The sequence below is a fragment of the Lissotriton helveticus genome, chromosome 11 (genome assembly GCF_964261635.1).
Source record: "Lissotriton helveticus chromosome 11, aLisHel1.1, whole genome shotgun sequence".
NCBI lineage: Eukaryota > Metazoa > Chordata > Amphibia > Caudata > Salamandridae > Lissotriton > Lissotriton helveticus.
In genome coordinates, this window is record NC_136072.1 from 264455992 (window position 1) to 264600170 (window position 144179).

A 144179-nucleotide genomic window follows, 5' to 3' on the forward strand; every position below is an offset into this window, starting at 1 on the left:
TTCTTTCTCGTGCAAAAGAAGTGAACTGCTACAATCGTAATGCAGACTGCAGATTATAATGCGTACAGCGAGAACAATATTATAAAATAATACTGTAAGAGCATTGTATGGTTTCTAAGCCATATAAAAATACATACATAAATAACAATCACTAAAAATACTCAACTGGCAAGAAGTAAGTATTGTGTAGCCTAGGTTTAGTTATCTTTGTCAAGAATCTATCTAAGATTTTTCTTAGGTTCTAATCAGCTCCATTCCTTAGTTTAGAATGAAGGAGGTCTTGTATCTCTGTCTCGGGACTCGATTTCCCAACATCCCACGAGGGGAGCTTGAAAACACTGGAGCTGGATTCTCAGCAAGAGAAAGGACAGCTTCTCGATCAGTGCATAAACTGGAGGGTCGGCTTCCTTCGGCACTTGCTGTAGCGAGCTGCGTCGGGCAAGTAGATAGTCGAACTGCTCCGAACCACCGTGTCTTGCTAGAGCAAGTGAAGTCATATTTATACCTTGAAGGTGTCTAGTTTGACGTAAAGTCGAGCATGATAACGTCAAGAAAGAACCCCTAGGGAATAGTAGTTCTTTGTAAAGTACATGATTTCTTGGACAAATCAATACTCAAGCAAGGGGAAAGTCCCTTAATGCTTAAGCCGATTTTCCTAGAAATCGTTGTGACGTTTTATACAGGTGGAAGTAGCCATGCCTGCTTTTGGTCTGCATGAGCTATGTTTAAATAAGGGAATGATTTCTATGCCTATATTAGGGCAAATGTGAATTGTACCTATATAAGGACATGAATCGGGAAACTTCACTCTGAGCCTAAAACGCCACACAACACCCCCTCCACTTTATCATGTACGACATTACTAAGCTCTAAACACATAAACAGATATCTAAAGCATGATGTATCAAAACCCCATCCAAAATACAAAAAATGCATTTGAAATGGTATGTACACGAAAAGAGCATTTGTGCTGTATGCATTTTAAAAGCAATGTTTCATTCAAAGCATATAGTATGACATTGGAGTTGCTATCCGAATGAATCATTAAAACCGAAGAAAAGGTCGAGACCATTCCATGGCAGAGAATATAAACTGTTTGGGCGTTCACAAGGTCAAATATTGTCTCTTGGAAGTATTCACAGAATTCTTGTTCTCTATGATTAGTTCTACTTTAAGCAGATTACTTTGTGCCAAAAAAAATAAAGATTCAATTTTGGAAAAAAGTCAAATCAAAGAAAAATAGAGTTTGAAAGTTAGAAGTTTGTTTTGGAAAGTGAAAGGCGAATTCACAGTCTTGCAGAACACTGTGTGTTAACTTCAAAAGTCAGTGTCATTGGTAGGAGAAAACCTCAAATCTTCTAAGCTATTAAAGAATTTGTCTACGACTGTAGGTGAAAGCTGGACTACCTCATTAAGCAGATCAACCGTACATAGGTGCGAAGCATAGCCGTCAGTGTCAGTCGCATTAGCAAAGTTCGAAGTGGATGGTACCTGTGTGCCTGTTGCTCTACGTATCTCACCGTCTGCATTGCGTCTGTGAGATCTCAAAGAATGCCGTCATCAGGATTGGTAGCTGCTGGGGACAACACAGTGCATGAGCCGTTACTGGTCCAAGCAAAGTATCAACTTCCGTTGGCAGGACTGATGGAAGTGTCAGACAGATGTCTAGCACGCATTCTTTTACACATAGCAGGCATCATAGAACAGGTAAGATGTAATCTTTCCAGATTGATCCAAATGATAGGAACCACGTGGTACTCAAATCTCTTACACGAGCCAAGCCCAGTATTTGTATCATGCGCTCATGACACTTCATTGCCAGGAGGGTATTCTCCAAGGTGATCTCGGTGTCGATGTTGACTTGACTTTCCATATCAGAGCAGAAGGAACAAAAATAGTATCCCTGCTACGAGTCCCAAAATGAGAGGCAGGCTGCCAAACACTGAGTGCACGAAGTTTGGAAAAATGCCTAGGACTACTTCAAAGGGTGCTAACAGTCCCGAAAAAACTGTCTTATATACATGTACAATACCACTGGTATCAGACATGTTTAAGATACGACCTAACATTTCTGAGAAATGTATAGGGCAGTTTGTGGATAAAAGGGCATGTATCTCTACAGAAGTCTTTGCAACTTGCAGATCATACATCTCTTTGGACGGGGTCAGTGGCACAGTTTTTTTTAAAAGAATGGCTTTCATTCTGCTTAAAGTATCAATTCGTATAGAAGAGATGTTCAGTGAAGGCCATAACAGTGACTCCCCGTCTGTCTTGGTTTTAGGAAACAATACTTGCATACAGCAAGTGACCCTGGCTGACAGGCTTACGAGATAGGGTATTCCTGGCAACATGCCACAGCTGCTGTGATCATTCAATATAATATAACTTCCATTAGAAAGCTGCCTAAAAATTGGATCTATCACTGCAGCTGGAGAACCTTGCAGGTGGCAGGATAAGTTGTTTGAGGAACCATCGCAGGCCCAGTGTAAGTTAATACACTGACATAAGAGTGTACCGCTTAGCGTGTTTTCACAATTTGTACCACTAAGAAACACTTCTTTTCCCCCACTCCAACAACTGTGTGTATAAGGTAAATCCCAGGATGTCTTGATGTATTCTTTACCCAACTTTTCATATACACCTGCTGGTTTATGTTTTAAGCAATACGGAAAATGGAAAATTGTGACAGGCAGAGTGATTGTTCCGTGTATTATCCATTCTGTCGCTGGGTTCTCAGAAACAGTTAACGGTAATCTTTCCAGTTTTTCAATGCTCAGCACCGTATAATCTGCTCCTCTTTGTGCCAAAGTGATTTGTTTATCTGTAAGGTTAAATTCAGAAAACAGCGACGTAGTGTTATTTAGACGCCATGGCACATAGCCAGAACAAAGGTTTGGTAACATCCAGCCTAAAAGCATTATAGAACGAAATTGTGACTGACCATGTTGCAACATGACCAAGTCCTGTTCCATTATGTCTATGGCAGAGGATACTATGCTGTCCAAAGAATATATTCTGGATGACAGAGTCGTTAACCCATTGTCAACTACAGAGAGAGATTTCTCTAAATGAATACGATCAATTTCTCGTATTCGTTCTGCAGCCTCTGCTTGCGTTGCTTTCCAAGCTTCATTATAAATGGCATAAATGCCAGCGTATATAAAACGTTTATGATGCGGTTCCATAAGTCCTTGTAAGAAGTCCCTTAAATCAACGCCATCTTTAAGTAAAGATAAGTGCTGTTTTACCTCTTTTAGTGTAGATTTGTGTAGCCACTCAAGGCACAGTTTTCTTACACTGTATGATGTTACTAACCCTGGATGTTGTCTCTGGACATATCTTGGATCTGGCCTAGTGCGTATGAACCCTTGTGTATTATTCAGGAATCTATCTTGACAGTTGTTTGTGTCCGTTCTGTTGTTAAGTAAAATAGTTTTTATGTCGACCACCCCATCTGAAGTGTTCTTACTATCAAGTGTAGGTGTAGGGATGGATGGTTTGTTTAAAGCTTTTATCTTAGCTAAGCCAAGACAAGATGTCTGTTGAACAGTGTCATTCAGAAACATTATTTGTTCAGGGATGATGCAGGCTCTAAATAAAGCTTCTAGTCCCTGTACCTGCCAGTCCTTTGTGCCCCAGACAGTTTTCGTCTCAATGTTGTCTTTCCAAAAGTCAAAACTTAAAGTAGACAATTGAGCATAAAAGGCCGCAGAATAAATTTGCTTTGTATTTGTCAGCATACTTTTCAGTCCTGTATTATTTGTATGTTTAAAATAAAATGATTCTGGATTTGAAATATTAAAACCTGAAAAGTATGGAAATTTGTCATAAAATGTTTTTGAGCTACCCTTTGGTGGCGTTGGACAATGTTCCCATTGATTATAAGTATAAACATTTCTAGGATTTGCAGATTTGTGCAAAAAATGATGACCATAGTGATTATAACAGTACATTTGTTCATAATCTGATGAACCTTCTAAGTATTCATGATTTGTAAATTTTGCAGACATTTCTAAGTCTGACATCATATTATTAACAGTCTCAAAGTCCCAATCATCAGAAAAGGTACTAGATGAAACAAAGGGGCATATTATCAAGGGATTTATCTCCGCTTTTTTGGCTTTAAAAGAAAGCAGAGATAAAATGATCTCCCTATCAGCAACAGGGTGCTAACACGTAAATTCGCATGTTAGCACCCTTTTTCTCTACGCTTCCCCTTGCATCTCTAATGAGATGCAAAGGGGGCGTTCCAGAGAAAAATAATAGGAGAAATGTTGTTGAGCAACATTTCTCCTATTATCAAGGATTTTGCTAACCCTGTTAGTGATAAACAAAAGCAGCGCTAACCGCGGTTAGCGCTGCTTTTTTTACACCTGGTATTTTCCTGACTTAGCCATGATATCCTATGGAAGGTGGATATCATGGCTAAGTTTGTGAGCCCCTATCATCAAGCTAACTCCAAATTTCGAGAGATTATCATTGGTTTTCCAGCAATAATCTCTCATTTGGCCGTTAGTGCGAGGATTTTTATCACTTCTGAGATAAACATTGCTAATAGCAAGTTATCTCTGCGATAATTTCCGGCGATGCTTAGCGTTAAAAAATTCGTTGCTAAGCCTCGTTAGCGATAAATATCGCTAATCGTTGGTATTATGCCCCAAAAGTCACTCAAGGAAACCTTGAATTGGTGTACAATTTTCAACAGCTCCGCCGGACCAAGAATGTCATATTCAGTTCTGTCCCAAGCTATCCCACCAGGTATAGGAACAGCTGTGATGTTCACTGATGACAAGTCTCTTTGTTCACGATGAGATAATTTGTGCTTGAGAAGTAAGTTGATGTTCTTACTTGCTGTGTCCTTTTTACTATATCTCCCATTTATCAGCATTCCCAAAGGTAATACAAGAGTCAACAAAAGTAGAAGAAAAAGTACACCCAACACTATCCAAAGTTCAACCCATGGTGAAACCAGATAAGTCTTTTCCAGTTGATGAAAAAGTTCTGTAGCTTGTTCTTTAAAAGTTCTTTTTGCTGGTGTCGTCTCAGGTTCACTGGGATCCTCGGAAAACGTATCAAAGTTAATGAAATAGCCAGAGGCAGTTCTGTCAATTATAGATATTGCATCAGGATTATTTGAAATCGCTGGAGCTACTTGATCACTTGTCATATTAGTATAGTCAGATGCTATATCATTGTAGACAGGCGTTTCTTGACGAACTGTTATTTGGGTCTCAAGAGGTACAAGTTCCATGGCTTTGTTGTGTAGTCCTTCTTTTCGCACTGCAGATTCTTCAAAGGTGATGAATCTCTCAGTTTGAACCTCTTGTATAGAAGCCAGATTTGGTCGTCTGCTACATCTTTGGAGTCCGCTTGGCCTACTACTTATGATCAGCCACATGATGTGGTTTTACCAGGTCGATGGATATGAACCTGTTCTCCTTTCTTCCAGCAAGGGGAAGCAGTAATACTGTTCTTGATCCGTGGATTGCTAGAACAGGTGCTGGTTGTCTGTAAGAAGGCCCAAATTCCTTCTTGTCCTCGATCTTTTCCCTGACTAGATCCCCAATCTATGGAATCCATGCAGGCCTTGCTGGGACGGGTGGTTCCCCTTCAATGGTCGTTGGCTTCTACAATGTGTTGCTTTGACTTTTCCTTGTTTCATTTAAGTCCTGCAAAACAGCCAAACGGTCTTTGATATCAAAAGGTTTTTGTTCCACCACTGAAGTGTAACAATCAAGGTCCTGGACTATCATTCTAGTTCCAAAAATGATTTCATATGGAGTGATTCCTCCTAGAGAACTTCTTGACAGATTGTTAAGACTACGTTGGACACTTATTAGATGTTTGACCCACCCGTCACCCGAGCCTAATACCCTAGCTGTTATAGATTGCTTTATGTCCCGTTTTTTTCTTTCCTCAACCGAATTTCCCTCAGGATGGAATGAACTAGAATACCGCAATGCAACACCCAGATTGGCCATGACCTCCTGGTAAGCCTTTGACCTAAACGCAGGACCCTGGTCAGAATGTAGCGTGCCGATTGAGTATGTCTCGATAAAGACTCGCAAATCTTTTATAACAGTTTGAGCGTCAGCCGAACGCTGAGGCCACATCCAAATGAATCTTGAGCATGAATCCACTGCGACCATGATATATTTGTAGTTACCATCCCTCTGTAAGGGACCACAGTGGTCCTGTAAACGCACTCGAATGGTTTATCGGAAATTAAAAGGGGCGTCTGCGCAGGACGTTTCACTGTAGAGACTTTCATCTTTTGGCAGATTTCACCTTCCAAAACATAGTTTCTGGTTTGTTTCCTCATGCGTGGCCACCAGTATCTCTGTTTTAATAATGACACTGTGGAAGAAACACCTGCATGTGCAGAGGCGAGCCCTTAATGTGCTGCTAAAATTAGTCCTAATCTATGTTCCATGTTTGGAATTACCCTATCCCCCACTCCAGGGATTCAAGCAAAAGGAACATTATTCGCATCAGTTATGTATGAGTATTTGCGTGGAAAGCCTTTTGGAAGTGTTTTACCACTGTCTTTTGTTGAAGCATTTACAGCTTGCATTATTTCGCCACCTATTTTTGTTTTTGAATGAGTGATTGTAGCTACGGAAGCCGTTTGCACAGCTGCCTTTGGAGCCTCATCAGCCAATGAATTCCCTGCAACGTGAACGCCATCACGTTAATGACTCAGTGTATGGATCACGTGAGTTTTTTGTAGTTCTTTTTATAACTGAACTACCTGTTCCCAAAGCAACATATGCTTGATTGTGCCACCTTTTGCAACTTTGAAACCGTTTTGAATCCAGTTCTGCAAGTATTCATTGTAAGATTGAACGCAGTAATAAGAATCGCACACTATGAGTGTGGGGAATTCGCGATCGGTATTTTCAAGTGCCATCCTGAATGCTTGTAGTTCAGCTCGCTGAGCTGTACAATCTCCGAAATATTGCGTTTTTGTGACCATAGGTCGGAATTTGCCATCTCGCCAGCGACCTTTAACGATCGCGCACGCAGCACTATAAGCTTGTTTACCCCCAATTGCTGGCTGTGCTGATCCGTCTGTATAAATTATACTTTTGTACTGTTCTAGACGCAGAATCTCAGTGGGCAGAGGACATTCTTGTTTGTATTGTAGAAATTCTTGTGTTTTCAAGTATGAGTCAAAAATGTATTTAACTTCTGTTGAGAATTAACCCGTTGTATCCATCTCGGATGTAAAGCCTTTGCATTCGGAATGCTCCCTTTTATTACTGCCTCTAAGGCAGGTATAGGAGTAATGACCATAATGTGTTTTCCCTGTGCAAGGGCTCTCTCTTTTGCTACTGCAGTTTGAACCGCTGTCAGAATTTTTTCTGTAGAGGTGAATTTCATTTCAGCTTGTGTGTACAAGTGTGATTTATAAGCTAAGGGAACTTTTTCTCCTTCATTAAAGGTTAAGTACGTGAAGCCGCATCTTCCAGGAAGGATTCGGATTACAAGGTTGCTACGTTTACGCGGGTTTGCAAATGTGATGTTGCTAACATGTCTGTTTGCATTGAACGCAAAATTTCTGTGTGTTTTTGAGTCCAATTAGTTGTTTTGAAATCAGGTTTGATTAATTCTTAGAGAGGTTTAACACCTTTCTGCGTAATTTAGAATGTATGTTCTTCCACAATTTAGGAAACCTAGAATCAACTGTAAGTATTTCAGCATTTTTGGAGGTTGGAGCAGCGCACATTTCTCTAGAAAGTTTGCTGCAGGCTTATGCCTTCACTTGATAACTTGTATCCTAGAAAAAGGATGTTGAGGTGGGTAATTCTTGATTTCTTAAAGCTGAATTTGTACCCTTCAGAGGCAAATCCAAGTATAATGGTATTCACTCTGTTCAAGTGCCTATCCAATTCATTGTCCATTAGATAGATGTCATCGACATATGATAATGCCTCATCATCATAGGTTTGTAGTAACTCTGTTACTCTTGCTGATAGTAACCCTGTACTATTCTTGAATCCCTGGGGGAGACGACAGAATTGATGCTCTGTCCCCATAATTGAGAAAGAGGTCAAGTACCTACTTTTGGGTACAATATTTTGACAGAAGAAACCGTTAGAAATATCTAATGTGGTTTTTATATTTTTTACACACAATGTTATTCATTAGTGCTGCACTGTGTGCATTTTATCCTGCAAAGGTTTTGCAACAAGAGTTTAAATGTCTGTAATCCAAAACTAGACGATATGTATTGTCTGGTTTGGAGACAGGAAACAAAGGATTGTTCATTTGATGAGGTGCATATGTCAATCACCCCTTGGTATTCAAGTTGATATAAGATCTCCCTGACCTGTTTCTAAGCTTCTTGCTTAACTGGGTACTGCCTTTGTGCAGTTGGTTGAGTTTTTAATTGTATTTTATGGTGAAGGGAATCCTCATCCCATCCTACATGATTTTTGTATAATGCTGGAGTCTGGGCTACAGCCCATTTTCTGGCATAGGTATATTTTAAATGAATTGGAATATGATTGGAGAAGTCTTTGCCATGTGAGCACTCCCTGACAAACTCAAGTGGCCAGTCTTTTTCAGCTATGAGAATGTCATAACCCTTAGAGAGCTTCTCCCAAAAGAGTGCTCTTACTTTTCTAGTTATATTCGCCTCCATCCGGAGTGTTACTTCATTTAACTTATGGGGTACACTAACCCTGGTATCTGCAGTTTCAACTTGGATGTATTCTTTCAAGTCCACTGTCTCCAGATGATCCTTCAAGATCTTGCGAGCTACGGTTACTTCAGCTGCGCTGTCCAGCATTGTCTGAGCCCATTCCCCGTTCTTGAGTTGTGTCCTCAAGATCCTCGGCATGTCTGATTTTTAGACCTGCTACATTCTTTTTGGTGAATTGAGTTTTCTTATGTTTTAGAACGCGATGATCGTCTTTGGACTTCACACGTTCTTCTTTCTGTTCTGACCGTCCTCTTCTTTCCGATTTCTGTGAGGAAGTCGCAAAGGTACGATAGGAACATGTATCAGTATAGTGATATCTATCAGGTTTTCTCAAATTATCCCTATTCCTAAGGTTATACCTCCTTTCAGAGGGCTACTTTTGAGGAGACCTACCTCGGGATTGAGAACGCTTCTCTTTAGAACTTTGTTTAGTGTTCTCCCACTTCTTTTTAGGAACTGTGAGAGTGTTTTTAATAAAGACCTTTTCAGGACTTTCAGTTAGTTGGAGTTTAACTGGTTTCCCACCCAAACTATCTCTACCTAGTTCTTAATAGGATTTTTCAATTATTCTGGCCAGTTCATATGGTTGCTCAGTTACATCAAATTCTCTTAGTTTGTGGCAGATCACCACGGATGCTGCCTCACCTTTAATGTTAGCTAATATTATTGTTGAGACCTGTTTAAAATCATTCAGTAGTTTCATACCTAGATTTAAAGCAGGCTCTGCCCCGTATTCATTTTGAATCTGTTTCAGAACATCTGGTATTACCGCCATAGACGGAACACCATGTGTTTTTGTGTAGATTCCAGCAAAGACTGTATGCCAATGTCACAGTTCTCCAGGTGTGGTGCGATCCCCATTGTTAAACAGATTGTTAGAATCCTGTGTTTCTCATGAGGGGTAGTATCAGGAAATACTGCCTTGATTTCAGTAATTTTTTGAGCTATCCAGAATAGAATTTGTTCCGTTTTGCGGGCAATTTACCAATGACTGATTGTATAGTCTGTGGTGTAATTTTATTTGTGTTCCCCTGGTAAGGGGTGTGTTGTGGAATCCTTATAGGAGGTTCCGACTGTTAGAGTCCGCATGACATATTGAACCAATTTTCTATGGATTTTCATTAGTTGTTTTAGTTGAACTAATACTTCTGCATCTGACATTTCTTCAATGGTAGGATGTGGTGTATAGCTGGCTAATACTGGCCATGTTGCTCCTGGTTTACCTAGTGGACCGAGCCTGGTAATGTGATTTTGATGTTGTAGTGCGCCTTTAAACCAGAGCGCATGCTCTTGGTAAGTTAGTGGAATTTCAACATCCGCGAAAGGAGTGTATTCCATTGGATGTTCCTCTTCTTTGTAGAAGTGAAACACATCTGTTACTGGATTCGCTTCAGGGAAGATAATCCAAGAATAGAATACCTCTGTCTGCCGATATTCATGTGCCTCTATTACAAAAATTACCCTACCACCTCTTGATGATAGGCCATTTGTTATAAGTTTTGTAGTGATGGTTTTCCTTAAATTTTCCGGGATGATTATAGCATCTGGGTCGTCTTCATTAAAGCCTGTAACGTCTGGTAATGCTGAAGCTGCTGCAGCTCCACCGGTTACGTTGTTGTCGCCGTTAACCAACATTGTTTAATGAAGGTTGTAGAGCAAGTTTCAAGGAAACAAAGATAAGGCGCACAATATTTTGGAACACTGTATCCTTCAACGTTGAACAAAACCAAAAACTAATACATAGGATTTTCTTCCTACTCAGTTATGGCGGATATTTTATCCTTTTACCCACTCCAGACGTCTATTGGAGTATTTTACGGGAAAAAGGGGTCTCTGAGAAAAGCACGACTAAGTTACTTTAGTATCTAGCGTTAAATTAGTGCCTTACCAAACGGTGGCCGCCATGTAGTGTAGTTCCTATATTCCCAATAGGCTCTGCGCTTTGGAATATTATATCCAATAGTCTAGACGTAGGACTAAGTCGACTAAGTCTCTATCGATTATATTAAACTTAATAATGAGTGCCAGATAGCTCAGAGGTCACTAGAAACTTTCTCGAATTCACAAGACGGGTTTAGTTTCTGACAACACCATAAACATGACAACTTTGTTCCCCAAGAATAAGAAATGTATCTCTAGAGTCGCAGAAACAATAGATAAGAATTTCACTTAGTCAATCGTGCATGCTTCGTTTCGACAGAATTGCAGAGGAATAGAGAGACGGGCGTTTTCAATAAAAAAGAGTTTATTGAACAGTCTTCTTTCTCATGCAAAAGAAGTGAACTGCTACAATCATAATGCAGACTGAAAAGTATAATGCGTACAGCGAGAACAATATTTTAAATTAATACTGTAAGAGCATTGTATGGTTTCTAAGCCATATAAAAATACATACATAAATAACAATGACTAAAAATACTCAACTCGTGCTTCTAAAATACGCCTACCCCGGTGTACCCAACCTAAGTCTAGTACGAGGGAAGAAGTAAGTATTGTGTAGCCTAGGTTTTGTTTTCTTTGCCAAGAATCTATCCAAGATTTCTCTTATGTTTTAGTCAGCTCCATACCTTAGCTTAGAATGAAGGAGGTCTGGTATCTCTGTCTCGGGACTCGATTTCCCAACAGCCCACGAGGGGAGCTTGGAAACACTGGAGCTGGATTCTCAGTGAGAGAAAGGACAGCTTCTCGATCAGTGCGTCAGATGGATGGTCGGCTTCCTTCGGCACTTGCAGTAGCGAGCTGCATCGGGCAAGTAGATAGTCGAACTGCTCAGAACCACTGTGTCTTGCTAAAGCAAGTGAAGGCATAATTATACCTTGAAGGTGTCTAGTTTGACCTAAAGTCGGGCATGGTAACGTCAGGAAAGAACCCCTAAGGAATAGTAGTTCTTTGTAAAGTACATGATTTCTTGGACACATCAATATTCAAGCAAGGGGAAGGTCCCTCACTGCTTAAGCCGATTTTCCTAGAAATCGTTGTGACATTTTGTACGGGTAGAAGTAGCCATGCCTGTATTTGGTCTGCATGGGTTATGTCTAAATAAGGGAATGATTTATATGCCTATATTAAGGCAAATGTGAATTGTACCTATATAAGGGCATGAATCGGGAAAATTCACTCGGAGCCTAAAACGCCACACAACAGTTTGTGATGAAATTAAGTTTTGCTACTTTGGTCCTGAACACGAGAGTGCAGAAACTGATACATTAATAGAAGAAAATGTTGAAGATAATGTTGAACATAGTAGTACAAAAAATTTGAATGATCAAATTGCAAAGTTTAAGTCGATTTCAGGTGAAAGGCCAAATTATACTTGTATTTGTTGCCGGCGAACTCACTGGAAAAATCAGACTAGGACTGATGATCTGTATTTAAAAAGTGAAAGAGAAGCTAATGATAAGTGGAAGGAATTTGCAACGTATTTGTTGGTAGAGAATTGTTTTGATTTGGGTTCTGACCAGCGTATTTGCAAATATTGTTATAACAAATTAGATGAAAATAAAATGCCTGCTAGAGCTGTTCATAATAATCTAGAGTTGGTTGCTATTCCTCCAGAACTGATATATTTAAATACCTATGAGTCTATTCTCATTCAATGTGTTCATCCGTTTCAGGCTATTGTTCATATGGAGCCTAAAACAGGTAAATTGTCTCCTACAGATTTACAGAGAGGATTGAAAGGAAGAGTTGTATATTTACCTGTAGATTTAAAGAAACATATTGAAACTATTGGTGTAGAGAAAGTAGAAAATTAACCACAATTTATTCTAGTTAATAGCGTTCCTACTAAGAGTAAGAAAACCTGGCAGGAGTTAGTGGATGTTAGGAAAGTGCAAAAGGCAACATTGTATCTGATAAAAAACAATGAGCACTATAGAAATGTGTATGTGGGAGAAGAAGAAATAGTTTTAGTAGATACTGAAATGTCAAGTGGACAAATTGAAAAAGTGGATATGTCCAGAACTGAAGTAATCTATGAATATTACAGTATACATCCACTTCATTCAAAACAAGTGATGGGGAATACTATTGAGGGAACCTTGACCTTGCTGGTAGGTCGCTTCCCCACCACACAGCTCCGCGTCTGTGTCCGGACCCTGCCCCTGCTGCCGCTGCTGTAGAAGTTGAGGCCCTCCTCTACCCGCAGGCTACCACCTGCGCCTCATCCCTGGTGGCCAGTGGTAGGCCTTAGGTTTGTATCACTGTCGCTGTCTGTCTGTCTTCCCTGTACTGCCCATACTGTCTTCTGGTATCTGTGACCGCTGTTGCCTGTATACCCCCAGTGCCTGCATTCTTATCTGTGCCCGTTCTCTTGCCTTCTGTTCCCTGAATGTGCTCATTTTCTTGCCTTCTGCTCTCCTGATTGTACTCATTTTTCTTGCCTTCTGTTCCCCCTGATTGTGCTCCTTTTCTTGCCTTCTGCTCCCCTGATTGCACTCGTTTTTCTTGACTTCTGCTCCCCTGATTGTGCTTGTTTTCTTGCCTTCTGCTGTCCTGATTGCACTCGTTTTTCTTGCCTTATGCTCCCCTGATTGCACACGTTTTTCTTGCCTTTGCTCCCCTGATTGTACCCGTTTTCCGTGCCTTCTGCTCCCCTGATTGCACTAGTTTTTCTTGCGTTCTGCTCCCATGACTTTCTTGCCTCTACTCCCCTTTGTGCCTCTATGCCACTCGTTTCCCCCCGTTTTTTGTGACCTTTCTGCCCTTTCTTGGGACCTTTGTGCATCTGTGCCACTCCCCCCATTTTTTGTGACCTTTTTTGCCCCTTCTTGTGACCTTTCTGCCTCTGTGCCACTCTGTTCCCCCATTTTTTGTGACCTTTCTGCCCTTTCTTGTGACATTTCTGCCTCTGTGCCACTTGTTTCCCCCCGTTTTCTGTGACCTTTTCTGCCGTTTCTTGTGACCTTTCTGCCTCTGTGCCACTCGTTCCCCCCCATTTTTTGTGACCTTTCTGCCCTTTCTTGTTACATTTCTGCCTCTGTGCCACTCGTTTCCCCCGTTTTTTTACCTTGTCTGCCCTTTCTTGTGACCTTTGTGCCTCTGTGCCACTCATTTCCCCCAGTTTTTTTTAGACCTTTCTGTGCTTTTTTGTGACCTTTGACCCTGGCAGGTCGCCCCCAAGCTGCTGCTAGTCACCTGACTGCCTTGTTCCTGCCTCCTTGTTTCCTGGGTTTTTCCCTCCCCTCTGCCCTGTGCACCTGTTCCCCCGCCCCCCTGCCGCTCCCGATCGGACCCTTTGCCACCGCTGCATCCCTGCGCCCCCTCCCCCCACATACCCATTTGCCTCCCCGCTCCCGCCTCCCAGCTGCTTCTCCCTCCCAAGCCACCTCATATGCAGGCCGAGAAGCAGCCACGCAGCGGGCGCGCCGCTGGTGCGCCGTGCCCATCCGCGCCTGGACCACGCCCAGCGGCAGAACCTCTGGACTCCGCGAATGCCACGACATCAGAATACACTACGACGCCAGCACCCTGCACGCACTCAATGCCGGCTGAAACCACACCTGCTTCCACTCGCAGTCGAGCTCTGGGATCTGCTCGACACCTCCGCCCCAGACGTGGCCTTCCAGACCGAGACCTGGTGGAACGACTCCTCGGCGCCCGACATCGCCATAGCCATCTCGGACTGCTACAAGATCACCCACAGGAATTGCTCCAATGGAATCAGAGGAGGAATAGCCATCGTCCACAAGTCTACACTCAAGGTCGCCACCCACCCAGACAATACCCTCAACACCGCCGAACACCGGCAATTCTGGATCCACACCGACCCCAACACCACCCTCAGAGGAACACTCATCTACAGACCCCCCGGACCCCGGGCTCAGTTCAGCGACTCCATCACCGACCTCGCCAGCACCCAAGCACTCGCCTCCACGGACTACATCCTCCTCGGGGACCTGAACTTCCACCTCGAGAACAACAATGACGCCAACTCTGCCACCCTGATCGCCAACCTCGCCAACCTGGACCTCAGACAACTGTCACTGCACCCACCAACGCCGCCGGCCACACGCTGGATCCCGTCTTCTCCACAGGCTCCCACGTCGCCTTCGACCACACCACCGAATTAGCCAAGAGATCCTCCTTCAAAGATCACTTGGATAACAATGCACACAACAGCAAAGAGCTCTTCAGCATTGTAAAGGAACTCTCCAACCCCAGCGGCAATGCCAACGACATCCCGCCCTCACGAGAACTGTGTGACTCACTAGCCATCTTCTTCCACCACAAGATCGCTGACATCCACGACAGCTTCAACACCACGCCCGCCCGACTACACCAGACTCCACCTCCCCTGTGAACACCACCAGCGCCAACCGCCTGCCCTCCTGGTCCAACGTCAATGACGACGAGACACTCAAGGTCATGAACTCCATTCACTCAGGATCCCCGTCTGACCCGTGCCCACATCACGTATTCAACAAAGCAGACGCAGCCATCGCACCCCAACTACAGAAGGTCATCAACATCTCCTTTGAAACAGCGACATTCCCGGAATGCTGGAAGCACACCGAAATCAACGCCCTCCTCAAGAAGCCCAAAGCGGACCCCAAGGACCTCAGGAACTTCCGGCCCATATCCCTGCTCCCGTTCCTGGCAAAGGTCATCGAGAAAATCGTCAACATGCAACTGGCCCGCCACCTCGAATACGTCCCAGTCCGTATTCAGATGAAACCACAGCACCAAGACAGCCCTCATCGCTGCCACAGACGACATCAGGCACCAACTAGACAAGAGTGAAACATCAGCCCTCATCCTCCTGGACCTGTCAGCCGCCTTCGACACGGTCTGCCATCGCACTCTATGGACACGCCTCCTAGAAGCCGGAATCCAAGAGAAGTCTCCTGACTGGACCACCTCCTTCCTCTCTGGCAGAACCCAGAGCGCCCACCTCCCACCCTTCCGATCCGAAGCCACCGACATCATCTGTGGCGTCCCCCAAGGCTCATCCCTCAGCCCAACGCTGTTCAACGTCTACATGGCCCCCCTCGCACAAGTGGCCTGGCATCTCGACCTCAACATCATCTCCTACGCTGACGACACCCAGCTCATCCTCTCCCTCACCAAGGACCCTCACACCACCAAAACCAACCTCCACGAGGGAATGAAGGCCGTCGCCAAATGGATGAGGAGCAGCCGTCTGAAGCTGAACACGGACAAGATGGAGATCCTCATCTTCGGACCCACCCACTCAGCCTGGGACGACTCCTGGTGGCCAACCACACTGGGAACAGCACCAACACCCACCGACCATGCACGCAATGTAGGATTCATCCTCGACTCCTCCCTCTCCATGTCTAAGCAGGTCAACGCCGTCTCCACCTCCTGCTACAACACCATCTGCATGCTCCGCAGGATCTACAAGTGGATCTCGACTGAAACAAAAAGAACGGTGACACAGGCCCCCGTCAGCAGCAGACTGGACTACGGCAACGCACTATATGCAGAAATCCCAGCCAAACACCTACAACGACTACAACGCATCCAAAACTGATTGTCAACGTCCCCCGCCGCAACCACATCACCCCCACCTGAGAGACCTACACTGGCTCCCCATTGACAAGAGGATCACCTTCAAGCGCCTCACCCACGCACACAAAGCACTCCACAACGCCGGACCAGTCTACCTGAACAGCAGACTCAGCTTCCACACCCTCACCCGCCAGCTCCGCTCTGCCAGCCTCGCCCTCGCCGCTGTCCCTCGCATCCAACGAACAACCTCCGGCAGCAGATCCTGCTCCTACCTCGCCGCCTAAACCTGGAACACCCTCCCTACCCACATACGACAGACCCAAGACATACTCACCTTCAGAAGACTCCTCAAGACCTGGCTCTTCAAGCAGTAGCAGCACCCCATCCCCTCAGCGCCTTGGGACCCTCACGGGTAAGTAGCTCGCTTTAGAAGTACTCAGATTGATTGAGTTATTCCAAATGAAAAAAGCGAAGGGAAGTCCCATGAGTGTATGGAAAGAAAGCTTGGAAGCTCGTTGTTTTCTGCAGTTGTTCCCAACAGGAAAAGGAGGACGATATGATGAATGACCTGTGCAGATTCCTGCATCTGAATATCTGACAACTAGATTGTATGCAGAAGATCCAAGGTTTCGACAATGTATCCCATATATATTTCATATTTTGTTTGAGAGTGACTTGTCTGGAATTTCATATGCAGTCAATCACATATTGAAAACAGGAGTAGATCTGCAAAATGTTTCTGCAAAGGAATTTATGGCTAAAGTACATCAGAGAGATGATCATTTAGAATCTCAGCTGATTAATCTGATGGCATGTCAGCAGGGCACTAATAAGTATTGGTACCGTCGTCATGGAGACCTTAAATTATGCTAAGGTACTTAGGAACTCCTACATGCTTCTTTACCTTAAGCTGTGCTGAATACGCTTGGGATGATTTACTTGAATTTCTTCGAGAGGCAAATTCGAATATAAATTATATTGAATACAAGACACCTGGAGATTTGTGCTCTTTGGATCCAGTTAATGTAAGCAGGTATTTCAAACATAGATTTGAAGCTATGATGTATTTTATCTGCAATAAAAAAAATCCTCCTCTTGGAGAAGTTGTGGATTTATTTTGGAGAAAGGAGTATCAAGCAAGAGGTGCTCCTCATATACTTATGCTGATATGGATCAAGGATACCCCTTAATTCGGAATAGATTCAGATGATACTGTTTTGTCTTTTATTAAACAATATGCCCCATGTGCTATACCCAAAAGATTAGAAGTAAACAACTTAAGACAACAAGTCTTACGATTCCAAAGCCATCGCTGTGGAAAATACTGTTGACGATAGTACAAGTCTAAGAAAAAGTTTTGTACCAAATGTCGTTTTGGATTTCCACGTCCTGTAATATCCAAAGGGAGAGTGAACACTTTTATGTCAGCTATGCAACATACCATCACAAGAAAGTCTCTAAAAAATACCTACAATTTGAGAAGAAGGGAAGGATCAAAATACATAAATGATTACAATCCAGTTATTCTGTCCATGTGGAATGCTAACATGAATATTCAATACGTAGCGGACAATTGCATTGCTGTTGCTCGATATGTAACATCCTACATTACAAAATCAGAAAAGACGGAATTGAAAAATGTGGGAAGAGATTTCTCACGAGAAGAGTCTTAGTAAGAAATTATTAAGTTTCAGTTTGAAGATGTTATTCCATCGAGAAATCGGAGCATATGAATGCTCAGATCGGTTATCATCTTCAAGTCTCTATGAATTGCTGCAAAACTACACTTTTAACCGGAATACTACAGAGAACATCAATGATAGAAAAAATGGAGTTATTGGTTCCAAAGGATGTTTGGTGAAACAAACAAAAGGAAATTTGATTAATCACAGGAAGCTGAGTTGCGACACTCCTGATTAAAGGGAATTTTACTATTTAGCACTATTACCACTCTTCAAACCGTCACGTTCAGAATTGGAATTAATTGGAGTTTTTCAGAGCTATGAAGATTCCTTCAATGCTTGTAAAGATAGCATACAATGTACAGTTTTTGCAAATTATCTCAAAATGTTGAATGATGAAATTGATCAAGAAGCTACTATTGCAGCTGAGATTACTAAAGACAGTTCTGAAGACAGTCAAAATTCTGCTCCGCTGAGTCAAGATCTACTAGGAAAACCAATTTTTGAAAATGAAGCAGCAATCGCCATGAATGAGGTGGAAACAGCAATGCATCAAGCTCAAGAAAATACTATGGATTTTGCAAACGTGGAAGAACAACTAAATGTTGAACAGACGGAAATATATCAGCAAGTGAGACAACAGATTGACCATGGATTACTTCATGAAAAGAAAGAATGCACATGCACATCATTTCAACCTATCCAAATGTATGTGAGTGGACAAGTTGGAACAGGAAAAAGTTTCTTAATTAAAGTAATCACCAGTTATCTACAGAAAACAACTGAGTCACATTTGTCTTATGTTGTAACTGCTCCAACTGGGTTGGCAGCACACAACATTAAAGGAATTACATTGCGTTGTTTACTTATGCTACCAGTGAAGCTTGAAAACAAATTGGATTATCACAAGCTATCTGGAGAAGCTTGTTGTGAAGTTTCAAGAGTCCTGAAGAAAATTAGTCTTCTGATTATTGATGAGGTAAGCATGGTCTCAAACTTAATGCTTGCTTTTGTGTATTTAAGAATGCAGCAAATTCTTAAAACAGAGTACGACGTGTTATTTGGAGGAAAACGCGTCATGGTTTTTGGATATCTACTGCAACTTACTCCCGTAAAAGAACAACCAGTATTTAAAACATCTGCGCAAGAAGATACTAGAAAGTCTCTGGGTAGTGTTGGAAACATTAACATTTGGTCAGATTTTGAATACAAAAAACTCAATAAAAATATGCAACAGGCAAATGATGTTGATTATGGAACTATTCTTCAAGATATATGTATTGTAGTACTGACAGAACATGGGAAACAAGCTTTGCAGAGTCGGTTAGTTTCCAATTTGTTTCCAAATGAAAATATAGTTACTGAGAAAATATTTATGAAAATTGCAGAAAACAAATCTGTAATTTGCTTAATGCCAACACTGCGTGAGTGTTCTATATTCAACGAACAACTTTGAAGCTGGAAAATGAAGAAATTATAAAAATGGAAGCCATTGATATAATAGAGCATAAAGGAATCACTATTATTTTGACAGAAAAGTTGAAAACAAACTTGGATTCTTTAGAAAAATCGACATCTAACACGGCTGGTTTAGAAAAGAAACTATATGCATGTATAAACTGTTGGGTAATTTTAAGGCGTAATTTGGATGTAGAAAAAGGTTTAGTTAATGATGCAATGGGCAAAGTTGTGGATTTTGTTAATTATCCGAATAAAGATGGTATTGAATGTTTAAAAATTACATTTGATCCGATTGAAGAAGTGAAACAAATTGGTTGTTGTTCAGTTCGTTTTTTGCTTGTTAAAGATTTATATGTCTGTAGAAAACAGTTTCCAGTTTCTCTGGCATATGCAGTGACTATTCATAAATCTCATGGTTTAAGTGTAGACAGTGCTTTGGTGAAGATTGGAAGTACCGTGTTTAAGGAGGGTGTGGCATATGTTGCTTTGTCCCTAGTCAGAACTTTATCTGGTTTGTTTTTGATTGATTTTGATGACACAAAGGTTACTGCTGATGCAAACTGTGTAAAAGAGTATAATAGGTTAAGAAGAGTATGCTCTCAATTTAGGTCAATATCCTATATTTGAAAAGTGTGTGATAGGTCAAAAAAGAAGGTATGAGAATATCTGTAGTGAAGGTATAGAGAAGGGAAAAAAACAAGATAATGTTGTGATTGCAAGCAAAAAGAAAAAGGACACTGTTGAAGAGATTGTTGGTTACCAGTTTGAAAATAATTCAGGTGTCAACTGCAATGCTAATGTAGTGGTCAATGTTGTTTTTTTCTTGAAGGTTTGCAACAGCAAATAATGGAGAATCGGGATAAAAGATGTTGTTCCTTGTTGCATTGTGTTTATGAAAAATTGAGAACTGATAAAAGTAAAATACAAAACGTTTGTGATATTCATAATCTTTTGGATGGATGTTCTGGTTCTACACAATTTACGCAGAATATCCAACAAGATAATCAGGAATTTCTAATGTATATGCTTACCATATTGGAAAATGAATGCATTGAAATTGAAATTGTTTTTGGCCTTTATTATAAATGTGAACATTATTGTGAAAATGGTATGTTTACATGTAGCACTAACATAGACACTAAAAGATTTATATATGACATTACCAGACTGTAAATCAGTGTCTTTCAATAAACTAGTTAAAATAGCAAATCAAAACATCGAGTGTAGCCAATGCAAATCAGAAATGTTATCAACATTATTTATACAAAGATACGGACAATATATAATTTTAATGATGCAACATTGTACAGCTGATGGAAGAAAATTGGACACTTTAATATAACATTTTGTAGCAAGTCAACTATCAATATCAGGAAGGACTTTAGTAGCAGTAGCAATAATTTTCCATGATGGTCCTTCCACAACATCTGGACATTACACTGCCTATTTAAAATGTGGTTAAGGCTGGGCATATTGTAATGATGCTCAGTTGGTTTTTAAACAATGTTTGCCAAGTGAATTACCAAATTCCTATCTAATATTTTTAAAGCCAAAGTTTTAGGAACATAATTGAGCCTCTGAGGAATGTATTAATATGATGTAATACGATTACTATTGGACAATTTTAATAAAAAAGGATTTCAATAGTACCATTTTGCCTCAAGGAAAGGTGTATCTTTGAATTATGGACTTTTTCTTGCACTGTGTCTCAGTGTATATTTTTAAGCAACAACATTTACAGTGTTTATAAATTTAACTTAGAAAATTTTCTTAGGAGTAAGCATTTTATATATGTGTGATTTGTATTATATAGTATGTTACTGAGGATGTAGTCTTGTTTTTTTTAAACAATCTTATTGATTGTTTTTTTGTGCCCGCTGTTATGTGATGAGTACAATTGAAATCACTGTTTCTAGTGAAATTCAATATATTCTGAGAACAGCAAAAAAGGCAAAGAAAATAATTTGTAAAGTGTTAAAATCATGCTGTGTTGTAAAATATATTATTATATATTATAACTGTATTTTTTCTTCTCTTTCACAGATCCTAATTCTAAAATATGAAATTTTCAGCAATTGAGATTAAAAAAAACAACTGAGGAAAATGTGTAGTGTTTTTTATTTCTATTGCTGTGAAGGTACGTTTAACTTAGTATTAAAATGCACAATAGCCTGTGTTTGTACACAGGTGAAGAAAGGGGAGGTCAGCGGAGTAGATATCTGTGTAAAGATGCTTTGTGGGCGTTTTAAGTTACAGGATAAAGTTAAAATGAATACTGAGTGTCACTGGGGGCCAACTAACCCACCAGATATGTGCAGAAAGTGCCAGAGAGTTGCACTACATAGAGGTATAAAATAGGACGCGGCTTCAGAGCACCTCTCTGCAACGTGCCTGTATGGTATTTAATAGAGAGACATGGTGGGCTAGTAGGGCCGAAGGACTTTGAGGATTAAAAGAGACAAAATTCCTTAACTTAAAACACGTCACAGAGTGTGTTTGCACATGTCACATCAGGCCCCATCCCATCTCTTCACTAATCTATAAACGTGTCCTATCAGTTTGCCAAAACGTAAGTACTTATAAATGTATCTTGTTTTCTGTTTGCAGTACTTAAATTACTGTACTTATTACTCGTATAGTTAAGGATTGGCCTAAACATTAATCCTAGTACAAATTAATTAATTCATATACTATGCAAATATATCTGTAAGAAGCTACAAAGTATTAATACAGTCTTGAAAACACCCAGTTTATACCTATTTAGTTTTGGAATCTCACTGTCATAGGATATTGTGTAACCTGAAAAAAAAGATTTGATTGGTTCATAATATTTCCTATTGTACCTATTGAAGAACCACAATCATTTCAATCATTCTTCTTTGAGCATCTTTGCAGACATAAGTCTGTGCTTACCTCCTATCACTCTCATGCAATTTTTCAAACAATTTACTAGCAATATGCTGTTATTGTAACAGTCTGCCAATACCTAAACACTTATGGGGCGAATTTACAAGCATTCTGTACCAACAATATGTCACTTTTTATAACATAGTTATAGTGCAAGACACTCTTTCATATTTACAAAGAGAAGAAAAGGCAGTCTGTGTACCTTTTCTTCTCCATGTAAATAAGACCTCATCATTCATACCACTTTGCGTTGAAAGTGCGTTCTATAGGTGTTGCTGTGCGTGTTTGCACAGAACACTCATAGAACAAGGCATATCTCCAGATTTATCAGAAATTATAAATCTGGACATGTGTGTGAATGCTGCAGCATCCTCCAATTGGTATAGCAAGGCACAACAAGGAGAATTATTTTCATTTATCGTTATTTTTTTCTCTTTGAATGTATGCTAAAACGCACAGCATACATTGAAGGAGAAAAATGCCTTCACTGATTGTTTTTGTGCAGAAGGTGTGTCTTTTTGCACAAAAACAAACTACACACAACACAGATATCCTTGCACCATGGTGCAAGGGTGCCTGTGTTACCAAATGGCTGCAGTTTAGGCAGCAGTGCAGAGGGAAGCATAGACTTGCAACATATTTATGTACATATGCTGAATCCCTATGCTTCAGAAGTACCACAGCACGCTGTACGTAAAGAGCTTACAGTGTCATGCTGCAGCACTTCCTTATAGTTCTGCACTTATACATTCACCATACACCACAAATGCATTGTTTCAGTCAATTATCCATTACACATACATTCATCTAAACTTTCACAAACTAGAATACAAATTTAGCTTTTTTTAACCAGTGTAGTTAGTTCTGAAAAGATTTTTGTTTTCTTTTTGTAGTTTTATAAAAAAAAATTATTTGATTTTTTGAACAATTTTTTTTAAAGGAACAAAAATTCAACAGGACAAACAAAACCATGAACTTTAGTTTGGGGGAAAAAACACTAGCAACAATGATTATCGATTGCCCTGCAAACCAAATCGACAGATTGCTCACCATAGCAGAGCATTCGATTAGACTTCACACAGTGTATATTGGCATTTGCAAGCTGGGAACGTACATCCAGTTGAGGCAGGGTTGGAAGAAGATGCCCCAGAAGTGCCGGTGTTGGATTTTCCTGCAGTTCTCTGCTCTCTTCACGTGCTAGATTCACTGGATGAAGCGTTTTTAATTGCTTAAGCATGCTTGCGGTCCCGCATGAATATTTCTTTCTTGGGTCTCCAGCGACGACACAACTTGACAAATTGTGCATGTTACTTTCATTGTGTTTGCTTTTTTCTGTCCTTCTGGAAAGCTAGAAAATTTCCAGACAATAGAAGTGTACTTTGGAGGGCGTGGAGGTTCTTCTAAAAATCCTTCTGAATTGGAATGTTCTGACTCACACAATTCCTGCTGTTGTGAAGCCATTTTCAATCCACTAAAAGGAAAACAGGAGTCCAAGCAGGAACAAATCAGGTTCTTCTCAGCAGAGGTGTTCTCTCAAGAAAAGTCAAAGAAGAGTGATTGAAATGGGTAGGGTCTTTCAATAGTTAGAATAGGAAGTGTTATGAACCAATGAATTCTCTTTTTTCTGGTCACATGGGATCCGCGTAGGGTGCACACACGCAGCACGCACACAGCGCACCTTCGCGAAAATGCATTTAAAAGTAATATAAGTTTAATAAAATTAAAAGAATATAATTTTTTTGATTAGCTCAGATAATTTCTTGGCTTAATATTTATATTAAATACATATCTATATCTTTTTAGAGATTAAAAGATTTTGCGGGAGTTATGCACCAACCTTGTCCAACGCGTATATTAGGTCACACGGAAACGCGCGAGCGTCGCGTAAAGCAATCGTGTGGGAAAATAGGCACTCATTGCATACCCTACGTGGATCCTACATAACAATCCTAAAATGGCGACTAGGTTCCGCGCAGTAATCGAGGAAGGTGCGCTTTGGGTGCGCGACTCCCCCAAAAATTTAAAAAAAGAAAAAAGAAAATATTATAAATACATTTTAAGAAATGTAAAATAAAAATTTATAATATAGAATTTCAATATTTTGTTAAACATTTTTTTCAGTTTATGTTAAAAATATATAATGTCATTTTTTTTAAAAAAAATCTAAAAATAAATAGTTAAAAAAAATTTGTAAATCAGTATCAAAAAAATTAACATACTATTATTACATTTAAACATTGTCATTGAAAAAACCTTTGAAATTCACTGAAAAAACCATAGGTTTCAGGCCTGTTATACTTAGGAATTAGCATTTAAAAAACCTTAAAAATCCACTGAAAAAAACATAGATTTTAGGGGTGTTATAGTTAGCTGGACATTTCACTCGCACAAAGCCATTGAAATTCCTCCGTCAACTCGCGCGCCTGCAATCCACTGCTGATGATGTCACATATTACATCATTCATGACATGGTCAGTGACATCACTGATGACATTTCAAAAGACATCACTGATGAAATCATCCACGTGAAAATCTGAAACACCTAATCACACAGTACTATAACCTTTAATCATTCAGTATAAAATATAGAGTACCATGTTTAACCATTGACACACCAATACAAGTTTCTAAAAACCCACTCAGTCATTTGTAGATCTACACACACATCTAAACACTTACCTATACATTTCCTCATACGTGATGAGAAAGATCAATAGCAGACTATTAAATATACTTATACACCTATATCGACATTAGAAACCAGCACACATCCTATTCACTTATGCAGCCATCCTACTCACTTATGGAAACAATTGATCATACTTACATGTACTCAGATACACACTTATACAAACACCACATTATTCATTCATATAGATAATAAGTCATACTTAGTATGTTATAAAAACACTATTATAAGTATATAGTTTTCCATATAGTTACTCAAACTATCACTGAGGATGATGTATACTTATTTATTTGTTTATTATTTATTTAATCTTTATTTCGATACGAAGTATCATAAAAGTTACAATACAAGACAGGTATTTCAAAATGTCTTATTTATATACAACAATTGTCACATACATTGCCTTTTATATTTCTACTTTGTTGGACATATATCATTGAGAAATATATTTATTCATCAACACAACATAAGCAGATTCACTTACCCAAATAACTGTTTTCACATACAGTCTTAACCTCATATATCTACTTAATTAACTATTTACACATCTTTGGACAGTTACACTCCTTCCATCCAACTACACACACATTCACTCTCTGATACAAATACTCACTTAACTAATTAAAAACGAATATAGAGTTTCATATAGCTAGTAACCAACGTATTCAGTAGTTTACACAACAAGACACAGAGTGAAACAAATATTCACAAAGTTAAATCGCTATCCCATATATTTAGTGAGACACTTTAAATTAGTCACTTACACAGTCATTCACAGTAGTATTAAATCCTCCATCCAGACACTTCTACATCCGCTCAGTTTTCAATGCAGATTCCTATATATATAATACTTATTTAAATAACAAACCAAACCACATTCACTGGATGATGTCATCAGTGATGTCATTTGAGATGTCATCAGTGATGTCACTGATCATGTCATGAATGATGTAATATGTGACATCATCAGCAGTGGATTGCGGGCACGCGAGTTATAGTTAGTACAACTAACTATAACAGAGGAATTTCAGTGGTTTTGTACGAGTGAAATGTCCAGCTAACTATAACACCCCTAAAAACCAATTGTTTTTTCAGTAAATATGTATATATATTGCGCTCTGTGGGGTGTCCAAAGAGTGAGAAGCACTCGAGTCACAGACTGCTTTTCCCCAGTAAAAGCCTTTATTGGTGAGAGAGTACAAACCAGTAATTTAGCAAGCAGCGGACCGCCGCCTGACGCGTTTCGAGATTCACTCTTTATCAAAGGCAGCTGCGGTCGGAAAAGGGCATGACGGGCTGCAAAGTCCTTATCTGTTCGATCATGGGTCCTGATTGGGCCGCTCTGAATGAGCCTTCACGTTGCATGCTGGAATATGTAGTCCCACTTATGTCCTCAATGCTAAGTATGGGTGAAAGTTGCAAATTCGCGGTCCGCGAATTCGTGCAAAATTGCAAAAAAAAGTCTGCAAGTTCCAGAATTTTCCCGCGAACTCGTGGATTTTTGTGCCATTTGCACAAATATGTGACCACGTGTGCCTGTAACTTTGCCAATGCGCCAAAAGGCGCCGAGGTCCCTTGAGTGAGCTGGCCATTATAGTGGGGATGGGCGGGAAGACGTTTCATACCGCAGTGTGTGGTGGATGGGGCCAAACGGGTGGGGCTTCTATGCGAATTCACATGCATCTTGTTTATAAAGGGTCAGAGACCGAGCAGAGCAGCAGATGAGGAGAAAGCAGCCTTCTGGTCACAGGAGCTACACGGGGATGGCGCTCGGGAAACTCATGGATGCAAAAATAAGTTTGGCACAGGACCCCAGAATCCTTCAGATGTCCAAGATAGCTCTGCTGCGCGTGTTGGTACAAAGCCATTCTGATCATGCTCAGTGGGTTCAGGCGCATGCAGCTGCTGCTGCTGCACAATGTCCCATCTCATACTAAACTGCCCCGTACAGGCATATGCTGGTGCTGGGAAGTAGTGTGTAGTGGCATGCGGGTGCTCCACGCCTGGTACATGCGCATACCGGTGCCAGGGGGGAAACGTGTTTATTGGTGCTGTGTAGCAAGTTATGACTTTACATTTTGACTGCACCAGATGGTGGTACAACCTACACGGATCAGGAGCATCCAGGCACTAGACTTCATGGTGCAAGAGCATAATGGTGCTGTGCAGTACGGGTATATATCTACTGGGGGCAGGGGGACACTTGGCAAAATGTGTGCTCACACCCAGAGGGCTCCCAGGCAATTGAGCACAAATGATTTTCACACTGGGAGGGCTCCGGGGCAGTTCAGCAGCACAGGGGCACACACCCACTGGGCCCCGGGGCAGTTCAGTAGCGCGTGGGCTCACAACCCCTGGGCAGCTCAGCAGCACAGGGGCTCAAACCCACAGGGCTCCCGGGCAGTTTAGCTGCGCCACCCTCTGGTTCATCACTGCCACCCTCTGGTTCATCACTGCCACCCTCTGGTTCACCACTGCCACCTTCTGGTTCATCACCGCCACGCTCTGGTTCCCCACTGTCACCCTCTGGTTCATCACGGTCACCCTCTGGTTCATCACTGCCACCCTCTGGTTCATCACAGCACCATCTGGTTCACCACTGCCACCCTCTGGTTCATCACTGTCACCATCTAGTTCATCACTGCCACCCTCTGGCTCATCACAGTACCCTCTGGTTCACCACTGCCACCCTCTGGTTCATCACTGCCACCCTCTGGTTCATCACTGTCACCCTCTGGTTCATCACTGCCACCCTCTGGTTCACCACTGCCACCCTCTGGTTCATCACTGCCACCCTCTGGTTCATCACTGTCACCCTCTGGTTCATCACTGCCACCCTCTGGTTCACCACTGCCACCCTCTGGTTCATCAATGCCACTCTCTGGTTCACCACTGCCACCGTCTGGTTCATCACTGTCACCCTCTGGTTCATTACTGCCACCCTCTGGTTCACCACTGCCACCTTCTGGTTCATCACTGTCACCCTCTGGTTCATCACTTCCGCCCTCTGGTTCATAACAGCACCCTCTGGTTCACCACTGCCACCCTCTGGTTCATTACTGCCACCCTCTGGTTCATCACTGCCACCCTCTGGTTCATTACTGCCACCACCTGCTTTGTCACTGCCACCCTCTGGATCATCACTGCCACCCTCTGGTTCATCACTGCCACCCTCTGGTTTGCCACTGCCACCCTCTGGATCATCACTGTCACCCTCTGGATCATCACTGTCACCCTCTGGTTCATTACTGCCACCCTCTGGTTCATCACAGCACCCTCTGGTTCACCAGTGCCACCCTCTGGTTCATCACTTCCAACCTCTGGTTCATCACTGCCACCCTCTGGTTCACAACTGCCACCCTCTGGTTGATCAATGCCACCCTCTGGTTCATCACAGCTCCCTCTGGTTCACCACTGCCACCCTCTGGTTCATCACTACCACCCTCTGGTTCATCACAGCACCCTCTGGTTCACCACTGCCACCCTCTGGTACACCACTGCCACCCTCTGGTTCATCACTGCCACTCTCTAGTTCATCACTGCCACCCTCTGGTTCACCACTGCCACCCTCTGGATCATTACTGTCACTCTCTGGTTCATCACTGCCACCCTCTGGTTCACCACTGCCACCCTCTGGTTCATCACTGCCACCCTCCGGTTCACCACTGCCACCCTCTGGTTCACCACTGACACCCTCTGGTTCACCCCTGCCACCATCTGGTTCATCACAGCACCATCTGGTACACCACTGTCACGCTATGGTTCACCACTGTCACCCTCTGGTTCATCACTGCCACCCTCTGGTTCATCACTGCCACCCTCTGGTTCACCACTGCCACCCTCTGGGTCACCCCTGCCACCCTCTGGTTCATCACTGCCAGCCACCCTCTGGTTCATCACTGCCACCCTCTGGTTCATCACTGCCACCATCTGGTTCACCACTGCCACCCTCTGGTTCACCACTGCCACCATCTGGTTCACCACTACCACCCTCTGGTTCATCATTGCCACCCTCTGGTTCACCACTGCCACCCTCTTGTTCATCGCTGCCACCCTCTGGTTCACAACTGCCACCCTCTGGTTCATCACTGTCACCCTCTGGTTCACCACTGCCACCCTCTGGTTCATCACTGCCACCCTCTGGTTCACCACTGCCACCCTCTGGTTCACCACTGACACCCTCTAGTTCACCACTGCCACCCTCTGGTTCATCACTGCCACCTTCTGGATCACCACTGCCACCCTCTGGTTCATCACTGTCAAACTCTGGTTCAACACTGCCACCCTCTGGTTCATCACTGCCACCCTCTGGTTCATCATAGCACCCTCTGGTTCACCACTACCACCCTCTGGTTCACCACTGCCACCCACTTGTTCAAACACAGCACCCTCTGGTTCACAACTGCACCTTCTGGTTCATCACAGCACCCTCTAGTTCACCACTGTAGATTATGGGGAGAAAGCACACCTGCCCAGCCTCAACCGGGGGCTGGTTAATGTGTTACTGAATTTGAGCTTCAAGTCCGGCACCTGCTTCCTTATCTGTAAGTGCTTCCTGTTGTGGTTTGATTTTTGTGACAGCCTGGAGCATTGTGCCATACTTGTAACTATTCTCTGACCCTGCTTCGAGGGTCAGAGCAGGTTCAGAGAATAGTTGCAAGTAGGCAACAACTCTGGAGGCGCCGCTCAGGAAGCACTTACAGGGTTACAGCAGGTGCCCAAGTTGAAGTTAATTTCTTTGTAACCATTTTGTAAATGGTTACAAAGAAATTAGCTTCAACTTGTGCACCTGCTGTATTCCTGTAAGTTCTTCATGTACTTCAGTTTTTGAAAATCCGTCCCGAACGCAATTTCGCGGATTTTTCTGCAATTTCGCGAAATTCACGGACCGCGAAATTGCAGAAAATCCTCAAATTCCGCGAACGGAACGGATTTTAGGCCCATGCTTACTCAATGCCCCACATACTCTCTGCTATATTTCAAGCTCGTAATGAGCCCCAGTAAGTACTGCTACATCAGTCCAAAGCCCATGCCCCACCATGAGCCCCATATCATCTGGGCTCCGTGGCCCCTTGCTTCTGGGGTGGTGCTCGCTCGACAGCAGGATGGCTGTCTGATAAATCGCGCTCTGTGGGGTGTCCAAAAAGTGAGCAGCACTCGAGTCACAGTCTGCTTTTCCCCAGTAAAAGCCTTTATTGGTGAGAGAGTACAAACCAGTACTTTAGCAAGCAGCGGACCGTCGCTTTACACGTTTCGAGATTCACTCTTTATCAAAGGCAGCTACGATCGGAAAAGGGCATGATGGGCTGCAAAGTCCTTTTCTGCTTGATCGTGGATCCTGATTGGGCCGCTCTGAATGAGACTTAACATTGCATGCTGGAATCTGCAGTCCCACTTAGGTCCTCAATGCTCCGCATACTCTCTACTATATTTCAAGCTCGTGATGAGCCCCAGTAAGTACTGCTGCAACAATCCAAAGCCCGTGCTCCACCATGAGCTCCGTATCATCTAGGCTCTGTGGCCCCCTGCTTCTCGGGTGGCGCTCGCTCGATGGCAGGACAGCCGTCTGATAAATCGCGCTCTGTGGAGTGTTCAAAAAGTGAGCAGCACTCGAGTCACAGACTGCTTTTCCCCAGTAAAAGCCTTTATTGGAGTGAGAGTACAAACCAGTACTTTAGCAAGCAGCGAACGAGGAAAAAGTCTCGCCGGGATGTCATTTTGCTTGCTCGCGGTCACCAACTTGACGTTGAGGACCGCGAGCAAGCAAAAAATGACCCCTGCACTACGCTACGCAACGCGCGTTTGCACGGTGCTACGTGCAATTTGCGTAGTGCGAAGTAGAGCAAACTTCGCAAACTACTCAAGCGTACGGTAGTGCTTTGCCCAGGCCTAGTGATTTTGAGAGTGGCCGTATGGATGAGTGTGTACTTGTATCAGTGATTTTATAAGAGAGTAAGCATGCGTTTGTTTCTGTATGAATAAGTGATGTGGTGTGTGTATAACTGTATACGTGAGTAAATGGAAGTGTGATTGATTCTTTGTATGACTGACTAGGTGTGTGAGTAACTCTGGATGAGTGGTGGTGTGTGAGCGTATGTATAGGTGTATGAGTGCATATGATAGTGTTGGATTGATGAGTGGCTGCATGTTTGAGTGATTGTATGGGTGAATGAGTGGATGTGTGTGTAGACCAAGGAATCAGTGAGTGCGTATGTAGTAACTGGTTTTGGTGTGTCGATGGTTTAAAAAACGATAGTCTGTATTTTACAGAGGGTGTATCAAAGGTTATATTAGGGTGTGAGGAGGTGCATCAGATTTTCATGCAGGTGATGTCATCAGTGATGTCATCAGAGACGTCATTTGAGATGTCATCAGTGATGTCATCAGTGATGTCACTGACCAGGTCATGAATGATAGATTATGTGACATCATCAGCAGTGCATTGCAGGGCGTGAGTTATAGCTAGCTGAACTAACTATAACGGCTGAATTTCTCTGGTTTTGGACGACTGATGTCCAACTAACTATAACGTGCCTGAAACCTATGTTTTTTTTCAGTGAATTTCTAAGGTTTTTTAAAAGCTAATTTCTAACTATGCCTACAAAATTAGGACATGTGCATAACGAGGAAGAAAGGGGCAGAAATAAGCAAGAGAAGTACAGAAAGAGGCAAGAGAGGTACAGAAAGAGGAAGAAAGGTAGATAAAGAACAAATTGTACTTATGACATGTACTGGATTTTATTCTCGGTTATTGATGTAAATGTGTTCGGAATATTTCCGGAATTTTAAAAAGTGTGAGAGAAGATAAGATCTTTTTAATAAAATACATTGTAAAAAATACATTTTAGTTGGCAAATATATTGGGGGCAATATTTTGGCTTTTCAATACGGTGGTATTCTTTTTTCTTCAGTGAGTGAATAGTAATGAGGTTAAAGGAAAGGGTGATGTCAAACTACATTTTTCTAGTCACACTTACCATATAATTAATGTAAATGTAATTACATGTTTTTGTTACACTTTGTATCTGTGAAAGAGAGAAAAAAAATAAGTTATAATTAGTAAAATATATATTTTAAAATAGAAGAAACAGGTCAAGAGGTTAAACATCATAAAAGTGTACTAAGAAATAAAGTATGAGTGAAAGACACAGAAAGGGAAATAAAAGTAAGTAAAAGAAGTAAAAGAACTGCGGTGAAGAATGATGAGAGAGGAGCAGTGAAATTGTTGTAACAGAAATGATAGAAGGTAGATAAACACAAGTCAGCATAACAGAAGGAGAGTGAGGGACTGAGGACATAGCGGTAGTGAACGAAAAACAGAGAGAAGAGGACAAAAGAAAGTAGCAAAGAAAGGTAAATCACGAAGAGTGGGTGAGTTATAGTGAGAGAGTACGACAAAAGAGGTGAGTGAGTGAACAGGAATTACTAAAAGAGGAAAGAAGGAAAGACGGAAAAGGGAAATAAAACAGAGAGACTGAAAGTTGAAAAGTGATGCAAGGGAGAGAGGGGATGCACACAGTTGAAATGGGAATAAGGGGTTGTGAAAGAAGTGGAGTAAAGGAACGGGGGTGAAAGAGAGTGAGAGAAAGACATTATGAGTGAGTAAAGAGAGCTGAAAGAGGGTGGAAAAAGGAAAGTGAATGTGAGACAATGGGAATACAATTTAAATTACACAATACAAACTATAGAATAACTTGTACAACATGTTACATAGTTTATTTTTGCTGTTCTCAGAATATATTGAATTTCACTTAAAACAGTGAGTTCAAACTACTCATCATATGACAGCGGGAAAAAAAACACAATCTAAAAGATTGTGTTTTAAAAAAAAACATATAAACTTAAAAATCACAAATGTACACTAATCTTTGATTCACTTACTTTTCCTTTAGGCCAAATAGTACATCATGAAGGTCCTTTTTGGGGAAAACATGGCGGCCGGCTAGGAAGCGGGTCGCGGACGTTTGAGGAGTGGTGATGTCGGTTTGCGAGGAGTGGTCAGTTGTTTAGCGGATTAGCGGATTCCGAGGAAGTCACATACCTGAAGGAGAGCGGAGAGCGGAGAGCGGAGACGCTGCGGGCATCACGGCGAGCTACCGGCCAATCTTGGAAGCCGTTTGTCGGCTGGATTCAGGGAATCAACAGCGGATGGCGGAGAGCTTGGCTCTGCAATCCACCGAGAGTGAGGGGGCGGAGTCACGCCATTTGCCGGCCGGGAGCTGGGGGAGAGCGGCGCTAGGAGTAGGCAGAGGGCGAAGAGTGCTGGCAAAGATTGGAACACCGACTAGTGGCGGCAGGGGTCGAGGAGTGGAGACCCATACGATCACCCCCCCCGCGGCAGTGTAGCAGTGTCCAGACTGAAGGAGCCAATCTCGGCAAGGAGCAAGTAAGCAAGGGGGTGAAAGAGCGCGGAAAAATAACAAGATATCAGCTGAGGAGCAATAGACCAGAGAGACAGGGTAGTCAGTTGGAAGCGAATAATCTTGTCAATATACAAGGGGGTTCATCCTCTATTTCAGTAGAGTGTAAGAAGGGTGATAAAAATGAGGGGATAAAAGGAGAAACATTTTCTAAACCTACTTTTTCTCCCTCAAAGAAAGAGAGAAAAAAGAGACAAAAAAAGAAAAGGCTGGATTTAAGACCCAAATAAATCCCTCACTCAGCTCATACTTTAAGCCTGTCCCTAAAGTTTTGGTTTTGAAACCTGGTTCCACTTCCCACCTCCATCTTAGGGCTGAGGAGGTAGTAGAGCAAGCCGAACAGGATTGGTCAACCCTCTTAACGCCTAACCCCTTTCAGGTTCTGGACACAGAAATGGAGGCAGAAAATGCTGTTAGCCTTGACGCAGACCTAGCAGAGCCATCTATCAATCAGATATTCCAATCTAACACATCAGATTTACTAGCGGAAAGTTCAACTGTGGTCTCTACTGAATTGGGAGAGAATGTGGGAGAGGATATATTTACAAGGAGAGATGAAACTTTAGTTAAAGGGGAAAAAACTTCCTCAGAAGAAACTAGTCCTACACAGCATGAGAAATATGCTTCAGTAGATCTGTCTGTTATGGAGCTGTTAAGGAAACTGGAGCAAGATATTCATCTAGGTTTTGAAGCCTCTAAAAAGAATCAAGAGCGTATAAGTGCCACGTGCACTTTGTTAGAGGACAAGATCGATAAACTAACTATACGCGCAGGACAGATGGAATCTGAGATGAAAATGGTGCAGGGAAGAGTCTTGGATAACCGCAAAGAGATAGAGACATTATATTCTCAGGATAGAGAATTAGATGAAAGGGTAGAAAGACTGGAAAACATGCAAAGGCGCAACAACCTCAAAATTCTTAAACTTCCAGAAGGGAAAGAGGGGACAGATATAAAGACTTTTGTTGTGCAAATGCTAAAAAAAGAGCTATCACTAGATGAAACTGAGGAGATGTTGGCTCGAGACATTCAACGAGTACATCGCGACCCCTTTAGGTTGAATTCAGACCGGGTAAAGCCAAGAAAAATTCTGATCAACTTTGCAACATATTCACTGAAGGAGAAAATTTTGCAACTTGCTCTAAAGAAAAAGTCTATTTTGATAGATGGAGTATCAGTGGACATTAGGTCGGATCTATCTCCAGCTACAGCAAATAGGCAATGGGAGATGGGAAAACGTTTGACACCCTTAAGGGAGTTAGGAGCTACGGCCCAGTTAAAATTTCCCGCCTTCCTAAAAGTCATGTGGCATAACAAGATGTACACATTTCGCACAGTTGATGAAGTAGATGCCTTTCTGGATGTTACTCAAGTAGCATAGAAAGTAGCATAGAAATAGAAAACTGACCAAGGTATATGTAAAAAAATAAATAAGTGACATCGCCACTGAGACGTCCACTGGCCTGGGCCATGGGAGTAATGGTTGGGTTTTCCGGGGAGGGAATTGAGAGTGAGGGAAGGAGAGGGAGAGGGTTCGGGAAAAAAAAAAAAAAATCCTCATGAGCTATCTTGCTGTGTTCTAATCAGAAGGGAAATCTGGGTATTACATGATAATCATGATGAGTAGGCTTAATAAAAAGGAGCTAAGGTTCCTCACTTGGAATGTTAATGGGCTCCGAGTCAAATCAAGAAGATTACTAATTTTGAAATATTTAGAGGACTCGCCAGCACAGGTTATTATTTTGCAAGAAACACACTTAACACAAAAGGAATGTAAGGACATATTCACTACTCAAAAATGGATTGGAAATGCTATTTACACATCGCAAGACTTGGTTACAAAGGGAGTGGCTATTTTGATTAGAAGAGGATCTGATATGGTAGTTGAAAATAGTCTAGTAGACAGTAGAGGGAGATGGGCGATTTGCAAGCTACGATTGCCGGGTGAAACGTTAGTAGTAGTTGGCTATTATGGTCCAAATACAGATGATCCTACAATTTTAGAGAAAATTGAATTGGAGTTATTGGAATTCTCAGGTAAAATTGTTATGGCAGGAGATTTCAACACAGTATTAGATGGCAAGCTGGATAGAACTGGTAATTCTAGGGCAATAGTGAATAGTAAAATGACTGCTAAGGTTAAGTCAGTGATGGTTCAGCTAGGGTTGTGTGATATTTGGCGACTTAAAGCAGCACAGCAGCTAGGATATACGTTCTATAATAAAAAATACAAACATAATTCAAGGATAGATTTTTTTCTGATAGACCCTTGGTTGAAAGAGCGAGTTATCAATGTAGACCACATAGGGGCACATCTATCAGATCATTCTGCTGTGTGTTTAAACTTAAGTTTGGAACCAGAAGAGACGTGCCCGGTTTGGAGATTAGATCGCACAATTTTAGCTGATGCAGAAGTTTTAGAAAATCTTAAAGAAGAGATACAAATTTTTCTGGAGATAAATTTGGGATCAGCTAGAGAAGACATAGTGTGGGAAACATGCAAAGCATTCATGAGAGGTAGAATGGGAGCTCTTGGTGCAAAAAAACGCAGATTATATTACAGTCAAGTGTCTAATCTAGAAAAAGAGATCCGAGAGTCTGAACTCATTCGAATCTCTCAGGGATCTAATATCTTAGATGGCCCATGCGAGAGAAAACTCTTAGATTTAAAGGTTCAACTCACTGCAACACTTACCCAAAGAGTTAAAGAGAGATGGGAAGCTAGTCAGTTGGCACACTTTTCATACGGAGAGGGATGTGGTAAGCTACTAGCGTGGAAAGCCAAAAAAGATGTTACACGGAATCTAATTAAGGAGATTAAGAAACCAGGGTCAGATCAAGTTATTACAGAAAATAAACAGATTGTAGAAGCTTTTCAGCAATACTTTGCAGATGTCTATACAGAGGACCTTTGTCCAGATAAGGTTGAGATTGAGTCCTGGTTGCCTCTAATACAACCGCTCGCAGATGAGGATTTGTTGGAATTAAATAAGGAAATAACTCAAGAAGAGTTGATGAAAGTTATTAAGGAAGGGAAAAGAGGGAAAGCCCCTGGGCCAGACGGTCTACCTGTAGAAGTATACAAAGCTCTAGGAAATACGGTGGTCCCCACTTTGTGTCATTTGTATAACAAAATTTTTAGAGGGGAAGTGGCAATCCCAAGCTCATGGAATGAAGCAACTATTGTTTTAATACTTAAACCAGGGAAATCTCCAAAAAGTATGGATGCGTATAGGCCGATTTCACTCTTAAATTGTGATTACAAATTCTTTTCCAAAATCCTAGCTGATAGACTTGGTAAAATCATTCATAAATTGATTCATGAAGATCAAAGAGGTTTTATTAAGAAGAGATACTTAAAAGATCTTACTTTTTCACTGATAGGTATGATAGATTTAGCCTCTAAATATGAATACCCCTTGGCAGTGATTGCGCTAGATGCTGCCAAGGCTTTTGATCGAGTCAATTTTGTATATTTAAAAACTCTTTTGCACCATCTTAATTTAGGGGATAAGTTCACACAATCTATCTTTTCTTTGTACTGCGCACCAACATCAAGAGTACTTGTAAACGGAACCCGTACGCTTCCTATTAGAGTAATGCGGGGCACCCGACAAGGATGCCCCTTATCACCGCTACTCTTTAATATATATATAGAGCCTCTTGCATGCAAAATTAGAGCTTCAGTAGAGATACCCCCCTTTGTTGTGATGGATTGGTCCAAAAAACGTGGGTTATATGCGGACGATATTATTGTTTATTCTACTAATTTAGTGGGAACTTTGGAAAATTTAGTGAATACGACAAAGGAGTTTGGTAAGATTTCTGGATATCAGTTAAATCAAGATAAAACTGAAATATTGACTTGGAATCTTAACACTGAAGGTGTAAAAACAACAAAAGAAATGAGGTATCTGGGAGTTAGGATTACTCAGAAAATTGAGGATTTGGCAAAAACAAATTTGGATAGGGTGAAGAAAGAGGTTAGTGACACGTTAAAAGGCTGGATGAATCTACCCCTGTCAATATATGGAAGATCTAACCTTGTAAAGATGGTGATTGTACCTAAGATTACCTTTTTGTTTGAGACTATTCCGCTGGGCTTTAAAAAGGAATGGCTGGCGAAGTTACAAAGCATGAAAACATCGTTTATCTGGGCGTCAAAGACTTCTCGAATCTCTTGGAAGAAAATAAGGAGGAAAGTTGAAAAAGGAGGGTTGGCGGCCTCGGACATACGAATATATGCATGGGCTTTTTGTTTAAAAAACTGCAGGATGTTGTTGGGTACCCCTGCTAGTTCTCAGATCGGAGGACTTTTTGAGATAATGCTGAAGAGATCAGGTCATCATGAGTTTGGTTTTTTGCATAAGTTTGGAGACCCTAAGTTTTTTAAAAAGGTGAAACTCAAGATCTTGAGAGACTTGGCTGAGATATGGTATAAGATCAGGAAATTATCTAAGCTTTCGTATTTCAGCTATAGTGCCCCAATATGGGGTTCTCCTGGAGCCCCTTCTTGGACAAGAGATGTGCTTGCTTTAAATTTGAAAAAGGAACCTGATTTGCAAAGGTGGAAGGACTTGTTTCAAGACGGCAATTTAATTCCTTGGGGTACTTGCCAGCAAAAGTGGGGCCCAGTTTTTTCAAAATATAAATACTTACAGATCCAAAGCTGGGCAAGCAATTTGGAAGCAGAGATTGGAGTGGAAAATGAGTTTGAGTTAAAGTTGGAGACAGGGGCATTCGAGAAGGAAGTAGCTTTCTGGTATTGGCGAATACTAGATATGGAGGATGGAACATTTGATCTACCAGAGACCCTGTGGAAGGAAAGCTTGCCAAGGATCGCGACAGAAGACCAATGGCAAGTAACTATGTGCATGCTATACAGAATTGTTAAACCGGCAAACCTAAGGCGAAATCTTCTGTTCACTATCCACAGGGCGTACTGGTCTCCGTATAGGCTCTCTAAATTTAAAGATGGAGGGATTGTTGGATGTCCAAAATGTCAAGCTCCAAATGTTGATGACCTACACATGTTTGTGTCTTGCCCAAATATCAAGAAATTCTGGTTTGACGTGAGTAATTCTCTCTCCAAATCTTTGAACCAACCTATTGAGGTAAGCCCTGAATTAATTATTACTGGGAGAATTGATTTACAAAATAGATTTTTGAATAATAATGTCAGACTTATTTTTTATGCTATGTTGTTGGCACTTCGAGAGATATGTAAACTTTGGGTCTCACCACTTAGCCCCACTTTATTAGATTGGGTTTTTAGCTATGAGGTACATGGCTAAGCTTGATATGTTAGACCGATCTAAGAGAAATAGAGGATTTTGGATACCCTTCCTGCTAAATTTTGGTTAAAGTTAAGTTTATGTTAAAGTCCAATGATTAAGCCCGTGCCTGTCTCGCTGGTATATGAACTATCCCAGGTCGATAAAAAGAGTTGGTGGAGGACACACATGTTGGGTCAGGGGGTCAAGAAGGATAGTTTAGAGGAAGGCCAGGCCCAAAAAATATGTGTTGTCTACGCCCCATTACTCTAAATCCAGCCTAAGAGACAATAACAGCCCAGTGGTGGATTAGATAGAAGAATGGGCGGCAAGACGGCAAATGAGGATTAAAAAAAAAAAAAGAAAAAAAAAATCATGAAGGTCCTTTTCGTTGGAAAGTACTCTGCTGTTCTCTAAAAATTCGATTTCATCGACTTTCTAGAAGAAAAGCTCCAAGAACATCTGAAATATGTTTCAATGTTTTCATATACTCCTTTTTTCAGTCATGACTCTTTGCTCATTCCTTCACCTTTCCTTAAGGCCAAATAGTGTCAGATGTATCAGTATATTTTCAAATTACTTAAAACAAACTCTGAAATTACCGCTTTCTCGACGTACTGAAAGAAAGTCTCATACAACATTTTCACAATATTTAAATATTCATAATTCCATCTCTGGCTCACTCATGTTCAACATTTCGTATGATACTAATATCACTTACTATGAGATCCACTTACAGTACCTATATGACAACTCAATTGTTTATATTATCTTGATCACTTTTACTCAGAATATAATTTTAAATAGTAAACTAACTTTTATTAACTGCTCCCGTCTTCATAGGCCAATTACTTTTACTTAAATTTTGGTTCTAAATACACTAGGTATGAGTTTTTTAGGTCAAAAGGCAAACGTTGTTTGAAAGTCAAATGAGTATCATTGCACAGCTGCCACCCTTTTTGACATTTTAAATAGCATGTGTAATGCCCTGATGTTGTCGATGGACCATCATGATAAATAATAGCTACAGTTGCAAAGGTTCTTCCTGAAATTGATAACTGAGAAGCCACAAAATTTTCAATAGAAGTTGTCAATTTACTTCCATCAGGTCTACATCGTTGGTACATTAAAATGACATACTGACCATAACTTTGTAGAAATAATGTGGACATCATTGCAGACTTACATTGGGTACATACCATATTGTGATCAGCTGCTTTAACTAGATTATTGAAAGACACTGATTTGCAGTCTGGTAAAGTCAAATACATAAATCTTTCAGTGTCTATTCTAGTACTACTTGATAAACTACAATTGTCACAGTCATGCTGCCATTGATAAGAAAGGCCAAATAGATTTTCTACATCTACACCTTCATCTTCTAATCCACTAAACATATACATTAAAAATGCCTGACAATACTGCTGAATATTCTGTGAAAATTGATTTTGACCAGGAACATATGTCTAAAAGATTTCGAATTTCTGAAACACTTTCTATTTTCGCTCTATCACTGTTAGATTTCTCAAACACAGAATTTAATAAACAGCAGAATGTTTGATCTCGATTTTCAACAATTTGTTGTTGTAAATTTTGAAGAAAAAAACAACATTAACCACTACATTAGCATAGCAGTTGACACCAGAACTATTTTCAAATTGAAATCCAACAACATCTTCAACAGAATCCTTTTTCTTTCTGCTTACAATTACAGTGTCATCTACTTTTTTTCTTTTTGCTACTACCTCACTGCAATTATTCTCTTTTCTTCTTTTTCGGCCTATCACACGCTTTTGAAACAGAGGATATTGAGGCAAATGTGGAGCATACTCTCTTCTTAACCTATTGTATTCTTTAACACAATCTAGATCTGCACAAATCTTTGTCTCATCACACTCAATCAAGTACAAACCTGATAAAGTTCTGACTCGTGATAATGCCACATATGCCATACCTTCTTTAAACACAGAAGTTCCAATGTTCACCAGAGCACTATCTACACTTAAACCTTGAGATTTATGAATTGTCACTGCATATGCCAGACAAATAGGGAACTGTTTTCGGCGAACATATAATTCTTTCACAAGCAAAAATCTAGCTGAACAACGACTGATTTGTTGTATTTCATGAATGCCATCAAATTTAATTTTTTAAAATTCAACTCCATCTCTATTTCTGTAATTCACAAAATCAACAACATGACCCATTGCTCCATTTACCAGACCTCTTTCAATATTTAAATTCCTTCTCAGAATGATACGACAATTTAAACACACATTCAGAGTCTTTTCAAAACCTGCAGTTTTAGATATAGTCTTCTCTAATGAATCCAATTTTGATTTCAAATTTTCACACAAAATAATTGTTGCTCCCATATGCTCTATTTTATCTATAGCTTCCAGTTTCACAATCTCTTAATTTTCTAACTTTAACATTTTGTTGTTGAAAATGGAACATTCTTTCACAGTTGGCATCAAACATATCCCAGATTTGTTCTCAGTAATTTTCTTAAAAATATTCCCTGGAAGAATGTTTTCATTTGGATACAAGTTTGAAATTAAACGTGCATGTAAAGCTTCTTTCCCATGCTCACTTAGTTTTCCGATTCTTACATCTTGTAGAATATTTTTATAATCTTCATCCTTTGACTGTCGCATATTTTGAAGCAGTTCTCCATATTTGAAGTTTAACCATATATTAACATTTCCAATACTTCCTAGGCACTTCCTGGTATCTTCATGCGTGAGCATTTTAAACACTGGTTGTCCTTTCACTGGAGTCAACTGCAGTAGATCTCCAAAAACAATAATGTGTTTTCCTCCGAATAAGACATCATAGTCTGTTCTAAGAATTTCTTGCATTCTCAAATGCACAAAAGCAAGCATTAGATTTGAAACCATGCTTACTTCATCATTGATAAGAAGTTTAATTTTCTTCAGAACTCTCGAAACTTCAGAAGACACATCTCCAGATAGCTTGTGGTATTGCAATTTGTTATCATGCTCAACTGGTAGCATTAGTAAATGATATAAAGTAATCCCTTTAATGTTATATGCTGCCAGCCCAGTGGGAGCGGTTACAACACAAGACAGCGGTGATTCAGTCCTTTTCTGCAAATAAGTTGCAATTGCTTTAATCAGAAAACTTTTTCCAGTTCACGCTTCTCTAATCACGTACAGTTGGACAGGCTTAAATGATGTACATGAGCACTCTTTTTTCTCATGACTGAATCCATGTTCAATCTGTTCTGTGACTTCGTCATATATTTGTTTCTGCTCGACGTTTAGTTGTTTCACCAAATCTTCTAAGTTAATTACATCCTCTTCAGCTTGTTCCATAGCTCTTTCCACCTCATCCATAGCAGTGGCAGCTTCATTTTGAATAATTGGTCCTCCTAGTGGATCCTGACTCAATGAAGTAGAACTCTAACTGCCTTGAGAACTGTCTCTAGCAATCTCTGCAGCAATTGTGGCTTCTTGCTCTATTTCTTCGTTCAACATTTGCAGATAAATTGGAAAAACAGGACATTCTATGGTATCCTTGGTTGCATTAAAATAATCTTCATAACAGAGAAAATCTCCAAGTAGTTCCTCTTCTGTACGCCATGGCTTAAAGAGTTGCAAAAGAGCCAAATAGTAAAATTCCCTTTTGTCTGCAGATTCGCAACTCAATTTCCAATGATTAATCAAATGGCCTTTTCTCTGCTTCACTAGACATCCTTCACATCCAATGACAGCATATATTCCATTATTGATATTTTCTCTGATGTTCCTCTTATAAATATAGCTTTGCAGAACTTCATAGAGACAAGCGTTCTCAAGGTGAGTACTTCTATTTGGATAGTATGTATCCAACATGTTTGTCTTCAAAATATCTGTACTGTCTGGTTCTTTCTCCGCCAAATACTCAATTTCTTGTACAGATTTCAAAACTCAGTTTCGTGTTGCAGCAAGACCTAGACTCACCCAAATGATGGTTCTAGATTTGGCATATAGACTTGCTAATGACAATCGATAAGAACATTCATATGCTCCAATTTCTCGATGCGACAACATCTTCAGACTGTAACTGTATAATTTCTTGCTTAGACTCTTTTCATGTGAAATGTCCTCCCACATTTCCTTCAGTTCTGTCTTTTCTTTTTTTGTGATGTAAGACGTCACATATCGAGCCACAGCAATAGAGTTGTCAGCAACGAACTGAATATCCATGTTAGCATTCCACATGGACAAAATCACTCGGTTGTAGTCGTTGATGTACTTGGATTCTTCGTTTCTTTTTAAATTGTATGTATTTTTTGGTGATTTCCTCGTCACAGTATGTCGTAGAGAAGACATCAAATTATTTACTCTTCCTTTAGAAATCACTGGTCGTGGAAACCCGAAACGACATTTTGTGTAGAACTTTTCCTTGTTTTTGAATTTTTGACAACAGTACTTCCCACAACGATGGGATTGAAAGCGTAAAACTTGTTGCCTTAAATTGTTTTCTTTGGTAGTTTTCGGAACAGCACATGTTGAATACTCTTCAATGAAACTCATCACTGTTTCATCCGAATCTGTTCCAAATTTGGGTGCATCTTTAATCCACAACAACATATGTATGTGAGGAGCACCTCGCGCTTCATACTCCTTTCTCCAAAAGAAATCCAAAACCTCTCCAAGAGGAGGTTTTTTTTTGTTGGTAATAACAGACATAATAGCTTCAAATCTATGATTGAAATATCTGCATACATTTACTGGATCCAAAGAACACAGTTCTCCTGGTGTTTTCAATTCTATATTTTGTATATTTGCATTTGCCTCGCGTATAAATTGAAGTAAGTTGTCTCATGCACACTCGGCACAGCTAAGAGTGAGGAACCATGTAGGAGTTCCTAAGTTTCTAAGCATACATTTCAATTCCCCATGACGACGGTACCAATACTCGTTTGTACCACGCTGACATGGCATGAGATTGATTAGATGAGATTCCAAAATATTATCTTGCAGATTAACTCTTTCCATAAAGTCCCTCGCCGAAACATTTTGCAGATGTGCTCCACTTTTCAGTATATGATTTACTGCATAAGAAAGGCCAGACAAGTCACTTTCATACAGTAGATGAAACAAATATGCAATGCATTGACGAAACCTTGGATCTTCAGCATATAATCTTAAAGTCCGGTATTCAGATGCAGGAATTTGAATTGGTCGATCGTCATATCGTCCACCTCGACCTGTTGGAAATAGCTGTGGAAAAGAACGAGCTTCCAAACTTTCTTCCCATACACTAATGGGACTTCCTTTTGCTGTTTTCATTTGAAACAATTCAATTGCATTCCCCATTACTTCTTTGGAATGCAAAGGATGAACAGTATAATGTTCATATATGTCTTCACTTCTAGACACATCAACTTTTTCAATTTGGCCGGCTGAACAATCACGGTCTTCTTCTGCAGCTATTTCCTCTGCTTTAACACATACATGTTTGTAGTACTCATTGTTTTTGACCGAATACAACGTTGCCTTTTTGACTTTCCTAACATCCACTAAATAGTGCCAGATTTTCTTACTCTTTGTTGGAACCCCATTAACTAGAATAACTAAAGGTTCCTCTTCCACTTTTTCTACACCAATTGTATCAATATTTTTCTTGAAATCTAGAGGCAAATAAACAACTCTTCCCTTTAATCCTCTCTGTAAATCTGAAGGAGGCAATTTCCCTATCTTAGGCTCCATGCGAACAATAGCCTGAAAAGGATGGACACATTGAATCAAAATAGATTCATATGTATTTAAATCCATCAATTCAGCAGGAATGTCTACCAACTCAAGAATATTATGAACAGCTCTAGCCGGCATTCTGTTTTCATTTAATTTATTATAACAATATTTACAAATACGCTGATCAGAACTCAAATCAAAAGAATTCTCCACCAACAAATAAGTTGCACAATTCGTCCATTCACTATTATTTTCCATTTCACTTTTTGCATATAAATCAACTAACCTAGTCAGAATCTTATAATGAGTCCGTCGATAACACACACAAGTAAAATTAGGGCTTTCACTTGATTTCAACTTAAACTTGGTAATTTCCTGGTCAAACGTTTCTGTACTTGAAATCTGTACAATGTCTTCCACATTACCTTGTATTACTGTGTCAATTTCTACACTGTCGTCTTTTTCACAAAAATAACAAATCTCAATTTCTTCACAAATCTTCTTCACATCTAATGCAGTTCCATGCAAAAGAGCACTGTTTAACTGTTTAAGCTTAAGTGCTGGACTTTTTGCATAATACAACCTTCTCACTAATTTCCTCATTTTGTTATGATGCACTGCTAACATCCTAAAATGATGAAAAACACTCTGACGCACTTTTCTTGAAAGACAAGCCAGTGAATGTCCATGCAAACCTGTGTTTTCTCTCACTCTGCAAGGATCTAAGTCTTGCAACATCTTCATTTTTCTGTTTTAGACTTTTCTTACTATATGTACGTAAGAAATTACGAAGCACATCGATTGAATCCTGTCGCACACTACAAATACTACTACACTTCCAAGTGTACACTGGACCCTTAGTACGTCTTCCTAAAACTTCATCAGTTAACACCTCTTCTGTATCTCTAGACACAAGTTTCTCTTTTTCAATCGTACAACCGTCTTTCACCTCATATGCTCGACCACTGGTGTCAACTGCATGCACCAAATCTTTCTCCTGGAAGTAACTCCCCTCATTAAAAAATGGCTCACAACTTGAACTATGCATCCATTCTCCAGAAAAAACTTTACAAAAATTAGTTCGATTAATTACTCTTTTGCATCTACTGTTTGATTTGAAAACATCAATTGTCTTCTTAAGTGTCCTAATTCTATTATTACTAAAATAAATAATTTTTTCTTAACTTCAAAAGCTTGATCAACAATCTTCTCTACATTTTTCTTTTTCTTATAAAAAGCAGCTCTCTGTTTACCTTCCCTAATGTTTTTTAACAAATTTAAAACCACCCTATTTCGAAACATTCGTTTACGAATGTCCCTAAATTGATTCTGCCTTTTATTCCTATACCTATTATTCTCTCCTGCTCCAGTAGTAACATTTTTGGGGGGCCTCTCCTTCCTTTTCAAATTTGCTCTCTCCTTCTCTTTATCCACATTCTGGCCAACATTTTTTTTGATCTACATATGTTCCGTAAGAAAGACTTAGTTGTCTTACCAAGAGCTTTTTTCCTGTTTTTTGAAGTATTTGTTGTAGAGGAGTGCTGTAATTCCGTTGCTGTTTTTTACTTTTTACGCTTGGCATCTTTTCTTCTCCTCTGCCTTGAGGGCATATTTCCTTACTATTGAAATCTTGATTTCAATCTGTGGTAAAGAAAAAAATAACACATTATAGACCACTATTACTAAACAAAAAAGCAATGACGATAAGCAAACGATATAAACACTAGTTTACAACATATCTAAGTTTATATCATAGCAACTATGTAACTAGGAGTAAGACAGAGAAAAAGAGCTAGAGGAACTAACACAAAAAGACTGAGAGAGTCAGACAAAGAAACAGGTTGAGGGAGTAAAACATAGAGAAGGAGTAAGACAGAGAGAGTGTATAATATGTTGTAAGACAGAGAAAGAATGTAATAGGGAGAGGGAGTAAGTCAAAGAAAGGGATAAAGGGAGTAAGTCAGAAAAAGGGTGTAACAGGGTGGAAGACAGAGAGAGGGTGTAACAGGATGTAAGACAGAGAGAGGGTGTTAGAAGGTGAGAGGATGTAAAAGAGAGTAAAAGAGAAAGAGGTTGTAAAAGGGAGAGAGAGAGCGTAAGTTTGAGAGAGGGTATAACAGGAAGTAAATCAGAGAGAGAATGTAACAAGGAGTATGTCAGACAGAGGGTGTAACACAAACAGAGGAAGAGAATAAAAAAGTCAGAGAGAGGGTGTAAAACAGACAAATGATGTAATACGGAGTAACTCTGGGAGAGAATGTTACAAAGAGAAAGTTTGTAAGACAGAGTAATTCAGGAAGAGGATGTAAGAGAAAGTATGACTTACAAATTGCTGTAAAAAACAGACAGAGGGAATAAATTAGAGACAGGGTGTAAGAGAATGTAAGTCAAAGAAAGAGTGTAACAGAGTGTAACACAGAGTCAGGATGTAAAAAGGAGTAAGTCAGAGAGAGGGTGTTAGAAGGGGACAGGTGGAAAAATAGAATAAGTCAGGAAGAGAATATAATAGAGACTTGGTAAAGAAATCTTAGTGCATAAAGGAATTGTATTTTCTAAATGAGTGAGGTTTCAGTAGTGTAATCAAATGCTTATACATATGACCTATGCTCTGTTTTGTAAATGTTATTTAAAAAAAGATTTCAGGCACATGAATTGGTTTTACATTATTGACAAGCATTAGATAGTATCTGCATGATTAAAAAAATATATTAGCACATTTCACAATCATGTTACCTGTGTTTCCTCAGATTAGTAAGCAGATTGTGCAGATAAGGTGAGGCCTGTCCAGGGGTGCAGTGGAGAGGACTGACCTCCTCTGACCCTTGGACAAGCTATACCTCATCTGTGTCCTCTGGACAGGCCTCAATATATTGGGTATAATTGATGGTAACTGGGTGCAGATGAGGTGAGGCGTGTCCAGGGGTTTAGATAAGCTGAGGCCTGTCTACGGATGCAGATGAGTTGAGGTCTATTCAGGGTTGCAGATGGGGTGAGGATTGTCCAGGGATGCAGAGGAGGTGAAGTCTGTATTGAAGAGTGTAGTGGAAGAGAGGTCTGTCCAGGGGTACAAAGGAGGTGAGGCCTGTGTCTAAGAGTCCAGTGGGGGATAGGCTTCATGAAGTCTAGTCCACTGCACTCTTAGACACAGGCCTCACCACCTATACTCCCCAGGAAAGGCCTCTCTCCCACTACAGTCTTGAACACAGGCCTCACCTCCTCTGTACCTCTGGACATGCCTCACCTCATCTGCACAATCTACTTCCTAACCTGAGGTAACACAGGTGACATCACTGTGAAAGGTTCAAATATATTTATTTATTCATGCAGACACCATTTATTCCTTCTCAAAAATGTAAAAGCCATTGATTTGCCCCAAAATCGTTTTTTAAATAACATTTTAAACACAGAGCGCAGGTCCTATGTACAAGCATTCAGTATCCATGAGTGCAGTGGAGAGGACTCACCTCCTCTGACCCTTGGACAAGCCTTACCTCATCTGTGTCCTCTAGACAGGCCTCAATGTATTGGGTATAATTGATGGTATCTGGGTGCAGATGAGGTGACGCGTGTCCAGGGGTGTATATACGCTGAGGCCTGTTTAGGGGTGCAGATCAGTTGAGGTCTATTCAGGGTTGCAGATGAGGTGAAGATTGTCCAGGGGTGCAGAGGAGGTGAGGCCTGTATTGAAGAGTATAGTGGAAGAGAGGTCTGTCTAGGGGTACAAAGGAGGTGAGGCCTGTGTCTAAGAGTGCAGTGGGGGATAGGATTCATGAAGTCTAGTCCACTGAACTCTTAGACACAGCCCTCACCACCTATGCTCCCCAGGAAAGGCCTCTCTCCCACTACAGTCTTGAACACAAGCCTTACCTCCTCTGTACCTCTGGACATGCCTCACCTCATCTGCACAATCTACTTCCTAATCTGAGGTAACACAGGTGACATCATTGTGAAAGGTTCAAATATATTTATTTAATCATGCAGACACTATTTACTCCTTCTCAAAAATGTAAAAGCCATTGATTTGCCCCAAAATCGTTTTTTAAATAACATTCTACAAAAAGAGCACAGGTCCTATGTACAAGCATTCAATTTCACTACTGAAACCTCACTATTTCACAAAATACAAATCCTCTATCGTGCAAATGTTCATACCAAGCATTATCAAAAAACATGACACAAACCAACAGCAAAGAAGCTCAATGTGCTTCCTAGTATGAGGTAACACGGGTGACATCATTGTAAAAGGTTCACATTTATTTCTTTAATCATGCAGACACTATTTATTCCTTCTCAAAAATGTGAAAGCCATTCATTTTCCCCAAAATCGTTTTCACATCACATTTAAGAAACACAGCACAGGTCCTATGTAGGAGCATTCCATGTCACTACTGAAACTTTACAATTTCACAAAATACAAATCCTCTATCTTGCAAATGTTGATACCAAGCATTATCAAAAAACATGACACAAACCAACAGAAAAGAAGCTCAATGTGCTTCCTAATCTGAGGTAACACAGGTAACATCATTGTGAAAGGTTCAAATATATTTTTTTAATCATGCAGACACGATTTATTCCTTCTCAAAAATGTAAAAGCCATTGATTTGCCCCCAAATCGTTTTTTAAATAACATTTTAGAAACAGAGCGCAGGTCCTATGTACAAGCATTCAATTTCACTACTGAAACCTCACTATTTCACAAAATACAAATCCTCTATCTTGCAAATGTTGATACCAAGCATTATCAAAAAACATGACACAAACCAACAGCAAAGAAGCTCAATGTGCTTCCTAATCTGAGGTAACACAGGTGACATCATTGTGAAAGGTTCAAATATATTTATTTAATTATGCAGACACTATTTATTCCTTCTCAAAAATGTAAAAGCCATTGATTTGCCCCAAAATCGTTTTTTAAATAACATTTTAGAAACAGAGCGCATGTCCTATGTACAAGAATTACATTTCACTACTGAAAACTCACTTTTTTACAAAATAGTTCAAGTTCAAGTTCAAGCATTTGTATAGCGCACTACTCACCCAGAGAGTCTCAAGGCGCTTGGGGAGGGGATCATTATTTGTCGAATAGCAATGTTTTAAGTTCTTTTCTGAAGGAGATGTGGTTTTGAGTAAGGCGGAGGTGAGTGGGGAGTGAGTTCCAGGTCTTGGCAGCAAGGAATGAGAATGATCTGCCACCCATGGTGGATCTTCGGATGCGCTGGACTGCGGCGAGGGCTTGGTTGGACAATCTTAGTTGGCGGGTGGGTTTGTAGAATGACAGTCGAGTGTTGAGGCATTCGGGTCCTAGATTGTAGAGGGCTTTGTGTGCGTGGGTGAGAAGGCAGAAAGTAATTCTTTTGTTGACGGGAAGCCAGTGGAGGTCTTTTAAGTGTCCGGAGATGTGATCTTGGCGAGGGACGTCTAATATGAGTCTCGCAGATGGGTTTTGGATGCGTGGGAGTTTTTTCTGTAATTTTGCTGTGATTCCGGCGTAGAGGGTGTTTCCATAATCCAGTCGACTCGTGACCAGTCCGTGGGTGACAGCCTTTCTTGTCTCGAGGGGGATCCAGCGGAAGATCTTTTTGAGAATGCGAAGTACGTTGAAGCAGGAGGATGAGACTGCGTTGACTTGTCTGGACATCGAGAGAGAGGAGTCTAGGATGAAGCCAAGGTTACGTGCATGGTCTGTTGGAGTGGGTGCTGAGCCCAGTGCGGGGGGCCACCAAGAGTCGTCCCAGGCAGACGAAATACATTTCCTCTCTCTTGCAAACATTCCTACCAAGCATTATCAAAAAGCATGACACAAACCAACAGCAAAGAAGCTCATTGTGCTTCCTGATCTGAGGTAACACAGGTGACATCATTGTGAAAGGCTCAAATATATTTATTTAATCATGCAGACACTATTTATTCCTTCTCAAAAATGTAAAAGCCATTGATTTGCCCCAAAATCGTTTTTTAAATAACATTTTAGAAACAGAGCGCAGGTCCTATGTACAAGCATTACATTTCACTACTGAAAACTCACTATTTTACAAAATGCATTTCCTCTCTCTTGCAAAGATTCCTACCAAGCATTATCAAAAAGCATGACACAAACCAACAGCAAAGAAGCTAAGTGTGCTTCCTAATCTGAGGTAACACAGGTGACATCATTGTGAAAGGTTCAAATTTATTTATTTAATCATGCAGACACTATTTATTCCTTCTCAAAAATGTAAAAGCCATTGATTAGGCCCAAAATCGTTTTTTGAATAACATTTTAGAAACATGGCGCAGGTCCTATGTACAAGCATTCAATTTCACTACTGAAACCTCACCATTTGACAAAATACAAATCCTCTATCTTGCAAATGTTAATACCAAGCATTATCAAAAAGCATGACACAAACCAACAGCAAAGAAGCTCAGTGTGCTTCCTAATCTGAGGTAACACAGGTGACATGATTGTGAAAGGTTCAAATATATTTATTTAATCATGCAGACACTATTTATTCCTTCTCAAAAATCTAAAAGCCATTGATTTACCCCCAAATCGTTTTTTAAATAACATTTTAGAAGCAGAGCGCAGGTCCTATGTACAAGCATTCAATTTCACTACTGAAACCTCACTATTTCACAAAATACTATTCCTCTATCTTGTAAATGTTAATACCAAGCATTATCAAAAAACATAACACAAACCAAAAAGAAAGAAGCTCAATCTGCTTCCTGCTCTGAGTTAACACAGGTAACATCATTGTGAAAGGGTCAAATTTATTTCTTTAAGCATGCAGACAGTATTTATTCCTTCTCAAAAATGTAAAAGCCATTCATTTTCCCCAAAATCGTTTTTCACATCACATTTAAGAAACACAGCACAGGTCCTATGTACAAGCATTCCATGTCACTACTGAAACTTCACAATTTTACAAAATACTATTCCTCTATGCAGTAAAAACTTTTTACCAAGCATTATCAAAAAACATGACACAAAGCAACATTAAAAAACCACAATTTGCTTCCAAATCTTCTCCATAGAGTATACAAGTCTCTATCTATATTAAATGAATCATTACTCACCTTTACAAATGCTTTTGGAGATTGAGAACAGTGTCAGACACACACACCAATATTTCTTTAGCAGAGCAAAAGGTATGTACTCCAGGCACTGCAACCATGAATGGCTCAGAAGACGTCTAATTCTACACACATATTCCTCATGGTGAGGTTCCGTGACGATTTGAACCCGTGTTTTTAACATTGTCGCAAATACATAATTTTGGTATCAGTGAACCGCAAATGATCCATTTAGTATATCCTGGTGTTTTCGCTATGCTACGAGCAAGAGCACTCCTGTTACAAACACATTTCTGTTCTACCCATGGCATCCATCTTAGATTACGGCAGACATTTTGTATTCCTTGCCCTCACATAGTCAATGGACACGCAATGACCTCTTTCAATTAAGGACACGTAGGCTTTAGCAGGCAATTCTCCTTGCTAGTGACACGTGCACCTTAGACAAGCAACGCTGTGGCAGCATGACTCAGCAAGAGCTGCCTCCCCAGCCTGAGGCCAGTCCTGCTATACTGGTTCTCGTGTCCGTTGGCCTGATCATGATTAGGCGGCCGAAGCTGGTAACCTTGCCCATTTACGACCCACAAACATCTCTTATCCTACTTTTCTATCTTCTGCACCTGGCTCTGCTCCTTTCCTTCTGGGCCTTTATTAGGGGGAGGTAACGAAATTTACGATGAGGCGGTCCGGCTCTTGAATGAAAAGCTGACATGAGATTATGATGGAATAGTGGGAACCCCTCGTTCTTAATATTTTGACATCAGACACTGTAGACGATTCTTGTGTAAATGCCAAATATTTATTGTTTAGGACACGAATGTTTAGAACTGTACTAGCATGTAAAGAATTTGCCCCAAGCAGAAAATTTAGTATTTAAGGAGCAACCCATTTTGTACAAATCGAACAGGCTCCTAGATACTGCCATGTGTAGTTTCTGTGACTTCTGTGTCCCTGCAGTAATAAACCTTTGGTCTTTGACGCCACCATCGAGAAGCCCGTGTTTCTGTTTGTTTGTGCACCGAGGCAGGTAGAACTCCGGGGTCTTCGGGTGTTATCCCTGACACCTCTGGACGGAACCAAAAAGTCCAGAACTCCAATTGGCGCCCAACATGGGGCGACGTCATTCGGTACCGGTCCAAAAGCCTGAAGAGTTCGAGAAGCTTCTTGTGAAGATTCCAGAGGGAGGCGCCCCACTTCATCGATCCCGGCATATCGCAAAAGTGGCCCGACGTTCTCTTCCACGAGGGTTCCCGTTCGGATGGCTACAGTGGTCCGTTGCTTTGACCGTCGCCCTGTCTTGGACCCGAGGTGCAGTCCTTAGTACGGCGAGACGTGACGGGTTTCTCCTTGGTGACGTCTTCAGTGCCTCAGTTAAGTATTAAGTATTAAGTGGTTGCTAGTTGGTTACTTCGTAAGGGTTGCTCCTGTTTGGATAATCCTTTTAGTTTTTGGTTTGGTTTGGTTTCGTAAGATTATCACTGGTTGTTCTGGTTAAGATAATCATTTGGTTTAGTTTGGGTATCGATACATTTGTTCGCTTTGGTAGGCCTAAGTTCTTGGTTCTTGGTTCGAGTGCACACCTTTTGTTTGTGTTTTGTCTGTTCTGTGTTCCGGATTATAAAATGGTAAGTCGGAAAAATTGTATGTTGTCTTGTTTTAGTTGCAACAGTGATTCCCAGTTGGAGGACTCGTGTTCGGTTCCTCCGATTGGAACTCCCCTTTATGATCTATATTGCAAATTTGGTGTGGGCCCTATCTCTTATAACGAGGTATGGATCCACTATACAGAGAAAGATGGTGTCCTTAGTTGGCCACTGCATGGTAGTTTTGAACCTCAAGTTCTTGATAACTTAGAAACGAAATTGTTCAAGAAGAAAGCCCGGCCGGCAATGTTTGATTCTTTCCGTTATTGGCGAAAAGAATCTAAACAGAGAGAAATTAAAAAGTTGAAGAAAGAACAGAAAGAGTAAGAGTTGACTTTAGAACAGTCTGCTAAGCAGCTGCAACTCAACGAGTCTGAGAAGGCGATGGAGGTGGCCAATAGAGAGCGTAATTTAGCGATAGACAAGTGCTATCCTGCTTTGCCATCGAGTACAGCTAAGATAGTAGAGGACCCTGAAAAGGATCCCCTGTTGTCTTACTTGTTACGATCACCCCCACCGTATGCACAGGGTGCTACGGCTCCACCTATACCGAATGTTCAATTACCGGTTGCTGGACAACCTGGTGTTCCTGCTCCTCTGAATCAAGTTCCTGTACCTCCTGTGGTCAATATTAATGTTCCTTCGGCACCCCCTCTTCCAGGGTTGCCGGCTTCTTTACCTATACCTGTATCGCTCACACCTGCTAGTTCACAGGCTACTTTGCCCGCTACTCCTACTGTTCCTGTTCTATCTGTTCCAACTGCTACTCTATTTACTGCTTCTGCTAATATTATGACTCCGCTTTCTGTTCGTCGGAGAATCACTGATTCTGTCTCTAATATTTTATCTCCCTTCTATAAAACTCTGATTAAGACTCCTACCTCTGACTCTGTGCAGAGACGTAGTCAGCTTCCTAGCACTGAAGAACGGGGAATATTAGATTCCACTGCTCTTAGATGGGTTTCGAAAGTTGGAAGATATAATGTACAAGATGTATTAGATACATTTATGCAATGGAACGAACCGACACAACGATATGTGTTCGATGAAATGTGCTTCCTTCTACGTGAGGAATTGGAAGAGGATGACTCTGAATCAAATCTAGAAGAATTAATTAATGTTCAGAAAGAGTTTGCTGCAGGTATGATAGTTGGTCAAAATATAAAAGAAGCGATGGAACTGATTTTAAGTTATAGGAATGACCCATCAAGGACGAGGTGCTATGCCTCCACAGACAAGTGATCGCCCTTCTAATCATTTCGATCAGCGAAATGGACAATCTGCCCAACAAAATAGGTCTCAACAGTATCATGTTGAAGACTACTATGAAGCTAGTGAGGAAGTTCAGCCAAGGGAGTACTAGGACAGCCATGGACAAAGAGAGGGAGTAGTATCAGTTCCAGTAGATCAGAGTGGGCCTTATGTCGCAGTAGCAACATCAGGTATAGTCGAACCGTTTCTGTTGGATACTGGTGCAGCAAAAAGTTCTATCATACATGCGAAACTCCCTGGCGCACCTTTGTCTGGCTCAACAAACGTTTCAGTAGGTTTTTCAGGCGCCCCTGTTCACAACCCTGTTTCTGGTCCTTTGTCTATTTCTGTTGGACCCCGCCACTTGAAAGCACCCCTGATTTTGACGACAGGTTGTAATGAAAATCTGCTTGGTTTAGACTTGTTAAAACGCCTATATGCGACATTGTACTGTTCTCCAGAAGGAGTACAGCTTACGTTGGGTAAAAGAATCACCTCTCCAATGTACTTGTCGATGGATGCGCTCCCACCAGAGCTGCGTTCTCTCCCTGATACTCTTTGGGCGACTGGTCCTAATGATGTAGGTCTTTTGGAAATCCCACCATATGTAGTAACTTTGAAAGCGAATGTAAAATTTCCACGAATTCCACAATACAGAATCTCTAGTGAAGGTGAGCGTGCGCTCCTACTGATAGTACAAGATCTGATCAAGAAAGACGTTGTAGAAGAAACTAGAGGTAATGTCTGTAATAGTCCTGTACTGCCTATTCTGAAACGAACTGACCCAACAAAACCTCCAGTATATAGGTTTGTAATTGATCTTAGAGAGGTTAATAAATTTGTGATTCCACAGTTTCCTGTGGTTCCAGACATTACTGCATTATTAACATTGATTCCTGCTACAGCAGCATGGTTTTCGGTTATCGACTTGAAAAATGCCTTTTTCAGCATTCCGATAGCCGAGGAAAGCAGAGATATCTTCGGTTTCTCTCTAGGAGGACGAAGCTTCAGGTTTAAACGTGCTCCACAAGGTTATTGTGAAAGCCCATCTATTTATAGTCAAGCATTAAAAAGCCAGTTAGACTCATTTGTACTTCCTCCTGGTTCTGCTTTAGCACAATATGTCGATGATCTTCTAGTGGCTGCCGATGACAAGGAAACTTGCAAAACAGCTACAATTTCTTTTTTGCATCATTTGTCAAATTTGAATCACAAGGTGTCACCTTCAAAAATGCAATACTGTTGCCAAGAAGTGACCTACCTAGGTCATCTCTTGTCAAAGGAGGGAAGGAAGTTGACCCCAGAGAGAATAAAAGCAATTACACAGATGAATGTTCCTAGCACGCAGAGAGAAGTACGTGCCTTTTTAGGTATTACCTCATATTGTAGGCAATGGATCCCAAATTTTTCTCTTTTGGCAAAACCATTGGTAGCTTTGACTGGAAAAAATGTTCCGAGTCCAGTGCCATGGTCCGCCGAATGTCAGGAGAGTTTTTCTGAGTTACGAAATGCACTGTGTTCAGCTCCTGTATTGGGTACACCCGATTACAGTAAGCCATTCACGCTCTATGTCCATGAGAGAGAAGGTTGTGCGTTGAGTGTTTTGACACAGAAATTTGGTGATAAACAACGCCCTTGTGCGTATTTTTCATCAACGTTAGATCCGGTAGCTAGAGCGTTGCCTAGTTGCTTGAGAGCTACAGCCGCAGCTGCAGCCTCCATTCGACAATCTGCTGGTTTAGTAATGAACAACATGCTAGTGGTTATGGTTCCTCATGCTGTGGATACACTCATGAACCGAACCAAGACGCAGCACCTTACCAGTGCTAGATTATCAGGTTACGAACTGACATTGCTAGCGAGTCATATTCAGATCAAAAGATGCAATGTATTGAATCCAGCAACATTGTTGCCGACTAGTCAAGAGTCGAGTGATTCCGAACCACACGACTGTTGTTTCAGAACTGAGGAAGAGACAAAAGGACGAATTGATTTAAAAGACACTCCGTTATCAGATCCAGATGGCACGTTGTATGTTGATGGGTCTTGCTTCAAATTGGAGAATGGTGATGTGACTGCTGCCTATGCAGTAACGACTTTGAGTACGATTGTGGAGACTGCAAGAGTGAGTCAGAATTCTGCCCAGGCTGCAGAATTGATCGCGCTAACAAGAGCGTGCGTTTTAGCTAAGGGAAAGAGAGTGAATGTGTTCACAGATAGTCAGTACGCGTTCGGCGTGGCCCATAGTTTTGGCCGTTTGTGGAAAGAGAGAGGTTTCATTACGTCCCATGGGACTAAGATCCAACATGGTCAGCTAGTTAATGACTTGTTGGAATCTCTAACCTTGCCGACTGAAGTTGCGATTGTGAAATGCAGTGCTCATAAAGCAATCACGGATGATGTTGGTCATGGGAATGCTTTTGCTGATGAGACTGCTAAACAGACAGCTAGAAATATGATGAGTAGAATGTATGTTACAACGTCTGCAAGATGGATTTCTGAGTCTGGAATGTGTGAGGACACAGTGGAAAGTGTGAAAGAAATTCAGAAAGAGGCGACTGAGGAGGAAAAGCTTGCATGGAAAGAGAGCACGGGTAAATTGGACTCGAGTGGGTGTTGGATTGACTTGTCGGAACAACAGCGTTGGATGTTGCCTGATGCGTATGTGCTTGCAGTAGTAACGATGGCACATGGAACAGCGCATATCAGTTCTAAAGGGATTTGTAAGATGTTGGCTCCAGTTTGGAAGAATGATGGGATTAGTAAGTGTGCAGAGAGAGTGGTGAGAAATTGTATGGTATGCTTGATGCATAATCCTGGCAAGGGGATCCCCACACCTGCAGGTCACTTCGCTCCTCCTTCCTGCCCCTTTGAAGTGATTCAGTTAGACTTCATTCATATGGATCGTTGCAACAATCTAAAGTACGTCCTAGTGGTAGTTTGTGCGTTCTCCAGATGGATCGAAGCATACCCACTGAAGGACAATACTGCTTTGTCCACTGCCAAAATCCTTCTTAAAGAATACTTCCCCAGATTCGGAATGCCACGGATTGTATGGTCAGATAACGGAAGTGAGTTCGTAGGGAAAGTTATGCAGAGTGTGTGTGCCGGCTTAGGGATTAAACAAAAATTTCACAGTGCGAATCATCCCCAGTCCGCGGCTTTAAGTTGAGGGTTACAATGGCACCCTTAAACTGAAACTTGCTAAGATACAAGCATCCACGGGTTTGCCCTGGCCAGATGCATTGCCTTTGGCTTTGTTATCAACAAGAGCAACTGTACATTCTAGAGTAGGGCTTAGTCCATATGAAATAATTTTTGGTCGTCCTGCAAATGTTTGGGGGGTACCTAGACCGAAAGAATTTAAGCAGCTGGAATACCCAATGTTAATTGATTACCTTTTCGACTTGACTGCTAAATTGAGCCTTATTCACCAACAGGTTTTCGATGCATTACCAAAGCCACCGGAGAGTCCAGGTCATCAGCTGAAACCTGGGGATCAAGTAGTCATTAGAAATTTTGCAAGAACGAAAAATCTTCAGCCCAGATTCGTTGGCCCCTTCCAAGTCTTATTGGCGACGAGAACTGCTATTCGTGTGGCCGGACGGAAGAATTGGATCCACACGACACACGTCAAACGTGTGCCTCTGCCACTTCCTTATGACAACTGGGTAAAGAAAGGAATCAGTGCCTCTGAAGCAGAACAAATACCCAGTTTCATCCCTTTCAGTGATGCAGAACTGATCACTGATACATCAAACTCTGGCTCTCCTCCTGAAACTGCTCTTTTGAACCCTGAACATTTGCCATCTGCACCAAAAGAACATTTGCCATCTGCAAACGTGAACATTGCAACGGGGGTACTTACTTCATCTGTCAAGACAGAGCGTATACATGGCTGCCTGCTGACTTCTCAGGTTCATGTTATATTGCTCGATTGTTACCTCCGACATACACTGCTTCTTCAGATTATCACAAGACCAGAGTAGCAAGAGGTGTCTTCAGCAAGGAAGATACCGCTGGTCAGGAAGCTGGAGACTTCTTCAAAGGTTTCCTTCCGTTTTGGGGGCCTATGGCCAATAGTAGAAATCTACGTCAACTAACACGGGTAGTTGAATCTACTATTACAGAAACTGCTGGTGCCCTTAGTAACTTAACAGCTGAGCTTCAGGCGGATCGTCTCATGACGTTGCAGAACCGAATGGTTATAGACGTAATACTTGCAGATCGAGGTGGGGTATGCAGAATGATCCAATCAAGCTGCTGTGTTTTTATTCCCAATAATGCTCCAACCGTCTATGAAGCGATCTCTAAGCTACACAAGATTTCCGACTCTATACACGTAGACAAGGGAAACTGGTCCTTCATGGAGTGGTTTTGGACTCTGGTATCAGCGTGGGGATGGAAGGTTCTGATGGTCATTGGTGTCATCCTAGTATTTCTGTTCTCGTGCTGCCTTATTATCCAATGTGGTCCCGCTTTGTGTAGTCTCTGTGCTGCAACCTGTTTCAGAAAACCACCTGCATTTGGAGAGAAGGTACGAGACAAGATGATGATGCAACAACATGTCACTGACCTAATGAGCATAGAGTTAGACTGTGACATAGACTGAGTAATTGCCTATGTAAGGGCAAAAGGAGGGTCTGAGGTTCCGTGACGATTTGAACCCGTGTTTTTAACATTGTCGCAAATACATAATTTTGGTATCAGTGAACCGCAAATGATCCATTTAGTATATCCTGGTGTTTTCGCTATGCTACGAGCAAGAGCACTCCTGTTACAAACACATTTCTGTTCTACCCATGGCATCCATCTTAGATTACGGCAGACATTTTGTATTCCTTGCCCTCACATAGTCAATGGACACGCAATGACCTCTTTCAATTAAGGACACGTAGGCTTTAGCAGGCAATTCTCCTTGCTAGTGACACGTGCACCTTAGACAAGCAACGCTGTGGCAGCATGACTCAGCAAGAGCTGCCTCCCCAGCCTGAGGCCAGTCCTGCTATACTGGTTCTCGTGTCCGTTGGCCTGATCATGATTAGGCGGCCGAAGCTGGTAACCTTGCCCATTTACGACCCACAAACATCTCTTATCCTACTTTTCTATCTTCTGCACCTGGCTCTGCTCCTTTCCTTCTGGGCCTTTATTAGGGGGAGGTAACGAAATTTACGATGAGGCGGTCCGGCTCTTGAATGAAAAGCTGACATGAGATTATGATGGAATAGTGGGAACCCCTCGTTCTTAATATTTTGACATCAGACACTGTAGACGATTCTTGTGTAAATGCCAAATATTTATTGTTTAGGACACGAATGTTTAGAACTGTACTAGCATGTAAAGAATTTGCCCCAAGCAGAAAATTTAGTATTTAAGGAGCAACCCATTTTGTACAAATCGAACAGGCTCCTAGATACTGCCATGTGTAGTTTCTGTGACTTCTGTGTCCCTGCAGTAATAAACCTTTGGTCTTTGACGCCACCATCGAGAAGCCCGTGTTTCTGTTTGTTTGTGCACCGAGGCAGGTAGAACTCCGGGGTCTTCGGGTGTTATCCCTGACACCTCTGGACGGAACCAAAAAGTCCAGAACTCCAATGGTAACCAATCAAAACTCTTCCCTCTCTATTTTCAAATCAACACCCTTCCCCCCTCAGCCCTTTCTACCTGTTACCATAGCAACTCCCTCCTCACTGAGCTCTCAGGTTTAAAAGTTTATTCTACAATGTTGCAATTGAACTTAGCAAGGATGTTTGACCTCTCAATACCCCAGCTTTTCCAGTGCAATTTTTCTTTAAATGACTTTTTCTTAACCATTCAAATTGCTTCTTTCACAAAACAGAACCATGCACCCTAACTTTCAGTTTTCAACTATCTGAATCCAGCAATCATTGCTTGTGATTCAAGAGCACTGAAAGTCCACAGTTTTTGTTTGCAAACTCCTACTGTTCCATCTGCCATTTCATTTCCACACTTCATCTGACTGCACCAGAACCTCCTCTTACCATGTATTCTGTCTGGATTATTGGACATAGCTACATCCACTGGGCTCAAAGGTATGCAGCTATCAGAAATTTTCACAAACTTGACTTACCAAATGTAGACATCAAATGGATTGGCCAGAGAGGATTGCGATGTCATCAATTGATACCATTGGCCTATATGGGCCTCCTAACCCCCCCTCAGAAAACCTAGGGGGTTAGGGAGAGTCTACCGTGCCCCCTTTTACCCATTCCCAACGTTGTTTGTCCTCCATCTTGTGTCTCAAATCCACCGAAACTCAAGATGGAGGACTCTCGTAGCGCTGCCGGTGCGGGTACCGGGGCGCGCACCGGTAAGTGCTCCCAAAATTTTTTACAAGTTAATTTACATAAAAACCACTGGAGAAACTTTCACCAAATATAGAATAGGCCATACTACATACCAGTCCCTACCATTTTCCCAAATTTGATGGAATTCCATTGAGCCATTTCGCCTGTAGCCCTGTCTAAATATCCTGAGGTAAATTACATGACAAAAACACATCTGAAGTGTTAGAATTTACAACCAATTAAAATGTTACTTTCAATTTCTAGTATTATTTCCTGACATTTGATTGGTTATGTACATGAATATAAATGAAAAAAGAGGGAAACACAGCCATTTTGACTACAACTACCTGAGGTACATCTTGAAAGGATTTTCACATTTTTTCTTCTTCACCTCTCTCAAAAGTAAGTTGTTAATTTGTAAGGACCACTTTAAATTAATTAGTAAAAACGTTTTCTGATAGTTATTTATTGTCCCTCTGTTATAGTTATAGCTTGAGATACGCTTCTCTATTATATTTATGGATTAAGTTAGACTTCTCTAGTATAATTATAATTTTACTTAGGCTTCATCACATGCACTTTTTAATAGTTCTAATTCCTGCCTGATACCATACACTGCCCAAAGATAACTTCACTGTTAAAAACTCAGAAGTACCTGTCTGAACTTAAACCTAACAGTGCCCTATCTCTACTGATATATTTATTTTTTATGCAATTTACAGCAAGAAAATGGAAGGAGAACAAAAGAAATTTAATATTTCATTTGAAATTGTTCTCCAGAACAACCCAGAGGAAGAGATTGATGATTTAGACTTTTTGGATCAGTCTCTTGATCAAGAGTAAGCATGGGTGGAAAATCCGTTCCGCTTGCGGATTTTGCGGATTTTAGGTAAATTCGCAATCCGCGAACGCTTGCGAATTTACCGAAAATCCGCAAATTCGCACGCAGCGGATTTTTTTTCTTGGTGATACAATTTTGCGGCGCGCGGCGTTCACTTACCGTCATTCAGCGTTTGCCGAGTTGTTTTTCTCGATATTTTGCGAGTGCTGCGCCATTTTGGATCATGCTGCGAGATCCCGCGGGAGTTTGGCGACCGCGATTACTTCATCGCGCCCGCCACCTTGCACAGCGAGAGTTTGTCAACGCGAGTACGCCGTGATCACGTATCACGGGAGTTCGCAATTGCGAACCCGTAGATGCGGCGGGCAGCAACAATCTCGCACTCGCGAAAATAAAAAATTTGCAATTCTTCACAAAAAATCCACCAGCAAGCAGCATAAACCTTCTTGAAATGATGATTTTTATCAGAATAACTTGTCAGGTTGACATTTGCCTGCACTTTTTTTGGCAAGGAGTCCATTTGGGGGGGGGGGGGAAGGAAGTGCCCCACAGTCTCCAACTTCCTGTTCCTGTCCAGCAGGCTCCTCCCAGTGCTTTCTTCATGTGCTGGTCACTTTCATTCGGATTCTTCACCTGGAAGGATTACTTTTTGTGGATGCTGCTGGATATTTGGATTTGAGTCCTTTTTGACTTTCTTTGGATCACTTTTGGATTAGAAATTTCACAAGTAAGTTTGTTTGGGGCATTACAGTTGCTGCAACTACAATTTTTGGAATTTTCGATTTTTGGGCTGTTGTTGGGGCCTTTTGCCCAGGGGTACTCAGTGGTGGGTGGACTGAGTCTTTCTGTGGGGTGTCTTGAATTTAAACATCATGGAGGGCCTGGATGGCTTGGGATTGTGCTGATTTTTCTGTGATTTTCGTTTTTTTGGGCTGTTGTTGTGGCCTTTTCACCAGGGGTAGTGAGTGGTGCATGGGCCTAGTCTTTCTGTGGGGTGTCTTTAATGTAAACATCATGGAGGGCATGGATGGCATGGGATTTTTCTGATTTTTCTGTGTTTTTCGATTTTTTGGGGTGTTCATGGGGACAGGCCATGTGGGTGGGGGCCATTTTGAGTGCTGCTACAGGCAGGCCCTGGCCATGTGCTGGGAGGCAGGGGGCCATTTTGAATGCAGGCAGTGTTCTTAGGTCTGCAACCATTTTGCCTAGCTTTCAACCTTTATGCCCAGGGGTAGTGAGTGTTGCATGGGCCTAGTCTTTCTGTGGGGTGTCTTGAATTTAAACATCATGGAGGGCCTGGATGGACGCGCAACCCTGGAACGCGGGTCTACTCATACTACTCAGGTGCCCATGAATTGCATGTCCGCCTGGACAGATTTATGGCGACTACTGCACTCTTGCCCCTAGTAACTGACACATTGTACATGGGTCGCACGCATTCAGACCATAACCCACACTTTTTATCCATAGCTTGGGACCGCCCACGCCCCCCCATTCCCACCTGGCGACTACAACCAGCGCTCCTGCTTGATGCGGCTTTCCGCGAATCCCTCCTTACACACACCTCCCAGTACTTTGAAGACAACGCGGGCACGGCTTCCTCCCCCCAGGTGGAATGGAACGCCTTCAAGGTAGTGGTCCGTGGACACTGCCTGAGAACACAGGGCCACATGGGGCGACAACTAGAAGGTGAACTAACCAGGATAGAATCCGACCTACTGGATAGGGAGGGGGAGGCAGTTGACGGTAGCAATGATCCACTACAGGAGGCGTGCGCAGAACACGCAAGCCTACTGGAACGGCTCTGAGACATTAACTACGCAGCACACTCGGCGAGGACACATCACTCAAGTGATAGACCTGGCAAGTTACTGGCCTGGCTGATCTCACAGGAATCCCGCTCATCCCCAGTGGCGGCGATACACGCGGAAGGGAGGGGCCTATTGTACTCGCAACATCAGATTCACGATGCATTTACTCATCACTACGACACACTATACCGCTCCTGACTGCTACGCACACGCTCGGACATTGCTGATTATCTCTCCCCTCTGCTCATGCCACACCTGACTACCACACAACAGGACGAATTAGGAGCCTCGCTTGACCCTGACGAGATCCGCGAAGCAGTTTTCCACCTATCTAATGGCAAATCCCCTGGCCCGGAAGGGCTTCCGGCCGAATTTTATAAAGCAGGCGCAGACATACTCATACCGCGGCTTCTGAAAGTGTATACCGCAGCAGCGGAAGATGCGCTCTTACCCGCGTCGTTGAATGAGGCAACCCTGATCTCCATCCCAAAGCCTGACAAGGACTGCACGCAGATGGGCTCTTACCGCCCCTTGGCGCTGCTAAACACGGACTATAAGATACTGGCCTCTACACTAGCCCGGAGACTAGTCCCCTATGTGCCCCGCCTGGTGCACCAAGACCAAAACGGTTTTGTTCCGACACGCCACACCTCCCACAACATCCGCCGCCTATTCCGTGTACAGGAATACGCTACCCACCAGTGGCCCAGAGCAGGATGCCTGGTGCTGGACCTAGAAAAGGCCTTTGATTCGGTCGAGTGGCCTTACCTGGGAGCGGTTATGGAAAAGTACCAACTGGGAGGAGGCTACGAAGACATGGTGGGCCTGCTGTACGACAAACCGACGGTCCGAGTTCGCACGGGTGTGCTGCTCTCGGACGCTATACGGGTGCGGAGAGGCACCAGACAGGGTTGCCCCCTGTCGCCTCTATTGTACTCCTTGGCCATGGAACCCCTGGCCACAATCCTCAGGACTCAGGGGCCTGACTGGGGGATCCCGCTAATCGATGGCCTCCACGCGGTGTCACTATATGCAGATGACCTGCTACTGTACGTCAGAGACATAACTAACATCCCAGACTCCCTGGCCGACGTCTTCCAAACCTTCGAGGAAATGTCTGGACTGCGAGTTAATTGGGCCAAATCGGGGGCTTTTTCCTTTAGCCCAGACACGCCTGAATGCGATGTGCGCCTGGGCGGAGGCAGATTGCAATCGTATCCCACTACATTCCGGTATCTGGGGATTCGAATATATCGGAATCCGACAGATGTCCTCGAGGGAAATCTTCTGTGGGCCATTACCTCGATTCGGGCACAGGTCAAGTTCTGGAACACCTTACCCCTAAACGTCCCGAGCCGCATAGCACTTACTAAAATGATAGTACTGCCCAGACTGCTGTACTACTTTGCCAATCTGCCCACATACGTACCAAATAAAATATTCCGAGACCTGGAAACTCTGCTACGCAGTCTCATCTGGAATGCGGGCCGGCCCCGCGTAGCGCTGACCAAGCTCTACATGCCCACTGAGCAGGGGGGCCTAGCAGTACCACACATGGAGCTGTACTACCTCGCGGCGCAGATGCAGTGGGTGACGGGGTGGCTCAGCGGCAAACACCTCGAAGATACTGCTTCGGACAGTGCTGCCTGGACGCAAACGCAAATCTGCACGCTGTTCCACCCGATAACCCGGACTCCCTGCCCCTTGCAGCTGCACCTGGCGGTGGCGCGAAGATGCTTCCTGCGTTGTTTACGGCTCACCCAGGCGACAACGCCATATGCCCCGATACTACCTATTCTGGGTACTCCAGGGCCAGTGGACGCGCTAACTGTGACCCGACTCACTAGCTGGACACAGGCGGGGGTGGACACTCTGGGAGATCTCTACAATGACGGAACACTACTCACCTTTACGGGCTTGGCCGCTAACACGGAAATCCCAGCTGGCCAATTCCTACTGCATGCGTCCCTCTTACGCACACTCACTCGGTCCTGGGGCGACATGACGGACGAACTGCCGATGCACAGCTTTATGCAGTATCTCCACGTCATGGGAGATGGCTCACATGTCATACATCGGTTAGCGCAGGCCCTACTAATGCATTCTCAACCGTCTACGTTGTCGCTACGGGACAAATGGGCAATGGATAGAGGACGAGCATGGACTGATAAGGAAGGGGCGATGATCTTAGCCGGACCGACATACATCCCACGCAACCCCCGTTTTAGAATAATACAATTCTACATCTTGCACCGAGCATATCTGACACCCGACAAGATAAACAGGTACTTCACGACAACTGATGCCGCTTGTCCGCGCTGCTCTCTGAACGGAGCGGACCTCTTGCATATGTTGTGGCATTGTCCCGAAGTACACAGGTACTGGACGGAAGTTACAACGCTACTCACGCGCAGCACAGGCGAGCAGGTACCGCACACGTGGGAAGCGTGCATCTTGGGGTTATACAAGTGCGCTAAAGTCACCAGAGTGCGGACGCGCTTCTGGGACATGGGGCTCATAACGGCCAAACGTCTGCTAACCAAGCATTGGAAGGCGGCGACCCCCCCTCACGAACAGCACTGGCGCGCCTCATTTACCAACTGGGCGCGAGCGGAAGGCACAGTGCTTCTCCGCGAGGAAACCGCGGGACTGCATAAGTTCCCCATAGCTCAGCTCTGGGATGATTTCCTCAGGGCGTTCCGACGCGCCTGTCAGGAGCAGGGGATCACCTGAAACGCACTTGCACCGACACCTCACAACACCTCTTCACACCAGAAGCTGACATAGCCCTGCCACCCTCTCCCCCGCTCACCCGCCTCTTTGGACATTGGGATAAATGCTAACGACTACTACACTTATTACACCACGCACTGCGCCGGGCGCCCACGCAGCGCCACGCACCAGCTGCTGCCTTTGCCTCGCCTGACTTGCACACTTCACGCGGCGAGAAACCCTACTAGGCCCTGCCCCGCAACCGACACCATATATGAGGTCCTGTGACGAACCCCCCCCCCCACCCCTTCTTTACCGGTCCTACCCCCCAGATCTCTCCTGCCAAGATGTAGGCATAGGGGATGGTCTGTTAACTGGTCGTGTTCCCAGACCGGACCCGTTTCTTCACACAAAGGAAGACGTTATATGCAACATGTCACTGACAGGAAGCAATACTTTATTGATCTTGCACCACACACACCCTGCGGAGCCACCGTGACACTTATGCATTGTGAGAGATACGACTTTACATGCACCCTCACCCATGTTAACAAGAGACCCACTGCACAGCCTATCAGATATCGCTGCATCTCTTGCGATCTCCCAACACCACCGCTGGGAGACCTCGCAGACACCGTACTACCTGACACTAGAGACCTGCCTGGAAAGGCTGCAGACTCGCCCTGCCGCACATAACCGCCTACCACTATGCCTCAGTGAGCTATACTATTGTACGCCTAGTCGTTCCAATAGTCAGCATTACAATCACGGATCTGGTAAACCACCTGCTGCAGATTCCCCCCTCCACTATTGGCTGCCTGCAACTAACTATTTGACTAATTGCGGGGAATTGGGGGATTGCTAGCAAGGCACTAATGCTGGGTGATCGCTGCCAAGCAAATCTCTACAACATAAGATAAAATTACAAGATCTAATACTAATCTACCCACACATCGGATGGCTACACATACACCCGCATGAGACTCGCCGCCGGACTCCCGGGTTGTCGGCTGAATGGCTGTGTCATCTAGTCATAGGTTCCTATGGTTGTTTTCTGCCCGGCTGCCCCTGGGAGCCGCTGAATGTAACATGTAAGAAATTTACCATCTATGCAATAAAGGTCTTTAAAAAAAAAAAAAATTAAAAAATGGAGGGCCTGGATGGCTTGGAATTGTGCTGATTTTTCTGTGATTTTCGTTTTTTTGGGCTGTTGTTGTGGCCTTTTCACCAGGGGTAGTGAGTGGTGCATGGGCCTAGTCTTTCTGTGGGGTGTCTTGAATTTAAACATCATGGAGGGCCTGGATGGCTTGGGATTGTGCTGATTTTTCTGTGTTTTTCGATTTTTTGGGGTGTTCATGGGGACAGCCATGTGGGTGGGGGCCATTTTGAGTGCTGCTACAGGCAGGCCCTGGCCATGTGCTGGGAGGCAGGGGGCCATTTTGAATGCAGGCAGTGTTCTTAGGTCTGCAACCATTTTGCCTAGTGTTCAACCTTTATGCCCAGGGGTAGTGAGTGTTGCATGGGCCTAGTCTTTCTGTGGGGTGTCTTGAATTTAAACATCATGGAGGGCCTGGATGGCTTGGGATTGTGCTGATTTTTCTGTGATTTTCGTTTTTTGGGCTGTTGTTGTGGCCTTTTCACCAGGGGTAGTGAGTGGTGCATGGGCCTAGTCTTTCTGTGGGGTGTCTTGAATGTAAACATCATGGAGGGCATGGATGGCATGGGATTTTGCTGATTTTTCTGTGTTTTTCGATTTTTTGGGGTGTTCATGGGGACAGGCCATGTGGGTGGAGGCCATTTTGAGTGCTGCTACAGGCAGGCCCTGGCCATGTGCTGGGAGGCAGGGGGGCATTTTGAATGCAGGCAGTGTTCTTAGGTCTGCAACCATTTTGCCTAGCTTTCAACCTTTATGCCCAGGGGTAATGAGTGGTGCATAGGCCTAGTCTTTCTGTGGGGTGTCTTGAATTTAAACATCATGGAGGGCTTGGGATTGTGCTGATTTTTCAGTGATTTTCGATTTTTTGGGGTGTATAACTGAACTGATGTTCCTCTGTCTTCCATTGCTTTTAGGTGCACAAGACTCAAGAGAACCACCAGTGCCAGGAAGAAGTCCTGCAGCGGTGTGTGTGTGCAGCATAACGTCACGCGACGTCACGTCTGGCCACAGACAACTCTGCAACTCGTGCAACTGCAGCCTGCTGTTCTGACCTGCTCTGAAGAAGATGGCCCCAAAAAAAGTTCCCCGTAGCTCCTTTAGCAAGAAAGTTGCCAGTAAGGAGCAGAAGAAGCAAGTTACCAAGGAGACTGGTGTGCCGCCCGCCACATTTTTTGGGAGTAAAAAGTACGCCTGCAGCAGTAGCGGGATCTGCTGGGGACCAAGCTGGGAGCAGCACCCCCGCTCCATTGGGCTCAGTGCCACCACCACCACCACGCCAACTTAAGTCCAAGCCCTTGAGTGCTGCAGAGGCAGCCAATCTACTTGTTCAATCACCATCGACCAGTGATGTTGGCTCATCGCAAGAAAGTAGCAGCAATGTCCCTCAATCAACACAGGTTGTTGTAACTCATCTGACGAGTGTTGAACAACCACAGCCGCAACAAAAACCACATGTGCAAGTACAAGCCCAAGTACATGTGGAAGGAGAGGCAGCGCAAGGAGATGCGCAAGCAGAGGTGCATGGAGGGTCACAAGTGCCCACACCTGGCTTGAGGGGAAAGATCAGCTAAATTAATTTGCCCATACTTATTTATCCTTGTTATGTTATGTTATGTTATACGTTTATTTCTATAGCGCACGGCTACTCCAAAGGAGTGTCCCGGCGCTTTGTCAAGGCAGCTCAAAATAAAAAACATAGCACCATACAGCGAACAACAAAGAAAGCCGGGAGAAGGGAGATCGGCCTATAGTTGGCCAGAACCTCAGAGTCCAGCCCAGGTTTCTTGAGGAGGGGGATCACCATAGCCCTTTTCCAGGGTAACGGGACCTGCCCCTCCCTCAAAGACAAATTCACAAGTGGGTTGACCACAGGGTTGACCACAGTCGCCATCTTGGCCAAAAATTTGGCCGGACAGGGATCTAATGGCGAACCCGATTTAAGATTGGCCAGAAGCGCCAAGGAAGCATCGATGGAAATAGGCGGGAACTCTGCGAGAACCACAGCCTGCGTGGACAACCGCACCGGTCCTGCCACCAGACTTGCACACACCTCGGCCGAGCCCACTGCGAAAGAGTCCTGGATGGACTTGATCTTATCCGTGAAGAATCTAGCCAGGTCACAGACCCACAACTCAGATGGAACCCCTTGGGGCAAGTTGGATCTGGGGGCCATGAACTCCCTAACTACAGTAAAGATCTCCTTACACGAGTGAGAGGCGGCCTCAATCCTCCTGGCCAAAAAAGCCTTTTTCTCACGGAGAATATCAGAATGGTAGGCTTTGACCATAGACCTATAGGCCACTCTGGCCTCCAGATCATAATGGAGGCGCCATGCCCTCTCAGCCACCTTACATTGGCGACGAGTGGTCCGCAATGCCTCAGTGAACCACGGGGCCGAAACCCTCTTGACCGTATCCCTCAGGGCCATTGCGGGGGCCAAATCATTCAGCCTCTCCGTCAGCCACCCCTGTAAGGACTCAACGTCATGCTCTAAGTTGCCTGATAGAGGGCACGGATGGTCCACAGCCGCCTGGGCTAACATCTCAGGCGTAACTCTGTGCAGAGCCCTCCGAGCCGGACCATGCTGTCTGGGCATACTACAAGGGAGTTTCTCGCTGGCTAACACATAGAATCTGGCCACCCTATGGTCAGACCAGAGCACCGGAAGGAGCTCGATGTCGTCGAGAGGGATCGAGGAGAAAACCTGGTCTAAGGTATGTCCCTTGTCATGGGTGGGACCTGTGAGGAAAGGGACAAGGCCCAGGGGGGCCGTAATATCCCACAGTTTGTTGGCATCCAGGTCATCGGCGACATCCATATGAAAGTTAAAGTCTCCCGCCAGAAGGCAGTGCTGCGCACTCAAAGCCAGTCCAGCAATGGCAGCCTGGAGGTCGTCAAAAAAAGATCCCTCAGGGCCGGGGGGTCTATACACCAACATCCCTTTTAAGGCTTGTTGCGGGGTCAATCTAATAGTAAGTGCAAGAGATTCAGATCCTGCGATGACGTTAAGAGGGAGAATAGAGCAGGAAACTGATTTATTCACTACCACTGCCACCCCACCTCCCCTGCCCTTAGCTCTATCTTGCCGGTAGATATTATAATCCGGGGGAATCGCCGCCATGAAGTCCGGATTGGACAGCTCCCCCAACCAGGTTTCAGTCAGCAGAAGGCAAAGTGGCCTTTCTCTCACAAGAAGGTCAAAGATCTCCAGGGCATGCTTACCTACCGATCTCGTATTGAGCAGTAGGAAAAGATGTCTCACACGATCCTCACCTCTCCCTCGTGAGGCGCCGGGGGCATAATTGGGCACCCAGCCGCAACCAGGGCAAAACCGTTTACCTCTGTAGCGGCCCGAGAACACAGGGACATGTTCGCAAAGCGCAAAGTTCCCTAGCAGAATAACAAATCATCTTACCCAAGAGCCGAGTCTACCGCCAGGCCCTTCCGCCGCTCCGCCGCCTCCGAGACGCTGACGGGCGCAGACGGGCAGGACTCTGGCAAGACTCAGGCAAAGCGAAGGCCGACCCGCTACGCGATCCCGCTACGCTCCGAGGACTGGTTTAAGTAGTGCCTCCAGGTGAGGGGCAAAGCGCACCACCAGGACACTCAAGATGGCGCTCAAAGAGCGTCAATGCCCTTCCCAAAATGGCGGCCGTTCGACAGACTCGGGAGACCCCGACCACCCCGAACCGGGTCCGCTCGAGCAGCGGTGCTCCACAATTAATGTGCAGGTAAGGGGGGAGCCCAGAAAACACCTCCTATTAAAATCAGGGTCAAGGAAGCAAAAAACTAACAGAGATAAAAAACGGGAGTTTAAGAACAAAGCACGCTCACCGCGCAGCGCAGTAAGCTATAATGAGCTGCCAGCACCTGAACGATGTAACCTATCAAGGTACAGCACCAGGAGGACTGCCTTAAGTAGTGCCTCCAGGTGAGGGGCAAAGCGCACCACCAGGACACTCAAGATGGCGCTCAAAGAGCGTCAATACCCTTCCCAAAATGGCGGCCGTTCGACAGACTCGGGAGACCCCCGACCACCCCAGAACCGGGTCCGCTCGAGCAGCGGTGCTCCACAATTAATGTGCAGGTAAGGGGGGAGCCCAGAAAACACCTCCTATTAAAATCAGGGTCAAGGAAACAAAAAACGAACAGAGATAAAAAACGGGAGTTTAAGAACAAAGCACGCTCACCTCGCAGCGCAGTAAGCTATAATGAGCTGCCAGCACCTGAACGATGTAACCTATCCTTCAAAAGGTGACTCAGACAGAGTACGCACTTTCAAAAATATTGTACTGTCTATTAGGAAAATCAAAGTGTGACTTTTTGCACTACACAGCGTACATACCTTATATTTATTTATCAGTGGTGTTGTAATAGCACTTCCTGTTTTTCGTTCAATAATTACAGGCCGGGTTTCAGTCTGTGGAATGGGGAAAAAAGGATGGAGTCAGGCTTCACATTAGCGAGCCGCAATTCAGCATCCGCCAGGCAGGCAGTGGACAGGGTGTCTTCTGGTCACCAACATTGATGGACGAAGCGTCAGCTGGAATGGAGGAGTGCCGCTAATAAGAGGAATTGTTTGCTGCATGCAACTTACTTACCAAATTCAACAGGACAACTACAACAACATACAGATACAGTATCAATTGTTTTCTTCTATGAGTGTGACTGCATTTCTTGGATCCCTCTATGCTTCTAAATTTATCCCTACAGCCATTCTACAGGTTTTACTTCGGCTAATTTTTAAACCTAATTTAATGTAAGAAGTGTTTCTCTGAGTGCAGAGATAGGCAAGTGAAAACGCTGCAGCCCTGTACTGTCGCATTCTAGTACTACTTACTTTTCAGTAACAATGCATGCAGTAGGGCATGCACTTCCTTTATGTCACTTAAAAGATTTATGGTTAGCTTTGTACCCAAAGATTTCTTTATCTTCAATTATTGTTTGTCCATGCTGTGCTTTTTTTTTCTTCTCTCAACAAAACCTACCCAAAAAGAAACCCCCATTCCCATCCATTTTCCAAACCCTAACCCTCTTCCCCCGGGCTGTGTGGTTTTGCTTGATGTGTGACTAAATGACATCAATAATTCCACACACTTGCTGGGGAGGATAAGGTCATAGCAACAGGCTGGTGAAGGAATCCGAGGATATATTCTAGACTTACTCAGCTTCAGTACTATTTCTTGTAGTAGTAGCCAATGTCAAAGAAATTCAACGCAAGTACTAGTTATACTTTCAATACTTTACCATTTGTTAGGCTACATTGTGGCACTGTTCTAGTGTACTGTCACCTGCTATATTCTCTATCGTACCGTTGTAATGCTACAGTAAGGACAAACCAGGTTTCATTTTCTTTTTTTCCATAGGCATGCAACTGCCACTGTGTCACACCACTAGTACCACCACAATGAGGACATTTCATCCGCCCAGGATTGCCAACCTTAATCGCCATTTCCCGTGGAGCCAGCCCTGGGCCTAGCCCTACTTTCAAACACAAATTACAGGTAAGATAAGCGTTTGGTGGGAGGTAGTATAATGGAGTATTAGGACTAGACAAGAGATTGACGGTAGTACTACTAAAGTCCTAGGACTCTTCAGGAAAACAAATTTACTGTTAAACCCCCACCCACCAGACTCAAAAGCAGTAAAAAACAGGTATGGTCAGATAAAGTTTCAAAAAGTATATTTTTGTAGCCCTAACAAAATATTCTCCCGCAAGACCCTCCCTAACCCCAACGATTGTCCTTCAAAAGTCCCAAAAACAACCCAACTCCCAATTCCCACCCCCCAAAAGTCTCTAAAAAAGGGGCAAGGGACACTAAACTACGGCAGGGTGCTGTTGACTTTAGCGGCCAGGGCATCATACTCCTTGCAGAGGGTGGCATGGTCGAAGCGGAGGCCCTCCACCAAGTTCTTATAGGTATGCACCTCCTGCTCCAGGTAGGACACTCTGAGGCATAAGCGGCGCTGGCGTGCCTTGCAACTCCTGTGGGGGGCAGCTGCTGTCTTTGCTGCTCGGCGGTGGCGGTTGGCTTTGGTAGCCCGGCACCGTACCGCTGGAGCACTGCGCTGGCTGGCAGCCCGTGGGGGCACGGAGGAGGATGCAGCTGTCCCAGTGGATGTTGTTGTTGTACCGGTAGACTGCGTGTCCTCCTCCTCCAGGGCCACCAGCAGCCGATATTCGGCGACAGTGGCATCCAGCCTCCGTTGCCGGGCCATTTGAGCCAGCTCCCTCCTTGATGGTCTGTTTGATTTGGAAGGAGCAACTATATGAAGAAAGAAAGACATAGTCTGTAACCAATGCTCCTTAAGATTAACACTAGGGGCCAGATGTAGGTGGCCAATTACCGGTCGGTAACGGCCGAATTCGGCCGTTACCGACCGGTATTTGGCTACCGAGATGTAGGGGGACTGTTACGCTGCAAATCGGTAATTTTACCGGTCGGTAAATATACCGGTCGGTAAATTTACCGACCGGTATATTTACCGACCGGTAAAATTACCGACCGGTATATTTACCGACCGGTAAAATTGATATGTAGGTGGGACTCTTCTGAGTCCCACAAGGCCTACAAAATCGGTATTTTACCATCAAATTGTATTTGATGTTAAAATACCGATTCAGGTGTGCATGCACATGTGTGCATGCACACCTGTGCCATATGACAGGCAGACCTGCCCTTAGGGCAGGTCTGCCTGCCATATGGCCCCGAACCTTTTTTGGGGGTGCCAGAGGGTGTCAAAGTGACACCCCCTGCACCCTTGTCAAAATCGGTATTTACCGATCGGTAAATACCGACCGGTAATGCCCCATTCATTCCTATGGGCTTCAAAGCCCATAGGAATGAATGGAGCATTACCGGTCGGTATTTACCGATTCGGTAAATACAGATATTTACCGATCGGTAAATTGGAACATCTGGATGTTCCTACATACCCCCTCTTCTTATTTACCGATTCTTATTTACCGATTCGGTAAAATTCGGTAAATAAGAATCGGTAAATAAGTTTTACCTACATCTGGGCCAAAATGATTGAGCAGAAAGTTGTGTCACAGTACAAGTAGCAAATTGAAAGCACAGTACATAACTATTGAGGACAGTATCTATCTAACCTCCCACTTCTTCATCCTTGCTCTAACATTAGTGGGAGTTTAAGGAACAAATTCTACGAGCACTATGGACTTCCATTACAGTCGACTATGACAGTACACCAGTCTTATTCTTCTTCTTCTCTCTTGTTTAGGAAAATTGGTACGTTATCTTATGCAAGCCGGCATATTGCCAGCGCAGTGAACTTGCACCCGAGAAAAACAGACGCACACCATGATGAGTGAGACAGACTTGCGTTACTGTACTGAGAATACTCTGTTAAAAGGGCTACTGCTTAATTAATTTAGCTTTCACCCTAAAGTGCAAATGAGTACTAGAAAAGGAAAATGAAGAAGCTAAATAATCTGATTATCTATCACTTCACATGGGATGTATTTGATGACATATGGGATGACTTTAGGTGCTTTGCTTATTATTGAGTGAACAGTGATACACCCACACATGAATGACGTACTACTACTAAACTAAAGTTATTAAGAGAGGTAGGGAGTGTCCACCGTAATAACCGGATATATGCTGTGCTTGCAGTTGCAAAACAAACTACTGCTACTATTCATGGTAGTATTTGGACAAAATTACAACTTCTTTTCCTTGCCTTTCCTACACTGGAACGGACGTGCGGGAGCGGTGTTACATGCTCTTCAAAGTAACACTTAGTTCATCCAGTGACCGTCTACTCTCTCTAGATACACATATGCTATCTAAGAGTCAGATAATACCATGATCCAGGCATCCATCCATTCAAAGTATATGCACACATACAGTTTCTGTTTCACCCACCCAGGCTGTTCTCCTTCCACCCATCCTTGCTTCATCATTCACCCAGCCATACACCATACCATATTCTTTCCTTCCCAGCCACCTCGGGGACCAAGCAAACACATATCATTGTTCTTTGCCAGTCATCAAAAAATTTCGCGTACTTCCACACTTACTTACACCCTTCTTTCGCTTTTCGTTCATCCCATCCATCAAGTTCATCTCAGATCTGATTGGGATTCTTCTCGCCAAAAACTTCACAGCTAAGTCGAAGTACATTTAGAGGAGGCTACTACCTGGTTGATTTATAATACACCCGTGCAATAAGCACACTTTGCAGTCTTCAATCTCAATAAGTAAGGAATATATAGCTTACCTCTGCCCGCCACCACCGTGTGAACCCTCACAGGCACGTCCGGCACTTGCACCGCCTCCTCCCCAGAGTTGTTCCCCTCGTCCAATACCACCACATCCGCGCTGGCCCCGCCACCAGATGTTCCACCTACAAAGTACATTTAAGAATGTTAGAATACACTACTCACTACTATATAATATTTGGTCTAGGAGGAATAAAGAAATGTGAAAAAAACAGAATACAATGTTATAATTTGTGACTGTCTACTCTAAAGTAAAAATGTCCCTTTTTCCAGGGAAGGCTGTTGTCTTGCTGCGCTTTTTGGCACAACTGATGAATGCTTGCTTTTTATTTTTAACACGCACCACTTTTTCTCCTAACAGACAGAAGCTTGACTTCTAAGAACACGAGCAGGATCAAGTTCAAACCAGGTGAGAGCTCGGCTCGACCACAAGAAAACTGTCCAATTAATCGTCAGCACTAAGCACTTTTCCATTTTCAGTTAAACGTTTAATTTTATGACAAAGTTGATTTTAATAAATGTGTTTACTTTTAATAAAGCTTTTAAACTTAAATAGACTCTGTGGTTTTTGGTCCTCCAGACTAGAGTGGATGAGCTAAAGGTTTTGGAATTTTTGCAAGCATGAGTCCGTGCCTCTGACACTTCTTGACTCTGACTCCGTACTCTTGTCCTGCGTTGGATAATCTAATCATCATTGGGGATCAATCATCGGTGACTTTGGGAGCTAAATGACTCTGCCACACTATCTAGTCAGTAAGGAGATTGGGGGTTCAACTACAAAGTCTGTTATCACTGAGGTATGTGGAAAGTCTAACAGCACCTATTATAATTGATAAGCTAAGCAATGCATTATTTAGTGTCCATAGTTCTGTTTGTGCAGATTTGTCCCTGCAACAGTAGTAGAATGGATTGTCCTACTATCTAAACCGAAAGTAAAGTAGTATCTTATTCTTTCTTGGTGGTCATTCACCTTTTTATTGTTGGCAATTGTCAAAGCATAAACATTTAGAAGACTTGAAAAGACATTATGGACAATCCCAGAGGACTGCACTCAGTGCATAGAGCTATTGCTGACTAGAATGGGAGTCCAATGGAATTGCCAAATGTGCAATCTTAGTTAGCTACACAGACAGTCTAATAAGAATAATCTAGTAATACCACAGGGAATCATAGTCGAGGCAGGATAAGAATTTAGATCCAGTCTACAAGAAGATCAAAGACGATTTAGAAAAAATCGAATGAGGAACGCTAGGAAAAAATAGGTACTATTGTGGTGTGGGTTCAAACCAGGCCTACATACTCTGCTAAACTCTCGAACACCTTAGTATAGAAGTTGGCACGGACACTGGGAAATGCAAAAGACAAGTTTATTAAGACCCCATGGGGTGGTGGTACATTCCTACAGCACCGTTCGGCAATGTAAGAAGTAGCACCCCGAACATCGGTGCGCGACCTCTTTTATACAGTTTAATAGCAATAAAAAGGTAGGCGGTTACAAGTTACACATTTTAGGTACATATAAGGTCATTTTTGGAACACAGCCAGCATGTGGGAGGAGTTCAGTAGCACTGGTCAGTTAGGGCTAACATTCCTAAAGAATGACCAGTTGATGCATAGTGCGCATGTGCGCTTGACCAGTACTAAAAATAGCCTGTTGCCGAGCAGAATAGATGACCATGGGTATCGAGAAAGGACGAAAGGGCACACTGACCACGAGGCAGCGTGTTCATATAAAATGGAAGCCAGAAGGATTCAAAATGGCCCCCGTTCGTTTTGGTCAAGTTAACAAAAAAGGCCGTGTAGCTGTGCTAAACGCTAACTCAGGAGCTGCCAAAACACGACAGACGGCCCTTTTAGCGTTTAGCAAAAGCTACCTCATAACGAACGTAATCAGGACTCTCATCATCAATGTTGATGGCCATTATTTTCAGCACTTCATCGTTGACCAGTTTCTCTTGCTTAATAATAGCTCGTTTGGATGGGATACAGGCTGTAATACATACAGAACATAATGTTGGGCCACATTGAATACATAGACAAAGGGAAAACAATACTCCAATGAAAATACATAGAATGGTTAATAATTTCCAACCCCAAGTACTGAGTAGGGTCCAGAACCAACCAGAAAAGGTCCATGTTCCATTTTCTGGGTGGATCTCAGCAGCTATCTTATGTAGTTTCGTAATTGAATCATACACGGAAGGTGAATTATCTGGCACATACACACAGCAACTACTTCCGATAATGCAGCATGCTCCTCCCCGATCAGCTAGTATCACGTCTAGAACCATCCGGTTCTGGAGCGTCACAATTCTGGTAATTTGCAATTCTTCAGTTATATTCCCTAAAGCAGAGGCAGTTTCATTAGCGACAGCTTCCACCACACGTGTAAGCCGCCTTATCTTTCTGCTATTCAGTGCAGCTCCTACAAATGAAAATAAACCCAAATTGAAATCTACATATTGCTGTAAAGTTGTATCAGTTTGGTCTATTCCATCAAGATCTAATGTTCTTTTAACTCTGTTTAGTACGAAATCATGATACAGAACGTAATCATTGTGATACATAGGAGGAGCAATAAATACAGGTGGCAATACAAAAGCTATGTAACATGTTCCTAACCATCCCAATGGCAGACGATGGTATCCCTTATTTCCACAAATGAAATATGTATTACGTGAAGCTACAAAGGCAATTCCATTTGGCGTATCAAAGGTAATTGTAATATTACATTCGCTGCGGCCTACAGGGATTGTACCTTTATTTCTAATACACAGATCTGCTTTTGTGTCAATAACCGTTATCACATGTAAGCTTGTTACATTTATAAGTCTTTGATTCGTATAGACACGAGGTGCAGAAACATTGTCCGGACGATACTCTTCCCATTCAAATTTAGTTCCTTCAGCTTGTGGGTAACCATCTTTGTCATTAAAACATATCTTGTTCAATCGAAAAAGTAGTCCACCTTTCGTTGGCCATCGTAAAGTGAAAAGAAGAGTGTACCAAGCATTGCAAGAACCATTATGAGAAAACGGGAGAGGAATGAGTGGAGTTCCTCCCCTCCTCTGATGTCCGGGCAACATTCCACATACCCAACAATTTGATGTGTTGGTCATGTTGTGAGTATGATGCAAAATCTGAATAAAACTGTTATTCAAATAAGTCTGTCTATGTCTCTCTTCATGATAAGGCAAAGTAAAATGAAAATGTTCAGATGGGCTTGGAGTGGTGGGCAGTAGGTGTTCTCGTGCAGGAAACAATTGTTCTATAGTCAAGCTACTACTGCGATCACCACTATGGTCAAGACAAACAAAACAGCACCAAGAATTCTCCCTTTTCGTGTCGAAGGGGATGCCATAGTTCGCAAAACAATAATCTTCAAGAGCAACCCTAAACGGAAAAATAAAAACGATGGTTCTGGACTGAGGCTGCCGTTGGTTTGTTCTCCGAGATTCAAGACGGGTGTCGCTACACTGGACAGAACTGATCCCCCCCCCTTGATATTCCCGGCTTCCGTTTCACAAACCTCAGAGCGGTTACCAACCAGTTTCAAAAATGCAAAAAGAAATTATTTCCAGGGACGTAGATTGTACTTCACTCCATCAGAAACAGTGTGGTCCGGGAAGGCTCCCTCCAATTCATCGGACGTAACAGCTGGGCTCTTTTCTGCATCCAAAATCTTTCTGTAGTCGGATAGCACCACAGGGCTCACCAGATCCGGAGAAACACGATGACAATGGCTGGAATGAATCCACCTTTTCTTGTTGGTGACTCTTACTGCGGTCCGAGTCGCCAGCAGCACCTGCTCAGCGCCATGCCATCTCGGTTCCAAACTGCTGGATCGCTCGAACACGCGGACCATCACGTGGTCCCCAGGGTGAAGATCGTGAGCCTCGCCAGTGGAGTTATCAGGGAGCGCTTCTCGAACCTGTTGATGAATAGAAAGCAAATCATTTGTTAATCGTGCCAAATAATCGTTCATCATTATACAAGGCACATCATGTATCAAACGAGGTTTAGGAACTCCCCAAATATTCATCGGCCTTCCAAACACCACTTCATAGGGTGTGAGGCCAGATCGAGAATGTGGCACTGATCGAATAGACAGCAATGCCAAAGGCAAAGCATCCGGCCATTTCAAAGATGTGGATGCCACAATCTTTGCTTGCTTCAACTTCAGAGTTGCATTGTATCTTTCTACCAAACCTGCTGATTGCGGATGAAAGACAGCGTGGAATCGTTGCTTGATTCCCAATCCTTTGAGGACGTACTCCACTACTTTCCCAATAAAATGAGGACCGTTATCATTCCACATAAACTTACAAACACCATAGCGCGGGTAGTACTCTTTGAGTAACACCTTAGGTGTTGTCAATGCTGTATTATCTTTCGTGGGGTAAGCCTCAATCCATTTACTGAAGGCACACACCACCACTAAGACATACTTGAGGTTATTACAGCGCTCCAGCTGGATGTAATCCATTTGCAGTACTTCGAATGGTGCAGTAGGTGGAACAAACCCTCCTTTAGGAGTATGTGTCCCTTGTCCAGGATTGTGCTGTAAACATATCAGACAGGTCTGAACCACTCTCTTAGCCGTACTAGCAATTTCAGGATTTTCCCAAACCCGTGTAAGCAATTTAGTAATTGCGAGAGCTCCAATATGTGCCAGCCCATGTGTCATTTGCACCATTGTTTGTAAATAGGCCATAGGTAATTTCCATCTTTCCATATCTTTACTCCGCCAGCAACCCTCATCATCCAACACTCCTTCAGTGGACCATTTCGTAAGTTCTGCTTCAGATGCTGACCTCTGTATATCTAATATTTCTTCTCTAGCATCATGCCACCGCTCGGCTTGTGATTTCACCACATACATGGGGGAATTATTTTGTAGCATAGCGGTCTCTCTCGCAATGCGATCTGCGAAAGCATTGCCTTGTCCTATTTTGTCCGTCACCTTTTTGTGTGCACTGCATTTGACTATTGCTACTTTCTTTGGACATAATAGTGCATTTAGGAGATCGCGTACAAATTCTCCATGCATGATGTGTACTCCGTGCGAAGTCAAGAATCCTCGTTCCTTCCAGAGTAGGCCAAAGTCATGCACTACTCCAAAAGCATAACGACTATCCGTGTAAATGTTCACACATAGCCCAGCACTTAACTCACATGCTTTCGTTAAGGCTATCAATTCAGCTGCTTGGGCCGATTTCTGGGGTATTCGTGCTGCTTCTACCACTGTCTTAAGTGTCGTGATCGCATAAGCTGCGGAAGTCGAACCATCTGGTAACTTCACACACGATCCATCAACCCACAGTTCCCCATCTACATCTGCAAATGGCGTATCCTGTAAGTCGATACGACCCTTTGTTTGTTCCTCAGTCAGAAAAACACAGTCATGTTGTTCTTCCTTCTGGGTCTCAGCAACAGGATCCGGCAGTAAAGTACCGGGGTTCAGTGTCGCACATCGTTTTAGTGTGATGTGTGGCGCCAACAACGTTAACTCATATCCTGTTAGGCGGGCACTAGTTAGATGCTGTGTTTTCGTTCGATTCAACAACGCATCTACTGCATGGGGAACTAACACCAACAATTTGTGTGACAGAACTATTCCCTCACTTTGTCGTATCGCTACTGCTGTTGCTGCAACTGCTCGAAAACATCCAGGCAATCCTCGAGCCACAGGGTCGAGTACCGCCGAGAAGTATGCACAAGGTCTCTGTTTGTCTCCGTGTGCTTGCACAAAGACTGACAATGCGCACCCATCCTTCTCGTGTACATATAATGTAAAGATCTTCGTGTAATCAGGTGTACCTAACACTGGTGCAGAACAAAGAGCTTGCCTCAATTGCTCAAAAGCATTCTGACATTCATCCGTCCATTCAATGGGAATCGGTGTATCTTTAGACAACAATGCCAACAAAGGCTTAACAATGTGTGAAAAACCCAATATCCATTGCCTACAAAAAGACGTCAGACCTATGAAGGCACGAACATCTTTCTGAGTGCGGGGGACTGGTGTGTCTAAAACTGCTTGAATTCGATCTGGTGTTAATGCACGGCCCTCCTTAGACAAAAGATGACCGAGGTAGGTCACCTTGGGTCTACAATACTGTAACTTTTTCTTCGAAACCTTATGATTATTTTCGGCTAAGAAGGAAAGCAAGGAAAAGGTACTTTTCTCACATTGTTCCTGCGTGTCTGCTGCAAGTAAGATGTCATCCACATACTGAATAAGAGCCACTCCATCCTGTAATTCAAAGGAATCAAGCTGCCTTTTTAAAGCCTGACTATAGATGCTAGGACTTTCTGTATAGCCTTGAGGAACTCGACAGAATCTATACGATTTATTATTTAATGTAAATCCAAAGAGATATCGACTATCAGGATGTACAGGAATCGAGAAAAATGCGTTTTTCAAATCGATAACCGTAAAAGTAGTTGCCGTTGGTGGAACCAACGTAAGCAACGTGGTGATGTCAGACACCACCGGGTACTGAGGCACTACTATCTTGTTGATTTCCCTCAAATCAATAATAAAACGGTAAACCTTAGCATCTGTATCTCTTTTAAGGATCGGTAGAATTGGGCTGTTGCAAACATTGTAAGGAACTTCCTCAACTACTCCTGCCAAAATCAAATCATTCACAATGTGTATCAAAGCAATTTCACCTTCTCTCGAAATTTTATATTGTGGGACACGTGGCAGAGATACTCCCTCCTTTACAGTAATATGTACTGGGGGAATACTCATCTGTCCTACGTCAGTATCAGAAGTGGCCCACAATGATTTCGGTAGGGAGGCTAATACTTCAGATTCATGGAGAAGACACACTCGCCCAACTTCTGGATAATTTTCGTTCAACACAACTCGCACTCCTTCCGGGGCACAGCGAATAGTAGCTCGAAAATGTTTTAACATATCGAGTCCCATAATATTATTTGGTGTATTTGGAGACAGCAAAAAGGGACAAGACAGCAAAAAGGGACAAGGGGCAGCAAATTTATCAACATGAAATGCAACGGGTTGAGACAGTGGGCTAGAAGTAGGTGTTCCATCGAACCCTATAGCTGTAATTATTTCGCCAGACAGGGAAGCCCTTGGAACCAAGTGTTTGGACAAAGCGCTACGAGTAGCTCCTGTATCGACCAGAAATTGATCAGTGAAACCCAAAACATGTGCTTCTATATATGGACCCCTTTGATCAACTAGTACCTCAACCGATTCCACACCCCATCCTACGCAATCCTATGCATAGTGCTCATCGCGTGGCTCAGCAGAGCCACCCTCATTTATCTGATATTGATTGCGATTATCAAACGTATTATAATCTGCCTGACCACGACCCCTTGCTCCATATCCTCCACGATCATTTGATCCATAACCTCCTCGATCATTTGATCCATAACCTCCTCGATCATTTGATCCCCATCCTCTTGGCCCTCCATAATTACTCCTAGACCTTCCACTTCCTCGTCCCCTCAAATTACACTGTTCTCGAAACACCGGACAGTCTGCAATCCAATGTCCAAACTGCTTACAGTATGCACACTGATTCACAGATATGTCAGAACGAGGAGAAGGAGCATTATTATACGATCCTCGTCCCCCTCTATTGTTTCCCCTCGTAGTCTGAACCTGAGCCAACATTACCTTTGTCTTCAAATCCTTCGCTTTCTTATCACTACTTTCCTTTGCCTCCAATTCCTGTCGTTCGTAATATTGAGCCATAGTCAATAAAGAAGCAGGGGTTGCCGTGGTCCACGAACTTTCACTCGCTTTTATTCGTTTTGCAATCTCCGGTAGGAGATTAGCCACATACTTGTCAACGAATAAATGCCTGCCTGTATCTTCTGTTAATGATTGTCCACTGTAATCATGGAACGCTTCCTCAAAGCGAGAGAAAAAATCAGAAACCGATTCATCCGTTTTCTGCTTACAAGAGGCTAATATAGTCCAGTCAATCTTTTTAGCGGGAACAAGAGTCTTTAATTTTTTTAGTATGGCCCCTGGAAGGTCTAATATTAATTGACAAGGCTTGCATGCTGGTTCCCTATCTAAATCCGCTTGAACTAGATCCTTCCAACTGGCCCCGAGAATCGTGTGGTCATCAAACTTACGAATCGCCCTCCACAGATCAATATCAACTAACGTCATAATACACGATGAAATTGCACTTTCAACACTTTCATAGAAAGCCGCTGGATTTTTACGGGGATCAGGCAAAGCATTCTTAAGCGCCATAACGTCTGCTCTATTCCAAGGCGTATAAACCCAGTTATACACAAAATACCCTTTCGCGTCTTTAGATCTTTTATCATCATCTGTGCCATCCCCTTTATGAGGGACATATAAAGGCGCAGCTTCACGCATAGGTCTAACATTAATCGCAGCGATCTTATCTGTTCCAAAGATAGAACATTCTTTGGATATCTCCGTCGATCCGGACGCAGGCGGACCCGATGACTTTTCCAACTCCCGTAGCCGTGTCGCCTCATTCCGTAGCTGAACCAAGCGTTTGAAATATTCATCCGCATCTGAAAGAACAAAGAGACCTTTACGAAAGTTATCACGACCCTTGGATATATCCTTTGGTTCTAACTCCGTAGAATACCTTCTAAATCGTTCAACAACCTCATCAACAAAATGATCTAAAAAATACAACCGCTCCCTATCGGACCATTCTTCCATTTGCTTACTAATGTCAGAGACAGTTACAGAATTAACATTTAGCTTTCGTGCAAACGAACGCAATTCCGCCGTTCGATCCGACGATAACCTTGTACGCTGTGCATTCTGATCGTCCTCATCCGAGTCCTTGTTCGGGGCCGTAGGTGCGACGTACGGAGGCGGACAGCGATCTAGTAATGAAAAATCATCTGTTTCATTAGTAAGGACCGGATAAAGAGGACGCCGGATGGGAAACTGACCATTAACCTGCAAATTGTGTTCTCGAGTCTCCCTCTCTTTCTGTTCCTGTAACTCCTTCTCCTGTAGCTGTAAAGCTTTGTCACGTGCAGCCTTCCGCTGCACCTTCTCCGCCAAGGCTTCCTCACGCTTCACTCGTTCACGCACCTCTTTCTCCCACATACGCACACAATCAAACATATCTTGTCTAGACCTTCGCTGAAACAAACACTGCTCTACATATTGAACCTTTCGAAGATCGAATGACCCATGTAGTGGCCACTGTAATTCACGATCGGTTTTAGTATACTTGTGCCATAACGTGCTGTACATTATTGGCGGAATGCCAAATTTTACATACATCTCACGATTTGGAGTCCCCTCTGGGGGAGCCGGCTGTGATTTATTTAATCGATAACTGGTACCATTTTCAACGCAGCACATCCTTCGGAGCGTGCTGAAAACAGGCATGTTCAAAAGTACACGGAAACGCGATACTACACAAAATGGCACTTAATGTGCTTCATACACGGTGTGCCGTTCAAATCAAATAAATCAGAGAAATATCCCTACATGCCTGCCTATGTGAGGTGCACTCCACATATTCAAATTCAAATTCAAAGATTCAAACGTTAGCTAACTTCAAACAAATTCAAATTCAAGTTCAAATTCAAAAAGCCATAGTAAGTGTCAGTAGACTACCTCACCAGTCAAAAGCTTACCGAATATCTTCAAAACGTCCAAGGTCCAACTGCCAAGTTCTGTAATCGAATCAGCCAAAACGGCACATCACGACAATCCAAGATCAGAATCTCAGTCGAAGACCGGCGCCACCTGGAAGGTCAGATCAGAAGGAAGGAAAGAAACACCGTGGATGCCAAGACTCGGGTCACTCAATGGCAGCGATCGCTTCCATGGCGAGTTTCCAAACCTTCGTCGCGACCTCTCCTTCGGGCATCCGAGTCGCCGATGAGTCCCTTCGTGGTCGCCAATTGTGGTGTTGGGTTCAAACCAGGTCTACATACTCTGCTAAACTCTCGAACACCTTAGTATAGAAGTTGGCACGGACACTGGGAAATGCAAAAGACAAGTTTATTAAGACCCCATGGGGTGGTGGTACATTCCTACAGCACCCTTCGGCAATGTAAGAAGTAGCACCCCGAACATCGGTGCGCGCCCTCTTTTATACAGTTTAATAGCAATAAAAAGGTAGGCGGTTACAAGTTACACATTTTAGGTACATATAAGGTCATTTTTGGAACACAGCCAGCATGTGGGAGGAGTTCAGTAGCACTGGTCAGTTAGGGCTAACATTCCTAAAGAATGACCAGTTGATGCATAGTGCGCATGTGCGCTTGACCAGTACTAAAAATAGCCTGTTGCCGAGCAGAATAGATGACCATGGGTATCGAGAAAGGACGAAAGGGCACACTGACCACGAGGCAGCGTGTTCATATAAAATGGAAGCCAGAAGGATTCAAAATGGCCCCCGTTCGTTTTGGTCAAGTTAACGAAAAAGGCCGTGTAGCTGTGCTAAACGCTAACTCAGGAGCTGCCAAAACACGACACTCTATATTAAAATTAAAACTTACTGGGGCCAGCAAAGGAGCCCTCGCCTGCCCGATCCTGGCCTGCATCCTGAACAGCACCCCCCTCCTCCTCCTGTGTCCTCTTGCCCCTGGGGGGAGCTGATGTACAACATGAAAGAAAGAAAGACCAGAAAACATGGATGATATTTGTCAACCAAATTAAACATTTCAAAAGAACAATAACAAAATATTTTGGCGAAATAGCAAATAGACAACTATTCCACGGGATATATTGACCGATCTCATGTGGTCTACTACGTTATTAGTATTGCTTGATTTGCGGACCGTCGACTTGGAAAGTTCTTATGTAACTCACTAAACAAACTACTAAAAAGGTTCGCCTAGGACTGGCAGGCAGCAGTCCGCAGCACGCGAAGTGACAGACAAAGTCCATCGTGATTGCAGATCAATGAATACTCAAACTATCAATCCACCACCACTATTTCTTCTTATCGCCATGTGTACAAAGGAAGGACTGGACTTGAGTCTGTAGGGGCTGATTTAGAAGCCCCTTGCGGCTCTTTTGCTCCATTGTTGCGTGACTTTTGTGACGCGGCGGCAGAACAAAAGAGGCGCCATGGTGCGGCGTATATTAACAACGTGACGCATATGGGAGATGCATCACGTTGTAAAGCCCTGCGCCATCAGGGGGCGTTTCGGCGCAAGGGAGGGCGTTCCTGCGCAGGAACGCATCCTAAAAGTGGCTGAGGGACATCTACAAGATTTCAATCAGTCACTTTGAGGACAATGATGCGTGACTCAAACCCTGCGCCTGCTTGACGCAGCATTGGGGAGATAGGGCACCCCAGAGCATTGCTGGAGCTGCACCATCGTTGCGACGCAACTCCAGCAATGCGCCGCCTTTACGGCACAGAAGCGTAACGCTTCGGTGACGTTTTGGGCACATGGTGCGCCGCATTGTAAATTCGGCGCACCATGGGTGGTGGTGGCGTGGCGCACAATTACTGGCGCATCCCTGCTACTTTGCAGGGATGCGCCGGTAATTAAAAATCTGACCCTTAGTGTACGCAGTTCTTTAAACTACACTCATGCATAATTTCACAGGCCAATGAAATTAACACAAAATCAAAAACAAATAAGCATAGTAGCAGCGCTACTGAGAAGGAGAGCAGTGCACCTGAAATGCACAGAAGATTTTGAAATATAATTTACCTACAATGTAATCAGCAGCATTATTGCTCTTGGTAAAAAACAAAAATTTGCAAGATAAATAATAACACACAGAGCAGGAGAAAACAGAGTAGTAAAGAAATAGCTACTACTCACCAAGCCCGGGGATCTCAAGGCCGAGCAGGTCCAGCAGATCGCATTCCCGGTCCAGGATATCCGTTCAACGGTGGGTGACCTGGTTGTAGGTGCGCCGGACCCAAGAGTGTTGGTACATGGCCCTGCACACCTTCTCCCTCCACTTCCGGCGCTCCCGGATCCCGTACCCACTAGCGATCCTGCCGCCTGCCATGATGGTCCTGGGGAGGCGGCGCTGAACATAAAAAACTAGTGCGGCCACCTCCTCCGCGCTGAAGATCTCCTGGGGTTAGACATTCTCCCCCCTCAAACACCCGCACGGGAGCCAGCACGGGGTGCGGGACCCTTCCCCTTCTCTGGATGCTTCCCGGCTCCCTTTACCATGGTCTGGGCAGAAAGGAAGCTAAATAATAAAGAAGAAATAGAATAGGGAAGAAGAAAAGAAAAGAGTTAAAAAAAGTAGTTTAGAATTAACCAAAAGTAGCAGAAAACACAAAAATATAGAGCTAGAAAAATAGAGGGATAGATAATAAGTAAAATAGATAAAAAAAAACTTCAAACAAGCAAAGGATGGCAGAGATTCAGAGAGGATACAGAAAGCATGCCCAGAACCATAGCAATGAATGAGAAACAAGATGGCCGCGCCCTTTCACGACCGCGTGGGTAAGTTCGCGCGAGATTTTCCTTGCGATCACACGCAAAATTGTACTAGCGAGCCGCACACTTTGCGAGATTACACATAGCGCCCGGAAACGGAATTACGTCACGCAAACAAGATGGCCGCGCCCATGTACGACCGCTAGGGTAACTTTGCAAACGTTGCGCTACAAGCGGCTTGCGAACACGCAAAAAATCACGCGAACAAACACGCCGCAAAAAAAACAAATCCTGTATTCGCACAAAATCGCGGCTTCCGAAATCGATCTCGCACGAATTCGCGCCCCGCGAATCGCGCGAAATTGCAGAAAAACGATTTTTGCAAAACTGAAAGCACTCAGCAGGTGCAAAAGTTCAATCTTAACATTTGTAACCATTCCCTCTAGTGCTTCCTGAGGGGCCCCTCCAGAGTTCAGTTGACTATTTGCAACTATTCTATGACCCTGCTCTGACCCTCACAGCAGGCTCATAGAATAGCTACAAGTAGGTCACAAAGGTCCTGTGAAAAACAAATTGCACTGCAACAGAAAGCAAATTACAGATAAGGAAGCAGGTGCCAGACTGGCAGTTTAAATTCAGTGACACATTAATCAACCCCAAATTAATTCATGTCAGTTGAAGCAGGGCATGTGTGCTTGCTTTTTTTCACCCCCATAATCTACAGTGATAAACAAACAAGAGGGTGGCAGTGATGTACCAGAGGGTGGCATGGGTGTACCAGAGGGTGGCAGTGGTGAAACAGAGGGTGCTGTGACCTGTGATGATGAACCAGACGTAGAAACAACATAGTCGCGGCCGTTGCGAGCCGACAAGTAAGTTCGCAATTGCGAACTGGTACAAAATCCTCGCAAACTGGCAGAAACCCTTGCGAACACAAAAAAAAAATCTGCAAATTCGCGAGAGTTCACGAATTTTGCGGATTGCGAATCCGTAAATACGCAATTTCGCGGATTGCCAATTCGCAAAATCCGCCCATGCTTACCTTAATCAAGAGTTTCTTAAATGTGTGGAAGAAATTGAATCATGGAATCCAAATGAGGACATTCCTGACGATGTAATGTTGGAAGTGTTATTAAATTTTGAAAAATCAGAGCAATACATTTTTATTATTAAATTAAAAATTGTCCCAGACATTATTCTTTTTTATATGTAATTCATGAAAAAGTACCAAAATGAATATAATATAATGTGAGACTTATACTATACTGTGCAACTTTTTTATGTTACATAGTAATTTTGCTCATAGTTACTTCCTTTCTCCCACTATATTATCTCCAATGTGTATTTGACATCTCTTATTCATCTCCTGCCTCCATGTTGTTTCTACTTTCCTGACAAACTATGGTATGGATTCCATATACCACAATAACTTCTGTAACAACATGCAAATTATCTACAGAGGAGACAATCTACTTTGAATTTAAAACTCTGCATTGGTACCTACATGCTGGTACTTATATCACCCACACAACACAGAAACTCTATGCAAAGCTACCCTATCTCTAAGCACTTTAAATTATTATTTTACTGTTTCACTGGGTTTTTCCCATGTGTGGGGGGGAGGTGTGTGTGGGGGATGTGTGGGGTGTGTCTGTGAGGTGTGTGTGTGTGTGTGGGGGGGGTGTAAGGTGTGTGTGTGGGTGTGGGTGTGTGGGGTGTTTGGGTGTGGGTGGAGGTGTGGGTGTGTGAGGTGTGTGTGGGTGTGTGTGTGTGTGGGGTGTGTGCGTGTGGATGTGTGTAGGATGTACTTGTAGGTACCTAAATCAGCCACAGAACCTAAAAGCTCTTTTCACAGCTACCCTACCTCTGATCACTCAAAATGATTATTTTACTCTAACTTTTTTCACTATTTTTCACCATAGTACGCTCCCAGGTACGCTCCCCGGTGAGCGTACTGGGCGCTCGCCCCGTAAAAAAAATGTTTTGCCCCACGGGGACCTTTTATGGCCCCCACATCAAACCTAGGGGGTCAGGAGGGGTCTACCCTGCCCCCTTTTGGTCATTTCCCCCTTTGTTTTTGCCACCTCTTGTGTCTCGATCCTACCGAGACACAAGATGGCGGCCGCTCCGGGCTGTTTGGAATGTTGACGGACACCCGAGAGCCAATCTGCTTTCCGCGCGCGAACTCGCGGTATGCGCCTGGTGCGCTCCCCGGTGCGCGTACCGGGGCACGCTTATAGATATATATATTTTTTTGAACCTAAATTACTTAAAATCCACTGGAGCACATATCTTGAGACATAGCAAAGGCACATCAGGCTACCAGTCCCTACAATTTTGCCAAGTTTGGTGAAAATCCATTCAGCCTTTTGAGCTAAAAGTGAGTCCAACCGCCCTATGGAAATTAACATGGGGAAAACACGTTTTGGGACCCCCCCTTTTATCTCGGCCCCCACTTGACAAATCCCCCCCAAACTTTCAGGGAAAGAGCAGAGCGCCACGAGGCAAATGTGAGGAAAATTGCAGGCAGATTCCTCAACCGGCGCTAAAGTTATTCCCAATAGAATGTTGCGATTTCCCTATGGAAACCAATCCTAACTATAACTACCTACTGGCGACCGCCAGTAGGTAATAAAATAATAAAAAAATAATCCAAATTTGTAAAGCGCACAATCACCCGTAAGGGTCTCTAGGCGCTGGGGGCCGTCGGGAAGATTAAGCAAGCTATTGCCCAGAGTCACATGGTGCTGGGCTAACCTGCCGCCGGAGTCGGGGATCGAACCCTGATCCCCAGATTCCAGCGTCAGTCGCCCTGGCCGCGGCGCCACACCTCTCCCCATATATATATATATATATATATATATATATATATATATATATATATATATATATATATATATATATATATATATTCACTGAAAAAACCATAGGTTATAGACCATATATAGTTAGGAATTAGCATTTACAAAACCTTGAAAATTCACTGAAAAAACCATAGGTTATAGACCATATATAGTTAGGAATTAGCATTTAAAAAACCTTATTTTACTCACACAAAACCATTGAAATTCCATATATAGTTAGTTGCACTAACTATATATCGCGCACCCGCAATCCACTGCTGATCATGTCACATATTACATCATTCATGACATGGTCAGTGACATCACTGATGACATCACTGATGACATCTCAAATGACATCACTGATGACATCACTGATGACAACATCCAGTGACTGTATGTTTCTGTAAAGTTAAAATATGTCTTACATATTGAAGAATGAGTGGATGTATAAGTGTCTGGATGAAGGATTTAGTAGGTGCGTGACTCACTGTATGAGTGAGTGATTAAATATGTCTCACTGAATGCATGGGTTAGTGACTAAACTGTCTTAATTTGGGCATCATTATGTCTGTTGTGATGTAAACTGCTGCATGTGTTGATCATTAGCTATACGCGAGGCTATATGTGTTATTAATTGGTTGCCCAAGTATTTCTATGATAGATTGAGTTTGTGTGGGGGTGGCTGGAAGGTGTGTGACTCTGTGCATAGATGTGTGAGCAGTTTATTCACTAGGTGTATGAGTTCAAGAGTGCATGTGGAAACAGCTACATGGGCAGTTGACTGTGTGCATGAGTGTATTGATGAGTGAATGGATATCTCAATGCTACATGTCATACTAAATACATATGTAAAACACAGTACATGTGAGAGTTGGCATATATAAATAACTGTGCATGAGAGCCACTGAATGAGTGAGTGGTTGTATCGATCATTGTGAACTTGTATCAGGGATTGTATAAGAGAGTAAATATGTGTTAGTATATGTTTCAATAAGTAAGGTGTGTTTAACTGTATAGTTGAAGAAATGGAGGTGAGATTGTTTCTTTGCATGACTGACTGGGTGTGTGAGTAACTCCATGGATGAGTGGCAGTGTGTGAGTGTCTGTATACACTGAGTGTATCTAAGGTTATATTAGAGTCTGAAGAGGTTTATCGTATTAGCACAAGAATGATGTCAAATGAGATGTCATCAGTGATGTCATCAGTGATGTCATTTGAGATGTCATCAGTGATGTCATCAGTGATGTCACTGACCATGTCATGAATGATGTAATATGTGACATGATCAGCAGTGGATTGCGGGTGCGCGATATATAGTTAGTGCAACTAACTATATATGGAATTTCAATGGTTTTGTGTGAGTAAAATAAGGTTTTTTAAATGCTAATTCCTAACTATATATGGTCTATAACCTATGGCTTTTTCAGTGAATTTTCAAGGTTTTGTAAATGCTAATTCCTAACTATATATGGTCTATAACCTATAGTTTTTTCAGTGAATTTCATTGGTTTTTTAACAGCTAATATCTGTAGCTGTAAAATGTATTCTTCTTTAAATCCAAAAATATATTTTATATGTTTATTAATAACTTTTTTTTTAAATATTTTTTTTCTTCGTTCCCGCTTCGCGAATCGGGAAGCTTCCCGTTAGCTGACCTTGATGCCGCGAAATAGACCGCGAGCCGGTAAACGTTTCTTTACCGCAACTGCCGCGTTAGAAAACAACATCGTGACGCCTCCCGTCCGCATGACATTTCGCGTTGTCGCGTGATACGTCATATGACGTGCTACGTTAGCGAACTCGTACGCTTACCGAGTCGCAAAGCACAGGTTTCTGGAAGCAAACCGGGAGGCCCTGCAAAGCGCGTAACGAAAACACAGCAGGTCATGTGACTTGGTAATAACACTTTTCATTGGTTCATTTCACTTTCGGTTTCCTAATGATGTAAGACTAGGTCATATGATCTAAAATGAACACTTTTCATTGGTTGAGAACTATTTTTTTTCCCAAATGGTGAAAATCCCTCCTTCTTTCCTCACTCTGACTTTCATCATTGTGAGAAAAAAAGACCCTTTGTTACCAGTGAGCAATGGCTTCTTTACTAGCTTCAGCTGGTGCTTCCCCACCACCTCCACCACATCCAAGGAAGAGTGGACCACCTGCTAAAGTTATAATTCAGCAAGAAGAGGAAGAAGAGGAACAGGACGACCTAGATAATCTCCCTATTATGGCCAGAAGATCTGTTGTACCGGAAGTAACGGGACCAGAGGGCAGGGAGATGGTGCCAAATATACAAACGAGATTTCGTGAAGTAAAACAAGTCTGCGTACATTGCAGTGAATTCATTTGCTACGGAGAAAGTAGCATCACTCTGATCAACAGAGCTATTGACAATCATGCTCATCTTTGTCCGAAACTCCCCAAACAATAAATTCTTTTTTTTTGTTTTCTTGCTCCTGTTGAGCCCTTTACAATGAATCGTTTTCGTTGCCCCCTCCGAAAAAAAAACAAAAAAAATATAAAACTGTTCAGAAAAATTCAAAAAAAGTAAAAAAATGTTCAGAAAAATAATAAAAAAAATATAAAACAACAAAAACAATTTAAAAAAAAGTTCTTTTCAGAACTACCTCCCCGTTATTAAAAAATTGGTACAATATTTGCAACTGTGCCAACCTCTATTTCTCTTAGTTCGCTTCCCAGTTCGCTCCCCGGTACGCGAACCGGAAGCGAACCAAAATTTTTTTTTTTTTTAAAAGAACAGTAAGTATAAGGGAAGGAAACAGACAGTTATGTTAAAAGAAAGACAGCTATAGGGGAGTAAACTAGAGATACTATTACCCGTAATCCACTGCTGATGATGTCACATATTACATCATTCATGACATGCTCAGTGACATCATCAGCAGAGGATTGCGGGTAACAGTATCCCTAGTTTATTCCCTATAGCTGTGTTTCTTTTAACATAACTGTCTGTTTCCTTCCCTTATACTTACTGTTCTTTTAAAAAATTTTTTTTTAGATCAGTCAGAAACAGTGAAAGTAATGAAATATAAAAGACTACGTAGAATATGAGCACTGTATGCAACAACTTTGACACTTACAGAAGCCTCACCTTCTCCATGCCTCCTACACAGTTCTACATGTACATCATAAATGCAAACAGAACAGAATTAATTATACATGTTAAATGGTTTATTTTTGCTGTTCTCAGAATGTATCAAATTTCACTAAAACAGTGACTTGAAGGTATTCATCATATAACAGCGGGGAAAAAAAAACACAATCAAAATGATTGTGTTTAAAAAACCCAAACAACATTACAAATCAGAATTCAGAACTCCTTAAAGTTAACTTACTTTCCATGACGGCCAAGGATGTCCTATGAACAGCTTACACTCTGTTGTGCTGTTATTACTTTCAACCCGCCACTTTCTGAAAGAAAACCTCCATCGTTTTCAAAAACATGTTACATACAATAAATGACTTCTTGCTCTCTACCACAATTTTCCACAAGGCCAAATCTTGTCAGAGTCATGTATAACTCTTGGATTTCTTGTTAGCCAATCCCGTCTTTTCGCATTTCCGCAACTTTCAGAATTAAAATGTTGAAGATCATTTACACAATCCTGGACTAGTAATATCTTCCCCTTCTTGCTCAATCATGTTCTACATTTCCTATCACACTGATACTGCTTACTATGAAGCAGACTTACACTACCTTTATGACTAGTACAATTATTTAATTCTCTACATCACTTTTAATCACAAAGCAATGTAAAACAGTAGACAGCATTGCAGACTTACATTCCCTCTACTCCATGTTTTGATTGGCTGCTTCAATTAGCTTATAAAAAGAAACAGTTTTTCTGAACTCATTCAAAGTGCACGTATTTCTCCATAAAGTCCAGTGTTATGGTAAGAAGTTATGTCTCTGTACTACACTTATCCTCAAGGCCAAATCGTGTAGGAGCCATGAGAACTTCTTGAAATTCCTCAGAGCACATCCCGAGATTCTTTCCCTAAAATTTTGGTTTTAAAAACACCAGGTAAGAGTTTTTAAGGTCATACGGCAATTTTTTTTTGAAAATTAAAACAGAATCATTGCAGAATGACCAGCCATTTCTAGACTTTAAATAAGCTGTGTAATGTCCTGATGTTATTGAAGGGCCGTCATGATATATAATTGCTGCAGTTACAAAAGTCCTTCCTGATATTGACAACTGCGAAGCTACAAATTTTTTAATTAAAGTTGTCAATTTTGTTCCATCAGGCCTACATCGTTGGAACATTAAAATGACATACTGGCCATATGTTCGTATAAATAATGTGGACATCATTTCAGATTCACATTGGCTACACTCCATGTTGTGATCAGCTGCTTTTACTAGCTTATTAAAAGAGACTGATTTACTGTCTGGCAAAGTTAAATATATAAATCTTTCTGAGTCTACACTAGTAGTACTTGATACCCTACAGTTCTCGCAGTCATGCTGCCATTGATAAGAAAGCCCAAACAGGTGATCTACATCTACACCTTCATCATGCAATACATCAAGCATGTACATTAAAAACTCCTGACAATCTTGCTGACTATTTTGAGAGAATTGTGTTTGGCCTGAACATCTGTCTAACAGATTTCGAATTTCAGACACACTTTCTATGTTTGTTCTATCAGTGCTACATTTCTCTAACACAGAATTTAACAAACTGCAAAATCTTTGATCAGAATTGACCACAATCTCTTCTTTTACATTTTCTAGAGAAAACAAAACATTAACCACTACATTAGCATAGCAGTTGACACCAGAACTGTTTTCAAATTGAAAACCAACAACATCTTCAACAGAATCCTTTTTGTTTCTGCTTATAATTTCAGGTTCATCGACTTTTCGTCTTTTTGCTACAACCTCCCCAGGATTGGTCACATTTCTTCGTTTCCGGCCTACCACACGTTTCTCAAACAAAGGATACTGAGGCAAATGTGGCGCATACTCTCTTCTCAACCTATTGTATTCCTTAACACAATCTAGATCCGCACAAATGTTTGTGACATCACACTCAATCAAGTACAATCCCGATAAAGTCCTAACTCGTGACAATGCCACATATGCCATACCCTCCTTGAACACAGAACTGCCAATATTCACCAATGCACAGTCTACACTTAAACCTTGCGATTTATGGATTGTCACCGCATATGCCAAGCAAACAGGAAACTGCTTACGACGAACATATAAGTCTTTTACAAGCAAAAATCTACCAGAACAACGAGCAATTAGCTGTACTTCCTCAATGCCATCAAATTAAATTTTTAAAAATTCAATTCCATCTCTATTTCTGTATTTCACAAAATCAACAACATTACCCATTGATCCATTTACCAGACCTCTTTCAACATGTAAATTCCTTCTTAAAATTATACGGCAGTTCAAGCACACATTCAGAGTCTTTTCAAAACCCGCAGTTTTAGATATACTCTTCTCTAATAAATCCAATTTTGTTTTCAGATTCTCAGACAAAATAATTGTTGATCCCATATGCTCTACTCTGTCAATAGCTTCCAGTTTCACAATCTCTTGCTTTTCTAAATGCAACATTTTGTTGTTGAATTTGGCACATTCTGCAAGAGTTGGCATCAAACATATTCCAGATTTTTTCTCAGTAAGTTTCTGAAAAATATTCTCAGGCACAACATCTTCGTCTGGATATAAATTTGTCAGTAATCGTGCATGTAAAGCTTCTTTCCCATGCTCGGTCACTTTTCCAATTCTAACATCTTGTAGAATAGTCTTGTAAACTTCATCCTTTGCCTGATGCATATTTTCATGCAGTTCAGCATAATTGAAGTTTAACCATATATTGACGTTGCCAATGCTCCCTAAGCACTTCCTGGTATCTTCATGCGTGAGCATTTTGAACACAGGTTACCCTTTCACTGGTGTCAGCTGCAGAAGATCTCCGAAAACAATGATGTGTTTGCCACCAAATAACACATCATACTCTGTTTTGAGAACTTCTTGCATTCTCAAATGCACAAAGGCAAGCATGACATTGGAAACCATGCTTACTTCATCAATGATAAGAAGTTTCATTTTCCTCAAGACTCTTGAAACTTCAAAACAAGCATCTCCAGATAGCTTGTGATATTCTAATTTGTTGTCATGCTCCACTGACAGCATCAGTAAACGATGTAAAGTAATCCCTTTAATGTTATGTGCTGCCAGTCCAGTTGGAGCAGTGACAACACAAGACAGCGATGACTCTGTCCTTTCCTGCAAATAACACGAAATTGCTTTAATAAGGAAACTTTTTCCAGTTCCCGCTTCTCCACTCACGTACAGTCGGACAGGCTTCAACGACGTACATGAGCACTCTTTCTTGTCATGACGTAATCCATGATCAATTTGCATGGTAAGTTCGTCATATATTTTCCTCTGCTCAACGTTGAGTTGTCTTTCCAACTCTTCTAAGTTAACCGCATCCTCCTGAGCATGTGCCATGGCTCTTTCCACTTCATTCATAGCAGTGGCAGCTTCATTTTCGATAAGAAGTCCTCCTAGTGGATCCTGACTCAATGAAGCAGAACTCTGACTGTCCTGAGAACTGTCTCTGGCAATCTCGGCTGCAATCGTTGCTTCCTGCTCAATTTCCACATTCAACATTTCTACATATTTAGGAAAAGCAGGACATTCTATGGTCTCCTTGGCAGCATTGAAAGAGTCTTCGTAACAGAGGAAATCTCCAAGCAGTTCCTCTTCTGTACGCCAAGGCTTAAAAAGTTGCAAAATTGCTAAATAGAAAAACTCCTTTTTTTCAGGAGATTCGCCACTCAATTTTCGATGGTTTATCAAGTGGCATTTTCTTTGCTTGACCAGACATCCCTCACTTCCTATTACAGCATACACTCCTTTCTCAGTATCTTCTTTGATGTTCCTCTTGAATATGTAATTTTGCAGAACCTCATACAGACAAACATTCTCGAGATGACTGCTTCGATTTGGATAATATGTATCCAACATGTTGCTCTTCAAAATGTCGGTACTGTTTGGCTCCTTTTCCGCCAAATACTCAATTTCCCGCACAGGTTTCAGAACTCGATTACGCGTTGCAGCAAGACCAACACTCACCCAAACGATACTCTTGGACTTGGCATAGAGGCTTGCTGAAGACAACCGGTCAGAACATTCGTAAGCTCCGATTTCTCGATGCGACAACATCTTCAGACTGAAACTGTACAACTTCTTGCTGAGGCTCTTTTCATGGGAAATGTCCTCCCACATATCCTTCAATTCTGTCTTCTCTTTTTTGGTGATGTAAGATGTCACATACCGAGCCACAGCCATACAGTTATCAGCCACAAACTGTATATCCATGTTAGCATTCCACATGGACAAAATCACCGGGTTGTAGTCGTTGATGTACTTAGACTCTTCGTTCCTCTTCAAATTGTATGTGTTTTTAGGTGATTTCTTCATCACATTATGTCGCAGCGAAGACACCAAACTGTTCACTCTTCCTTTAGAAATCACCGGTCGTGGAAAGCCGAAACGACATTTGGTGTAGAACTTGTCTTTGTTCCGGAATTTACGACGACAGTACTTTCCACATCGATGGCTTTGGAAACGTAGAACTTTTTCTCGTAGGCTTTTTTTCTCCTTTGCGTTTGGAACAGCACACGTAGAATACTGTTCTATGAAACTCATCACTGAGTCTTCTGCATCCGTTCCAAATTTAGGTGCATCCTTGATCCAGAGCAACATATGTATATGAGGAGCACCTCTTGCTTGGTACTCCTTCCTCCAGAAGAAATCCAACACCTCTCCAAGAGGTGGATTCTTCTTATTCATGATGAAAGACATCATACCTTCAAATCTATGATTGAAGTACCTACATACATTGACTGGATCCAAAGAGCACAGTTCTCCGGGTGTCTTGAATTCAATGTTTTCTACGTTAGCATTTGCCTCTCGTAGAAATTCAAGTAAGTCTTCCCAGCCATACTCAGCACAGCTCAAAGTGAGGAACCATGTGGGAGTTCCTAAGTTCCTTAGCATACATTTTAAATCACCATGACGACGGTACCAGTACTCATTAGTACCATGCTGACACGCCATGAGATTAATCAGGTGAGAATCCAAAATACTGTCTTGGACATTGACTTTATCCATAAAGTCACTTGCCGAGATGTTTTGCATGTGTATACCACTTTTCAAGATGTGGTTCACTGCATATGACAGTCCAGACAGATCGCTTTCAAACAGGAGATGAAACAAATAAGGAATGCATTGTCGAAACCTAGGATCTCCTGCATACAATCGCAAAGTCCGGTATTCAGAAGCAGGAGTTTGATGAGGTCGCTCATCATATCTTCCTCCCTGACCTGTTGGAAAAAGCTGTGGGAAACACCGAGCTTCCAAACTTTCCTCCCAAACACTAATGGGACTCCCTTTCGCTTGTTTCATTTGAAACAACTCAATAGCATTCCCCATGACTTCCTTGGAATGCAAAGGATGAACACTATAATGTTCATATATTTCTTCACTAGTACAGGGTTCTACTTTCTCAATTTGACCAGCACACAAATCGTTATCCTCTTCCTCACTTACTTCCTCTTCTGCAACATATACAGTTTTTATAGTACTTATTATATTTTTTCAAATACAATGTTGCCCTTTTGACTTTCCTAACATCTACTAAATCTTGCCATATTTTCTTATTCTTTGTCGGAACCCCATTAACTAAGATAACAAGAGGTTCCTCTTCCACTTTTTCTACTCCAATTGTGTTAATGTTTTTCTTCAAATCTAGAGGCAAATAAACAACTCTTCCCTTTAATCCTCTCTGTAAATCTGATGGAGGCAATTTCCCTGTCTTTGGCTCCATTCTTACAATAGCCTGAAAGGGATGGATACTTTGAATCAAAATAGATTCATAAGTATTTAAATCCTTCAATTCAGAAGGAATCTCAACCAATTCCAGATTATTATGAACTGCTCTAGCAGGCATCTGGTTTTGATTTAATTTGTTACAACAATAAGTACACACACGTTGATCCAATCCCAAATCAAAACAATTTTCTACCATCAAGTATGTTGTAAAATCCTTCCATTCACTATTATTTTCCCTTTCACTTTTTCCATATAAATCCACTAACTTAGTCTGATTCTTATAATAAGTGCGTCGACAACACACACAAGTGAAATTTGGCCTCTCACTTGATTTCACCTCAAACGTCGCAATTTCCCTCTGGAAATTATCTGTACTGGAAACCTGTACACTATCTTCCACATTACTCTCTTCTTCTTGGTCAATTTCAACATTCTCCTCTTTACTTCCAAAGTAACAAAACTCAATTTCTTCACATATATTCTTCACATCTATTTCAGAACCATGCAAAAGAGCAGCGCATAATTGTTTAAGCATAATTGCTGGACTCTTAGCATAATACAACATTCTAACTAATTTCCTCACTTTATTATGATGCACTGCTAGCATCCTGAAATGATGAAAAACACTCTGGCATACTCTCCTGGAAAGACAAGCCAGTGAATGACCATGCAAACCTATCACTTCTCTCAATCTGCAAGGATCTAATTCTTGCAACAACTTCATTTTCTGCTTCAAACTGTTCTTACTAAATGACCGTATAAAATCACAAAGCAAATTGATGGAATCCTGTCGTACACTGCAAATACTACTACACTTCCAGGTGTACACAGGACCCTTAGGACGTCTCCCTAAAACCTCATTACCTAACACCTCTTCTATCTCTGTTCTCACAAGTTTTTCTTGTTCAACTGGACATCTTTCACTTCATAAGCTCGACCACTGGTGTCAACTGCATGCACCAAATCATTATCCTGGAAATAACTCTCCTCATTAAAAAATGCCTCAGAGCTTGAACTATGCATCCATTCTCCAGAAAAAACTTCACAAAAATTACTACGATTAACTATTCTCTTCCATCTACTATTTCTTTTGAAATCATAAATTACCTTGTTTAGCTTCCTAATTCTATTGATTGTCAAAATAAATAACTTACGTTTAATTTCAAATGCCTGATCAATAACTTTCTCAACTATTTTTTTTCTCTTATAAAAAACCACTTTCTGCTGACCTTTCTTAATATTTTTTAACAAATTCCCAATTATCCTGTTGCGGAACATTCGTTTACGAATATCCCTAAACTCTTGTTTCCTTCTACTTTCATGCATAGAGTTATCTCTTACTCTAGCAGTAACATTTCTCATTGGCCTTTCCTTACCATTTGAATTCTTTCTCCTTTTCTGGACTGAAACATTTTCTGTAGTAATATTTTTTTTACTACACATATTTCTTATGACTGTTTTTCGACTCTTACCCGGTGCTTTCTTGGTGACTTGACAAATCTTTTTGTTAGAGGACTGCTGCATTATTCCATAGTCCTGCTGTCTTTGACGTTTTGCAGCCTTTCTTACTCTTCCTTTGCTAGGCATCCTAAAATCTTGAAATAATCTGCAGTTGAATCTGTGGTAAAATATAATAAAAAATGTTATTAACCACTATTACCCAACAGTAAATTAATAACAGTCATCAAAAACTTAACACACTACTTAAGTATATAATATACTGAAGCCTATCTCCAATTTTTCACTGAACAGGACTCATCTCTTCTTAACCTTGGATAAACCTCACCTACTCTGTGTCCCCTGCACATAATTAAATGTAAAGGGGCAGATTTATATTAACTACCACATCCCCAGGGATGCACCAGTTAACGTGCACCGCTGCTCTGCCACCCACGGTGTGCCGCATTTACAATCAGATAGGACAAAGCTACATCAAAACCCTGCGCCTGCTTGAAGCAGGCATAGATCTTGACGCAGGTAGGCTGAAAACTAAAGCAACAACTAAGTATCGTGTACAGAAGTTACAAAAAAGGAAAAATGGCGTTTAAACCAGTAATGAGCCCATGCTAACGTAACACAGAGTAAAAATATCCAGGATCTACATCAGTTTGGGGTTCACGAACCTGGCAGGTACAAGGCACTGAGGCTTTCCACCGTGCATGTCTCATCCCAAATCATATGTTGTTTGTGAATGAAACAATTTCCCAGACCAAATGCTTTGGATTGGCTACTTCTAAAAAATTAAACACCCCTACTATCCCGGAGTTAGAGGAATATGATGGTTGGAGTAATTTTACTCGTTGTCCATTAAAGATTTACAGGCCCTACTCCGTAATTCTTCCTTTAACATTTCCAGTATAACTCCAAAAGGTTGACTGCTTTGCCAACGTGCCTTATCCACGGTTTAATAACGCTGCCTTTTGCTTTATATAAGTTTTCAAATTGTATGAAATATATACCAATAGGTCGTTATTAACCTTTAGGTAGTGGTTTTCTTCATGAGGTCTGGTCGCTTCCATACACATACAGATTTTCAAAGATGATCAAGAACTTTATCTGAATGGAGAGGAATGCACTGAGACGCCAGATCATTCATTAATGTGTAGGCACATACAGTTACACGGTTCATGCAACAAACACCGACCAAATATGGCTTGCGTGTTGCAAGGCACACCAGTTCCTGCTATCATCCCCACGTTCAAGTTCTTGGAAAATGGTAGTTATTTGATGCTCAATAATGAAGATTGTTCTGGGTTAATTAAAAGTATTCATTTTATCGTAACAGTAAATGAACGGGTTATTTGCTGCAGAAATGTTCTATTTCCTCCCACACATGAACATAGGGAGTTTTCAATCTGGCCACAAATACCAACCTTGGGAGCACATTTCAACGGCATGGCAAGAATAAGAGCTCTTTTGTCTCAGAGAGAGGTGGCCTTGAGTTCGGCCCGTGAAACTTTCGTGCTTCACATAGCGAACACCCGTACAGAGGTGCAGACCCTTTTAAATACAGATTCGACTTTGCATTTCAGCAAGATTACCCATTCATTTCCATGCAGCAGGAGGCTCATAGGAATGAAGGTGCAATTTGCGATTAGCAATTACCTCATCGCAAATTACGAATTTTTCCGACGGTGCAGGGGTGTCTCAAGAACACCCTGCTGCACCCCTGAAAAAGAAATTTGGGGTCATATGGCGCACATAAATTTTGAAAACATTCCTTTACCTCAAAAACGATTTTCAACTCATAATTTGAAAACACTGCACATGGGGAAATGACTTAAAATGTCCTTAAGACACATAAAAGCATTTTTTGATTGCCTTTGCAGCATGTTTCAGTCACCTTTAACATGCCTATGTAACGGAAACATTCAAAATCTAAATTTGCCATGCACAGGTGGGAGCATATTTACAAGCAATTTGCTCCACAGACAAACTTCTTACATTGAAATGGGAAAAATAACATCAGAGACTCTCAATTACCTTATAAAGAAGCAGACACCATTATGTCCTTCTCATCAATATTAAAACCATTGCTTTTTCTCAAAAACGATTTACAAGTCATAATTTGAAAACACTCCACAGCTCCTATGCACATAAAAGCCCTGTCAGTACTAATACTTCACATTTTCTCCAATTACAATTTCTCAAAGAAACAAAATCTATTTGTGAAACACTTGAGACAAAGCAACATTTGAAAAACACAACTTTCTTCATAATTTTCTCCTTAAAGCACACTATTTTCTATCTAAATTAAAGAAATTTTTTCTCACCTTAGCAAATACTTTGAGTTTCAAAACAGTCTCAGAAACACACCAATTTGTCTTCAGCAGAGCAAAAGGTATGCACTCCACAGTCTGCAGCTATCAAAAGCACAGAAATGCTGTAATTCCTCACACATATCTCTCATGTCACCCAATCAAAAGTCTTCCCTCACTTTTTTTAAAAGCAAAACCCTTCCCCCCTCTGCCCCCTCTCTGCTTTTTCTGCATAGCAACCACCTCTTGCAAGACCTCTCACACAACAATGTTGCAATTGAACTCTGAACTCTCAGTGCACCTGCATATCCAGAGCATTCTTTCATTTAATGATTTTTTCTTCGCCACTCAAAATACATCTTTCAACGAACTCATCCATGCACACTAACTTTCTGTTTTCAGCAATCAAAATCCACCAATCACTCTTACTGCTTCATTAACACAGAAACTCCTCAGTTTTTTTCATTTTACACTCTCATTTTTTCAACTGCCATTTCATTTCCACACTTCATCTGACTGCAGGAGAACCTTCTCTCGCCATGTTTTCTGTCTGGATTGTTGGACATAGCTACATCTATTGGGCTCAAAGGTACGCTGAAAACAGGAATTTACCTAACCTCAATTTACAAGATGTGGAAATTAAGTGGTTTGGCCACAGAGGATTAAAATGTCACCAATTGATACCATTGGTGAAAACCTTTATGCATTTGCCAAAACCTGACCTGTTAATTGTGCACTGTGGAGGTAATGATTTGGGCACTTTGACTGGGGTAGGTCTGGAAATGCTTTTAAAGGACACCTTTGAGCAATTGATGGCACTTTTTCCTCAGACTGCCTTGGTATATTCAAATATATGCCAAAGACAGAAATGGAGGTGGTCAAACCAATTTTGTCCACAAATTGAGAAATCGAGGAAGCATGTAAACAAATCTGTTTCAGCTTACATGAGAGACCATGGAATGGGCTCCCTGTACAACAATAACTTGCGTTACTACATGCAAGATATCTACAGAGCAGATGGAGTTCACTTCTCAGATGAGGGCAACAGAGTTTTCACTCTGAATTTAAGACTGTGCATTGGTACCTACTTATAAGTACCTAAATGTACCATAAACCCAAAAGCTCTTCTCAGAGCTACCCTACATCTGATCACTCACAATTATTATTTTACTCTAACTTTTTTCACTAATTTTCAAGAAAGTACGCTCCCCAGACCGCTTCCCGGTTCGCGAACCGGGCGCACTACACGCAAAAAAACTAAAAAAACGTTTTTGTTTTTTTTTGCCCTGCGAGACCCTTTCAAAGCCTCCACATCAAACCTAGGGGGTTAGGGAGGATCTACTATGCCCCCTTATGGTCATTTGCCCCTTCGCTTTGGCCTCCTCTTGTCTCTCGATCCTACCGAGAGACAAGATGGCGGCCGCTACGGACTGTTTGGAATGTTGACAGATGCCGAAAAACCAATCAGCTTCGCAAACCTCCGTAACGCGAAAAGTACGCGAAGCGGAGCGCTGTTACAGATATATATCTTTTTTTGAACGTTAATTTCTCAAAATCCACTAGAGCACATATATTGAGACCTAGCAAAGGCACATCGGGCTACCAGTCCCTACAATTTTGCCAAGTTTCGTGCAAATCCATTCAGCCGTTCGATTATTATTATTTTTTTTTTTTTTGCCCCGCGGGGCCCTTTTAAAACCTCCACATCAAACGTAGGGGGTCACCGAGGATCTACTATTCCCCCTTATGGTCATTTGCCCCTTCGCTTTGGCCTCCTCTTCTCTCGATCCTACCGAGAGACAAGATGGCGGCCGCTACGGACTGTTTGGAATGTTGACAGACGCCGGAGAACCAATCAGCTTCGCAAACCTCCGTAACGCGAAAAGTACGCGAAGCGGAGCGGTGTTACAGATATATATCTTTTTTTGAACGTTAATTTCTCAAAATCCACTAGAGCACATATATTGAGACCTAGCAAAGGCACATCGGGCTACCAGTCCCTACAATTTTGCCAAGTTTCGTGCAAATCCATTCAGCCGTTCGATTATTAATATTTATTTTTTTTTTGCCCCGCGGGGCCCTTTTAAAACCTCCACATCAAACGTAGGGGGTCACCGAGGATCTACTATTCCCCCTTATGGTCATTTGCCCCTTCGCTTTGACCTCCTCTTGTCTCTCGATCCTACCGAGAGACAAGATGGCGGCCGCTACGTACTGTTTGGAATGTTGACAGACGCCGGAGAACCAATCAGCTTCGCAAACCTCCGTAACGCGAAAAGTACGCGAAGCGGAGTGCTGTTACAGATATATATCTTTTTTTGAACTTTAATTTCTCAAAATCCACTGGAGCACATATATTGAGACCTAGCAAAGGCACATCGGGCTACCAGTCCCTAATATTTTGCCAAGTTTCGTGCAAATCCATTCAGCTGTTCGATTATTATTATTTTTATTTTTTTTTGCCCCGCGGGGCCCTTTTAAAACCTCCACATCAAACCTAGGGGGTCAGCGACAATGTACTATGCCCCCTTATGGTCATTTGCCCCTTCGCTTTGGCCTCCTCTTGTCTCTCGATCCTACCGAGAGACAAGATGGCGGCTGCTACGGACTGTTTGGAACGTTGACAGACGCCGGAGAACCAATCAGCTTCGCTTCACAAAGCTCCGTTGCGCGAAAAGTACGCGTCCTGGGCCGCTGCCCAGTCCGCTGTTACAGATATATATCTTTTTTTAAACGTTAATTTCTCAAAATCCACTGGAGCACATATATTGAGACCTACAAAAGGCACATCGGGCTACCAGTCCCTACAATTTTGCCAAGTTTCGTGCAAATCCATTCAGCCGTTCGGGCTAAAAGTGAGGCCAACCGCCCAATGGAAATTAACATGGGAAAAACGCGTTTTGGGACCCCCCTTTTTTCTCGCCCCCCCCTCGACCAACCCCCCCAAAATTTTCAGGGGCTGCTCAGAAACGAAATGTGCCATTTTCCTGAAAATTTCAGCCAATTCCGTCCACAAACGCCAAAGTTATTAGACATAGAATTTTCAAAAAACCCATAGAGAAAAAATCCTAACTATATATACCTACTGGCGACCGCCAGTAGGTAATATATTACCTACTGGCGGTCGCCAGTAGGTATATATAGTTAGGATTTTTTTCCTATGGGATTTTTAAAAATTCTATGTCGAATACCTTTGGCGTTTGAGGACGGAATTGGCTGAAATTTTCAGGAAAATGGAACATTTCGTTTCTGAGCAGCCCCTGAAAATGTGGGGGGTTTCGTCAAGGGGGGGGCGAGAAAAAAGGGGGTTCCCAAAACGTTTTTTTCCCATGCAATTATCCATAGGGCGGTTGGACTCACTTTTAGCTCGAACGGCTGAATGGATTTCCACGAAAATTGGCAAAATTGTAGATATTGTTTGCCCGATGTGCCTTTGCTAGGTCTCAATATATGTGCTCCAGTGGATTTTGATAAATTAACGTTCAAAAAAATATATATATCTGTAACAGCGCTCCGGTTAGCGCCCCGGTTCGCGTACCTGACGCGTAACGGTACTTCGCGAAGCGGATTGGCTCTTTGGTGTCTGTCAACATTCTAAACAGTCCGGAGCGGCCGCCATCTTGTCTCTCGGTAGGATCGAGAGACAAGAGGAGGCCAAAACAAAGGGGGAAATGACCATAAGGGGGCATAGTAGATCCTCCCTGACCCCCTAGGTTTGACGAGGAGGCTTTAAAAGGGCCCCGCGGGGCAAAAAAAACCAAACCTTTTTTTTGCGTGGGGAGCGCCCGGTACGCGCACCGGGAAGCGGTCCGGGGAGCGTACTATGAGGAAAAAAGAATGATAGACTTTTGAAATATTGTATGTTTATTGATTGTTCGTTTTGTTGTTTTTTTTTTTGTTTTTTTTTATTTAAGTAGCAATATGTAGGTACCAATGCAGAGTCAAAAAATTAATATACACCGTCTCCTTTGTAGATATCTTGCATGTTGTTTCAGAAGTTATTGTGGAATATGGAATCCATATCATAGTCTGTCAGGAAAGCAGAAAGAACATGGAGGCAGGAGATGAAAAAGAGATGTTAAATACACATTGGAGATAATATAGTTGGAGAAAGGAAGTAACTATGAGCAAAATTACTATGTAACATAAAAAAGTTGCACAGTATACTATAAGTCTGACTTTACATTATAATCAATTAGGTACTAGTTTATGAATTACATATAAAAATGATTAAAGTCTCGAACAATTCTTGATTATTAAATATAAACTTATTTTTGTGATTCTTTTTCCAAATTTAACAGAACATTTAACAACAAATTGTTGGAAATGTCCTCATTTTCAATCAGCGAATCTACTGCATCTACACATTGAACTAATTCATGGTCCCGTGATTCATCCATGAAATCTGAGTCATCATTGTCCTCAATAACTTTTTCTGTGTTGTTCTCCAGAACAATTTTGAAGGAAATAATCTGCTCTCCTTCCATTTTCTTGCTGTAATTTTCATAAAAAATAAATATATCAGTAGAGATAGGGCACTGTTGGGTTTAAGTTCAGACAGGTACTTGTGAGTTTATAACAGAGAAGTTATCTATGGGCACTGTATGGTTTCAGGCGTGAAGTAGTACTATTAAAAAGTGCCTGTGAAGAAGTCTAAGTAAATTCATAATTATACCACAGAAACCTAAATCAATCCATAATTATAATAAACAAGCCTTTCTCAATGTCTAACTCTTACAGAGGGACAGTATATAACTATCTGAAAATGTTTTCCCAAATTAATTTAAAGTGGATAACATAGTTCTCCTTTCAAATTTATAAAATAACATCTTACCTTTTAAAAACAAGTTTAAGTTGTCAGTGAACATGCACTTGCAATGTACTTCAGGAAGTAGTAGTCAAAATGGCTGTGTTTCTCTCTCTTTTTTATATATATTCAGGTACATAACCAATCAAATGTCAGGTAAAAAAAGTAGAAAATGAAAGTAACATTTTAATTGGTTGTCAATTCCAACACTTCAGATGTGTTTTGTGAAGTAATTTACCTCAGGGTATTTAGAGAGGTCTACAGGCTAAATGGTTAAATGGAATTCCAACCAAATTTGTGAAAATGGTAGGGATTGGTATGTAGTATGAGCTAATCTATATTTGGTGAAAGTGTCTCCAGTGGTTTTTCTGTAAATTACTTTCCCACCTTTTTTAAGCGAGCGCTTCCCGGTGCGCGCCCCGGTACGCGAACCGGCAGCGTTATAGGAATCCTCCATTTTGTGTTTCGGTAGAATTGAGATACAAGATGGAGGGCAAATAATGTTCAGAATGGGTAGAAGGGGGCACGGTACACGTATCCTGACCCCCTAGGTTTTCTGAGGGTGGCTGAGGAGGCCCATAAGTGCGGGGAAAAAAACAAATTTGTTTTCAAATTTTCGCGCGGTTAGCCTCCGGTGCGCATACCGGGTAGCGCTCCGGAAATCGTAAATCGTGAAAATTAGTAAAAAAAAAGTTACATTTAAAATTTGTTTATAGTGATCATAGTTAGGGTAGCTCTGAGAAGAGCTTTTGGGTCTGTGGTAGATTTAGGTACTTATAAGTAGGTACCAATACATAGTCTTAAATTCAGGATGAAAACTCTGTTCCCCTCATCTGAGAAGTGAACTCCATCTTCTCTGTAGATATCTTGCATGTAGTAACTCAAGTTATTGTTGTAGATGGAGCCCATTCCATGGTCTCTCATGTAAGCTGAAACAGACTTATTTACATGCTTCCTCGATTTCTCAATTTGTGGACAAAATTCGTTTGACCACCTTCATTTCTGTCTTTTGCATATATTTGAATATACCAAGGCAGTTTGAGGAAAAAGTGCCATCAATTGCTCAAAGGTGTCCTTTAAAAACATTTCCAGACCTACCCCAGTCAAAGTGCTCAAGTCATTTCCTCCACAGTGCACAATTAACAGGTCAGGTTTTGGCAAATGCAAAAAGGTTTTCACCAATGGTATCAATTGGTGACATCTTAATCCTCTGTGGCCAATCCAGTTGATTTCCACATTTTGAAAATTGAGGTTGTGTAAATTTCTGTTATCAGCATACGTTTGAGCCCAGTAGATGTAACTATGTCCAACAATCCAGACAGAAAACCTGGTGAGAGAAGGTTCTGCTGCAGTCAGATGAAGTGTGGTAATGAAATGGCAGTTGAAACAGTAGGAGTATGTAATGAAAAAAACTGTGGAGTTTCTGTGCTAATGAATCAGTAGCAGTGATTGGTGGATTTTGATTGCTGAAAACAGAAAGTTAGGGTGCATGGATGAGTTCTTTGAAAGATGTAATTTGAATGGTCAAGAAAAAATCATTTAATGAAAGATTGCACTGGATAAGCAGGTGTACTGAGAGTTCAGAGTTCAATTGAAACATTGTTGTGTGAACTTGCAAACATCAGAGGTCTTTCAGGAGGTGGTTGCTATGGAAAAAAGGCAGAAAGGGCAGAAGGGGGAAGGGTGTTGATTTGAAAAAAGTGAGGGAAGAGTTTTGATTGGGTGACATGAGAGATATGTGTGATGAATTACAGCATTTCTGTGCCTTTGTTGGTTGCAGCCTCTGGAGTGCATACCCTTTGCTCTGCTAAAGAAAAATTGGTGTGTGTCTGAGACTGTTTTAAAACTCAAAAAGTATTTGCTAAGGTGAGAAAAGATTCATTTAATTTAAATAGAGAATACTATGCTTTAAGGAGAAAATTATGAAGAAAGTTGTGTATTTAAAATGTTGCTTTGTGTCAAGTGTTTTACAAATAGATTTGGTTTCTTTGAGTTACATAGCCATGTTAAAAGTGACGCAAAAGTGGTGGAAGGGCCTTAAAAATATGCTTTCATGTGTGTTAGGGCATTTTAAGTCACTTCCCCATGAATCTGGGTGAATAATTAGCTTACTTGATGTGTTTAAAAACGTTTCTTGAAGTCAATTAGGTTTCTTGATATGTACTGCTAGAGTTTCATAGGCTGCTTGGGGCATATTTACAAGGCCTTTGAGTCACTTTGACGTTATTTTCCCCATTTTAATTTAAGGCATTTCCCCGTGGTGCAAAATGTTGCTTTGTGTCAAGTGTTTTACAAATAGATTTTGTTTCTTTGAGTTATATAGCCATGTTAAAAGTGACGCAAAAATGGTGCAAGGGCCTTAAAAAGACGCTTTCATGTGTGTTAGGGCATTTTAAGTCACTTCCCCATGAATCTGGGTGAATAATTCTTTTACTTGATGTGTTTAAAAACGTTTCTTGAAGTCAATTAGGTTTCTTGATATGTACTGCTAGAGTTTCATAGGCTGCTTGGGGCATATTTACAAGGCCTTTGAGTCAGTTTGACGTTATTTTCCCCATTTTAATTTAAGGCATTTCCTCGTGGTGCAAGGTCCTTGTAAATACGCCCCCATGTGTGCTTGGCAAATTTAAGTACTGACAGGGTGTGTTTGTACATAGGAGCTGTGTTGTGTTTTCAAATTATAATCACAAAATCGTTTTTTTTTAATAAATGCTTTTTACATTTCATAAGAACGTCAATATGGTGTGTGCTTCTTTAAATAAATATTTAATTTACACCATGAATATGGGAGAATAATTCTATTGTTTGCCGGTTTAAAAACACGTTTCTTGAAGTCATTAAGGTTTCACAATATGTTCTGCAAGAGTTTCATAGTCAACATGGAGGCAAATTTACAAAGCTTATGAGCCACATTCACGTCATTTTCCCCATGTTAAAAGTGACTTTAAAGGTGGTGCAAGGTCCTTGTAAATAAGCCCTCATGAGTGCTTGGTAAATTTAAGTCATTTCTCTGTGGTGCAAGGCTCTTGTAAATACGCCCGCATGTGTGCTTGCCAAATTTAAGTACTGACAGGGTGTACTTGTACATAGGAGTTGTGCTGTGTTTTCAAATTATAACATGAAAATGGTTCATGAAGAAAATGAATGCTTTTTACGTTTATAACAATGACAAAAAGGTGTCTGCATCTTTAAATACATATATCACTTCTCACCATCAATCTAGGAGAATAAATTATTTGTTTGTTGGTTAAAAAATCGTTACTTTAAGACATTTAGGTTTCACAATATGTACTGCTAGAGTTTCATAGTTGCTATGATGATAATGATATACATTTAGAACTGTGTAGGAGGCATGGAGAAACTGAAGCTTCTGTAAGTGTCAAGGGAGGTGAGTAATGTACATTGCTCTGTTGCATACAGTGCTCACCTTCTGCGTACTCTTGGATATGCTAGACTACATCTGCACAATGAGATACCTAAGCTGAGGAAATACAGGTGATGTGATTGTTAAATGAGCAAAAATATTTGCACGTTTTTCAATTATATCACCTGTGTTTCTTAACATTACGAATCACATTGTGCAGATGAGGTTTAGGCCTGTCCAGGGAGACAGAGGAGGTCTGGCCTTTGTTCAAGAGTGCAGTGGACATGACTCACTTCGTTGGTAGGCCTGCACATGTATTATCTCCTCTGTACTCTTCAACAAGCCTAAATTTAATCTGTAACTCTGAGTAGGCCTCACCTCAAACAAACCTCTGGATAGGCCACACCTTATCGGCATCCTGAAACAATCATTTAAAATGTTAGGGGCAGATTTATGATGGCCGTGCGCCTCTTTTGCGCCGCCATTGCGTCACTTTTGTGACGCAGCAGCAGTGCAAAAGATGCACCATGTTGCAATATAGGCCTCACTTCATCTGTAACAAGATACCGTCAGTTTAAACTGTATATATTTAGGACTGTGTAGGGGGCATGGAGAAGCTGAGGCTTCTGTAAGTGTCAAAGTTGTTGCATACAGTGCTCACCTTCTGCGTACTCTTTGATATGTTGTTATGTTATTTTATGTTATGTTATGCACTTTTGTTAGGCGCACAGATGCTCCAGCGAAGGAGCGTCCTGGCGCCCCGACAAGGTAGCAGCACAACACAACGTGACAACACACAATAAAATAAAACTAGGGGAACAGGAAAGTTTTCACCGCACGGTGGTGACTACACACATGCTAGACTACATCTGCACAATGAGATACCTAAGCAAAGGAAACACAAGTGATGTGATTGTGGAATGAGCAAATAAAATTGCACGTTTTTCAATTACATTACCTGTGTTTCCTAACATTACGAATCACATTGTGTAGATGAGGTTTAGGCCTGTCCAGGGAGACAGAGGAGGTCTGACGTTTGTTCAAGAGTGCAGTGGACATGACTCACTTCGTTGGTAGGCCTGCACATGTATTATCTCCTCTGTACTCTTCAACAAGCCTAAATTTCATCTGTAACCCTGAGTAGGACTCACCTCAAACAAATCTCTGGATAGGCCACACCTTATCGGCATCTAGAAACAATCATTTAAAATGTTAGGGGCAGATTTATGATGGCCGTGTGCCTCTTTTGCGCCGCTGTTGCGTCACTTTTGTGACGCAGCAGCACTGCAAAAGATGCACCATGTTGCAAGATAGGCCTCACTTCATCTGCAACAAGATACCGTCAGTTTAAACTGTATATATTTAGGACTGTGTAGGGGGCATGGAGAAGCTGAGGCTTCTGTAAGTGTCAAAGTTGTTGCATACAGTGCTCACCTTCTGCGTACTCTTTCATATGCTAGACTACATCTGCACAATGAGATACCTAAGCAAAGGAAAGACAGGTGATGTGATTGTGAAATGAGGAAAAAAATGCACGTTTTTCAATTACATCACCTGAGATACCTAAGCTGAGGAAATACAGGTGATGTGATTGTTAAATGAGCAAAAATATTTGCACGTTTTTCAATTATATCACCTGTGTTTCCTAACATTACGAATCACATTGTGCAGATGAGGTTTAGGCCTGTCCAGGGAGACAGATGAGGTCTGGCCTTTGTTCAAGAGTGCAGTGGACATGACTCACTTCGTTGGTAGGCCTGCACATGTATTATCTCCTCTGTACTCTTCAACAAGCCTAAATTTAATCTGTAACTCTGAGTAGGCCTCACTTCAAACAAACCTCTGGATAGGCCACACCTTATCGGCATCCTGAAACAATCATTTAAAATGTTAGGGGCAGATTTATGATGGCCGTGCGCCTCTTTTGCGCCACCATTGCACCACTTTTGTGACGCAGCAGCAGTGCAAAAGATGCACCATGTTGCAAGATAGGCGTCACTTCATCTGCAACAAGACACCGTCAGTTTAAACTGTATATATTTAGGACTGTGTAGGGGCATGGAGAAGCTGAGGCTTCTGTAAGTGTCAAAGTTGTTGCATACAGTGCTCACCTTCTGCGTACTCTTTCATATGCTACACTACATCTGCACAATGAGATACCTAAGCAAAGGAAACACAGGTGATGTGATTGTGAAATGAGGAAAAAAAATGCAAGTTTTTCAATTACATCACCTGTGTTTCCCAACATTAAGCTGAGGAAATACAGGTGATGTGATTGTTAAATGAGCAAAAATATTTGCACGTTTTTCAATTATATCACCTGTGTTTCCTAACATTACGAATCACATTGTGCAGATGAGGTTTAGACCTGTCCAGGGAGACAGAGGAGGTCTGGCCTTTGTTCAAGAGTGCAGTGGACATGACTCACTTCATTGGTAGGCCTGCACATGTATTATCTCCTCTGTACTCTTCAACAAGCCTAAATTTAATCTGTAACCCTGAGTAGGCCTCACCTCAAACAAATCTCTGGATAGGCCACACCTTATCGGCATCCTGAAACAATCATTTAAAATGTTAGGGGCAGATTTATGATGGCCGTGCGCCTCTTTTGCGCCTCCGTTGCGTCACTTTTGTGACGCAGCGGCGGAGCAAAAGATGCGCTATGTTGCGACATATTTACAACTTGATGCATCTAGGCAGATGTGTTACGCTGTAAAATCTTGCCCCACATGAAACCGGCGTCAGGTTTCATGTGGGCGTTTTGTTGCAGGGTGGGCGTTCACTTGCATGAAAGCCCTGTAAAAGTAACACAGTGAAATTTACAAGATTTCACTGAGTCAGCTTTATGGCATTGCTGAATCAAATCCTTACGCCTGTTTGAAACAGGCATAAGGAGTGACGAACCATGCAATGTGTGGCTTGCCCATGTGCATTGCAGTAGTCATGTCGCGCTTGCGACGTGATTCCTGCAATGCGCTGCTTTTGGGCACAGATGCGTGACGCATCTGTGCTGTTTTTGCCCCATGGTGCTCCGCATTGTAAATGCAGCACACCATGGGTGGCAGAGCAGCGTCGCACGTTAACTGGTGCATCCCGGGGGATGCGCCAGTTAACATAAATCTGCCCCTTTACATTTAAGTATGAGCAGGGGACACAGAGTCGGTGAGGCTTATCCAAGGTTAAGAAGAGATGAGTCCTGTTCACTGATAACTTGGACATAGGCCTCACCTCCTCAGCATCGCTGGACATGGTTAAATAATATCTGCAAAATGTTACTCTTGTTAAACAATTTTACTATTATAGTCTCTGAGATTTGTCTCTTACTCTGCAACATCTCATTGTTGTTCTCTTTCTTTAAAGATAACGACAACATCAAGCATGAGTGATAATGAGCAATCTGTTGATCTCGATCTTATCATTGAACTTGTCATTGAAACATCAGTGGAAGTAGATCCCTTGGATGATTTAAATCCTGTGGATGATGAAGAATATGATGAGGATGCCGATTTGTCAGAATTGTATGACATAGGGTGGGAAGCTGACCTGCTCGAGCCTATGGAACTATAAAGACTTATTTTTAAAAGTTACTGGAAATGAAAAGTAACCATGTTAACCGTTTCATTTAAAATTAAATACAACTTCAAAAACAGCTTGTGTGAAGTGTCTTGAATAAAATAGTGAAATATGCTAATAAAATTAGTTCAGATTCACATATAAAAGAGCACAGGTCAAATGTAGAAGCATTCCATTTCTTTGCTTCTATTTGTGAGTTTTAAATTTGCCAATGCACTAAAAATTATTGTATGTAGAATTGACAAGTAGTGTGTTAATTTTTTGACGACTGTTATTGATTTACTGTTTGGTAATAGTGGTTAATAACATTTTTTATTATATTTTACCACAGATTCAACTGCAGATCATTTCAAAATTAAAAAATGCCTTCACGGCAAAGGAGGAGAAAGGCTACAAAACGTCAAACACAGCAGCTTACTACATGCTTGCAGCAGTCCTCTACAATAAAAACTCGTCAAGTCACCAAGAAAGCTCCGGGTAAGACAACGAAATCATTCCTAAGAAACATTTCCAGAAAAAAAAGTATCACTACAGAAAATGTTTTAGTCCAGAAAAAGAGAGCCAATTTAAACGGAAAGGAAAGGCCAATCAAAAATGTTACTGCTAGAGCAGGAGATAACTCTGTGCATGGTAGTAGAAGGAAAAATCAGTTTAGGGACATTTGTAGACGAATGTTCCGCAACAGGATAATTGGTAATTTGTTAAAAAATATTAAGAAAGGTCAACAGAAAATGGCTTTTTATAAAAGAAAGAAAAATCTTGAGAAAATTATTGATCAGGCATTCGAAATTAAGCGAAAGTTATTTATTTTGATAATCAATAGAATTAGGAAACTAAACAAGGCAATTTATGATTTCAAATCAAATAGTAGATGGAAGAGAACAGTTAATCGTAGTAATTTTTGTGAAGTTTTTTCAGGAGAATGGATGCATAGTTCAAGTTGTGAGGCATTTTTTAATGAGGAGAGTTATTTCCAGGATAATGATTTGGTGCATGCAGTTGACACCAGTGGTCGAGCATATGAGGTGAAAGATGGTTGTCCGGTTGAAAGAAAAAAACTTGTGACAACAGAGGCAGAAGAGGTGTTAGGTAATGAGGTTTTAGGAAAACGACCTAAGGGACCAGTGTATACCTGGAAGTGTAGTAGTATTTGCAGTGTGCGACAGGATTCCATCAATTTGCTTTGTGATTTTCTACGGACATTTAATAAGAAAAGTTTGAAACAGAAAATGAAGTTGTTGCAAGAATTAGATCCTTGCAGAGTGAGAGAAGTGACAGGTTTGCATGGTCATTCATTGGCTTGTCTTTCCAGGAGAGTATGCCAGAGTGTTTTTCATCATTTCAGGATGCTAGCAGTGCATCATAATAAAGTGAGGAAATTAGTTAGAATGTTGTATTATGCTAAGAGTCCAGCAATTATGCTTAAACAATTATGCACTACTCTTTTGCATGGTTCTGAAGTAGATGTGAAGAAAATGTGTGAAGAAATTGAGTTTTGTTACTTTGCAAGTAAAGAGGAGAATGTTGAAATTGACCCAGAAGAAGAAGGCAATGTGGAAGAGAGTGTACAGATTTCCAGTACAGATAATTTTCAGAAGGAAATTGCCACGTTTCAGGTGAAATCAAGTGAGAGGCCTAATTTCACTTCTGTGTGTTGTTGACGCACTTATTATAAGAATCAGACTAAGTTAGTGGATTTATATGCAAAAAGTGAAAGGGAAAATAATAGTGAATGGAAGGATTTCGCAACATACTTGAAGGTAGAAAATTGTTTTGATTTGGGATCGGATCTACGTGTGTGTACTTATTGTTGTAGCAAATTAAATCAAAACCGGATGCCTGCTAGAGCGGTTCAGAATAATCTGGAATTGGTTGACATTCCTTCTGAATTGAAGGATTTAAATACTTATGAATCTATTTTGATTCAAAGTGTCCATCCCTTTCAGGCTATTGTACGAATGGAGCCAAAGACTGAGAAATTGCCTCCATCAGATTTACAGAGAGGATTAAAGGGAAGAGTTGTTTATTTGCCTCTAGGTTTGAAGAAAAACATTAATACAATTGGAGAGAAGAAAGTGGAAGAGGAACCTCTGGTTATCTTAGTTAACGGGGTTCTGACAAAGAGTAAAAAAATCTGGCAAGATTTAGTGGATGTTAGGAAAGTCAAAAAGGCAACATTGTATTTGATGAAAAACAATCAGCACTACAAGAATGTATGTGTTGCAGAAGAGGAAGTAAGTGAAGAAGAGGACAGCGATTTGTGTGCTGGACAAATTGAGAAAGTAGAAGCCTCTAAAAATGAAGAAATATATGAACATTATAGTGTTCATCCTTTGCATTCCAAGGAAGTCATGGGGAATGCTATTGAGTTGTTTCAAATGAAACAAGCCAAAGGGAGTCCCATTAGTGTTTGGGAGGAAAGTTTGGAAGCTCGGTGTTTCCCACAGCTATTTCCAACAGGTCAAGGAGGAAGATATGATGAGCGACCTCATCTAATTCCTGCTTCTGAATACCGGACTTTACGATTGTATGCAGAAGATCCTAGGTTTCGTCAATGCATTCCCTATTTGTTTCATCTACTGTTTGAAAGTGATCTGTCTGGACTGTCATATGCAGTGAACCACATTTTGAAAAGTGGTGTACAGATGCAAAATATCTCGGCAAGGGACTTTATGGATAAAGTCAATGTGCAAGACAGTATTTTGGATTCTCACCTGATTAATCTCATGGCGTGTCAGCGTGGTACTAATGAGTACTGGTACCATCGTCATGGTGATTTAAAATGTATGCTGAGGAACTTAGGAACTCCCACATGGTTCCTCACTCTCAGCTGTGCCGAGTATGGCTGGGAAGACTTACTTGAATTTCTACGAGAGGCAAATGGAAAAATTGAAAATATCGAATTCAAGACACCCGGAGAACTGTGCTCTTTGGATCCAGTGAATGTATGCAGGTACTTCAATCATAGATTTGAAGCTATGATGTCTTTCATCATGAACAAGAAAAATCCACCTCTTGGAGAGGTGTTGGATTTCTTCTGGAGAAAGGAGTACCAAGCAAGAGGTGCTCCTCATATACATATGCTGCTATGGATCAAAGATGCACCCAAATTTGGAACAGATCCGGATGACTTAGTGATGAGTTTCATAGAACAGTATTCTACATGTGCTGTTCCAAAGACAAAGGAAGACAAAAGCCTAAAAGAACAAGTTTTACACTTCCAAAGCCATCGTTGTGGAAAGTACTGTTGTCGTAAATTCAGAAACAAGGACAAGTTCTACACAAAATGTCGTTTCGCCTTTCCACGACCGGTGATTTCTAAAGGAAGAGTGAACAGTTTGATGTCTTCGCTGCGACATAATGTGACGAGGAAATCACCCAAAAATACATACAATTTGAAAAGGAACGAAGAGTCCAAGTACATCAACGACTACAACCCAGTGATTTTGTCCATGTGGAATGCTAACATGGATATACAGTTTGTGGCTGATAACTGTATGGCTGTGGCTCGGTATGTGACATCTTACATCACCAAAAAAGAAAAGACAGAATTGAAGGATATGTGGGAGGACATTTCCCATGAAAAGAGCCTCAGTAAGAAGTTGTACAGTTTCAGTCTGAAGATGTTGTCGCATCGAGAAATCGGAGCTTACGAATGTTCTGACCGGTTATCTTCAGCAAGTCTCTATGCCAAATCTAGGAGTATCATTTGGGCGAGTCTTGGTCTTGCTGCAACGCGTAATCGAGTTCTGAAACCTGTGTGGGAAATTGAGTATTTGGCGGAAAAGGAGCCAAACAGTACCGATATTTTGAAGACCAACATGTTGGATACATATTATCCAAATAGAAGCAGTCACCTCGAGAATGTTTGTTTGTATGAGGTTCTACAAAATTACATATTCAAGAGGAACATTAAAGAAGATATTGATAAAGGAGTGTATGCTGTAATTGGAAGTGAGGGATGTCTGGTCAAGCAAAGAAAATGCCAATTGGTAAACCATCGAAAATTGAGTGGCGAATCTCCTGAAAGAAAAGAGTTTTTCTATTTAGCTCTTTTGCAACTTTTCAAGCCTTGGCGTGCAGAAGAGGAACTGCTTGGAGATTTCCTCTGTTACGAAGACTCTTTCAATGCCGCCAAGGAGACCATAGAATGTCCTGTTTTTCCCAAATATCCAGAAATGTTGAATGCGGAAATCGAGCAGGAAGCAGCGATTGCAGCCGAGATTGCTAGAGACAGTTCTCAGGACAGTCAGAGTTCTGTTTCATTGAGTCAGGATCCACTAGGAGGACCAGTTATCGAAAATGAAGCTGCCACTGCCATGATTGAAGTGGAAAGAGCCATGGCACATGCTCAGGAGGATGCGGTTAACTTAGAAGAGTTGGAAAGACAACTCAACGTTGAGCAGAGGAAAATATATGATGAAGTTACCAACCAAATTGATCATGGATTAAGTCATGAGAAGAAAGAGTGCTCATGTACGTCGTTGAAGCCTGTCCGACTGTACGTGAGTGGAGAAGCGGGAACTGGAAAAAGTTTCCTCATTAAAGCAATTTCATGTTATTTGCAGAAAAGGACTGAGTCATCGCTGTCTTGTGTTGTCACCTCTCCAACTGGACTGGCAGCACATAACATTAAAGGTATTACTTTGCATCGTCTACTGATGCTGCCAGTGGAGCATGATAACAAATTACAATACCACAAGTTATCTGGAGATGCTTATTGTGAAGTTTCCAGAGGCTTGAGGAAAATGAAACTTCTTATCATTGACGAAGTAAGCATGGTTTCCAATGTCATGCTTGCCTTTGTGCATTTGAGAATGCAAGAAGTTCTCAAAACGGAGTATGATGTGTTATTTGGTGGCAAACACATCATTGTTTTCGGTGATCTTCTGCAGCTGACACCAGTGCAAGTACAACCAGTTTTTAAACTACTTACGCATGAAGATACCAGGAAGTGCCTAGGGAGCATTGGCAACGTTAATATATGGTTAAACTTCAATTATGCTGAACTGCGTGAAAATATGCGTTAAGCGAAGGATGAAGATTATAAGAATATTCTACAAGATGTTAGAATCGGAAAAGTGACCGAGCATGGGAAAGAAGCTTTACATGCACGATTCCTGTCAAATTTGTATCCAGAAGAAGACGTTGTGCCAGAGAATATTTTTCGGAAAATTACTGAGAAGAAATCTGGAATATGTTTGATGCCAACTCTTGCAGAATGTGCCATCTTCAACAACAAAATGTTGAATTTAGAAAACCAAGAGATTGTGAAACTGGAAGCTATTGACAGAATAGAGCATATGGGAGCAACAACTATTTTGTCTGAGAATTTGAAATCTAAATTGGATTCATTAGAGAAGACTATATGTAAAACTGCTGGTTTTGAAAAGACTCTGAATGTGTGCTTAAATTGCCGTATCATTTTGAGAAGGAATTTACATGTTGAAAGAGGTCTGGTAAATGGATCAATGGGTAATGTTGTTGATTTTGAGAAATACAGAAATAGAGATGGAATTGAATTTTTTAAAATTAAATTTGATGGCATTGAGGAAGTACAGCTAATTGGTCGTTGCTCTGCTAGGTTTTTGCTTGTAAAAGACATATATGTTCGCCGTAAGCAGTTTCCTGTTTGCTTGGCATATGCGGTGACAATCCATAAATCGCAAGGTTTAAGTGTAGACAGTGCATTGGTGAATATTGTCAGTTCTGTGTTCAAGGAGGGTATGGCATATGTGGCATTGTCACGAGTCAGAACTTTATCGGGATTGTGCTTGATTGAGTGTGATGTCACAAACATTTGTGCGGATCTAGATTGTGTTAAGGAATAAAATAGGTTAAGAAGAGAGTATGCGCCACATTTGCCTCAATATCCTTTGTTTGAGAAACGTGTGGTAGGCCGGAAACGAAGAAATTTGACCAATAGTAGAGAGGTTGTAGCAAAAAGATGAAAAGTCGATGAACCTGAAATTATAAGCAGAAAGAAAAAGGATTCTGTTGAAGATGTTGTTGGTTTTCAATTTGAAAATAGTTCTGGTGTCAACTGCTATGCTAATGTAGTGGTTAATGTTGTCTTTTCTCTAGAAACTTTAAAAGAACAGATTGTGATCAATTCGGATCAAAATTTTTGCTGCTTGTTGAATTCTGTGTTAGAGAAATGTAGCACTGATAGAACAAAAATAGAAAGTGTGTCTGAAATTCTAAATCTGTTAGACAAATGTTCAGGTCAAACGCAATTCTCTCAAAATATTCAGCAAGATTGTCAGGAGTTTTTAATGTATATGCTTGATGTATTGCAAGATGAAGGTGTAGATGTAGATCATCTGTTTGGCCTTTCTTATCAATGGCAGCATGACTGCGAGAACTGTAGGGTATCAAATACTACCAGTGTCGACTCAAAAAGATTTATATATTTAACTTTGCCAGACAGTAAATCAGTGTCCTTTAATAAGCTAGTAAAAGCAGCCGATCAAAACATGGAGTGTAGCCAATGTAAGTCTGCAATGCTATCCACATTATTTATACGAACATATGGCCAGTATGTCATTTTAATGTTCCAACGATGTAGGCCTGAAGGAACAAAATTGACAACTTTAATTAAAAATGTTGTGGCTTCGCAGTTGTCAATATCAGGAAGGACTTTTGTAACTGCAGCAATTATATATCATGACGGTCCTTCAACAACATCAGGACATTACACAGCTTATTTGAAGTCTGGAAACGGCTGGTCATTCTGCAATGATTCTGTTTTAACTTTCAAAAAAAGATTGCCTTTTGACCTTAAAAATTCTTACCTGGTATTTTTAGAACCAAAATTTTAGGGTAGGAATCTCGGGATTTGCTCTGAGGAATTTCAAAAGGTTCTAATGGCTCCTACACTATTTGGCCTTGAGGATAAGTGTAGTACAGAGTCAAAAGTTATTTTTGAGTTTTAAGTAGTTCCTGGAAAAAAAAAGGTTTTCTTACAGAAAGTGGTGGGCACGGATTAGTTAAAGGACAACAGAGTATTTCCCAAAGCAAACGGTGTTCTTACCATAACACTTGACGTCATGGAAAAATAACTGCACTTTGAATGAGTTCAGAAAAACTGTTTCTTTTAATAAGCTAATTCAAGCAGCCAATCAAAACATGGAGTAGAGGTAATGTAAGTCTGCAATGCTGTCCCCATTATTTGTACAAACTTTTGGTTATAATGTCATTTTAAAATTCCAACTATATAAACCTGATGAAAGTAAGTCTTCAACTTTAATTACAAATGTTGTGGCTACACAGTCATTGATTTTAGGAAGAACATTTGTAACTGCAGCTATTATATGACATGATGGTCCTTTGACAACATCCGCTTATTACACAGCTTATTTAAAATGTAAAAAAAGCTGATGTTTCGGAAATGATTCACATTTGACTATGAAACAATGTTGCCTTTTGACTTAAAAATATTCTTACTTTCTGTTTTCAGAAGAGAGAATTTTGGGTAGGTAACTGGCCTATAATGATTCTAGGAGTTGATATAATTTTATGTCCTGTTTTAAATTGCTTTGTGATTAAAAGTGATGTAGAAAATTAAATAATTGTAGTAGTCATAGAGGTAGTGTAAGTGTGCCTCATAGTAAGCAGTATCAATGTCATAGGAAATGTGGAACATGAGTGAGCAAGAAGGGTGAGATATTACTAGTACAGGATTGTGAAAGTGATCTTGAACGTTTTCTTTCTGAAAGTTGCGGAAAAAGAAAATGACGGGATTTGCTTAGAAGAATTCCAAGAGTTATAAATGGCTCTTACACGATTTGGCCTTGAGGAAAAGTGCGGTAGAGAGCGAGAAGTCATTTATTGTATGTAACATATTTGTCAAAACGATGGAGCTTTTCTTTCAGAAAGTGGCGGGCTGAAAATAATAACAGCACAACAGAGTATAAGCTGTTCATAGGACATCCTTCGACGTCATGGAAAGTAAGTTACTTTTAAGGAGTTCTGATTTCTGATTGGTTATGTTATATGGGTTTTTTAAACACAATCATTTTGATTGTGTTATTTTTTTCCCCGCTGGTATATGATGAATACCTTCAACTCACTGTTTTTAGTGAAATTTGATATATTCTGAGAACAGCAAAAATAAACCATTTAACATGTATAATTAATTCTGTACTTTGTATAGTTAATTTTAATTTGTACTCGTCTTATCTCATGCTCACTCATCTTTTACTACCTTCTATCAATCCTCCTTACATACTCACATTGCGTTTTGTTTTATTCTCTTTTACCCTTGCTCTCTAACTCCACTTATCTTTCAACCTTTGTTTCCCTAATCCAACTCTGCTTTTTTCTTTTCTCCCTTGCACCATTTTCCAGCTTTTAGACCTTCTGATTTGCTTGTCTTTTCCATCTTTTCTCCCTTTGTTTTCTAAATTAAATATTTTTGGGTTCTCCTTTTTTGCTGCAATCAATTAGTATAACTCACCCTCACTCATTTATCTTTCTTTGTTGCCTCACTCAGTCTATATCTGACACTCTTTCCTTCACTTCCTCTGTCTCCTCTCTCCCTCACTCTCTTTTCCTTATTCGCCCTTTCCTTATATAGTTTACCTTACTCACTTTCTTTTAGTAGCTTACACAACTTCAATTTAGTTTTCTCTTCTATCCTTCTTTTCTGTCACTGAAAGTATCTTCCTTTTTTTCTCTTAGTAATTTACTCTATTACAATTTATTTTTGTCTCTGACTGTCTATCACCGTTTCTTTCGCTTTTTTTTCTGCATGTTTATCTCTAACTTTATTTCTTTGTAAAATTGGATGATTGTCAATCTTTTCCCTTGTCTTTTCTAATTTTTAAATACATGTTTTAATATTTTTCAAATTTTTGTTGTTTCTTTCACAGATTGAAAGTATAAAAATAACAAGTGACTAAGTTAACGACAATTGTAAGGTAAGTGTTTTGTACTCCTTTCGTTACATTTCTATCACATTTAACTTCTATTAGTTCCACTGCTTCATTTCTTCAACCCTCAGTTTCCTGCCTTTGCTACTTCCCTCATTCCTTTTTCTATTACTTACTTACTCTACTCCTTCCACTCCTTTTCTCAGTCCCTCTGTTCTCATAGTTCCTCACTCCTGTTCACTCACTCCGTCTCTATTACTCTCACTATCTCTGACTCATCACTCTTTCACTACTTGTTCATTATGCTTTCTCCCTGTAGTTCAAGCACACTAAGGGGCATATTATCAACACAGGCGATAAAATTATCGCTGCTTTTATCGGCAGAAAACTGCTGCAAAAGCGGCTTTAGCGGCAGTTTTCTGCCGCAAAAGCGGCTTTAGCGGCAGTTTTCTGCCGATAAAAGCAGTGATAAATTTATCGCCTGTGTTGATAATATGCCCCTATGTTATTTACATTTCTTTGCTGTTTCAATCATTCCTTTTCTGTCACTTCTTCTTTTCTGCTTTCTGTTTTTTCTCTCTGTTATTCCACATGTTTTAAACTTAGTCACTATCATACATCTTGTTTTATTCCTATTTACTTTCGCTCACTGTTTTCTTAACACTTTCCCTCAGGATTGTTCTGTTAGTCCGGTTCTATCCCTACCTCTCATTCCACATCCTTTACTGTTTTTCTTCTTAATTTGAACATTCACTCACATTCTCTAAGAAACTCTTGTTTATTTTTCTTCTACTCTCCTTTTTTTCTTTCACTTCCTTATCTATTTTGTTTTTCACAATTATACCCTCTTCCATCTTTTCTTCGGTAAATAGATCTATTAAACAGTATCTCTTTGTTACTCCCTCTAGCTGTCTTTCTTTTAACATTACTCTCTGTTTCCTTCCCTTATACTTACTCTTCTTTTTTTTTTTTTCTGGTTTGCTTCCGGTTCGCGTACCGGCGCGCGAACCGGGAAGCGAATCAAAAGAAATAGAGGTTGCCAGAGTGCTAAACATTCTAGCAATTTTTTATAAAGGGGAGGGAGTTCTGAAAAGAACTTTTTTTTTATTTTTTATTATTTTTGTTGTTTTATATTTTTTTTATTATTTTTCTGATTTTTTTTTTACTTTTTTTGTATTTTTTAAACGGTTTTATATTTTTTTTGTTTTTTTTGGGGGGGGGCGAAAATGATTCATTATAAAGGGCTCAACAGGAGCAACAAAAAAAAAAGATAATTTATTTTCTGGGGCATTTTGGACAATTATGATTGTCAATAGCTACGTTGATTAAATTTATGCTACTCTCCCTGTAGCAAATCAATTGGCCGCAATAAACGCACACTTGTTTCGCTTTCCCAAACTTCATCTGGATATTTGGGACCATCTCCCTCGCCTCTGGTCCCGTCACTGCCTCTTGATTTGATGTACTGGCCACAGGACGGGGGTTATCCTGCAGGTCACGTACCTGCGCAGCACTATAATTTATAGGGTGCCACCTATCCATATGGCGATGCATGGTGTAATTGCCATAGCTGTATTTCTTATCAGTCCCTCTGGACAGATCTTTTTTGCAGATAAGACAGGTAACATAGCGGGCATTTACTTTTTTTTGGCCCCGGGGATATTTGAAAAATTGCCAGATGTAATTTTCCTTGACATGGGACCTCCTAGGCTCTTCAGGCAAAAACTGCCTCTCTTGCTCCTCTTCCTCTTCTTCCTCTTCTTCCTCCTCTTATTGAAGGATAACCTGAGGGGGTGGTCCTCACTTCCTAGGAGGTGGTGGTGGTGGTGGGGGTGCACCAGCTGCAGCTACTACTGAAGCCATTTTTTAGTAAGCAAAATAGGTCTTCTTCTCACAAAGTTGAAAGTCAGAGTGAGAAAAAAGGTGGGGCTTTCATCATATTGGAAAAAACATAGTTCTAAACCAATGAAAAGTGTTATTTTTAGGTCACATGACCTAGCCTTACATCATTAGGAAACCAAAAGTGAAATGAACCAATGAAAAGTTTTATTAACAAGTCACATGACCTGTTACGCTTACGTTACGCGCTGCGCGCCGCGCCCCGGATCGCTTCCGGGCAGCTGCGCTGCGTGCCTTGGTTCGCGCTCCGGAGCACTTCCGGATGCGCTAACCCGGCGCGTCATAAGACGCATTACGCGAAAACGCCATACGGCGCGCTTACGCGACGCGTCACGATGTTGTTTTCTAACGCGGCAGTTGCGCTAACGGAACGATTAGCGGTTCGCGGACCGAGTCGCGGCACCAAATTGAGCTAACGGGAAGCTACCCGGTTCGCGGACCGGTAGCGCAACAAAAAAAAATAATAATAAAAAATACATAAAAAATTATATTAAAAACATATAAAATATATTTTTCGATTTAAAGAAGTATACATTGTAAACCTTCTGATATTTGCAATTAAAAAACCATTGAAATTCACTGAAAAAACCATAGGTTATAGACCATATATAGTTAGGAATTAGCATTTACAAAACCTTATTTTACTCACACAAAACCATTGAAATTCGCATATATAGTTAGTTGCACTAACTATATATTTCGCGCACCCGCAATCCACTGCTGATGACGTCACATATTACATAATTCATGACATAGTCAGTGACATCACTGATGACATCACTGATGACATCTCAAATGACATCACTGATGACATCACTGTTGACATCTCATTTGACATGACTGATCACATCACTGATGACATCATTCATGTGATAATACGATGAACTTCTTCAGTCTCTAATATAACTTATATACACTCAGTGTAAACAGACACTCACAGACTGTCACTCATCCATGGAGTTACTCACACACCTAGTCAGTCATGCAAAGAATCAATCACACCTCCATTTCCTCAACTATACAGTTATACACACCTTACTTATTCAAACAGATACTAACACATATTTACTCTCTTAAACAATCCCTGATACAATTTCAGAATGATCCATACAGCCACTCACACATTCACTGGCTCTTACGCACAGTTATTTATATATGTCAACTCTCACATATACTGTGTTTTACATATGTTCTTACTTTGACATGTAGCACTGATATATCCATTCACTCACCAATACACTCATGCACACAGTCAACCGCCCATACAGCTGTTTCCACATGCACTTTTGAACCCATACATCTAGTGAATCAACTGCTCACACATCTATGCACAGAGTCATACACCTCCCAACCACCCACACACACACTCAGTCTCCCATACAAATACTTGGGCAACCAATCACTAACCCATATAGTTACTCATATAGCTACTGATCAACACATGCAGCAGTTTACAGAACAACAGACATAATGATGCACAAATTAAGACAGTTAAGTCACTAACCCATGCACTCAGTGAGACACATTTAATCACTCACTCAAACAGTCAGTCATGCACCTACAAAATCCTTCATCCAGACACTTATACATCCACTCATTCTTCAATATGTAAGACATATTTAAACTTCACAGAAACATACAGTCACTGGATGTTGTTATCAGTGATGTCATCAGTGATGCCATTTGAGATGTCATCAGTGATGTCATCAGTGATGTCACTGACCATGTCATGAATGATGTAATATGTGACGTCATCAGCAGTGGATTGCGGGTGCGCGAAATATATAGTTAGTGCAACTAACTATATATGCGAATTTCAATGGTTTTGTGTGAGTAAAATAAGGTTTTGTAAATGCTAATTCCTAACTATATATGGTCTATAACCTATGGTTTTTTCAGTGAATATATATATATATATATATATATTACATACTGGTGGTCACCATGAGGTAGTTATAGTTAGGACCTCGTTTCCATAGGAAATCCACAACATTCTATTTGGAATAACTTTGGCGCCAGTGGACGAATCTTCGCGAATTTCTCCAAGAAAATGGCCTGCTCTGTTCCGCTCCTTCCCTGAAATTTTGGGGGTGATTCGTCAAGTGGGGGCTGAGAAAGAAGGGGGTCTCAAAACGTGTTTTCCCCATGCAATTTTCCATAGGGAGGTTTATCCAGGGCTACAGCCCGCACGGCTGAACGGAATTACACCAAATTTGGCAGAGAGGTAGAGTTTGGTGCGCAGATTGTGCTTTTTGTTAAATGGTGTAAATCTGTTCAGTAGTTTCTGAGAAAATTACAAGTAAAATCATAGCGATATCTAGAGACGGAGTACAGCATGCGTACGGAAATCCGTACAATTACGAGCACGAGCTGCATGCTGATTGGTTGTCAACTGTCTGTCAACACTCCAAACCAGGAAGTGTTGGCAGCCATCTTGTTCGTCGCTAGAACCGAGTCACAGGAAAATAGTAAAACAAAGTTGAGAAATAAGGAAAGGGGGCAGGGTAGAAACATCCTGACCCTCTAGGCCTGCTCAGGGGGTCGTTCATGAATTTTTAGGCTATATATATTATTTTTTTTAAATAGAAAAATCGCGGGGTACATGTACGGAAATCCGTACAATTACGAGCATGAGCTGCATGCCGATTGACTGTCAACTGTCTGTCAACACTCCAAACCAGAAAGTGTTGGCAGCCATATTGTTGGTCGCAAGAACCAAATCACAAGAAAATAGTAAAACAAAGTTGAGAAATAAGGAAAGGGGGCAGGGTAGAATCATCCTGACCCTCTAGACTTGCTCAAGAGGTCGTTCATGGATTTTTAGGCTATATATTCTATTTATTTTTTTAAATAGAAAAATTGTGGCGTACGCGTATGGAAATCCGTACAATTATGAGCACGAGCTGCATGCTGATTGGCTGTCAACGCTCCAAACTATGAAGTGTTGTCAGCCATCTTTTATTTTGAAGTATGCTGGGGGCTCATGGCCCTCGTACATGCCCCGGGGACCGCCACCTTCCTGGGGCAGTTATATTTCAAAAAAGGGGGGGTCCGTGATGGCACGGACCTCCCAGCCCCGGGGATTAACACTTTGTGGGGCTTTTTAATGTTGGGAGGGGGTCGCACGGTCTCCGTCCTGGAGCTCTTTATGGCTCTGGGGACCACCATCTCTCAGGGCCGACTCCTGCAGTCTCCCGGGGTGTCTACCCCCGGGACACTGCTGTTTGGTATGGTAGGGCGGGAGCGTCGCGGCTCCCACTTTAGCACACAAACCGGTTTCCTATTCGAAAGAGATAGCAAGCTAAGCTGCTGTGTCTTTCAAGTAGGAAAGCAGATTGCTTTTCGTTAGAGAGAGCAGCATATAAACTGCTCTCTCTGCCAAAGCAATGCCGGCTCTCGAAGGGCGCGGGGAGCCGGCTGGGACTGTGGGGGTATTGGTGTTCCCTACACAGTCCCTAATGATATTTTTTGAGTCCAGAGGAATGGGTTCCTTTGCAGCTCCTTAAACATTCATACATACAATTTCCTCAAAATCCTTTTTTGTGTTGGGGAACAGAGTATTCCTCTAGTGACTTTGTCATCCATGTATGTTTTTTACTTTTTCTTTATTTGAATTTCGTTTTATTTACAGTATGTTTCTACCTCTCTATGTTTTTTTTTGTACCTGTAATTTTTAGCTAATAATTACCTCTTTTTTAGCTGTTTTTAAACTGTGTATAAAATTGTTATTGCTGTATGTAATTTTTCATGAAATCGATTTGCCCTATTTAAATTGATTGTAGAATGCTTTTATGATTTTTAACTAAATCGAATAAAGTCGTTTTTTAATTGAATTGAATTGAATTACCTCTCTTAAGAATGAGTTCCACGGCTTAGCGTCTGTTGCAGTGTTGTTAGCTTTTGTGTTCTTTTGCCTACTTACCAGTTTGTGCTCAAGATTCGGTGTCCTATTTGTGTAGCTTTCCTTTGTGTATCTTTTGTGCAGCCTGCTTTTGTGTATGTTTTTTGGTTTTGTTTATTTAGTGATTCATCCAGTCTTCTGAGTATAGCAGTACATCTGTAGACATGTACTTTACTCCTTTTCTTTGCCTCCCTCAACCCTAATTGACAACGTAATGAGGTGAGTTAAACTAAGGCACTGCTGTCGTCACTGTTTTAAGTTTGCAACAAAGTAGGTAGGATAAATAAATAAATAAAGCACTTGACACAATGCAGAGTGACACTATTTATTGTATTTAATTTTTGAATGTTTTCAAAATAAAATACACTCATGTACAAAATATTGTTGCTTTATTTGCAAGGTAAATATCTAATATAATTCATATGAATCACCACATATGCTGATATCACAGTAAAGAGAAAATGAAGTGTTTATGTTTTTGTACAAGGACCTACAACATAAGAAATTCAGTATGGAAAATCAACAAAACAATTTGGAAGACAGTTACACTCATGTACAAAATATTGTTGCTTTATTTGCAAGATAAATATTTAATATAATTCATATGAATCACCACATATGATAATATTACAGTAAAGATAAAATGAAGTGTTTATGTTTTTGTACGAGGACCTACAACATAAGAAATTCAGTATGGAAAATCAACAAAACAATTTTAAAGACAGTTTCGAAATTAGTAACAGTGTCATAGAAGAGCTGAACATACTTTTTACAAGTAGCAAGAATAAAGAGGAAGATATAAATGCTGCAGATATTAGCTGTGATTTCCTATACTAAACCTTAGATGTTGATTTTCTGGAAGCATCAGATGACATCGAGTATGATCATATGACTTTTGAAATTGATAATCAGGAATATGAAATACATGATGAAATTATTTTAGAAGCTCTATTAAGTTATGAGATGTTATAAGAATACATTTATTAAAATGGTTTGAGACATTCTTCTTGCAGAATTGTAATCATTCAGCTAGTACTGAAGTACTCATGTTGCAAAGTGGGCCTTGGGGCATGGACTGCTTCAAACCCCTATAGACTATGTATGCACTCTTCCATGCACCGGCAAATTTGTCTTTTATACCGTTAATTGCCCAGTCTGTTTCATTACACTTCCAGGAAACACTAACACACTTCTAGAAAGGCAGAAAGTGTGCACATTTCTTACTGCCTTCGGCTGGGGTAGTTGTTACAACAAAAAGGCTCGATAAAGGGCCTACACTTTGAATACAAATATGAAATAGAATAGTTGATAACCATAGCCAAGAAAGGCAGCAAGTAGGTGTGTGTACGTGTAGATGGTGTGTTGATTGAGTGGAAGATGAATAATGTAAAAAATAAGAAAGGCTGCAAGTGTGCAAATTACCCACTGCCATTCACAGGTAGTAGTTACCAAGAAGTCTCAATACAAGGCCTGTACTTTGAATTAGAATCCCAAACAGAAGATTTGATAACCATAGACCATACTGACTCTTTTTTAATATTGGTAGACTTTTATTAAGCTTTTTATTATACATGAACGGCAGGAAGTGTGCATATTACCCACTGCCATTCACGAGTAATAGTTACTAAGAAGGCTCAATAAAGGGCCCGTACTTTAAATTTGTATTACAAGAAGAATAATTGATAACCCCAGCCAAGAAAGGTAGCAAGTGTGCAAATTTCTCACTGCCTTCGGCCGGGGTATTAGCTGCAACAAAAAGGCTCGATAAAGGGCCTGCACTTTGAATAGGAAAATAAAATTGAACAATAATTGATAACCCCTGTCAAAAAAGGCAGCAAGTAGGTGTGTGTATGTGTGGATGATGTGTTGATTGAGTGGAAGATGCATAAGGTGAAAAATAACAAAGGCAGCAGAACCGTACAATACCCACTGCCTTCTGAGGAAAGTGGATGTTTGGAGTTCCAGTCCACTACATAGAGTGGGAGTTGCATTCCGCAGTGAGAGTCTTGAGAAACTGCTTCCACATTTAAGTAAGCAAGCAAGTGCATAAAGTACACACTCCGGACACTGGGTGGTAGGGTTAAAAAATAATAATATTGGCCCCTTTCTGGGGTTATAAAAAAGGTGAAAAATAAGAAAGGCTGCAGATGCTCAAAGTACCCACTGCCTTGTCAGGGAAGTGGATGTTTGGATTTCAAGTCCATTACACAGACTGTGCGTCAAAATCCGCAGTGGGAGCCTGAGAAATGGGAACCACATCTAAGCAAGCAATGGAAGTGCACAAAGTACACACACTGTGCGGTAGAAAGGATGCAAGAAAGGACTTAAGTGCGCAAATTACCCACTGCTATTCATCAGTAATAGTTACCAAGAAGGCTCAATAAAGGCCTGTACTTTGAATATGTATTACAAGAAGGATAATTGATAACCTCAGCCAAGAAAGGCAGCAAGTGTGCAAATTTCCCACTGCCTTGGGCCGGGGTAGTAGCACAACAAAAAGACTCGATAAAGGGCCTAAAGTTTGAATCACAATATGAAAATGAAGAGTAATTGATGACAGCAGCCAAGAAAGGCAGCAAGTAAGTGTGTGTACATGTATATGATATGTTCATTGAATGGAAGATGAATAAGGTAAAAAGTTAGAAATGTTGAAGATTCGCAAAGTAACCATTGCCTTATCATGGAAGTAGATATTTGGATACCGAGCTCATTACAGACTGTGCGTCGGAAGAAAGGATGCAAGTGTGGAAATTACGCATTGCAATTTACGGGAAGTAGTTAACAAGAAGGCTGAATAAAGGGTGGTGGGAGTAGTTACAACAAAAAAGGTTGATAAATGTCTAATGAGTAATGTTGAGGACAGATATATTCCTGTTTTTTTATGAAGTTGATAGACTGTTTCACGTAACAGAAAAGTTCATCGCAATAAATGTATAGAAATATAAGTTTACTAAAATCAAGAATAATGTGTGAGTATGGACTGCTTGCCGAAGATGCTGTTGCAGCAGTTTATGTGCTTGGTGGAGCAGCAGGTAGGTTGCCCTTCCATCTTTGTGTTGCAGCTCAAGCAAAGTTGTTGGGGTGCAAGTTCTTCATTTCATCAGAGACATTTGTTACATCTGATACAGATGCACGGAAAAGAGTACTGTTCAACTTTTTTTAACATTAGTGCTGGAATTTTTGCGTAATACAATGTTCTGACTAATATCCTCATTTGAGTTTGATGAACTGGTAACATTCTGAATTGGTGAAAAACACTTTGCCATACTTTTCTACAAAGACAAGCTAGAGAATGACCTTGCAAACCAGTATTTTCTCTCACTCTACAAGACTGTAGTCCTTGCAACATCTTAATCTTTTGTTTAATACTTTTCTTAATATAGTTATGTAAGAAATTGCATACAAAAATCAATAGATTCTTGACTTACAGTATAAATACTACTACAATTGCAAGTGTTCACTGGAGCTTTAGGACGTTTCCCTAAACCTTCCTCAGCTAACACCTCTTTTGCATTTCTAGGAACAATTTTCTCTTTCACAATAGCATGAAATGCGTTTTTTTTAAAAAAGAATCTTCACTTTCTTAATTAAATTCGTCACAACTGTATTATAAAATACAAGAATAATTGATAACCCTAGCCAAGAGAGGCAGCAAGTGTACAAATTTCTTACTGCGTTTGGATGGGCTTGTTGTTACAATAAAAAAGGCTTGATAAAGGGTGTGTACTTTGAATACGGATATGAAATAGAAGAATAGTTGATAACCGTAGCCAAGAACGGTAGCAAGTAGGTGTGTGTACGTGTAGATGATGTGTTGATTGAGTGGAAGATTAATTATGTCAAAAATAAGAAAGGCTGCAAGTGTGCAAATTAATCACTATCTTTAGCTGGGGAAGTAGTTACACCAAAAAGGCTAGATAAAGGGCCTTGACTTTGAATGAGAATATCAAATTGAACAATAGTTCATAACCTCTGCGAAGAAAGGCAGTAAATGCGCAAATTTCGCACTGCCTTCTGCCGGGGTAGTATGTATATGAAAAAGACTTGATAAAGGGCCTTGACTTTGAATCAGAATATCAAATTGAACAATAATTGATAACTCCAGCCAAGAAAGGCAGAAAGTGTGCAAATTTCCCACTGCCTTCAGACTTGGTAGTTCTTACAACGAAAAAGCTTAATAAATGTGTAGTGACTGATGTTGAGGACAGCGATGCTCCTGTTTATTATTTTTGATGAGGTTGATAGACTATTTCACGTGACACAAAAGTTCATCGCAATAAATGCATAGAAATTTAAGTTTACCATAATCAAGATTAATATGCGAGTATGGACTGGTTGGCGAAGATGCTGTTGCACCAGTTGATGTGCTTGGTGAAGCAGCAGGTGGGTTGCCCTTCCATCTTTGTATTGCAGCTCAATCAAAGTTGTTGGGGTGCAAGTTCTTCATGTGTTGCACTATATTTGCTGTGCTAAAGAAGTATTTTTTGTATGGATCACCTTTTGAAAGAGTTGTTTGGCAAATTTTACAGATTACTTTTGGAGTATTAACCATCGGCTGGGGTAGGAGCTATGACAAAAAGGTTTTATAAAGGGCCTTGACGTTCAATCAGAATATGAAATTGAGGAATACTTGATAATCCCAGCCAAGAAAGGCAGCAAGTGTGCATCTAAAGCAACAACGTTCTATGGAGTGTGTTGATGCGTGGTCCAAGCAGGACGCATTGGTAACAAAGTCTTTAAAATCAAGTTTTCTAATAAATATTGGTTGTCCATTCACAGAAGTTGAAGTATATCTTCAAAAAGTATGATACATTTTTTTCTAAATAAGTAATCTCATTCATTACGGTCATGTGGTGATGAGTTGTGGTGCACTAAGTTAGTAATACCTTTGGTGCTGAGCTTGAATGTACCTTGTGATAATGTGTGGTTGTGGGGGAGGTACAATAATTGAAGTAATGTCTTTTGTTGATTGAATTCTGCATCAATTCCATTTAAAAAGACAGTATGTCTCACTGTGACATAAAACTGTTCACTCTTCTTTGTGATGATTTATGGTGCACTGATTAAGTAGTATCTTTGGCGTTGAGCTTGTACATTTCCTGTGCAGTGTAGATTGAAGGCAGTTGTTAACAGACATAGACACATGGTTTTTGTCACTTATTTAAACAAAATGTGAACACATATAGTAGAATTGTGTCTGAATTAAATAAATGAAGGCTGAATTTCCTAGTGTTGAAAGTTTAAGAAAATCTGAGGACATTGTGCAATTGTCTCTGTTTTAAGTAAATCAAGATTGTATTGAATGTTTTCTGTAGTGCTGGCGCTCTTGGTATCTAGTTGTGAACTCTTCAGAGTGCAGAATTGATTGAAGGCACTTCTAAGCACACATAATGAAGAGAAATTTACATGCAAAACTCAATTGAAGTTGTGAACCTTGCTGTCCGTAATGTACATCGAAGGTACTAATTGACACAAACATCGATTAATGCTATTTTGTACAGTTAACAGAATGTGAGGACACAGTATAATTGTCCCTGCCTTAAGGAAAGCCAGGCTGAATACAATGCTGTACTAAATGTAGAAGGAAAGCTGAATTCAAGTTGTGAACCTAGCTGTCCGCAGTGTAGATTGAAGGAAGTTGTTGACACAAAGATTGATGAATGCTATTTTGTCACAGTTAACAGAATCTGAGGACAAAGTACAATTGTCTGTCTTAAATAAAGCAAGGCTAGATTCAATGTTGTCCTTAGTGTAGATGGAAAGGTGAATTCAAGAGTCTACAGATTTTAATAGACGGATTTGTTAAATGTATGGAATTCTTAGAACTGTACGTCAATCTGGGCAAGTCATATGTACTGTTGGCAGGCAACAAACCTTGCACCAAATCCACTTATATGATAGGTAACCATAAAATAGAAAGGGTTAAATCATTTCTTACCTAGGCTTATTATTTGATGAGTCCTTAAAATGTAATTCCCTGGTGGAGGATCGATTTTGCAAAATGATTGCCACTAATGGTGCTATTGCGAGCTATGGGTAGAGGGTTGGTAGATGGTGCCCCGAACCTTTATGGCTCCATGTGTTGTTCCAAAGTCATGTATGGGGCAGAGGTATGGGGCTTTGTCAACACCACGCAACTCCAGCGGGAAGAAAACAAACATCTACGATCAATTCTGAAAATCCCACAAAGTACCCCAGCTATTATAGCACATAGAGAACTAGGGAGGCCATACCTCGAAGACCTGGTGAAGATTAGACCCATCCTGGCCTGGTTGAAAATCTGGACAAACCCTGAGCCGTCTTTAAGCAGGGAAATTCTAAGTGATTGCCTAGGAAGGGACAAATGTATGAGCCTTCCATGGCTCAATTATGTAAAGGCAAGCTTAGATAACCTTGGCTATAAGTCTCTCTTTATTGATCCTGTAGCAATCGTACCCCAGGACAAAGTGATCATAAAGAAAGCCTTTCTAGCCCAGAGAATAAAACACAGAGCTGAGGCTGAAGGGTCAAAAAAACTGTGAGTGCTCATAGTCTTGTCAAAGGTACTGAGGGAATGGAGCCATACCTATACCTTATGTATAATGCCCAGGATAGGTTTTTGATGTGTCGTTTGAGGCTCAATTTATTACCTTATTTATCAGCGTCTCCGTTAGGATTTTTAACTTCAATTGAGCAGAAGGGAGCCTGCGGCTGCGACAATAGGTCTCCGCAGGACTCCTTTCATTTTGTATTATTGTGTCCTTTTTACTCAATGCCTAGGCGAAGATTCTTGGTAGGAATTCTAAAACAAGCTAAATTGAAACATAGGGACGCCATTCTAGATTGTATGAATTTGCAAGGGAGCCATAAAATTGAATGGTTTAAGTACGTGAAGAAATTCCTAACGGATATTGGACATCCGGAATTCTTTGCGAGCCCGCAGACCATGGCAGTAATCCCGAGAAAACGGCTGAAGGCATTGTGTTTAACTTTCTTGGAAAATAAAAGGTGGGATGCAGAGGCTAAGAAAACCTCTGTGATTCAAAATCAACTAATGTTACAGAATGAGGGCATTCAGCATTACTTTGTGTGTATAAAAAGTAGTTACACTAGGATGATATTGACACGGTTCAGGGGAGGAAGTATATATAGGCTAGTAACCTTCCCTGTTGTAAACACCTGGTCAAAGTCCTTAATACTGTGCCCGTGCGATGGCGTTTCCCACCAATCCTTGATACACTCCATATTGTTCTGCAAATACTACACATTAGAAAGAAGTACTTACTACCACTGCTTAAGAAATGGGGACTTAGGCAATGTAGAACAGCTCTGCTTAGAATACAAATGTTGGGGGATGAGCTGACATTGTATGCAGTTTCAATGTTTTTAAAGCACCTGTTAAGATTTAGATTAACAATGAATTGATTGATCTTAATCCTATGTATTCAAACCGCTCTTCTGTCTATGACTATCATGTTTTTAGTGGTGTTTTTAAAAGTATGTAATGCTGTGTTTTTATGGATTCTGAACTTTGAACCTGAATAAAGCTACTTTTGATTTGATTTGATTTGAAACATGCTAAAGCTGCTCTACTCTTCCTGCAACAAGCGATTGATCCATTGACATTATGTTGTATCATGAATTGTTTTAAAGTGGCGGTCCAACTGAGGGTAACTAGAGGGGGGGGAGTGATCGATAACATTCCCAATGAATTTATATGGTTAATTTTCTCTTATAAATATAGACTGTATCACAAGCAGGGTTCTGATAATGATTTAATTGGATTTTAATCAGTTGTATGTATATGTGCTTTTATGGTGATTTTTAATCATCGAATAAAAAACTCTTGACTTGACTTGAATTCAAGTTGTGAACCTTGCTGTCCGCAGTGTAGATTGAAGGCTCTAGTGAGCACAGTTATAGATGAATGCTATTTGTGACATTCTTTTGCAAAATCGGAAGACATAAAATCCATTAGTCTCTACCTTAAATAAAGCAAGGCTGAATTGAATGTTTTCTGTAGTAGTGGAGCTCCTGCTATCAAGTTTTGATTTTTACTGACCGCAGAATATATTGAAAGCAGTTGTCAGCACAGATATTGAAGACAAATTTAGTTCCAAAGCTGAATTCAAGTTGTGAACCCTGCTGTCCGCAGTGTAGATTGAAGGCAGTTGTTGACACAAAGATCGATTAATGCTATTTTGTCACAGTTAACAAAATCTGAGGACACAGTACAATTGTCTGTCTTAAATAAAGCAAGGCTGGATTCAGTGTAGATGGAAAGGTGAATTCAAGTTCTGATATCTGCTGTCCTCAGTGTAGATTGAAGGGTTTAGTGAGCACAGGTATAGATGAATACTATTTGTCACATTCTTTTACAAAATCGGAAGATATAGAATCCATTAGTCTCTACCTTAAATAAAGGAAGGCTTGATTCAATGTTTTCCGTAGTACTGATGTGCTCGTGGTATGAAGAAGTAAACTCTGTTGGTCGTAGTGTACATTTGATGGTAGTACTTAGTATAGACATTGAGGAATGTTTCTTGTGCCATCCATTAATAAAATTGTGTCTGCCTTACATAAATGAAGGCTAATTTGAATGCTGTGCATAGTGTAGATGGAAAGCTGAATTCAAGTTGTGAACCCTGCTGTCAGTAGTGTGGATCGAAGGCAGTAGTTGACACAGACATAGAGGAATGCTTTTTGTCACTTATTTAAACAAAATCTGAAGACATACAGTAGAAATACATCTAACTTAAAAAAATGAAGGCGGTATTTTCTACTGTTCAAACTGTAAGAAAATCTGAGGACATTGTGAAATTGTCTCTGTTTGAAATAAATCAATTTCGTATTGAATGTTTTCTGTAGTGCTGGCGCTGCTGGTATCTAGTTGTCAACTCTGCTGAGCGCAGAATTGATAACCCCAGCCAAGAAAGGCAGCAAGTATGCAAATGTGTCACTGCCTTCGGCTGGGGTAGTTTAGGGTACTCAACCTCCTGGTTAATCACTGTTTCTCGCTGTAGTTTTCTGCCCCCCGATATTACTATGTGTAGGAGATTGTGATCGCTCACCTCTTTCTGAACTACCTTGAAGTACCTAATCTGATGAAAATTCCAGGCCTGTAGGAAAATATAGTCAATTGGGCACTTCTGTTGCCCTAGGGTAAACGTTTTTCCTGCCGGTATATCTGTCTCTGTTCTTCCGTTTACGCAGTGGAAGCCCCAGCCTCCTAACATATTTATTAAATCACGGTCTTGTTTCACAGTTTCCCCAGCTGGGAACCTTGCCGGGTTTATACCGTAAACCTCTAACTGTTCCCTGTTCCAAATGTCAGCCTTTATTGGGTTCAGTTTGTGATTGAAGTCCCCCAAGATCATTATTATGTCTGCGGGATAATTTTCTAGTGTACTGTCTACTTCCTCTTTAAAAAGTCTCATTTCCCTTTCATACTCCTCCCCGGTTTCCCACTGCATGTATACATTTAATAAAATCAGCATTTTATAATTTGGCTCCACCGTCATGAGTTCAATCCTACTTGATTGGACCCATTTACATTTTGTCTTCAACAGTTTTATTTCCCTCATTACTTTCGTTGATACCCATGTCAACAGGCCCCCAGAGGGCCTCCCACGATTTTTCTTTATGGCAGGTTGATGAATCTGGGCATAACCGTCCAGAGTTGGGTTGTCGTCGCATAACCAAGTCTCTTGCAGGCAGGCAATGTCTACTTTATTTATAGTTTCCTTTATATATTCCCATTTTTGTTCGTTGCCTAGCCCGTTTACGTTCCAAGATAAGAGACCTAGTTCTTGCGAACCCCCTCCATCCTATTCGACGTCACTCAAACCACCTTCATCATCTGTACCTACTGTATTTCTTTCAATACTTTCCCCCGCGGAAGTGTTATATAACGACCAGTTACCCCATGAAGAGTCATTGCCTGTGTTGTCGATTACAATGTTCAGTGAGCTTCGATCGCCTTTTGATTCTTTGTAGAGAATCACTTGTCTCTTCTGGAGCCCGGCATGCTGTTTTAAAAAATTGTTATCTTTCGCGGTTTTTATTTCACTCTCAGGGATAATCCTTATTCCCTGTTGCATTATTTCATTTGTGGCTTTCAGGATTGCCCTTTTTACCAGGTCTGAGTATAGGGTGATTTTTGTAATTTCCTTTCCCTGCCTATTTTCTTCAAAACCAACCTGCTGGAGGTCTTTAGTACCGATCCCCCTCAGGCTGCTGCATTTTGCAAATGCGGATAAAATCTGTGCTCTATTCGGGGGGTTTGTATTTCTTATCAGCTTCCCTTTCCTCCCTGCTGGTATCAGGTCCAGGAATAACCATTTATTATCTGCTCGCTCCCATTGGTTCTTATTTATTTCATTCACTTGTTGACTGGTGATTGTTCTCCCTCCTTTCCGACCTTTGTTTCTCCTATTGGGATCATCGTGTATCTGTGGTCTTATAGTCCTTTGTTCGGTAGACCGTTCTTCCCTTAACCTTGCTCTTTGGCTCGTCGTACGGGTGGAGGAGGGATTCCCAGTTGCCTCCCTGTGAGTCTGCTTTTTCTTTGATACTCTCAGGGTTTTAGGGGGCATAGGAGGTTTTGCCTCTTCTTGTGCAGGTCTTTGTGTTGTAAATGTTAGGGCTGAGGCATTTAATCCTGACTGCTTCCTCCCCTTCAGTGATTCTTTCTCTTTTCTTAGTCCTGCACTTTTCTTTTGCCTGGTTCTTCCCATCCTGTTCCTGGACCCCAGTGTGATATACCCTCTGCATCTTTTTATCAGCATAGGTCTTCTTGAGATATACACATTGTCCATGGATTTTGCTGAATCCTTTGCTGCTTGTTCTGCGGGTTTCACTTGGCTTCTCAGGGATATCACGCTTTCTTCTTCCAGTACTATCCTGTCACTTTCCTCATTTGGTTGGGCTATATCTGTTGGCTTTACCCTACTTGGCAATTGGCTCTTTATTTCTCCAAGTTCATCTTCAATTTTCTTTAGATGATGTTTCTGGGCATTCAACACTCCGTTGTTTGAGAGAGTTACTTCCAGGATTCATTGGAGAGCTTTCTGCATTAACAGGATTAACTCCATCAGTGAGGATGTAGGAGTTTCAGAGAGCTCCGAGTCCTGTGTCGAATTTCTGGCTGGGATTGCTGGGTAGCTTGCCTTTGAGCTTTCTCGCTGTATTGGGGATTTTTGCTGTGGTGGATGTTGTTGAAATTGGTCTGGTGCACAAAAAGGCTCGATAAATGGTGTTGCGTTTGAATCAGAATATGAAATAGGTGTTAGACTTAGTTTAGTTTCCACTGAGTTAGTGGTACCTGAAACAACAAGGTTTGTGGAGCTTGTGAAGATGTGTGGTCCGGGCAGGACGAACTGATAGTAATTTTTATTGGTCTTGTGAATTCTGGCTTAGTAAGGGCAATTGGCGATTTTGTGTAGGTTTGAGGGAGATTACTTTATTTGGTACTGGACTTTATACGTAATGAATGAAGAATCAGTTCAATTCTGGCTGAATACGGACATGTGGTGATGGTAGGAGGTAGTGGTTACCAAGACTTCATGACTACGTGGCATTGATTACAGCTGCACAATATTGGTCATTTAGTGTGTGTGAATGCAGCAATGATAAGTGGTGAATGAGTTAGTGTCACCTGAAGGAACAAAGTTCTGTGAAGTCTGCAATTATGCGTGGTCCAAGCAGGACGCATTGGTAGCAAAGTATTTGAAATCAAGTATTTTAATCAATATTGGTTGTCCATTCACAGAAGTAAGTTGAACTATATCTCCAAAAAGTAGGATATTTTTTTTCCAAGTAAGTCATGTAATTCAATACGGTCATGTGTTGCTGATTTCTAGTCCACTGAGTTAGTAATACCTTTGGCGCTGAGGTTGAACGTACCTTGTGATGATACATGATCCGGGGGAGGAACAGTAATTGAAGTAATGTCTTTAGTCGATTGAATTCTGCATCAATTCCATTTAAAAGGGACAGTATGTTTCACTATGACATAATAGTGTTCACTCTTCTTGGTGCTTATTTATGGTGCAGTGAGTAAGTAGTATCTTTGGATATCAAATTTAACAATAATTGATAACCCCAGCCAAGAAAGGTAGCAAGTGTGCAAATTTCCCACTGCCTTCGGCCGGGGTAGTAGCTACAACAAAAATGCTCGATAAAGGGACTGCACTTTTAATAGGAATATGAAATTGAACAATAGTTAATAACCTCTGCGAAGAAAGGCTGCAAATGTGCGAATTTCCCACTGCCTTTGGTCGGGGTAGTTCATACAACAACAAGGTTTGATAAAGGGCCTGCACTTTGAATCAGAATATGAAATTGAACAATAGTTGATAATCCCTGCGAAGAAAGTCAGCAAGTGTGTAAATTTCCCACTGCCTTCGGACAGGTTAGTAGCTACAACATAAAGGCTCGATACAGGGCCTATACTTTGAATACAGATATGAAATAGAAGAATAATTGATAACCATAGCCAAGAAAGGCAGTATGTAGGTGTGTGTACGTGTAGATGATTGTTGATTGAGATGTAAAAAAGTAAGAAAGGCTGCAAGTGTGCAAATTATCCACTGCCATTCACGGGTAGTAGTTATCAAGAAGGCTCAATAAAGAGCCTGTACTTTGAATTAGAATAACAAACAGAAGATTTGATAACCATAGACTATACTGGCTCTTTTTTAAGATTGTTTTTTTAGTCCTGAGTGAAAAAGCACCACTACAAGGGTAAGTCTCCTCCAATCATGGGAGATTAGTAAGTCTTTCAAATATCCTCTTATATAGACGCTGAGTCTTTATGTGCAAAATTCAATGTTCTTTTAATGATCCACTTAGAGACAAGACACCAGCTGGTGTCTTGTCTCTGGTCCAACTCTAAAAGGATTGTGCAAATCGTGACAGCTGAAAGAAGTTTGTCTCAGCATTAGTTTTTATCATAATTCAGACACAACACTAGATTGCAGGCGTGTGCAAATGTCTACTTAGACATGTTGCATGCGATCATATGTTTTAACCAGTAAAAGGTAAGTAAGATTTACATTTGGTGTTATAAAGTCAAGGTGGAGTCATCTGCTGCATTCGAAACATTGGGCCTGTTGGGAAAATAGTGAAAAGTAACTTGTTATTACCATTGCATTGTTTAAAGGTCAATAGCTTTTTGAAATGAAAACTTTATATGTATTTACATGGTAAACATAGTTATCTCTCATCACTTAGTGGAAACGTGGTAATGACTCCATTAATTTGAAGGGTGCATAGCCAGCTTTCCTACATGGTGGACGTAACTCTAAAAAGACCCTTGCAAATGTCTCAGCTATCTGAGTGAGAGTAACATAGTTCCTGTATTAGAAAAATGTGAACTGGAGAGTTAATGTGTTCTAAAGGCTCCAAAGACTTATATCACTTAATTTTTATATGCTGCATTTACAGTCATTGAGGGTACTTACCATTAACCTTTGCATGTATGTTGTTGAAGTATCTTGGTTGCAGACAACAATACTTTTCAACAGACTCTAAATGTAAAAAAAGATGAACATTAGGACATCATAACAGCAATGCTAACAATTAAAAACTAAGTTTGCAATATATTATGCATGAGTCTAGGTGTTTATAGATCTAGCTATTAGAGACAGTTACAACTGTTGCAAACATAATCAAATGGCTTTACTACAAACAATATTGAAAATTCACAACTATAATGACAATATCTTACTATACTATGTTAAAAAGTAATGATATGTCTTTATCTATGAAAGATCTTGTATGAAAAAACAAAATAAAGGAGAATCCAATGTTGAGGACAACACAAGAGTGTGAGACTGTATTTATCATTGAAATGTTAAAGTCAAACGTATATATTACAGCTGCATCAGAGCACACTGTATCATTATATCTGTAATCCTAAACACAACCCAGGTCAGTCCAGAGAACAGAGATCACTGTGGGGCAGTCTCCCACCAGTGTACCTCTGGTGGGAGACTGCCCCACAGTGATCTCTGTTCTCTGGACTGACCTGGGTTGTGTTTAGGATTACAGATATAATGATAGCATGTGGTCTGGTGTAGCTGTAATAATTTTTTGTTCTTGGCCTTCTTTGGTCATGAATATTATCGTTACCCTGGTGGGTTGGTACATAAACACTATCTTTTGAGCACCTCCAACCAATAGGATTATACACTGGATATATAGACTTAGAATGTCCCAAGATGTGGAGACCATACAGCAAACCCACAACTTGTGTCATGTTATTGTTTAAAGTCAAACGTGATGACTCCATTAGGTTCATTGCAATTTTCAGTCCATAATTCTTCTGAAATGTTACATTAGTAAACATCTGGGCTACTGGCTGCTGAGTTGGGTAGCATTCTGCAAACTGAAAACATAATAACAAATGTATATGTTGAACCTGAATGTCAAACCAATCATAGGTTTCAGAGTAGAGAATTTCAGTACACGCATTGATGGGAAATTATTACTTAAAGATAAGTAACTGTAATAGGAATGAAAATATATATATATTTGGTTTTGAGAGACATATGTTTGAGAGGAAGGTATTGATTAC